This window comes from Aphelocoma coerulescens, chromosome 14, assembly GCF_041296385.1.
Source record: "Aphelocoma coerulescens isolate FSJ_1873_10779 chromosome 14, UR_Acoe_1.0, whole genome shotgun sequence".
Taxonomy (NCBI): domain Eukaryota; kingdom Metazoa; phylum Chordata; class Aves; order Passeriformes; family Corvidae; genus Aphelocoma; species Aphelocoma coerulescens.
The window spans coordinates 12,910,151-13,052,629 of record NC_091028.1 but is presented as its reverse complement, the minus strand read 5'-3'; the positions used below and the strand labels follow the sequence as shown (position 1 = coordinate 13,052,629).

General features: G+C 49.7%; 1 protein-coding gene across 4 annotated transcripts; it reads left to right on the top strand.

The window, feature by feature from the left end:
• The first annotated feature begins 32,326 nt into the window (after nucleotides 1-32,326).
• On the top strand, nucleotides 32,327-136,298 carry ELFN1 (extracellular leucine rich repeat and fibronectin type III domain containing 1). 4 transcript variants are annotated; one of them, XM_069030155.1, is made up of 4 exons: nucleotides 32,327-32,464; nucleotides 54,871-54,983; nucleotides 90,046-90,174; nucleotides 132,738-136,298. In XM_069030155.1, the coding sequence occupies exon 4, from the start codon at nucleotides 133,172-133,174 to the stop codon at nucleotides 135,554-135,556; it is 2,385 nt and encodes a 794-aa protein (XP_068886256.1). In that variant the 5' UTR covers nucleotides 32,327-32,464; nucleotides 54,871-54,983; nucleotides 90,046-90,174; nucleotides 132,738-133,171; the 3' UTR covers nucleotides 135,557-136,298. The 4 variants fall into 4 exon arrangements, with proteins under 4 accessions (XP_068886256.1, XP_068886259.1, XP_068886257.1 ...); XM_069030156.1 differs by lacking the exon at nucleotides 32,327-32,464 and adding an exon at nucleotides 35,552-35,635; XM_069030157.1 differs by lacking the exon at nucleotides 32,327-32,464 and adding an exon at nucleotides 37,642-37,725.
• The last annotated feature ends 6,181 nt before the right edge of the window (nucleotides 136,299-142,479 follow it).

Sequence of the window (142,479 nt, the reverse complement as noted above, 5' to 3'; positions counted from 1 at the left end):
AAATGGAAGACAAAAGGAAGAAGAAAATTCCATCCTACTGAAACCTCTGGAGGAATTTAAGTAAGCAGAATGTTGTTACTCAAACTGGAATGTGGCCAGGATACCAGGATTAATGTTAGCACAAAATGCCATTTGATTGCAAGTGTTCGGATAACCTTGGATGGAAGTCTTAATTGAAAAGAGGCTCTTCTAACAGAAAAGGGCTCCCTGATGTTGGCTGGGACTTTGATTCAGGGTTGACTCAGAGAATTTTTGCTCTTTGCTTCAGCAGTTTTTGAATGGGACAGCTCTTGAACGGTAACAGATCTCCCCTACACAGCCTGCAGCACAGATTACTTCCCAGAGAGAATTCCGTGCCACAGAGTGATATCTCCTTTTAGAGGTGTTTCCTGATATATCATACAAACCGTACAAATAGGAGCGTGATGGGAGACTTGCTGGGGGAAAGTTCCTAAAGATTAGAAGGCAGGACAAATGTTGAATGTCAAGAAGGTACTGGGACAAGCTGAGCTTCTGCAGCCACATAAGTGTGGAGTAGTTATTTATGTCATGGAGTTGTTCCTGAGCAAGTGAGACCATCATTTGCCCCATTCTTGGTTTTTTCTCCTCCCTGGATGTTTCTACTGTCAGTCCTCCAATACGTTATGGCTTGGGCTGGCAAAACCAGATGGTTTCCAGCTAAAGCTTTGATGATTAAGAGTAGCTTTAATCAAAATTTTTTCTCTTTCTCTCATTCTTTTTCTATTAAATTGTAAATCTGTGCTGAGGAACAACCATTAGCTTCAAGGGAGTGAGAAATGTTCCCACATGCTTGGCCATCTTCAGAAAACCCTGTCGCAGTTACAGACCATGAAATATGGTTTCCAACAGAACAGTGTTCCCCAAACCAGCTGGGACCAGCACTACAACTCAGCATTCTTTACAGAATTTTATTTGCTGTTGGCTTGGAAGACATGGTAGAGCTTTGGAGAGGAGTTTCTGCTTTTCTACACAGCAATGCAACATGGAACTTACAGCATCAGCTCCCACAGAGAAGCTGGAGACAGCAGGACTGGTGTGTCTGTAGCCATCCTTGTCCCCAGCCTGCGGCAGGAGGTGATGGCTCTTGCTCTGATCCTGGGTCCCACATGCCTGCACGGGGGAAAGGAAGGCATCCAGGGAGGATGTTGAGGCAACTTGCCATAAATTATGAAGGGGGCTACTAACAGCCAATGTCTGCTCCCAAGGGAATGTATCCCTTGGGATACATGTGTATTCCTGTCTGGAGGAGAAAGAGTAGTGTGCAGCTCCATCTCTGGGTGCTCTCCTGACACTACAACTCCTTCTTTACGATGAGGCAGGAGCTCCATGTAGTGGGAACAATCCTTACAGGGCTGTGTGTCAGCTCCATGCATGGATCAGCTGTATGTGAGCTTGAGACTTGCTTGGCTATTTTTTTTTGAGGGCAAAACACATTACTGCTGTTATGTGGTATAAATGTGACTTAAGCTGTTTTGTAAGTGGAGCTATTTTCCATTCTACCAAGCTCCACTGATGTTTTCCCTTGTTTTCTATGAAAAGACACAGATTGTCCCTTTTCCTCCAGCTCAGTCTTCCCATTCCTTTCCTGCAGCACTGAGGACTTGTATGTGAGCCAAGATATGATTCCTCTAAGAATATACTTCATTTAATATTCCTTTTTCCGGTCTTCATAATTTTTCATTTATAGGTTGACCAGTGCCTGAGATGCTCAGTGCTTTCCCTAATCTTGCTTTGACTAGTTAAACTTTTAAATTAAACATTTTTATTCCCTTCTCCTTCAGTTTGAGAGTTATTATATAATTCTGCATTTAAAAAAAACAGCAAACAGAGAAGTATTCACAGATACATTTTGCTGAGAAGAGATAGATGACCTGACATAAAGGATTGAACATACTATCCCACAGAAATCCCTGCATCTGACAAAATAGGCCAAACTCATTCTTTACGTGGCTCCACCAGGGATGAACAAGCCTCAGGGGCTGTAAGGAAGACCACGTGCTGAATTTTTGTTTCATTGAGTCCCTGGAACATTGAATATGTGCTTGATATGCAAGAGTAGGCTGAAATTTGCAATCAGCTCCACGAGTGTAATTGAATCTGAGTCAGGAGAAGTGACACCTGCATGATGAAGAAGAGCATTCATTATGCTCTGTTCAGGTCTGCACCAGCCCACTCGTGTGGACAGAGTTCAGCATGTGCTATCTTGGGCTGAGGGATCACACAATCATGCTCCAACAATCGTCTCCTATATATATTTCTGCTACGTGCTGGACATCTCAATGCTCTGCTGGCAAGTGTATGAGCACACACCCTCTTATCTACATATCTGCTCTGTACATTCACAGCAGCAAACAGAGGCACGTTGGACCAATATGAATGGGGCAAAACATGGGGTGTGACCTTCATGTGGGGCTGGCTTTCCTTCTGAAAGATCACCGCTGTCTTGGGGACATCAGTGTCAGTCCAGCCAGTCCCCCGTTGTAGATACAAAAATGCTGCTAGCGAGGATTTTCTTGCTATTTTCTAAGCCTGTGAGAGACTTTTCTCTCTCACAGAAGAGGTAGCAGAGTTCAGTGAACAACCAAACACCTGCAGCCTTGAAAAATCTTGTTTATAGTGCAGTAGGAAAATATTTTGACAATGGATGTTTTAGGATTTTAGCCAATCGCCCCCAAGGGGTGGCTGATTCTTTGTCCAATTAGACTATGAAGAAAAATGTCTATAAAAGAGTTTGTAAAATAATTAAATAAAATCAATCTTGTTGCACAATTCCTGCCTGCTGGATCTTCTCCCTACGGCTGTGGGACACAGTGATATACCCTAGGGCTTAGGGCTGGGGTAATACCCCGTTATTGCAGGCAAATATGATACAGCTGTGCAGGGTCTGTGGTGCTGTGCATCTCACACACCTGCTCCCCATGGCCAACATTAATAACAAGACTTGGTACAAAAGACTAAAAGTCTCAAAGAGCGCATGAAGAGAGAAGGAGACACCAATGCATGTTGTCACTGCCTTAAAAGGAAGTACAAGAGGAGAGAATTCCTGGGTGATCTCTTCGTGCTATCACCAGGAATGGTCCTTTTAGGGATGGTGCAATGAAGAGCTTTTGAGAAAATGTTGTTAAAGGAATTTTTGTTGGAAATGTTATTTCGACACATCAGGCCATATTGTTTGATCATTCCCTTTTCAAAAGTAACTTTTAGGTTGCAGTGTTCGGCTTTGATGGTTTTTCAAACAAAGTTGCAGTAATTTCATGTCAATTTTTTATCCACATTTTATCTTACATGGGAAAAGTAAGCAAAAAAAAAAGCATTTGATTGACCCAAACTACCTGCAGGACATGCTGGTTTTGTGAAAACCTTTAAAATATTTCTTCCTTTTTCCCTATTTGGGTGAAAATCTTAGGATGTCTTACCTTTTAGAGAAAGGACAACACACTCTGATGAGGGCATGTGGTACCTCGGCCAAAGTGCTAAACCAGGACTGGTACTGAATCGCTCTCTGGTGCATCTGAATGCAGACAGGTTTTGTCTTTAGCTACACAGTGATCCCATGTATCAGTCGTGCCACCATGTGCACACTGTCCCTGGGGAAAGCTGGGCTCAGGGCTTGGCAGGAAGGCTTTTGGGGCCATGTGCTGAAGACTTACACTCTCTGAAACACAACCCAGTGCTCCTTGGGGAGGATCACCAGTGGGATTAGCCCTCAAGGGGGGCACTTGGGTGCCCTTGACAGGTGACTTAAATGGAGAAAGCAGCACATCTTGTTGGGGAGCCAGAAGAAAAAGGCAGATGGCCTTTGCTCAAGGCAAGTGCACGGCAGTTCTCCTTTAGAGGAGGGAGATGTGATGTGGTAACAGGTAGAAGGACCAGACACACTCCAGCCCCTTTGGACTTTCAGTCAAGGCTGGAGTTCCATGTTGCTTACTTATATAAAGTAGGAAACACCCAATATTTCTCCATGCTTTGAGGAATTCTTACCCAAATCCCCTGTGTATACATACATGTATAAAATCAGCTACTGAAAGCAAGAGAACAAAACTACTGTGAAAGTAAGCAAGATCCTCCAGAGAGAGGGATGCAAAATATGTATCCAATAAAACTTTTCTGATGATATCCATAAATCCAGAGTTGAAGTGCTGGCCCTGCTCTCCTCTCCAGTACCATTCCACCAGAAATGTGTAGCTCACATCCTGAGTCATCCCCAAGGAGAGCAATAGATGTTATACACTGGAAATAGTTTAATTTCTAACTGGCCCAAGCACAGTTCATCCCTCTTTCATCAGGCGAGAGGAAGATGAAGAATTTTAATATCTCCTGGTGAGATCATGGGACCTCTGAGTCCCTAGGCTTATTCAATGCAGTCAATGCATTTTGCCAGTTCCATGCAGGAAACTGCAGGTTTGGGAGATGCTGGGCTCCCAGACTCCCCTGTAAGGGCAGGAGAGTGATGATGCTTGTGTAGAAAGTTGGACTTTTCTGTTTGGTTTGTGCAGGACCATGAGATCTCCACTTTCAGATGAGGGAGACTCTTTTTTAGGCTCATGAATTTATAGCAAGGCACTCCAATGGCTTTATTTCCAGAGGCAGGGATGATGGACTCACACTTGAAGAAACAGGTCTGTAGGAGATGTGTTCGGTGGGATCTCACTCTTCATTTGTCCTGGGAGACCATAGCTTGCTACATCCATTCCTTGCTCAGTCCCAGGCTGTAAGCTGAGGTAGTGAGCTCACAGCCTCTACTGTCCCCTCCAAAATAGTTGTCCCAGAATACAGAGAGGGTTGTCTCCCAGGAACCTGCCCTCACCCCACACTGATGCCCTGGACGTAAGTTTCACTGGGAATAAGTGACTGATGGCTGCAATTACAAGGTGAGATCTTTGGAACAGAGCCAGCCCCCTCTGTAGTAGAGTCGAAGGGCAAAAAAGATCTTTCAGACATCCTATGGCTGTGAGGTGGCTTTGCTTTGAACATAAACGAGAAATGCATTTTCAGAGCACTTGGAATCCACAAGCAAAAAGGAAAAAAAATATGAGGAAATCAAATGTCTGAGTTACTAACTCATCAGAGGCCAGTAGGGACTGTGGTAATACAAGCTATATTATATTGTCAATTTGTATTGTACATTGGGAACAACAACAATCACGTTATTTTGAAATTAAGAATAACCTGGAGGGGGAAAATAAACTAACAGTATACCCCATAGTTGAGAGGGAGAGATAATTTGTACTTGGCAATAATCAATACTCATGTATGTCTTCTAATTGAGTTGGCCCAGTCTTCCTCCAGGATGTGACAGTGACAACTGAACTCCTCTTCCCGTTTGATGGATTTGGTTCTGCTGCAGCTGTAAATAGAGAGTGCACCAAAAATGGCTTTGATTTGTCCTCAGCATCTGAGCACCAGCTCTGCTGGGTCCCAAATATCAATCAAGGGGCACCAGTGCTGTCTTGCCTGGGACGGTTGGAGGTCACAACCAAGGACGTATCACCCATCTATCTCCTCACGTCCCCAGCATTCAGCTGAAGTAATGTAGAACAAGCATCTTCTAAAGAATCAATTATCAGTTCTGGTGGCTTTCTCAAAAATTTGATCCTTGTCCTGTCTCCTAAAATATTTTAAAAATACTCTGCTGCCAGAGGCCCTGAGTGAGTTGGTTGTTCAGTGTGACCCAGTGCTTGGGGATCCACAGCTGAAGTGTGTATTGTTCCTTTGGGATTTGAGGTTCTTGCTTATGTGTGCAAATTTGAAGTGGTTGTTGGATTCATGATGGAAATAGTTGCGAGGACCTGGGGCTGCCACCTGGCATGTGGCCAGGGCAGACTCCAGGCGCCCTTTTCTCACATCTCTGGGTCTTGGCACTTCCTAACTTGTATTACTTCCTCTGTCCCTCTGCTGTGGCTGGAGGCACATCCAGTTCAAATGAAAGGCTTCCCTCTTCCCTCTTCCCTCTTCCCTCTTCCCTCTTCCCTCTTCCCTCTTCCCTCTTCCCTCTTCCCTCTTCCCTCTTCCCTCTTCCCTCTTCCCTCTTCCCTCTTCCCTCTTCCCTCTTCCCTCCACAAATTGCTATTTGTGTTGCCGACTCAAGCTCTTCACTTGGTTTGCACTGGGGGATGAGTCAAAGCCCTGGCCTGTTCATATTTCACATCATGTGCACGTTAATTGGTGCTTTACAACCCAGGAACTTCCTAAGGAAGCACAGATTTGGTCTCTTAACAATTTTACTACAAACACATTTCTCCCCCTTCCTTTTCCCTCTTTGTCATAGATAAGATTCATTTTTTTCTGGACATGCATCCACTGCCTGACGCTTTTCAAATCTCTGCTCTGGGACACTGAATTCTTATCTCTGAGGCAGAGTGGGAAAGGAAAAGTAGTACATGAGGGGAACTGTGACTCATGCAGAAATTGAAATGATGAAGCAGATGCTGCTATTACAAAGACCCAGAGGTGTTCAAAGACCTACCGGTGGAAAGGCAAAAGCCTGGGCTTTTCAGTCTTGAAAGTTTCTGCATATTGAAGCTTTGAGCACCGGATGAGGGTTGCAGACTCAGGAGCTCTCTGCTTGCCTGCTAAGTCCTTTCCATGTCAGCAGCAGTGCAGCGGAGCCAAGAGTTTGACTGCAGGCAGCACGCAGCTGATTTAAGCCTGATCAGTAGAAGATCTGATTTAAGCCTGATCAATAGAAGATCTATTAAAACTTGAAACACTGCTGCCTTCTTCTCCGCAACAGAAACTTTAATTTACTTTTTTTTTTTTTCCTCTGAAGGGGCTGAATCTGAATGAAAGGAAACAAGGAGAAAACATGCCTGATTTTTCTATTTCAATGAATGAGCTGAAGGAGGCACCTATGTGTCTGTCATCCTGAAAAGCTCCTTGTTTTGATGGAGCCTTAATGGATTTTTCAAAAGAGTCTTTGAGTGCCTTGCCCAGCTCTATTGGAGACAGTTCTGTTTTGAAGCTGGCACCTTGCCATGTCTATTTATATTCAATATTGCCGTCAAAAATAGCATCACTTCTATCTTTTCCCAATATTCAGGGCAGTGCTAGTACATAGGATGATGAGGTGGCCTTGCCTCCCTTGTGCTAGGGAAAATGCTTCAGGAAAACCCAGACAAGCATCACTCCTCAAGGATGGGTAAAATTCCCAAATTCCTTTGCCACACAGATGGCATTTTAGACATCACAGAAGGGAGAAAAACCTGTAGACTAACAGGAAAGAAAAGTTTATAGCTCTCGACATGGAGACTCTCCAGCATCTCAAAGTTGTCTGCTCCAGACCCTGTAAACAGTCCTCCGTGTCTAACCTGATTTGCTCTCACTGCAATATAAACCCGTGTCATCTTGTCCTGTCTGCTGCAGCTGCGGAGCACAGACTGTTCCCTTCCTCAGAAGGTTATCTTTTAAAGGCCTTAAGAACTGAATAGTTAAGCTGAGGGGGAGACAAAGTAAACACGCCGTTTGTTAAGCTATGCAAGGAGAGGAACCATTCCTCAGGAGGAGGAGAGCTGCAGGACAGACCATTACCCTGTAACTGCCATTATCCCAGTTCCTTTCTGGAAAAAAAGTTCATTCCCACCCTGGATGTGAGCAGTCTGTGCCTCCAGCTGAAATGCAGTGCCTTGCTGTTGTCTCCCGTTCACATTTTGCCTCAGTATTTGGGGCCATTTCATCCAACTTGTCTAAATAATTTTGAATTCTAATGTTGTCCCCAAAGTGTCCTTGCCATTTCTCCCTAATCACTCTTGTCTGCATGCATAATAACCCTTCTCCTTCATCCCTCACCGTGTCTTCCATGCAAACAAAATGGAGCAGAGATAGGAGAACATGCAGCCCAGTTGTCCATACAGCCCGGGAACCACTGGATGCAGCAGATCTGCAGGGATCTGCCATCCCCTTTTGTGCATGCCTGGGGCCACAGCCCTTTCACTGCATGCTCTGTGGTTTCAGGGGCACTAAAACAACGGGGCAGAGTCTTGTCACCCCACAGTTTGGTTATGATGCAGCACCATTACATCACGTGGCTGCAGAGGCAGCAAGGCAAGCAGAGGGCCCTTTCCCAGGAGGACCTCCCCTCTGTAGCTGTTGGCTGCAGGATGAGTAAGGTGCCCAGTCATGTTGTGACTCCTGAGAAATCCATTATCAAAAGCCTTTTTTCCCTTTGAAGTATCCTCAACTTGGTGAGCGTGCAGCCTTATCTCTCCCTTTGCCAAATTCTCCTTAATGAGGTTTATCCAGCTTTGCCAGCATGGCTTAACATTGTCCATCCAGTCCGGCCAGAAAGGATCCTTTATTTTGCTAACATAATTAAAAGCAATAAGCGGCCCATGGTGTGCAGCGATAATGGTATTGATGCTGTAATGCCCAGACAGAACTTGGGATTTAGAGAAAGTTTCATTCTGTGTGCAGTGTTAGCAATTTCCCCAGCTCCCTTCCTGAACAATTTCTATTTCACATCCTATGCTGGAATCTTGCCTCATGCTGTTTACATTAAAAATGCATTATACATGTGTTGAAAACATTGAGTTCTATGTTGCTGGCAAGGAAGGATGCTGTTGTGTTTAAGAAGCACTCCCTTATATTATTATCACTTTTGTTTAATTTAGTAGGATTATTTTCTCTAATTCCAAAGCTGGGAAAAGACTCCTGCAAATATTCTTCCCACTAGCCAATTTCTGTATCATCCAAACCCATGTATAATCTGACTTTCTTATGAACTGCCACATCACCAAGTTAAAATGCTGATTTCCCTCTGTTAACTTTCTCCTGTGCTTTGGATCAAAAATATACAAAGAAAAGGCAATGTCATTTAAAAGAGCTGTAAAAGGCTTGCTGCTGTAGAGGGGAGCTGGGATTTATGCTAGCAACAGAGCAGTGCTAGGCTGGGGAGATACTGAGGTTTCTAAACTCCACAGAAGAGTCACATGGACTAGGAAAAGTGGGATTGAGCAACTCTGCACCTGTAGGGACTAGATGTTCAAATGCACTTTACCATCCTCCATAAATAAGCCTCAGAGGGATTTGCTATGGATCTCATTGCTGTCATATCTAAGCACCTTACTGTACAAATAGACTGTGGCAGGGATGGGAGTTAAACCCCTGTCTCAGCCCCAGAGCTTTAACTACATGGACACTTCTAGTCTTTGTAATATAATTTGATCCTCATAAACTAGAGGCCTAAAATGAGATGTAATGAGGGGGAATATGACAGAAATGGTAACTGGGATGAAATCAGAGCTCTCAAAGGAAATGAGGTGTGAGAGGGAAGGGAAGGGAAGGGAAGGGAAGGGAAGGGAAGGGAAGGGAAGGGAAGGGAAGGGAAGGGAAGGGAAGGGAAGGGAAGGGAAGGGAAGGGAAGGGAAGGGAAGGGAAGGGAAGGGAAGGGAAGGGAAGGGAAGGGAAGGGAAGGGAAGGGAAGGGAAGGGAAGGGAAGGGAAGGGAAGGGAAGGGAAGGGAAGGGAAGGGAAGGGAAGGGAAGGGAAGGGAAGGGAAGGGAAGGGAAGGGAAGGGAAGGGAGAAAAGATCCTGTGGCAGGTGTTGTACCACTTGGTGGTTCTGTGTGTAAGACTCAGGATCCATTTTGCATTGTCCAGCACAGGGGATGCTACAGAGGAATCCCACCTACACTGGGGCATGGCAATAAGGCACCAGCATGGGAAGTTGCAGGGAGGAGTTACAGGACAAAAGGTTAAGGAAATTAAATCTGTAGAGGATATAAGAGGAAAGTAGGGGATATTCAGGCTAAGGTATAAGGATGTAAGGAGCCTTGCCTGAAGGAAGGAAATACATGATTTTTGCTTAATTAGTGACTGACGAAACAGTACCTGGTGGGCATGAGCTGCGAGAGAAAGAAAAATTCCACTTACATAACTGAAAGCCACTTTTTGGCAGTGACACTGGCTGGGGTTTGGGCCCTGCAGTGCAGCTGGGCAGCAGATCACTCAGTGCACAGCACACGTGTCCCCAGTGCAGGCAGGAGGGGCTGTGGCAGTGACTGGCGGATGCTGTGGGTAGGATGTGTGTTTGTTTCCACAACGTTTTGCGAGGCGGTGGAGGCGTGGATGCCGGCATGAGGAAACCTCTCAGGGGGCCAAGTGGCAGCTGTTCCATGGCAGCTGGCAACAGTACATTGGGAAGCCCAGCAAAGCCACGTGTCTGCCCAGGTGAGCCGGGAGAGAACTGCCACATGGCTGAGGCTGGCCAGGGAATGGGGACCCTTCCTCCCTGGGACAAAAGACAGAGCTTAGGATGACTTCCCTCAGCTGAGACATCCAGTTTGTCTCATTCCAAACCCATCATGCCCAGCAGCACGAGGCCATCAGAGACCAGCACGAGCTGTTGGTGATCCCTCAGCCTCCAGGAACACAATAACGTCTGTTAGATCTTCTTATGCATTCACCAGGTCACTGGTCTATCCTAAAGGGAAATAACCTTGTGCTGAACAGTTTGATTGTCTAGTGCTAATATAACAGGAGAAAACCTATTAAATGTTGGCCTGGAAGGGTCCTTTGGGTCTGGAATAGCTTCTCTTTTTCTTTCCTTTTTTGTTTCCCTTTCCTTTTTCTCTTTCCCTTTCATATTTCTTTCTTTTCTTTTTTTCTCCCTTTTCACCCTTCCTTTCCATTTCTTTCCTCTTTTTCCTTTCACCCCAGACCAGAAATGAGCAACATCAATGAGATTAGCTCCATTGGTTAGGACATGGTGCTAATAACGCCAAGGTGGTGGATTTGATCCCTATATGGGCTGTTCACTTAGGAGCTGGACTTGATGATCCTTGTGAGCTCCTTCCAACTCCATCGTTTCTGTGATTCTGAAATGAAGGCAGGGAAGACAGACCTGTGTTCTGTTTCCCTGCCCTCCCAAAGGCTGGCTGTCCCTCATGTCTCCCTCAGAAAAACTCCCTACCAAAGATTTGAAGAGTTTTCCTGCATTTGTGCAATGATCTCTTTCTTCTGCTCCTTGCTTGAGAGACCTCCACAGCAGGACTCTCCTGGATTGCTTCCTGCTCTCTGTGTGCCAGCAGCCGGCCAAGAAGAGCTGGCTGAGAGCACCAGGCTCCTGAGCCCAGGCTCTGCAAAGACAAAGACATCCCATCCAGACAATGTGTTCGCCAAGGTAACACCTGGACCAGCTGTGGCTGATCTCTCCCTCACTTCAGCAGAGGTTTCCTGTCACAGTAGCCCATGGCACTTCAAGGGGAGAGCCTCAGGGCTTCTCATCTCCTGGCACTGCTGAGACTCTGGTGGCCTGTCAAAAACAGTAGGAGAGGGACACGGTGGACTCTGGAGTGCCTCTCCCATGCAGATGTGACTCTGAGCATTTGCTTTTAATTTTAAAAGGAGAAAAGAACAAGAAGCCTGTTCATTCATCGCCTGGGTGAAACATCCCATGGAGAAGCATCGTGTTGGCAGAGTCCCTTTCCCCTGGGAGCTGGAGACAGGCAGTTTTGAGGCCCATACAGCTGTTAAAGCAAGCACTTTTCCTGCTAACAGCAATGCCAGGAGGCGCTTTCCTCCTGCAGTTGTGTTTGGGTGCTGGGTACACACAGTAAGCCTCCCCAAGAAGTGGGATGTGTGAGCAAGGCTCTCACAGCACTGAAATGAAGGTGTTTGTGAGCTTGCGGGCTGTGATAGAAACCGGTGCAATCCCTGCTGGGAAAAAGTCACTGCAGAGAGCACAGATCATTCTATAAGGTGGTGGTCTTGCAGTTAAAGTGGCTTTGTAAAGAGATAATTCCCCAAACCAATGAATCTTCTGTGTCCCTGACTGTTCATGGGTCTTTGCACATTTTCCAGGGCAGTGAGAGATGCCTGTTGACCCTCTGCAATTAGTACCCTGGCTTAACTGACTTCAGCATTCTCCCAGGTTCCTCAGAGATGAATGTCTCCATCTGCTCATCCAGGACAAAGGTGGCTCTCCCCGAGATGCAGTTACAGATGAGAAGCAGACGTGGGGCAAACCTCACTCTCCTAGCACATGTGAGGGCGAGCTTTAAGGCTGCCATCAAGGAGTGAGAGGCTCCTGGGATGGTGCCATGGCCATGGCCTGCACCCACATTGATCCCTCTGAGGGATGATCCCAGTGGGGGGGTGCTGTGCCAGCCCCTCTGCCAGCTCAGCCCACTTTTGAGCTTCAGGGGCAGAGGCACTGGAGCTCAGTCTCTGCTTGCATAACTGCATCCTTCACGTCTCAGTGGCTTGGTTGGGGTCTGGGCAGGCGCACGTGAGCCGAGCTGCGTTTGCTGCTGGAGCCTTGAGGGGAACAGGGAACATCCATGCATGTAAAGCCATCAGCTCCGGAGTGAAACCTCTGCCTGACCCAGTAATCATTGGCAGGGATGAGCAGAGAAACCACTCCTGACAGGCTTTGCCAACCTGGCTTTTTGCAAGGGATGCATTCAGAGACCTCAAAAACCCAGCGAGTGGGCTCTGGCTTCAAATAAATCATTCTCCTGCCTTTGCTGTCATTAGGGGATGTGATGAAGCCATCCTCCCAGAGTCTCATTTCATCCCATGTAAATCTGCTGATATTCTGCACCTCAGATTCCCAAATGCTGCTGTCCCAGTCCCTGGTTGGGGCAACAGGGACACAACTCTACATCTTGCTGAAGGCCCTGAGATGCTGCTTGGCTTTTTTAGGTTGGCTTTGTGCCTGCCTGGGAGCCTGACCTCGCAGGGGGAGGTCTGCCAAGAGGATCTCCAGCCGCTGCCTCTCCAAATGCCACACATGCAGCCTGGCTGGGACTGAGGGAGGGACAGCATGGCTGGGAGGAGATACTGACTCCAGACCATCTGCCTGACACCAAGGAAATGTGCTCCTGCCCACCCTGCAGACAAAAGTGTTTCTTCTATGCACAGGTTGCGATGTGCCCCAGGCCTTGGCCCCTCCCCCGTGGTGCCTGGGGACCCCTTTCAGGGCAATTGCTGAGAAAGCAGTGGGGCACAGCAGTCGGTGTCACCCTTGGCATGGGCACAGTGACATCCAGTGGAGTTGCTCTGCGTTGGCATCCTGTGGCCCACGTACCTTATGTGGTCTCCCAGTGTTTCAGGGTTTCCTGGATTCCCTGGGCACAGAAATTGCTCAGCCTGGCCTCAGGTGTCTCGGCTCTTGTCACTCAATGCCACAAATGATGTCAGCGTTCGGTGCCCACGCTGCTGACTGGCTGCTGGAGGTTGGTGTTCACTGTACGTGCTTCTCCAGCAAGCCTGGGGCTGCCGGAAGCAGCGGAGTTCTTGGCTCTCCTTCTGCTCTCTCCCTGAAATCAAGAGACTTTTAACTTCAAAAGAAGCAGGCTTGGGGTTTGCTGGGGAGGATGCAGGAGCAGCATGTCCTGGGAGCAGGTTCTTTAGCTGCTGGAGCACTCGTCCTAGTGCTGTTCCTTCCAGTGCAAGAGGAGCATGGAGTGACCCGCCAACCGCTCCGTCTGCTCCATCCTGTCCCTCTCTAACACCCTTGAGCAGCTACAGGATGGAGGATGCTCATGCACAATTCCCCTTGAGAACTAAGCTAACCAGCCACTGGATGTCATTATTGCTCCAAACCAATACATTGAAAAATCTATTCCAGGTCTCCAAAAAATGTGAGTTTTCAGTACTTAAAATGCTTAAAACGTGCTTCCAGAGGACACAAATCTGTTCACCTCTTCTCCTGCAGCTCTTGTGTTCCCCGGCACACCTTTGCATGCCCGGGGACGGAGTGCCTGGGGTTTGGCACAGGGAGGACACAATCCTGTGTGACCTCTCTGCCCTTCCCAGGAGCTCCTGCGCTACCTCCTCATCTGCGGGGATGACATCATGGCTGTTTCTGTAGCAACAGAAAGGGGCACCGCAATTCCTGAGCGGGATTGAGCAGGAGGGAGACATTCCCCCAGCAGTGTCCTGTGGGTGCCCCTGCCACAGCCCTGGGCTGGAGAGCAGAGCTGGCAAGTCAGAGGGCTTTTGGCTGGTATCTGATCCAATAAATCAGGGAGAAACATTTGGTTCGTTTTCTCCCCGCTTTGTCTTTCAGCTGGGGACCCCAGCTGTCTCACTAGACCTGAACTGAAATATTTTGCTTTAGGTTATTTGACCTGACATGCTCTTTTCCTGCCTTCTCCCTGCTTCACTTTAAAAATGAGGTCTGGTCTTAAAGAAAACTGTCCTTTGAAAGCACAGTTAGAAGTTTCATTTACAAAGGGCAACGTCTTTCCGCTGCCTTCTTCCCCCAAGGATTTTCATTGCAATTTTCCCAAATTCAGCCTGATTTCACCAACGAGTTTGAATTCTTGGATTGTCCATTTCCTGGCTGGTTTGATATTTACTGAACACATTTTACATGGGCGTGGTTCAATGTGAGAGCTGATGGAAGTAGGGGATCAGGTGTTCAGCCTGACCCTCCTCTCCCCAAGCCACTCACAGGTCCTCTCCCAGCACTTCCAGCATTTCTGTGCCATCACAGCCTCCCATGAGCTCTGGGACAGACTTTTTCTGATGTACTGGGAAGTCTTGGGCATCCCATTTGTTGTGTGCATGGTCTTTATGGGGGAGTGGAGGACAACTGCAGGGGAGGGCTGGTGTTTGCACAGAGAGGAGTGGGCGATCCCTGGGGAAATCCTGGCTTGCTGGGGAGAGCTTCCATAGAGCCTCACTGATCTGTACTCTTTCATCTTTATGTGCCTGCTTCTAAGTTGCCCTGATTCAGTTATATCCTTTTCATTGGCTTTTCTTTTTCCACCACAGCTGTAAAACAAGCCAGGGAAACATCAACTGCTGCAAGCCTGATGTGAAGAAATAATCCTGAAACAGCAGAGCAGGATGTTTGTGGGCTGTGCCTCATCTGTAGCACTACCTCGGGTCCCACAAACAGCTCTGGCCAGCAGCAGCATCATCTGCTCCCACTGCAAACCATTGCAAGGAGTTGCAGCCCAAGGGAAAAGAAACCACTCTACTCAGCCTTGCTCCTAAACTCTTGCAGAGAAGAGCTTGGGATAGGCCTTGGGTGTGTGTCAGCAGAAGGGAACTTGTATCAGCCTCTTAAGAGCTCTCAGCACTGCCTGCACTCCCTGCCTGTTTTGACTTGTGTGGGAATCTTTGCCATCAAAATGATACGACAATTCCAATCACTGCTGATCGCTTTAGGCAGGTGTAATTCAAGCTCTGGCTGCAGACGGCTGTCATTTAATTAACATGGAAAGAGCCAAAATTCTGCGTAAGACTGGGGAAGGCAAAGAGAAGAGCCTGAGGGGGACTTGTGATAATAGAGAGCAGAGGATGCCAGCAGACTTACTGAGAGTTTATCTGTTCCCACAGCCAGGTAACGCTGACATTCCCTGCATCACAGGCAGCAGGGTGTGCAAGGTGAGCTGTGGTAGGCAACACAGTTGTGCACTTACTTCAGTCCAAGTCGTGGGGAATGACTTGAAGACAACACAAAGGGTAACAAGTCCCTTCTTGATGTTGTTACCAGCTCTAGCTAGGAACTCACAGGCTCTGAACACTATTTTCTCTTGCTGTTTCACCTCTTTGATTTCATTCCTGGCTCAAGCAGTACTTGCCCTCAGCCCTCTGGGGCCAAGCTCAGCTGGCTACAAATTGCTTCAGTTCCCTTTGGCCACTGGACTGGTGCTGACCCTCCAACAGTGCAGAATTTCTCCCTGTTCTGCTCCCTTTGTAGCTGCTGAGTTGCCAGGGGTGGTATTTCTTTGCAGTGGCTGTGTACCTTGTGTGCCTCTGCTTTCCACGCTTCCGACCCAGATTTCAATTTTCTACACCTAAAATGAAATTAACAGGTCCTGTTACTGCAGCAGGGGAAGTGGTGGGCAGTGGAGGAAGTGCTTCAGTCCTGCTTATCTTGAGCAAATTGAACATGTTTTGAAATGTCCTGATAGTGCAATGCTTCACCTTCTGCAGCACCTGGAGCAGACAGAGCTGTGGGGTGGGGTCGCACATCCACCCCCATCCCAGCAGTGAGGGAATGCTGGTCCCACGTTCAGCCAGGAGCACTGGTCACTGCAGCAGCAACCTCCCTTTGGGAGCCTCAAGAGAGGGACCAAGGGAAAGACCTCCTGTGCTGGGAGGGATTTCCAGTTGCAGAGATGTCAGGAAACGTCACTCGGTTGTCCCTTGGCCCATGGGAGTGCCTCTGTGTGTTGGTAGAACCTTGCATGACCCAGAGAATGCATCATGCAGGACCTAATCCAGCTCAACAAAACCACCCTTGTTGTCCCACTTGGAGTTGTGGCTCCTGGTTTGACATCCCTGAGCTACGGAGATGGCAGAGCCTTGTAGTCTTTCAATTTACTTCTGTCTCATCAAATGGCTGCGATGCTAAGAACCAAGTTTTGGAGAGGAGGGAGATGAAAATCCAGAGGAAATTGCTGGCTTCCCGCAGTGCTGACTCTGAGCTGTTTGATATTCTCCCTTTTTTAAGGTTTGCTTGTTTTAAAGCAACATTAATTGGAAAGATGCTGGAGTGTCAAATAGAAACCACTCCCTGAATAACCTTGCTAATGAGCATGTTATTAAAGCAGGGTTAGGAGCTCCCTAGAGGGCTCTCACTGGATAGGATTAAATTAAAAAAAAATCATCTAAACTAGACAGAAAATCTCTGTTAGTCTGCAGTGATGAATATAGAAAAGTCCAATGAAAAATGGCTTTGAAAGGTTTAAGTGTATGTCTTCCTATCTAGGACTAGACTTCTCCATCCCTCAGGGCTCAGTCAGGCAGGGAAGAAGTTTTTTAATGAAGCAGAGGGTGGAGGAGTTGCAGCTCAGAGCCTGACAAGCCTACTTTCGATGTGGCCACTTCCCCATGCCCCTGGCACTTCCCCATGTAGATCAACAAGGGCAGTCCCTGCAGGCCAGGGGACAGTGTCTCTGCCCAAACAACGCGGCTGGTGGGAGGCAAGGGCCAGCAGAGATGGGCGTGCTGAGAGCCTGTGCCAGGAGATGAGAGAGTGCCTGTCCTCTCTGTGAAGTGTAGCTTTTATCTGACTCCACTGGAGCAGTTTCCCAGTAAAGCCTCCTGGTGCTCTGACCACTGTGACCCTTTGAAGTGCTGTAATCTCTAACTCACTCTCCATCTACCTCTCCCATAGGTCTGGAGCCATCTCTGAGAGCAAGGACACAACTAGTTCTGGAGCAGATGGGGTCACACACCCCCCTCTGACAGCAGTGTGGGGATGCTGGTCCCATGTTCAGCCAGCCAGGAGCACTGGTCACTGGAGCAGTGACCTCCCTTTGGGGAGGGACAGTGAAGGAGTGATTTCATGGTTCCCAGTCCCTTCCCTCCTGCTGGAAAGGACGTGGGAGGATTTAGGGCAGGAAAACTGTTCTCATACCATCTGAAGACAGGCATGAAATGCTTTAGCAAAGCTTCCCTGCGGGCACCAGCGACTTCCAGAGCAATTCCAGCTTTTTTGTGGCTTGCCCTTCCCATGGATGGTGGGCAGGTCAGGCCTGCCCCAGCCGCAGCGGGGGGCTGGCTGGGGAGCTGATTTACTGCACCTGCAGACGAGGAGCTTCATAGCTTAAGGCCATTCTTTGCCTGCATTACCATGGAGCACATTTTCAGGGAAGCTTGGCTGCCTGGGCTGCTCCTGCCCAGATATTTGGGCTTTGCAGGCAGGAGCATCCCTTCGGAGAGGATTTTGTCCATGTGCAGAAGGAGATGTAATGCCTTTGCAAAGCACTGCCTGACAGGCTAATGCAAAACATGCCAGCACCAAGCTGTGACTTGAAACAAAGAGAGGGAAAACACTGTATTTTTATTTTCTCTGCTGCTGCACTCAGTTGGAGTTTTTTCTTTCTTCTTGTTTTTTTTTTTTTTTTTTTTTTTTTTTTTTCTTTGCCTGAGACAGGTATTTGGATTCTCTGTGCTCCCCAAACTCTTCCCCGGGCTGTCTCCAGCAATCAGACAGAGTGACAGCTCTGAAACTCTCCAAGTTAACAAGTTCAAGTGCTGATGATTAACTAGATTCACAAAGTTGATTGGAAAAAAATAGGGATATAAATAAATATTCCTGGAGATATTCCACCCCCTGTAGTCATGAACTTTGAATAATTGGAGGGAATTATGCTGAGTACTAATCAAAAGGGTTGGTTTTTTTTTTTAATTTGCTAATTACTGCTGGGTTTCATCAGTGTCAGACTCTAATCATCTCAAGACATGTTAATTGACCCTTGGGAGTTGTTTATCTGATGCAGAAAGTTTTAGATGGGGTCATACGAAGAAATGCAATCACTGAGGTTACTTTTTGCCTGACAGTCAGCTGGAGAGAAGAGTTAAGAAGGTTTTGGGCCATGAGGATGTGTGCGCTGACCTTCCCATCAGCTGAGCTCTGGAATGGCTCCTTGTGGATACTGTGGCTTCCTCCATCCATTGGGGACCTTCTCTTTCTTGTCCCTTGCACTTCAGTGTCCTCTCTGCAGGTCTCCTGTTTTTTTACACACACACAGAGTAACTTTGGTGATGCACATGCAGTGACTGCTAACAGTGGCATCCCTCTGTGATGTGGCAATGCTGTAAGGCTGCTCTTTTCCATGGCAAAGTCTGCTGAGACAGGTTTGTGGTGCTCCAGGAGCGGGCTGAGGCTCCTGCTAAGGAGTGCAGACGTCACTGTGGAAGGATGTATGCAAAGAGGAAGGTTTTGGGGTGTTCTCTAACTAAATTCAAATGCAGACCTTTAAATCCCCACATTGCTTCCACCTCCTGAGAAGGCAGTGACAGCAGCAGGCTGTCACTGTGACCACAGAGGGACTCAGTCTGTCCCTAAGAGCACCTGTGTGGTCCCCTCCTCCCTCAGAGACGAGGCTGCTGAGGTGCACACTTCAGGGTTGGGTCACCTTTGCAAGCTGTGTGTGTGCAGACCAGTCTCCTCCCTGAGCTGTGTCCTTTTTTCCATCATTACCCCAAAACTCACTTCCTAGGCAGTTTCACAGCCTGGCTGCCTCACCTGTCTCATGTCCTATTAATTAAACCAGAGGAGGTGGGAATTAGTGGGATAAAATGTGGGGGCGGTGGGGAGCAGGGAAGCACTAAGCAAAGGGCTGACCAAGTTTCTCAAGGGCAGGTTTCAGGAATGCCAATGTTTTCATCATTTAATGTTTTAATTAATGACCTTGGTACAAAAATTAGTCTTATGCTAATGAAATGCTCTAGAGATGCAATGCTGTGAAATATCCTCAATACAGAGGCACATAATGTCATACCAGAAGACCTGGGTGATCTCGACATGAGTGGAAGTGATTAAATCTAAGAGTGCCAGCAGTGCAAGGTCGCTCACATAAGGGCAGATGAGGAGAACTTCTGCTACCAGCTGGGAACTGAGCAGCAGCTTGGGAAAAATGCCTGAGTCACGTAGTTAATGGTGGGTGACCACACTGCAGAGATGCAACCCAGCCCCAGGAAGGGCTTGTTGTGTCCATCTCAGCATCACAGCAAGAAGTGGATGTAAGTCAAATAAAGGAGGAGTGTTCCCAGGTGGTGTGTGACCCCATGGCCCACGGGGGCACCACCAGGAGCTGTGCCAGGCTCTGTGCATCTGCTGGTGTCACAACTTCATGGTGACAGTGATGGAAGGACCTGTGTTCCCATTGCTGACTGATAATACTTCACCACCTCTTTTGTACCCATTTTCATTTTGATTTCGGGATAGTTTGTATCAGTTTATGTTTATCAGTTTCATTGCAGAAGAACACAAACCCAACTGTGATGTCTAGGTATTATTGACTTAGGGCATATATAGGCGTGTGTTTTTATTTGATCACCTTCATTTTTCTAATTTTCCCCTTCCCATATTGTTTTTCCTTTTTATTACATTGCTGGCTGTTGGAGGCCCTTAAATAGAAATAAGCTTTCTAAGTAATATTTCTTAATAAAAACCATCATTTATTATTGTTATTCCCTACCAGTAAATGCTCAGCTCCTTCTCTCATTTGTTATAAGTCTAGATTAACATCTTTTGTGGCTAGGCTGGAATAGATACCTGAGTATGACTGCAGTTGTGTCCCCATCCTGGCTGCACCCAGTTGCAGGCGAGGTGACAGAGGTCAGGTCTCAGCCACTGGCAGTGTGTCACGGGTGGCAGTTCCTTGCTGCCACAGCTGGAACACTGAGTATGGAAGAGATTTATTTTCAGGCTCCTGCATTTGCCTGTAGTGGTGAGAGGTGAGAGGCTCCTGACACCAGTGCCTGATCTGCACCCTTTGCTGTCCTCGAGTCAAGGTGCTGCTCGTTGACTCTCAGCTCAGATCCTTCCCCTTCTGCTTGCTTCAACAGCTCATCAGAAAGTAGAGGCAGAGATGTCTCTGGAAGACACCTGAGCTGTTGTTTACTGTATTGCCATTTCAAGGAAAAGCCTTTTGTGTAAAAAACACAAAAATAACTAGTGGCATTAATATAAACATATACTTTAACCACCATTTAAGGCTCTTACTGGGTTAAAATAATCCCTGGTGCTGCATCCCAAATGCACAGTAATTATGTGGCGAATCTCTTTATTACAGGGTGTCAATCAAGCAATGATGTAGCTGCGAGTGAAATCTCTTTGTGTCTCCACTGATATTCCCAGCACGGAGCCGTGTGCTCCACGATGTTTCTGGAGCTCTGCGTGCCTGTGCCCAGGATGTCTCATTAAAACGTGGCTGCAGGAAGGAGAACTGGGCACAGCCACTGTGCTTGGTCTTTGGGGAAGGAAATGCTTCTGCAAAGTGTCTGTCCAGCTTCCTGTGTCAAAGGAAAGCACACAGAAATCCTTGTTCTCATGGTGTGCATCTCCAGGTGATGCTCACAGGCCACTGCACTGCAGTCTCCAACCTGGATGGCCAAGTGGTTTGGGTAGAAGCTGGTCCTGCCTTTGCCGGTCCTGGCAAGCACGGAGCTGTACCTGCAGCCACCCTCGCCACAGCCCCAGGTAGAGCCTCAGTGGTGCTCCCAGGACACTCTGCCTGCACCACTGGCTGTGGCATGCTGCCTCCCTCGTGCTTGCACAGGGGGGTCCGGGACATCTCTTTCCATTCTTCCTGCTGTGACGAATGCACGGTGGCCAGGGACAGTGGCATGTGGAGCTGGAGGACTACCAGACCTTGAGTGCAGCTGGCCAGTGGCTCCTGGCATCCCCACACAAAGACCAGGGCAGAGGTCAGGGCAGCCAGGTTAATTCTGCAGCCAGGGTCTCTGGGCCTCAGCGAGTGGGGTGGATTATTTGGTTGTGACCCGGAGGCTGCTCTCAGCTGCTGGGATCTCATCTGCAGCTTCTGCAAAGACAGAAATCCTTGGGGAGAGACATGGCATGCATCCTGTGGGACTGCACAGTGGCCAGGACTGCACAGTGGCCAGGACTGCGTGGCTGCAACAAGTCTCTCCCTCTCCCACCCTTCCTGGCTGTTGCTCATTGAGGATAAATCTTCCCTTTGCTTTTACTCTCCCAGTTGCACTCCTTATCTCCTCCCACTCCCCTGCCCCTTCACCTTTCATTTCTCTACCTTTTCCTCTAACACTGCCTTCCCTATGTCCATGCTCTAATATTGGTGGGTCAGTTTTTGAGCAGAGGTTACAGAAACAACCCCAGGTTTTGCTCTGGGAAAGTCCATCCAAAAGGAGGGCAGGAGAAATGCATTTCCATGTGTTCTTGACCTAGGACCCAGGATGGTGGCTCAGGCCTGGCAGCTGAGGTGAACACAGGCTGTGCTCCCTGAGGGGAACGTGTGCCCAGTGTGGAGCAGCAAGGGATGGGTTGGGCTTGAGGCTGGAGCCACTGCTTTTCCCAGGAGCAGTGTCCCAACCTGGCCAAGGTCAGAATTTGCTCTGTCATCCCACCTGTTTATCATCACACAGACAGAGTGGACTTTCTTGCACACAGATCTCTTGGGTAGGATCAAAAATCCCACATCCTTGCTGGTTTGTGAAGGTCTGAGGAATCAAGGATGTGGTTTTCGTGATCCAAATTCCCCCTTCCTCTCCCCTATAAACAAGGTGGTGGCTGCTTTGCTGCTGCTTCCCACCAGGGCCTGTGTTTCAGCAGCTCTCAGAAGACATGATAGCAAATCACTTTGGGGACTGTTTATGATAAAAAGTGCAATACAAGCAGATAATATCATCATATTCCACTATTAACACACTTAAATCCCAAGGATGGGGAGAAGCTCCTGGAGAGCAGAGCTATCTCTCAAACACTTCTGCTGCAATTTAAAAGCACTCCCTAGCCTGGCAAGGCTAATTTCACATCTTTTTTTCTCCAGGGAGTATATTTGGGGTTCTCCCTGTTTGAGGCAGGAGGCCTCCATAGTGACTAGATTCAGTCAGGGGTTTTGGTTATCGTTCTCCTTGAGTTCTGATGGAACATGATGGAGAAGAACATGTCAGATGGTTGCATCACCCCCACTGAGGCCAAATCAGCTGTGAGCTGGGCAGGACATGCTTGCTGAGTGGTGTCCCCATGAATGTGCCCCCCAGGGTGGGCACTGGGGACAGCTGGGCAAATTTCCCCTTTCTCTTTATTGCTGCCACTGTGGTCCTTGGCTGGTCTGTGTGGGAGAGTCTCAGAGGTGAGGCAGAAGAGTCAGTTAAAGTAAAATAAAAAAGGAGAAGAGCATGAAAGGCAAAAATCCTTTTCATAATCAAGGCAGATGTCTCACCCTTTCAGTTTGTACTGAGGGATGGAAATTGCTTTTTCAGATTATTTCTCGATCTGGAAAGATGTTTGTATCCAAATGTTGCTGGTGTGGTTGGTGTCTTGACTGGGCTTTTTCATTTCCATGGAGGTTTTCATACATTAGGTTTGGTGTCTGCTTTGAACAGTGACTCACTGAGCCTTAACCTGGGTCATCCCTGGTGATGCACATGAAGGCAGTGGGAATGCCAGGGCTGAGGAGTGGGTGAAGGGATGTCCTCAGCAGGAGGAACAGGGATAGTAAAGAAGTAAAGATTGAGTTGTGCTACAGCCCCGTAGTGCCTTCAGGAGAGCATCTTCAGTTCCTGCAGCTCACCCTCCTGCCAACACCTGCTCAATGCACGACTGGGCCCCAGTTCAGACACCTCTTAGTTCTGACTGGTTTTAAATCACTGCGTTTCCCTTCTCCATTTCTTTTGCAGTGGGGGCTTTACCCCACTCAGCGTCATTTCCCTGCTCATCTCCGGCTCAGACAAGGCAGGAAACGTATTTTCAATGTATTAATTAAAATGTCTTTGCAGCAGAACATCTGCATGGAGAGCGATAGATCACCGAAGTGTGCGTGTGCCTGTGCGTTGCAGCCTTCCAGATAACGCATTGCTTTGCATAATTTATTCCAGCCAGCACAGCAATAATTTTCATAGCCTGTGATCTTCAAGTATGCCATTATCAATCTGCAACCTGGCTCCATGTGACCCAGATGTTAGATTATTCCCAGATAAAGGAGATGCAGGACGTTTGGCTCTCCATCACCTCTGGCCAAGTGGTTGTATGGGATAAGATCAAGCATTGCTTTGTTAGGTCCCACCATGCTGAAGCAATGGATCTTCTCAGGTATTCATCACTGTCAGCTATTTTGGGAGAGGATGGTCTTTGCCAATGATGCTATTCAATTTCCTGATTGTTCAGCTCATATCAGTTTAGCTTGAAAGATAATAAGATAGAAACCAGAGACTTCCCAGTCAATAAAAGGAAACCTCAGAGGCTTTTTCAGTCTTGCATCTGTCATTCTTTGTTGATATTTTAGCTGCTGAGCATTTGACAGCTGGTTGTAAAACTCTTATTTCCTCCTTTGAGAGAATTAAATGAAGAACATTTAATTTATTCCATGGAGGTTTCCCCAAGTGACCCATGTAACAGGTCTCCTTCTGGCAGCTGGGCCAAATCTGGAGGGATTTGGAGCTTTCTTCACCCAAAGCAGAAAAAAAAGTGATTTCATTACCTTTTCCCTTGCTTTTTTTTTTATCATTAAACCAATTCTGTGTTTTCCAGCATTGGTCCTACCTCCCATGAGTACCACAAACCATCTTTGGCAAGTGTGGTGCCATCCTGGTCCTGCTAGTGGCAACCAGCATCTCCTGAGTGGAGATCTTAATGCAGGATTGCACTGGGGTTCATCCAGCTCCAAGCACTGGTGCAACTGGGAATGGCAACTGGGAGCATTTCCCCTGCAACAGGCACAGGGTGCTCCTGCCTCAGCATGGGCAGACACTCAGGTGGGCACCCAGCACCATCACTGGGGACATCCCAGCTCCTTCAGCAGGTCAGGAGACTTTAATGGGCTCCTGGTTAATGTCACCAATCAATATCAGGGGAAGGCTCCCTTAACTGTGCCAAGGGCAGGCAGCTGCTCAAAGCAGCACAATAATTATGTATAGCCCAAGTAATTATTTTTGTCACATCTTCCTGGCAGGAGAAGACCATTTGTGGGCTGGGTTTAGCTACCTTCCACAACACGCCTGTGTCTTATTTATCCAGAACAATACTCTCAGTGTGATTTTTCTGTCGTCGTTTTCCTTTTAACGTCGTTTCCAGCCCACACTGCTTTTAATTTGGTGAGGTAAATTGAGACTGGGAGGGGAAGCTGCAGAAAACCTCCAAACTCCCATTCTCTGAGCAAAATATTCCCCTGGGACCTGACGGCACTGCTGAATAGCTGGTCCTTCCCTTCCCAGGGGCCTGTGAGTCTCAGCAGAGACAAATGCTATTTGGAAAGCTGTAGTCACTGCGCAGCCAGGGCTCGTCGTGGGATCTGCTCACAGGATCTGCTCACAGCTTTGGAGCCCTCCCAGCAGCTCCTTCCTTACCTGGGGACCTCTGAGTCAGCAGCCCCAGTGCTGCCCTATTTTGAATGTCATGTCTATAAAAGTGACATTACCAGAGCGCTGCCTTTGGAGTCCTGGTGCTGGGTTGGTGTGGATGGAGGAGAATTGCTCCCCACACTCTTATTTCAGCCTGCCTGGACCAGCTAAAGAAGGTGATGGATTTGAAGGTCTCCACTCCTGGAGTCCTGGAGAAGGGAGATGCACCACATGACTCATTCTGAGCCCATTTCCCTTCCCTTCCTAAAAGTGCTCATGTTCTCCTGGATCTCCAGTCAGCCTTAAAATAGGAGAAGAAGCTGAGATGGTGTCATTAATCCCAGATTTTGTGGCTTGAATAGCTGGATTCCCATCTGAATTTCTAATTTGTTCACTGCTTTCACCCATCTTAGTTTTTTTTCTGCTTTTCAGAGCCAGAGTTTAAATGTCCACAGCTGAGCCATAACTGGTCCTGTCTTGTAGCTTCACCTACACATCTCAGCTATTCACTCCTTTCTCCCCATTTTGTTTTGGCCCAAAACACAAATGACCCTTAAATAGCCTTAAATAGTGCAGGTGGCCATGCACAGGAACCAGCAGCCAGTCTCCATGGTGGCAGTCAGACATGGTACTGCCATTTCCCCTTGTCATGGACATCTTCAAAATGCAGCTTGAAGGTCCTGATGAGGTTTCCCTCTCTGGATTTCTCACCCCTCACCTGTTGTCTCTGCTGTGGAGTTACACAGCTTTGAAAGGCACACTCTGTTTTGCATGGGGACAACCTCCAAGTCTGCTTCATACACGAGTGCTCACTCAGAGGTGTCCTTTCACTTACTGCTTTCACCATCAGCAGTCTGTAGAAGTTTAGGGTGCCTTAGGGAATTCCTGGCTTTAGCATCTTTTCCTTGCTCACAGTGCTGCTACTCCTGGTGCAAATGAGCTTCTCCTGGCCCCCTCCCCACCACGTCACAGCATCGCCCCCCCCCTCTTTCTTGGCTTTCTCCCTCCTCCTTCCTCTTCCTCTGGGTGTACTTGCAAAGTGTTTGCTATAACTATTGAAATGGATATAGTGGCAATTTGGGGAGAAGATGCTGTTTAAAGCTCTTTAATTTAAAGGATGCTAATTCACTCCACTCCCTCCTCGGGTGAGTTATCCAGCCACGTGCAAACCTCCTTTTCTCCGGGTGTCAAATAGGAGGATGATTTTCTTCAGTCTATATTTAGAGACTTTGCTGAGCCCGTGGCCCACAGGGCATCCCACAAGGACAGCTGGAGGAGCAGGGAGCTCGCAGAAGGCAGAGATGCTTTGGGGAACTATCCCAATGGAGCTGGGAGGCTTCTGGGATGCTGTAGCCCTTGCTGGGACTCCCTGGGGCCAGCCCCTTCTGAAAACTCTGCTTTGTCTTTCCTGCTTGGGGCCACAGGACGGTGGGAACCTGAGGCAGGCTGTGTTTGGCAGCCAGGGATCAGGGTGAAGGCAGTTGCTGGGAATAATAATAAGAATCTTGGCTACAGATCTCCATCCCAGCTCAGGCGTTGCAAGGGCTGCAGTTACCCCATGTGAAAAACTGACTGGAGACCTCCCTGCAAACCAGGTTCTGCCTCCAAGGCAAGCTGGATAAATAGCTCTCCAAGCCACGGGGGCAGCTCCAGAGAGAAGCCACAGGGCGATTCCCTGTGTTTAAAAGACCCCTGCAGTTACCATCCCAAATGATTCCTGTCCTGGGCCCGTGTGTGCTCCGTTATCTCCCAGGCTGATCCACGTGTCCCCACACAACTGCTCTGCAATCTCCCCCCGTGTGATATTGCGGGATATTCCACTGCATTAGCAAGTCGAACATGTTTTTACTGCCCAGTGTCTCTCCATGCAATATTTCACTGTCTCCCTGGCTATTATCCTGGCGGCACAGAGTCCCATTGAAATTCATGGTGCAAGTCGCCCATTTGTTTCCTTTGAGCTTTGCAGGGCTGTTCTATGCAGCTTTATGCATATCATTTTTTGCTATGCAAAGTGAGGGTAATGACTTTACCTGCTCTCTTTCAAAGCACTGAACAAAGCCTGTCCCCATGCTGTAGACTGATTTTGGAATATTTGTTCTAGGGTTTGAGAGGGATGAATCAGAGCTCTTAGGGAATGTGCAATCTGATGCTCTGTAAATAAAAAGAAAGTCATGCTGCACCTACATGTCTCCAAGGCAGGCGTGTGCTCCCTGTCAACCTTTCTTGCTGGAACCAGCTTCAGGGATGGCTTTGGCAAAACTGAACAGCTTCATTTTGATGACAGCCCTGGAATAGCATCACTTGGTTTGGCCAGTGCCACCAACAAGCCTTGAACTGGCTCTGCCTTTTGAGGGACAGATGATGCCCCTCACGCATGACAAGGTGAGGCACCTCAGGCAAAGGGTCACTGGAGACATCCTCATGGACATCAGGAGTGTGGGAGAACCAAAGGCAGAGCAACAAAGGAAAGGTTTTGCTGTGAAGAGCTTCACACTCAGGCTGACTTTCCTCCATCACCACCCCAAAGGAGACTGAACCTCAGGTACCCACGGCATGACTTTGATGTCTTGAATGAAGCCCCCAAATCACTGACCACTTGTAAAAATGGGCTTCATGATGTCTGTGCTTGAATCTGTGCAGTGCCAGCAGGGCAGAGACAAGACTTTCCTCTCCATACACTGGTTTTTGGATGTGGCTAAACATGCAGGGTGGATTTTGGATACTGCCCTGGGATGCATGGTTTGAAATGTGTGTTTTGCTGGGCCATGACCCAAACTGTAACTTGAAGATTTGGTGACAGGCTCCTTGGTTTGAAAGCACCTGCAAGCTGAGAGTTATTCTCCAAGGAAACTTGTGAATAGCACCTAACAAGTGCACTGGAGAATTCCTCATTCTCTCCATGGACAATGTGTGTGTGACAGAGAAAGAAAAAAAAAGACAAAAATCTTTAAAGAATTTGCTCATTTTGAATTATTTACTCTGTCTACTTTCTTGGAGTCCCGAGGAGGAAGACACTGTGCAATCTGCATTACAATAGCATGTCAAGGTATCCAGAAGGTCCAAAAGAAACCATCAACAATGGGATGAGTCCCCTGGGGCCGTGGTGAAGGACATCCAACTGTGCCGTACTGAATCCAGAGTTACAGATGTAGGCTCCACAGGGATGCAAGCACAGCAGGGAGACAATGATCAGCATCAACACGGATGAAGAGGACCAAATGAATCCCATTTTCAGACTTAGTGGTCAATACAAGCAGCACACAGTATAGGGAAGTGCCTCTGCTTTGAGCAGGGATGTCTAATGGGAACTGCACTGTCCTCATGGACATCCCCTCAGCTGCCAGGCCCTGCAAGTAAAGGTAGAACTTGAGACCAAGCCAGTCCTGGATGTCCCCAGCAGCTCCAGCAGAGCAACTCATGGTGCACAATCACTCTGCACCTGGGCTGTGGGCTGGCAGGAGTCCTCTGTTCCCAGTGCTGTCACCTTTCGCTGACTTTCATTGACTTCTTGAGAGTTTCAAAGTCAAAACTGAAAAAGAAACTCAGAACAAATGGGGACCTATAAAAACACGTCCAAGCTGCCAAGTCTACAGCAGATGTGATTTGCAATGGATGAGGTATTAATGCCCTGAAAAATTGGAGTAATGATGTGCAGTAATATTTGTCATCACCAAGGCTGAGTACGTTAAACAAAAATGTTCTGAAATGCAGCTTCTGCCTGGGCCTGGTAACTTTCCCAGATGTAAATACTGCAGTTGTTTTCCAAACATTCTCTAAATACCATAAGGCCTTAGTCCACTTACGGCACTAACAGCCCATAAAATGTCATTTTTTGTTTTCTAATTAATCTGATGATTTTTAGATAGGATTTGACAACAGCAGTGAAAAAGCATTTAAGGCTGAAAAAAATTATCCCTTGGATGTCAAGTCACCCACAGCCACGCTGGTGCATCGCTGGGAACTGCACAGCAGCATCCCCTCATCCTGCTGGATGGTGACTCATGGTGGGGCAGATCTACTCACCTTCCAAGCCAGGAGACACCAGCCAGTCTCATAGAGTTGTGAAGGGGGAGATCACACCCTTCCTGCAAGGATCATCCTCCCTTTTCTCTGGTGAGAGCTCCCCGTCGTGGTGCATTTTTCAGATGCCCACAGCAGAGAGGGGTGCTGGAGGCAGAGCCCTCACGGGGGTCTCAGGTGGAGCAAGGCTGGTTGGATTTTCACCCTCTGTGTAAGGGGGGTCGTTGCTGTTAAGGGTCTCACTGTGGGGGTTCAGGTGCTTAGGATTTCTGAGACAGTGGAAAACACTGCTTTTTGGGGGAGATGAATAGTATAACCAAGCAAAGTACACCAGACCTCCATCCCTTGCCCACATGGGGTCCCATGAAGGCCTGGTGGGGACGTCTGACTCTCCCCCAGGCTCTGCACAGAGGCAGTCACACGGCTGTCACATCACCACCTTTCCCTCCAGGCTCCCCTACTTTGGTGAGCACTTCCCTACAAGGACACCAGGTTGTCACACTCACTGTGACACAAGGAGGATCCAGAGTCAAGCCCTGCTGCTGTGGGCACTGCAGGGGAACAACTCAGTCCCTGCCCTGAGCAAGGGCAGAAGAGACATTGCCTACCCAAGGTCACATTTTGTTTCCTTCTCTTACTCAACACCTCCCCGTTCTGCATGGGCAAATGGAGCAGTGCCCAGCCAACACTTTGTCCCTTGGCCAGCATTTCTTTCCAGGTGATTCTCAAAAAGGCAGCAGAAGAGCTCTCATTCCCATACCCCCTCCACATCATCGTGGGAAGCAGCCAGGCTTTTATTAACCACCTCTCCCTCCTGTACCACTTGTTAAACTGGGTTAGGACTGCTTGAGCCTGCTGTGTTAGACATCTTCTGCTGGTGGAGGGGAAGGGCTCACAGAAGCTCTCCTGACCCCAGACACCTTTCTCACAGCACTCCTCCCGCCATCTCGCATAAATAGATCAGTCATCCCAGCACAGCTACGTCTTCTTTTACTCCTTCCTGTCTTTAATAATATTATCAATGTCTGGTTTAGATTTTTACTAAATATAGGGGCCAGAGTCTGGACTGGCGTCACTTCCTCCCAGAAGAACTGGAACAGCTTGCTCAGAAGTACTTACTCCTTTTATTAGTTTATCTTGGTTTGCAAAGTTGTTTGATTGCACCAAGTCTTTCCACCCCCTGTTGACCTGGCAGCTGGAAGAAATGGTGCTGCTTAAAGCCTGTCCTTGATCCATGGGTGAGGCCTGAAGTTTTTGGCGCTGCGTCTCCAAAAGCAACCCTGAGGAACAGGGGCACTGTGTGCCAGCCAGCAGAAAATTTGCAGAGAGCCTTTGCCAAATCTTCCCTCTCCTCACTGCTGATCTCCATGGGTGAAGATCTTTAATGGAGTGCCAGTGGCATCCATGTCCCCTCTGGGTGACTCTTCTTCCAGCTGCCAGGTATCAGTTGCAGCTCCAGGGCTGACATGAACCCGCAGTGTTTGTGGCTGCCCCAGAGTTTGTGTGGCACTGATGTGGGGACCGAACCCTAGAACAGCCCTCTCCTGGCACCAGGAGGCACCTGGCAGTGTCTGTTCCCTGCCCAGGAAAACCAGTCTGTTGCTCCTCCAGCAAAGACAGGGGAGGGATGGGACCTCTTATCCTTCATCTCCCCAGGAAGACGTTTGACCCCAGGGCCACCCTTATGGTGTCCCCCGCTATTTCATGTCATTGCCTATGCATTTATTAGTCCAAAGCAATTTCAATGGGAATTCCTTGACTTCAGGGCATCCCATGGGACATGGGAGAATGGGATATCCCTGCTCCAGGGAGGAAGCAGTCTTCCATGCTTCAAGGGCATGAGCACAGGTGGTGATGGGGAAGAGGAATGGAAGAACCTCAGAGCAACCTGCTCACCCAGAGACCAAGACCCTGGAGAGCGGGTCACAGCTGTGGAAGAGAGGATGCCGGATCCATTCTCCATGCCCATCGTCTCCATCATGCAGGGTGTCTCCTGCATTCCCACGGGTACTTTCCCTGGGCTGTGTGTCTAATGCAGCTGAGTGCCGTGCCAGGTTGCCAGCTGCTGTTTGGAGAGGGGCCATTGCTTGCCTCTTCCCAGGCTGTCTCCCAGCTCTATTACTCCACGCTTCAGGTTTTTTGGCTGTGGTGGTGTTGGTGTTGTTGCTATTAAATTGAAAGGAGTAAAATTTCTCTCCTGTACCCATACTTTTCTCTCTCTTCCCTGCCACCTTCTTGCGGGGCTGCAAAAGGAAATCGCTGGCTAGGAGGTGGTTTTGGAGATTGTTTGAGACACCTCGAACCATCACAAAAAACACACGGGCCAGTCCTTACCTCAAATGACAGTGCCTGGGGAGAGAGAAGAGCTCTTCTGTTCCAAGGGCCGGCTCAGTGCCAGCCACACTTTAATCATCCTGATTAAAGGTGTGTTGTGTTGCTAAAACAGCATTAAAAAAAACCCTCCCCAAAACGGGGAGGCAGGATGGCAGTCTCTGGGACAGGTGAAGGGTGGTCTGAGGCAGGAGGATGCCTGGGAAGGGCTGAGCACAGGGGCTGGGGACCCCTGGGAACTGTGGGCAGAGGTGGTGGTCCAGCCCCATTCGTGTCATGGCTCATCCCAGTCCCCGTGCTCCCAGCATCACCTTGCGCTGCCCAGCTGGGACCAGTTTGTCCCATGGAGGTTCAGATTTGGTGTGAAGGGTGGGGTGGCTGTCATGCACACATGGGGACACACAGAGACGTTCACACAGGCTCACAGAGACAGACAAGTGTGTAAATACAAACACACAGACACACCCCGGACCCTGCACCCCGCCACTGCACAGATACACCCCAGCATACAGACACACACCCCTATCATCCCCGCACCCCCTCAGGGTGTCACCACAGGCACACCACAAGCACAGAGGCACACCCACACACACAAAGGCAGACGTCCCCGACACGGACACTCACACCTTCACAAGCCCTGCACACTCACAACCCCACTCTCAAAAGGTGTCACACTCACGCAGTGTCACACACATGCAAGCGGCACAAGTACGGTGTCATTCATGTACATACGGTACCGCACAGTGTCATGCAGTGTCACACCCCCAGTGTCACAGTGTCACACACCCCGTGGCACCCACACACAGCCCCCATCTCCCCGGTGCCAGCCCAAATCTGCCGGCCAAGCCGCTTATCGCTCCGGGCCGTGACCGAGCCCCGGAGAGCTCTACCGAACCGTGCCATGCCGAGCCGGAACCGAGCCGAACCGGCCGTGCCGAGCCGTACCGGACCGTGCTAGGCCGTACCGAGCCGAACCGTGCCGTGCCCCATCTCACCCCTCTGCCCGGCCCGCAGCGAGCCGAGCTGCGCCGTGCCCATCCCATCCCACCCGAGCCGCGTCGAGCCGAGCCGTGTCGAGCGGTGCCGGTGGAGCCCCCCGGGCCTGACAGCGCTGCCCGGCGCCGCCTGCACGGGCAGGGCTCTCCGCCTGACGCAGTGAGGAGCTGCAGCCCTTCTCTTCTCGGAGGCCGGGCTCCAGCGCTGGGATTTGCTCGGCTCCGGCTGCGTTTCCCTGCCCGCCTCCTGCCCCCGGCCCGCCCGCTTGGAAGGGCGCGGGGAGCCGCAGCCGCGGGTGCGTCCGCCGCCCATCACCGCGCTTCGGGGCTGGGCGCGCCGCCGAGCGCCGGGAGCCGCCTCCGGAGCAGGTAGGTGCGCCCGCAGCCCCCGCCGCAGCCCGCCCGGGCCCCCCCCCCCGCCGCCCCCGACCCCGAGCGGAGCCCCCCGCCCTGCTCCGCTCCGGCCCCGCGCCCGGTGTCGCCCCGCCGCGGCGCCCCGCGCTGCCCGGGAGCCCCGAGAGCCCCGCGCAGCCCCCGGTGGCCGCTCCGTGTCGCCAAACTTTTGGCGGCTGCAGCCCAGGTTGGGGCTCCGGCGGGAGGGGACCGCGGGGCCGGCGGCGGCGGGAGCGGGGCGCCGTCCCCTTCGCGGGCCGGGGATACCCGGGCTCGGCCGGGGCTGCTCCCGCTGTCCCTCTCCCTAGGGCGAGAGAGCGGGAGATCGGGACCGGAGCAGCTCCCCACGGCCGGGCCGGGGGCGCGGAGCCGGGAACCCCTCCGGCCGCTCGGGCCGTGCTCCCTCCCCCGCCCATGGGGGATCCCCGCTTCGGGGTCTCCCTCCGCCGGCGGGTGCGCCCGAGCCGGAGCATCCCTGGGGGAGCCCCTGCAACTGTTGCCTGCAGGAAGCTCCGGTGCTCCGGGGGAAGAGCCGGTGCCGCGGGCAGTAGCGTCGCCCCGGGGGCCGGGGTCTCCCGCCCGGCTCGCCACAGCGCCGCACGGAGCGCTCGGACAGGGGAGGCTGCCGCCCTCACCCCAAATAACCCTGGAGGCTGCGAGCCTTGGGGTGGGAGCTGTGGAAGAGCCGCTCTCCGGCTCCGCTCCCCCCGCCCCCCCAATCCCTTCTGCATTCCCACGCCGGCAGTTGGGACCTGCCTCCCCCCACACGCGCTCCTTCAGCGGCTATTTCTGTCCTCGCCAAACGCGCCGCACATAGAGCTTTAATTAAAGAAAATTAGTGGAGGAGGGAGGGGGGGTGTCCGTGCTCCGGGGAGGAGGACGGTCCCCGGGACCTCGCCGGGTGCGACTGATGATCGCTGCTGTCGCTGATGGCTCGGGGGAGGCGGGGGACAAGTGCCCGCCTGAGAGTTTGAGCCGCTTTCGCTTGGTTGTTTTTTTTTTTTTTTTTTTTTTTTTTTAAAGAAAAGGGCGGTGGTGGGGGGTGGTACGGACACACGACGACGCGGGAAGGTGTTCCTTCCCGGAGGGTGTGTTGCAGTTTTAATTATAATGACAAATGTTGCCGTAAAGTTCCGTCTCGGTTCCTGAATGCAGGCAGAGCACGGAGCACCGGGAAACTCTCCCGTCGGTTTGGGGTACTCGCCCGTCGGACCGGGCACTCGCCCGTCGGCTCAGCGGAGTTGCCAAAGAATTTTCTTGGTTGCGTTTTAAATGAGGCTCGGCCGGGTCTCCTCGGGGCGGCGGCGGGGCGGTGCGTGGAACCCGGGGGTGCCAAGGAGGTGGGGACAGTCCCCGCTCCCTGGGCAGGACCCCTCCAACCAGCCCAAAACCCCGCCGGTCCTCTGTCCTCGTCCTGTTCCATGTGGAGCGTGGCTACTCCTCCCGTGCGCGGCGGGACCCGACGGGCAGCGGCGTCCCGGTGCTGGGGAGATGCCGGCCTGCCGGGTGCCCCCCGCGCAGTCCTTTCCTCCTCCAGCTCTCCCTGGACAGCATCCTCCGCACCCCCGCTCATCCCTGCCCTCCGGGCCGGGCAGCCCAAGGGACCTGCGGTGCTGCCCACGTCCAGGCTGTGATTTGCAGCCCCGGGAAAGCCCCGCGGAGGGAGGGGACGGGGACGGGGGGGGGGGGGACTGGCATCACCAGGCTCCCCCAGGGCAGAGCCGCCGCTCCTGCCTCTCCGGCCGGGGACTCGCCTCCTCCCGTCAGCTTCGCGCGTTCTGCCGCCGGTTCGCTCTGGATTAAATATTTAGAAGTTTGCAGCGGTGAATAAAGCGATCGTTAATAGAAATTGATGGCACCGATGCAAAGGGGGTGGCACCGGCGGCAGGAACGGCGCGGCTCAGCGGTAGCGGGCGGGGCTCTCCTGGGAGGGTTTTTAAGGGGTTTCACCCCAAGTTAAGGGTTTATCGCTCCGAATGCTGTGGCAGCGCCAAAACCCGGGAGCTGCTCTTCACATTTCGGATGATGTCTTTAAAAAGCGTGTTTTTTCCGCCCTGCCTGCCTGGAAAGAATAACCCCGTGCCTTCGCAGAGACGAGGCAGTCCGCTCGAATTTAGCACCTAAAATCCCCCGTCAGCACCTCCCGCCGTGCTGCCTGACACCATGCAGGGCTCACACTCCCCCAGACCCTCCGGGTTTGCCATGGCAGCGGGGGCCATTGGGAAGCAGGGTGCTGTCGGTAGGGACCGGGAGCGTGGCCCCAGCCCCAAGAAGTGCAGCGCTGGGCAGTGGGGGGACCCCCGTCCTGGGGAAGGCAGGGATGAAGTTTGCCCGATGACCTGGAGGAGCGAGCGGCCCCGGGATGGGGGCGGCCTCCCCAGGGTGGGCAGTGGGGAAGGACACGGGACTGGCCGGGTGACCGGTGAGCCCTGGCTCGCCACGCCGGGCTCCGCAGCCCCGCTCCGAGCTTGAGTCAGCGCTTCTGTCAGCGGCGGGGATGGGGCAGCGCTCGGCGGAGCGGGATGCGGTCCTGGCGCGGGTGCGGAGGCAGCGGGAGAGGGGAAAGGATGACGAGCTGGGATAGGATGGAGGGGCGAGCAGAGAGGGAAAGAAAGGGCGAGGGTTGCCCGGGGACCGGCCGGGGGTGCGGGCCCACCCGTGCCCTCTCCGCAGAGCCGCTGCTCGGTGGGAGCCAGCGGCGATGGGCAGCGGCTTGGCGTGGGGATGGGGAAAGCGGAGGGCAGAGCGGAAAGCCCTGGGGCCGACCCGATGCCCCTGCTACCGGTTCCAGAGACCGTCTGTGCCCCCCAGGGCGGGTCGGTGCCGTGCCCACGCCCGCCCACGCCCCTCACCCCGCGCTGGGGGACGCTCCCCCGGTCCGGCGCTGCCCACGCGTGTCCCAGCCCGGCCGCCGCTCCGGGCTGGGGCAGCGCTGCTCTGTGACAACAGAAAGTGGCTGGAAAGGGGCGAGGCGTCACACGCTCTGCCTCCGGGAGGCAGGGAAAGGCTGAGGGACCGATGGGAAGGCATGAATGAATGAATCTCCATAAAGAGCCCCAAGCAGCAGGGAGAGGGAGAGAGGAGGAGGAAGGAGAGGAGGAGGAAGAGCCGGAGCAGGGCAGGCAGCAGCAGACGTGACGCCGGCAGGTAAGGGGGTGCCGGTGCCACACGGCCCCGCCGTGCCCGGGATAGCAGGTTGGGGGACACAGCCAAAGGGGGACAGGAGCTACCGGGACCCTGCATGGGTTTGGGGTTTTTTTTTCAGGGAGCATGTTTTTCTCCTGACTCCTTGCAAAACGTGGAGTCCCTAAACTTCGCAGGACTCCTTTCCTCCCCCGGTGCTGCTGCCCTGCGCCTGCCGGCTTTGGAGGGTTCCGGGCTGAGCCCGGCGGCAGCTCCCGGCGGGTACCGGCCCCGGCGGCTGGATCTGCCCCGCACCGGGGCAGCCCTGAGCCGGGCCAGCCTGCCCGGCAACGCAACTCGGCCGGGCGTTTAGAGTTACCCTGCCGGGGGTATCCAGCTTCTGCCGCGGCCCCTTTGCTTTGGGGGCTCAGTGGGGAGCTCCTCTCCCCCCCGGTCTCCATCCCCTTTCGGAGCTCCGTCCCTGCCGTGGTTACATAAGGCAGAGGAGCCCGTAGCCAGCGCTGACGCGGGCCGGATCATCAGGATCGCACCCAGGGATGCCCAGAGCTGAGCTCAGCCTTGTTCGGCTGCTCCCCATCCTCTGCCCCGCTGCCCGCGCTGAGCAACCCACTGCCTGTCCCCGTCTGCTGCGGGGACTGTGCGGCACAGGTACACCCCTACACACCCCTACACACCCCTACACACCCCTACACACACACCCTGCCCTGCCGCTGCCCTTGGCTCTCCCGCAGAGCTGCCCCGCACTAACGGCGCTGGAATGCGCGGAGCCCTTGGAGCGCACAGCCGCACGCACACCTCGCCCCGTGGAGCAGCCTGGCTCCCGCAGACGGGCCCACGCCAAGGCGATGCACACTGGAAGTGTTTGCACACAAACACAGCGCTGCAGGCAGCACACGGGTCACGCTCTCGCACACACGTGGGCTGGTGCTCGCCACGGGCTGGTGCTCGCCAGTGCCGGCACGGGGGCGGTGGGTGCTCTCCCCGTGCCCGACGGGGCCGGCTCCCAGCCCAGGCGGGCGCTGGGAACTCTGCTGGGAACGCTGCAGGCCTGGCAGGGCAGCCCTGGCTGGCTGCGGTGGGCAGCTCTGCGGCTGCCCGCAGCTTTCCCCTCCCTGACCGAGGTGCTCCGAGCAGGGATCAATAAAGCCTTTCTGATTGGCTTCAATTCCCCATTCAAAGTAGTCACTGCATTAAGACTTGATTTTTCTCCCCTTTGACTCCTGGCCAGATTAGATTGTGAATTTGGCTGATTTCAAGATACTGGGGGAGGGAAGAATCATACAGCAAGCGAGAGAGAACTGAAATATCCTACAGGATCCCCTGGAGGGGAGAGAAATCAGTCTAGATAAGAGCTTGTTCTCCCCGTCTGGCTAATGCTTCCCTGTTGGATGATCAGAAAACACAAGATCTAACCTCTCACCAGGATGCTTAACTATGAAAGGTCAGGCTTTTGGCTTGTGCTAGGTGCAAGGTTTGTTATTGTGAGCTGTGGTTTATGTATTCCGGTTCTCCCGTCGTACGCTGAACACAGCAGTGCACGATGCCTGCAAACAGAGGGACGTGGTCAGGGCTTCCGAGGTTTACGAGTCGAGCTCTGGGGGTAACGCTGGGGTTGGAGGAGCTGTGATGGGGATGGGACACGAGGTCTGTGTCCTGGAGAGCCCAGAGCCTGTTTGTCAAGTCTCAGCCCCATCCTTGGGCAATTTTTCCCAATAGTTATTTCTCCATGTGTGTGCTGGGGATAAGTGAGTGGGTTATGTCAGTGAAGCCCTGCGTTCCAGAGGGACCCGGAAAGCAGCACCCAGGAGCATCCCAGCCACGCTGGTCAGGGGGCTCTTCCCTGCTGGCTGCTCCAGGGCCAGGATTTCATGCCAAGAAAAGCCACAGCAGCACAGCATCGCCTGCAGCATCCCAGCTGCCGGCCTTGCTGTGAATTGGTGTTAGCTCCAGGTGAAGCAAAAACTTGGGATTATGTGGTTTCTCAGCAAAGGGCTCTGGGAAGGCTGGTGGAGCAGAGGGACTTGTGAAGGAGCTGTTGCAGGATGGTGAGGAGCCTCAGGAGGAGAGGATGTGGGGCTGGAGGCTCACTGCAGGTAAGCTGTGCTGTTCTGGGCTGTGGGGAGGCAGCTGTGCAGTCACCAACAAGGCTGTGAGGTGCAGGGTTGAGGAGGTAGGAAGCTACTGTGGAGGCTGTAAAGGGGGTATGAGCAGGGAGCACAGCCTTGAGCAGTGTTTGGCATGATTTGGTGCAGCTGCTGGATTGTCTTGGTGTTGCAAACCCAGGGCTTGGGGAGGGTTTGAGTGAGCCCGATGGCAGGACAGCATTGGGGCTGAGTATCTGGGTATGGGGAGATGGAGATGTGATGGTCAGCAGTAAACTGGGCCCAGAGGAGGCTGGTGGGGAGGAGAGGAACTGTGTGGAGCTTGATAGGACAGCTATGGAGCCAGACAGAGCCCAAACTGTGGGTGAGGAGGGAGGCAGAAGGTCTGTGAGGACCTTGGGGTGAAGGCAGACCCTGAGCCTTGGTCCCATGTGTGCTAAACCCCCAGCAGAGTGGTGCCAGGGGCTGGGTGGGGAAAAAGAGGATAAAGAGCATGAAATTATTTGTGTGGTGGTGTTTGGCTGCTGGAGTGGGGAGTGTATGTACCCAGCACAAGGGTTATCTGGGTCCCTGAGATATCCCTGTAATAGGAACAAATAATAATAAATCTGAAAGAAAGGAGCTGTGAGAGTTAGCTCCAGGTGAGGGGGCCTAGAGCCTCCATGCACCATGAGGAGCTGGGGCAGGAGGGTCTGGGGGAGGTGGCACTGAGGGTGCAAGGGGTGTATGAGCCTGGGTAAGGGGGCTGGGAGGACACAGCAGGAGGCTGGGGAGGTGGAGATGGGAGTTGGTGCGGCTGTGGCAGCAGCTCGTGAGAAAGTTGCATGTGTGTAAAAAAACACCTCAACAGACCAACCCAAAACACCTCTCAATCAGGGAAGGCTTAAATCTGTTGTTTGGGCTTGGCCTCTGCACTATCTGGTCTGGTCTCCCGTGCAATGTGAGGTTGAAGGCACAACTCAAGATGACCCACAGGCCGTAGAACCACTGCTCATGAGGAGAGCCCTCCTGCTAATGGAAGTGTGGCCAGCTCCCTCAGGGAGCAGAGCATCCCACAGCTCTGCCCTCAGAGCAGAGCTTGTGTCGTCTCTAGAGGCTGATGAGGGAGAAGTGGGGTCCTAGAGCTGTGACCCCCTGTTCCTGCTGGGTAGGGTCCTGCCCCACTTGGGGACTGAGCCATCAGGTGTTTGTTCAAGCACACACAATGTGTGTGTTCAGGGCTCTCAGGAAAGCCAAATGACCACAACTCCCCTGGCTTCCCCTACCCCTCTCTCCTTTGTGCTTAGAGGGAACCGGTGGGAAAATCGCCAAGATCTGGGTTTTTTTTCTTTCCTATTCCAGCATTTCTTTATGAGCTGGACAAGGGCAATCTCTGAAGCTCATTCGTATTTTTAAATCTGCAGGAATAAGTGTATGGAAATGTATGTGTTTTACTGTATCAGCTGCTATCAGCTTTTAACTTTATTACAGTAAGTGCAGAGTTTTTCGTGGGCCAAACTCATTCACTGGATTTAATGGAGTTAAACTGCAGGCAGATTTGGCTACTTGTTTGTGTATATCTTTGTAAAATGGACAGGCAGAGATCATAAAATTTTATACTCTCCATGGCATCTTTTAGGGAAAAGTCTTCCAATATGTTTTATAAACAGCATGCATATTTTGCTACAGTGTATGCTCATACCTAACACAAGGCACTTTAGAGCTGCTTCTTTTTTCCCCTCTCCCAGAGCTATATGTATGTATGTGAACTTGGATTTCCCTGCATTATTTTCTCGTGCTGCTTTCCTTAAAAGTGTCTTTAGCAGTTTTAAACAATTTAACTGGATTTCTTTATTTCTTTTTAGTGTGTTTCTATCTCTTCCTAGAAATGGTAGTCAGAACCCTAACCTTTGCTATGAAGGGCTCAAAACGAGGGAAGAATAATGTTTATAAAGCCTCTTGCTAAATACCCAAAGCACTCCTAAACTGTCCCAGCTGCAAATGCATGATCTCAGGACCTTTCACAGGTACAAACATCTGCTGTGATACCTTCGAGGGGCTGACTTTTTTTCCCCCTTCTTCCTGAGATACTGTTTTCTTTTCTTTTCACGATGTGATATCGGTTTCTTGACCTATTCTGGGCTGGGTTTAGATCCTGCTTGTGCAGGGCCTTTCCCAGTGTAACATGGAGCAAACTGACGCTTGAAGCTGTAGAGAAAAGGTATTTCTAGGAGATGGATTTATTTTCTAATGAGGTATTTGATGCTTTTCCAGGCTCTAAACAAATTAGACCCAGATCTGTGGCTGCAGGGCGTTGGGAGGAGAAGTGGTTGATGAGCTGAGCTAATTAATTACACTTACTTATGACTTATCAAATGGTCATCACTACCCCATATGAAGCACTTGAGTGGGTGGAATTGAGGGGGGAGGATATTGATACGTGGGATAAATGTAAGGCAGTGGTCAATGACAAGGACATAAATAAATCTGGGGGTTCTGGTGACATTAAAGTAAAATGCGGGTAGTGAGGTATGAGAGAGACTTGATGTCAAAGGAACCCTATAATGTATTTATATTCCCACTCAGGATTTGCTGGGGTTTCTAAATAATACATTAATTCAATTACACATTCTTAATTAGTGTTTTCTCAATTTGGAGCAACATAATTAATTTACTGCATCATATTTTTATTTTGCTGGTGTGATGAGTTTCATTTTTGACTCTTTCCCCTCTCTGCTTTGTGAGACTCGTGAGACTCATAACACTTAGCTGTGATGCTCATGCCACAAGCTGCAGCTTCTTTGGGAGTACCAGTTTTCTGTATTATGTTTTTTTTTATTATTTTTTTTTTTTTTACGCTGACAGGCTGCACAGCACTGACCTGACCCCGTAATAGGAGGAAGAGGGAGAAAAAGAGCCCAGATCTGAAGCAGCTCCTTTTGAATGCTGAGCAGAATCTATTCTCCGTAGAGCAGGGCGATCTGCAGCATGCTGGGGCAGGAATAGGCCCTTTGGGCTCCCCCAAATGGGGTTATTTGATTTTTTCCTCTCTGGCAACTCATGGTACTTGCAGGGATGGGTGCTCACTGTCCCTCTGGGGTGACTGCGACACACAGGGCTGCTCCTCCCAGCACCTGGAGCTGCACAGGGATGGGGAGCCCCAGGGTACTCTGTGTCACCCTGTGGGGCTTGTCTGCCTGCTTCTGGATGGGAAAGGTTGAGGGACAACACCTTTGCTGCTGTGCCCTTCACTGCTCTGTCCAGAGGGAAGGTGTGCTCCCGAGAGCTGCTCTCAGGCATTTGTTCTTTGGCACCTCCTGGAAAGCAGAGCCGGGTCAGTGACCCATGTGCAGGGTGGGTGCTGGTGCCAGGGCTCTGGTCCTTGCCACAAGCCAGGCTTGGGGTTAGCACTTGCTTGAAACAAACGGAATACCTGGTTTATTCAAGTTATAGGATGGTAGCTGATCAGGGAGATGAGCGCAAGCCAACCCTGCTCCCTCCAAGCGGTGCCTTCCAGACCAACACTTGTCCCAGCTTTGCAGAGAGCTTTTCTACCCCCTGCCCCACTTCTCCCTTTTAATTTTTGTTCCTGGCTTTGCTTCTCTTCCCCACCCTCTGCCCATGCTCTGCTCTGTCTCGGAGGCGAGCGGTGCAGCCTCCCAAGCCCCATTCATCACCGCCTGCTCGCCAGGCACCGGCAGCCGCCGCTCCATTGATTGACTGCAGCGGGGAGTGAATTTAAAATCATTACGCTCCTGAGACAGCTTTTAAATATGAGGAAAATCAAGTCTGTTAAGAAGCCTTGTGGAAAGGGTGTCTCCAGCCAGGGAATTCCGTGTGGGAACAGGTGCTGTTTGGATCCAGAGGAGACTCCACTGCTCTGGACCTGACGGGTGTCCCTGTGTGAGCCTGGACCACTCTGTGCTGGTGTGATGGGAGTGGGCAGGCGGCTGCTGGTGGAGAATCAAGTAGAAATATTTCACTGTAGAAAACACTGTTGTGCAAAGCCATCCATCTGCTGCCTGTCTAATGCTTTGCATGAATTAATGAGCTGATTGATTAGGAGAACCTTGCAGCAGCCGGGTGAGGGGAATGATTCTTGTCCTCATGCTACAGGTGGGAGGAACTCAGAGGTGCAGAGGTTAAGATTAAGGTTTCTAAGTTGGGTTGGGTTTTTTTTGCCATTAGTGAAGGCTACAGCTGAGACATTTGTCTGTGTCTTGTTTTACCGATTGATCAGTCTGATTTTTTGGATGTGTTTTGCCTTCAAGAGCAGTTGTGAGACATTGCTATGGCTGCAACTCAGCCCTGGAGAGTTTCTCCCGGGATCTGATCTTCCAGCGTGTTCGTGGCAAAACAGCAAACTCTGCTGCAACTCTTGGCTGTGGTGTTTGCAACCAACAGTCTCTTTTCTTTCTACTGGGAAAGACAAACTCTCACCATTTCTTACAATGCTGGCTGTTTAACACATCTTACTCTCACTCCACAGCCTTTACCAGTCAAGGCTTCCCATAAACATCTCCCAGTTCCTCACAGTATCTCTCCTGGCCACCTGCAGCTGGCGGAGGCAGGTTACTGATGGCTGATGCATGGAGCATCCGTCTCCTCCACGCTATGATGAGTGCAGCTTTTCAGGAACGGTGCATTGAGCAAATGTCACTCCACAGCCCCAAAATCTATCGAAGGAAATGACAGTGGCTGTGAGCATTAATCATCCTGTATCATCAGAATAAAGTTGTTGCAATAGAGTATTGTCAAAGGATAAATGTCTTGACTTCGGCTCAGTGCTGGTTCCTTTAATGCTGGCAGTTCACCATGCAGGAGATGGTAGTTGTGTGGCCCAGGGGCTCATCTTGTGGCATTATTAATTAACCCTTCCCTCTCCAGGCTAAACAGTTGGTCAGTCTGGTTACCCAGAAAAAGCCTAGGCCACTTGAGAAGTTGAAGTAGTTTCTTTTCATCATTGTGCTGAGAAATTTGTGCCTGGCACGGCTTGAGTAAAAGCAGGGGTGTGTGGAGCAGCACTGGAGGGGCACTTTCCACTTACCCTTCTGAGCTCTCACTGCCCCCCCCCCCAACCCTCCAATAGGTAGATTTGTTAAAGCAGTGCAAAAAAAGGCAATGATTAAAAAAAGGTATTGAATATCTGATTTGTGGTGTAAAAAAATACCTGTTTCTGCTTTACTCCTGCCAAAGGATAGGGCTGGAAAACAAACCCTGTAACCCTCATGCTGGTCTGCACCTTCTCAGGGTGGAGCAGGTACAAAGGCTGATGCAGGCAGACATCAGGAGTGTGACAGCCATGGCATCCACAGGGACCAGTGGGATGAGGGGTGGCACTGCTGGTGGCACCGAGGTGATTGTCTCCTGGGGCTGGAGAGAGGCACGGCAGTAATGTCGCTTCCAGCCGCTGTCTCCTGGGGAAGGTGGTGCTGAGCAATGAATTGCAAGGTCTGGTGTGTGGCCCAAGGGGGATGGAGAGCTGCTGGAAATCTCTCTGTGCTTAAAATCTGGGAGTTCAAGGCGGTCTCTTGTGTCTTCTGGCACCATTGAACTTCTATGCTGCCTGGGTTTGAGCCTTTGTCCGTGGGGGCTGCAGGGACCTGGCCCGTGTGAAGAACAGGCTGTGCTTTGCAAGCTGTGCAGCAGAGCAGGACACTGAGGGGGAATGGGGTGGAGCTCTGCCTCAGCCCAGCTCTGCTGAGCAGGCAGGCAGGGCTAGGAATGAGGGCTGCACACAGGGATGTGGGATGGACACCTTGCTGAGCCCCTCTGGTGTTCCTCACCTGCCCTGGCTCCTATTTTTACATTTTCCAGGGAAATGCTGAAGCCTGGGCTCAGGAATAATGCAACTGCTTCTGGAGAACATCTGCCACAGAGGAGTAAGGGGAAAACTTCAATAAATCAACAGGTTTCAACCTCTGTCCCAGTTCACAAAGGAGCAGGAATCAGGCTGTGGAGTTTGTGTAACTGCTGCATGTGTAAAGAAAAAGGGGGAAATAAATTGGTGGGATGAGATTCTTAAAGCTTTGTTAGAAACCATATAATCATTTAGATTGGAAAATACCCTAAAAGACAAAGTCAAGCCATAATGCTTACAAGCAAAGTGAACATCACTGCCCCATCCCAGTTCAGTCTCATTGTTTACTGTGTGGGTCAGTTTGTTAATCTTGAGCTTCACTAATGGACTTGATGATCTTGGAGGTATTTTCCAATATTAATGATTCTGTGATTCTCCAACAGTTTTGCAGAAAAGTCCTCTTCTATGTTAAAATCTTTTCCAGTTGTGAACTAGCTTGGAGGTTCTCTAATGCCACATTGGCTTTAAGAAAAAGCCCCAGAATTTCTGCATGGCTTTCCTGCCTCTCTGTCAATAAAGAATGGATAATTCATGTTATGATATTCTTTTTTCTTTGTCCATTCCAGTCCCAATCTTAACAAAGCCATAAAACAGCATCAGCTTATATAGGCCTTAGGACATCACACTCTCTTTCGCACTGGAATTCTTTATGTGTGGGAGTAAACAGAGTAACACACTTCATTTTAATGAGGCTGGCTTGGGAATTAAGTGTGTGTCACTTATTGATCTTGCTTTTTCTTCCCATTTATTTTGAAAAGCTGTTGTCTTTGTTTTCAGCAGGTAAAATCTGAAGTGTTGTTGCAAATGCTGGCTTGTTTCTGTGGTTTAGATTGCAAGCAGCTCCTCAGAGCCAGGGCTTGTGGGGTCCTTGGAGGTGCTGAGTTACGGGTAACCTGTTCTGCACACAGCGTGTAAGGAGCCAGGCATGGGGACCAGATGGGAAATAACCTTCTGAGCTGGTCAGGTTTTCTGTGACCACCTGAGAGCCCCTTATCTGTCATCAGAATGATATCCAGAGAGCTGGCAGCTGCATTCAGTGGGTAAACCTGGAGGTGAAGTGACATGTCCAGGGTTATCTTGGGTGCCAGTACCAGAGCCTTGCTGGGACCAGGTCCTTTGACACCTGCTTCTGCACTACCCACAAGACTTACTTCCTTTCTTTGTCCTTAGTTTTGCAGTGCAAGGAAATTTTTGTTTAATTTTAAACGTTCTCCTAAATCTTGGTGACGGCAGATTGACGTAAGCCTGTGCTGGATCAGGGCCTGTTCTCTTATGCATATGGATGTGGACACAGCTGTAAGCGTTTTCCATCTCAAGGCTTCTGCAGGGAAGGGAGAGATCTTCCCTCCCTGCCCATGGATGTGTCCCCTCTCCCCTTGCACCAGGGGCAGCAGCACTGGGTGCCCTGGCCTCCAGAGGGGGACCATGGGAGTGAGTTGGGTAGGTTGCTTGGCTCAGTCATTGTCCATCAAGTTTCCTGGTGAAGCCAGTGCGTGTGGGCAGCCTCCTGGGACACTTGGGAGCTGGGCATGGCAGTGGAGGGAAAGCCTCTGTGTCGTGGTAATATCTTCCTTGGACCACACAAGCTGGGAAGTTCCTCCAAGCTGGATGCTCTTGGAGATTTTGGGTGGTGTGTCAGCACATCAGCAGAGAATTACGTGTTGGCCATGTCTTTTCTGCCAGGGCTTGCCCAGGATCTTGCTTTTGCTGGTGTCACCAGCAGCAAAAATGCGGCTGCTGCCTTGGGGTGGGAGCAGCAGCTCCTGAAAAGGGTAGCACAAACAAAGCTGGGTCAGATGGCAAGGCAGGTTGTGTTCATCCCAGCTGGTCAAATGCAGACTGGAAAGCCCAGGCTCTGCATCTCTCCTCATGTGTGGTATCCCCTCAGTCACGCCATAGCCCATGTGCTTGCTCAAGAGAACAAAAACTGCTTCCTCATCCCTCTGCAATGTCTGCAACATCCAAGGGGTCTCCATCCATTTACCAGCATGGATTGTGCCTATAAAGCTCTTGAATCATGCTGGATGCAGCCTGATGAAACTGCAGGGAGAATATTAAAAAAAAAAAAGAGTGGTGGAGAGAGCAAGTCAGCCCAAGTCTGTTTATGGCAGTTCCATTTTATTTAAAAGGGATAGCAAATTATAAACCATTTAAATATTTCATCTGCAGAAGGGCCCTGAATGAGTTTGCACTACATGTGTATGTGTGATGAATGAGTGGGGATGGCAGCAGGAGCAGCAGTGAGCACCAGCCCTGCTCAGGCCCATGTGGGGGAAGTGGTTGTGTTGCTTAAAGTGTTTTATTTAAAAAGGGAATGTGTATTTTACCCTTTAGTTGGTGAAAGTTGTTGCTGTCTTAACAGGTTGGGTTGGATCTGGAGATAAGGGCCGCATCCTGCTCCTCGGTGCTTTCTGCCTGCTGGGTGCCTGGTGACTCTGGAGGATGCTCAAAATATCCCCAAATCAGAGCTGTGCCTGCCCAACCTTGTGGAGAGTCACGAGGTCACTGGTGTAACTGGGAGGAGAATTTGTCCTTCTAGCTTTAAAAATAGCTGTATTTTCTTTAATGGCATTTTCCTTGGGGCAGCCAGGGGCTTGCAGGAGTGCACAGCCCATTTGAGGTGCTGCTGAGTGGGAAGGGGTGCCAGGACACCCCAGTTAATCCCATTTCTAAACCACATTTGTCTCTAAAAATGAACCAAACCAAGCAAAACTCCGGATTTTTCTTCCTTCCAAAATTTTTAATTCAACTGGCTTCCTAGAGCCAGGTTGAAGATGTTTCCTCTGTGGGAAATGCTCTCTGGTATAACTAAATAGGATTCTGTAATCTCCAGCAGTTGAAGTGTTTAGTTAGGGTCCAAGGGTGTTTTTTTTTATCCCAACTCTGTCCATCCTTACCAAAGTGCAGGGTTTCTAACCATGAGTGATTTGGGGCTTATCTCTAGGAAGTGCCGTGAATGCCAGACCCGTGCTTACACAAGGAGAGAAATGCATGAATTTTTTCCACATCAGTAGGAGCTGGAGATTTTGCTAAAGGTGTCTCCAGCTGCAAGGAGCGAGATACGGCTCTGCTGGAGAGCTCCAGAGAGGCAGAACTGAGTAGAAAATTTAAATGTGGATTTAATGCCTCAGAAAGCCATCTGTAAGGGAAGGTGCAGGTGCTGGCCGGCTCTTGGCCATGCAACAGGTCACTCGGGCTGGCTGATTGTGAGGCTGCTGAGGCACAGGTCTGGTGGCTTTAATCTGACTTGGGAGATGTTCATTAAGGAGCCCTGAGCTGTCTCTGGACTCAGAGGCTCAGCTGTCTCTGTCTCTCAGCCCAAGGCTGGTGCTATCCCTGCGAGTGCCCTCCATGCACTGCTTGTACAGGGTCCTGCTGGATCAGCTGCTTCTGTCTCCATTTTTACGTGGAAAAGCTGCATTTGAAGGGCCTGGGATGCAGATGGACAGACTGATCACAGCCAGGGCAGGGCAGCTGGGGTGCAGTTGCCATCCTAATTCCAGCCTCTGCCTATGCATGCTGAAGGAAAAGGAAAAGCAGTAAGTAAAATCGAGCCTCTGTTTGTCGCCCTGTTAGCTGGTGAGGCAATGGCTGAACCTCTTGGATGACACTACACAGCACTTTTGTAGAGTTACAGGGTAACTTGGTTAAACCCCAGCTCTGTATGGACACAGGGCTGAGAACTGCACCTCCTCCTGCCGCTCGTTCCGTTCTGGCACTGAGGCTGTGCTGGGCATCCTGGCATGGAGGGCAGGTCTGTGCCTCAGAGAGCTGTGCAGAGCAAACCCACGCTGGGAGGGAGCATCACCTCTGCCCTGCTCGGTCTCTCAGGGCTGAGAACCATCTGTGCTCATCCCAGCACAGCAGTGGTCGTGGTCAAACCTCTGCTGTGCCCCCTCGGTGCCCTGTTTGTGGGGTCCCTGCAGCCCCCTGTGCCCCCAGCCTTGCTGCTGCTGGGTGCTCCCCTGAGCATCACACCGGCCTTGCCCTCGGTCGTGCCCCCTCCTCACACCCCACCCTGGGGTTTTGTTGCCCAGCACGTAGCTAATGTCAATTTGTAAAACAATACTTCAGCATTACCCAGTGAAAACACAGACGGCATTGTACAGCTGGGAGCAACATTGATTGAAGTGATATTTAATCCAAGGAAAATACATGATACATAGTCTAGGATTCCTCGCTTATCCATCATATAATGCAGTTCACGGGGATTAAATATCCCTCCTGTAAAGTTGGTTGAGATCAGTGTTGTTATTTGTTTTGCAAATGATCCTGACAGTGATGCTGAGAGCTATTGATTACCAATGGTTCTTTAAAAATTACTATTATACTGCAAATTACAAACCTTGGGGGTATCCAGTTATATGATAATGGAAAGGCATTGGTGTGTAATGACACATGCATCATAACAAATTTGCTCTTGCTATATAATGGAGATTGAAAGGGACATGATTTATGACCAACAGGATTAGCTGCCTGACATGGTATGTCTAAGGTAACACCACAACTGTCTAGTTGTTCATCGTGGCAAGAAGCACTGATGATTAGAACAATTTAGAAATAAATGAAGGAAAAAAAAAGGCAAAATCTCCTCTAACTTTTCATTTAAAATACGTAAACCACTCTTCTAATTAATAAACAGCTAAAATCCCTCCATCTCTCTCCCAGGAGCATCCACAAAGCACTGCACAGGTGCAAACCAAGGCTACCAGTCCTAGTGGAACTCCTGGGTTTGCCTGGAAAGCCTTCAGAGCTTCTGGCTGTGGCTGTGATGGAAGTGCAAAAAAGAGCCCTGAATCTGCTGGGAATTTCAATGCATGTGTGCCCTTGAAGCCAGTGGAGGACACTCGTGTTGAGTTGTGTGCTCTCATTCCTGATGATGAATGCCTGATAACACAACTGCTTGTCTTCCAGGCTCTCCTGGTGTTTCCCAGCTCCGTAGCTGAGGACTGAATACTTGATGTGTTTGAGAGGAGCCTGAGGGCTGCTTCGGCCTCTGGTGGCTTGAGCAGTGTCACAGGAGCCTTGCCTGCTTGCGGGGCAGAGCTGGGTGCTGTGACATTGCCCTGCCATCCTGGGATGGCACAGAGGGCTGGTAGGAGGATTTTGCATTCAGGAAGGTGTGTGGTGTGAAGGTTAACTCCTGTGGCCATCCTGTGCCCTGGGCATGCTGCAGATACCAAACGCCAGCAATGCAAACTAAACCTCGTCCTCATCAGCCAGCTGATCCACAGTGGAGCCCACAGGCAGCAGTGCCTGGGTCTGTGCTGCTGTGTTAACCTGCTCAGCTGGGCATGGTGAAATTCATGTCCAGTGGCCAGTGCCAGCAGAAGCACCTGTAAAAAAAAAGGGAGGGAAAAAGGGTTTCCCTTCTTCACCAGCACCTTCTCAGCATCTTCTCCTGAAGCTGTGTACTGTGCTGAGAGTCACCAGGCTGCCAGTGTGGAGGAACACCCACAGACAGGAGTCCACCTCCACAGACACAGGTTTACTTTTGCCCTCTGCTCGTTTATTCTGTGGTGCTGCAGTAGTAGGGACACTTGCCCAGTAATTTCTTTAAAGAATTTTAGCACTTGGTAACATGGCACTTAAGCTGGGGGAAGAAGGAGATGTGTACTTGTTTAGGTATTATTCTATACAACATCTAAAGATCCACTAGCTCACTTGGAAATGGGAGGGAGGAAGTTTGAAATAATAAAAGGTAACTTGGAGCCCACACGCACTAGTGGTTGGTGGGAGCTGAGTGCATCCCTGAGCACGAGCAGCACTGTGCTCTTACCCACCTTATCCAGAGGAATTATTCCCCCTGCCTGAAGTGTAAGCAGTATCCTGGGATGAGGCTTCCAGGCTCAGGAGAAGCAAGGGCTCCTTGAGACCACACCATAGAAGCAGTTTGTGATATAAAAACCAGTGCAGAGTAAAATTCTCCTCCTTGTGGAAGTGCTGGCCCTTGACTTGCAGTAAAGCATTTATTGTGCTCTTTTCTCAGCCCAAGTCCTCTGCAGGTCACCATGTGCTCTACCCCATCTCGTGGCCCATTCCTGTGTGTGCTGTGCTTCTGGGGTAATCAACAGCTGCAGAGATGCTGTTTGTCATCAGGGAAGGGGCATGTGCAGAGGGGGCTTTGTTTTCCCGGTAAAAATGAAATCCCAGCGTTTTGTCCGTGCTTTAGGTATGAGAGTCTCTGCTTGTGGAGACAGAGAGCTTTTCAGAGGAACTGAAGTTTCAAGATTGTGGAGGAGGGTGGACCAGGAGGGGAGGTCACAAGTGGGGCTAAGAAATGCTGGCACAAGGGACCTCTGGGACTCTGCAGCCCAGTTTCTCTTTTGAAGCAGGACTTTTGCCAGTGGTGACTCAGGTTGGTGTTGACTTTGTCTAGGCAAGTCTTAGAACTCCTCCCAGGGTGGATACAGGTGGTGGGTTGACTGCTCAGGTCCCTGCCTCCCTGGGGGAGCAGAGGTATTTAGGGGTACAGGTCATGGGTTCAACCTGTGACTGTGTGAGATCCTTTTGGCACTTCAAAAAGACAGGGGAGGACCTGACCTGGAGAAGTTGTAGGGGATGGAGGAAAAGGCTGTTTTTGGCTGTTTGTTCATCCTCTTCATCACTCCTAGCTGAAGGTGGGTCAGGGTACAGAACTGGACAGGAGATGCCCTCATCCAGAGCATGCCTGACCTCTGCAGAGATGTGCACAGACATGAATGTGCTCGGGAATGATGTTTTCCCCACCATTACCTTTGTAGATGACCTGACCTGATGTCTCTGATCCAGGCCCTCCCAGGTGAGAGAGCTCTCTTGCAGGAACTCTTTGACTAGCAAACACTTCAGTGGCTCAGGGGAGGCTGGAGTGGGAGGAAGAGAGCCCTTGTTCCTCTCAGCTGCTTGGGGTTGGGTGGACCTAAAAGTAGCTGGTATGAATGCAACTGTCATTAGCTTTATGCTTTGTGTCACAGCTGGAGTGGGACATTGTCACATGTATGGATTCTGGGAGGCCTTTTGATCCAGCATTGTATCGCATTTTATGGCAAAAATCAGTGTAAAATGGTTGTGGTTGGAGCTATGTCCTTCAGCCCAGTAACTGGCTGCACAAGTAAGTCACTGAGTCAGTGTGCACAGCAGCAGCAGAGCAATGCATAATTCAGGAGGCACCTCTGAGTGACACAGGGGACAGAGGGGCCACACAGCTGTCGCTTCGTTGTGTGAATCAAGTTGGCTGGGTGAAGGTGGGGAGTCCCCCCTGTGCCAGAACACTCTGGGCAGAACCTGCTGTCCTTAGAGAGACCAGCATCACTGGGGTTGTGTTGTGTGAGACACACATTGGGGCAGGATTTGCTTCTCCTTGGAAGAATTTATCTGCAAAATGTGGGCATTCAAGCACTTCTAGGGTACCTCCCGGAGTAGCCCACCCTGGACTGTTGCCTGTCCTTATCTTATCTGTGTGTCAAGCAGTCCCCTCCTGCTCTGATTGCACCTCTCTTGCTGGGACAGAGTGGGGCAAAGGGGGCCTCAGGGGCGATGTGGCCATGGTTTAGAGAAGTTTGTAAGGGATTTGATCACAGCTTAGAAAAACTTTCTCCCTCTCCTCTGTGCTAGTGATGACTCTCCATTTATTTCTCTGCCGTTGTAATGAAAGTCCAAGTGCTACACAACTGCAGAGATCCTGACATTGGAGCAGCCAGCATGCACCATTTCACTGGAAAAGAGGATCCATCCAAATGGTTCCTTTATGTCATGCTCTAATTTTGCCGCTGTTGGTTTATTTTTGTTTTTGGCTTCTTTTATTCACGGTATTCTTAAAACTTCCCTTTCAGGGCTTAACAGCTTAACCATTTCAAAATCATGCCAAGCGGAAATGTAGCATACGGTTTTCTCACTAAACATTGTGCTGATCGCTCAAATGTATTCTGGATTTGTAGAAAAGCTGCAAAAAACTGGGATGAAAGAGAGTGAGAATTAGCACTCAAATGAAGAGCCAGGTCTTTGCATGCTTGGGAAAGGTCTGTGGAATCAAACAGAGTGCTCACCTTCTTGCTCTGCTGCATCCCACACTGGCTTGGCTGGATTGGTGGGCAGGCAGGTGGTGAAGCACAGATCTCAGTCCTGAGGATGCTACAGTCTTTAAACATGGGTCTTAGTCCTTGTTGTTGGTCCCTGATATCTGAATTATGCCCCAGGCTCTGCTACCAGATTCCTCTCTGGGTTTCAGCAGCTCCTTCAGTCTCTTGGGCCTCCCTCTCTTCTTCACGGGAAAGGGATTATAGCGCCAAAAATAGCCTATTTTCCAAGGTGGGCCTCTTTGTGACTCTCTTCTGTGAAATACGTCTTTCTCCCTGTTCCTCCTAGTGAAATACAAAGGAGATGTGATTCACCACCAGTGCTGATGTGCCAAGGCAGCAGGAAAGCTGCTGGTGTGCAAAGGATGCTTTGTACCTGCACATGTGCCCTTCTGACACACGGATTCCCTGCTGGGGCTGGTGGCTTCCTGCTCTGCTTGTCCTACTGAGTAGCTGGAGGATTCAGGGCAGAAATGGCCCTGCTCCTGGTGCTGATGGAGCACCTCTGATGGGAGCAAATGGTACATTTGGGAGGCGAGGTGGGTGTTATGTGATCGTGTGGACAGTCCTGTCCCATGAGAACTCATTTGGGATGGGCCCGCTGTGATTTTTGTTTGGCTCTTGCTCCTGCAAGGAGGTGCATTTTCCCAAGGAGGAGGAGGGCAAGGAACACATTTGGAAAGGCAGACTTTTCCTTGGAACTAAAATGGGTCCTCACCATCTAATGACTGCTGCTGAGCTTACCTGGGCTCTTGGGATGATAACAGGGGTGCAGACGGGCACAAGAGAAGTCAGATCGGTGTTGCAGAGCTGGGAGGTTTGTGTGAGTCCTTACTTTCAAAGACAAGGATAACAGAGAGTTATTTTTTTGCCATTTCTGGCTTTTTATGGTTACTCACATTAGAAGATCTTTGAGGGTCCTCATTTCTTGCAGAAAATGCCTGTGGGCCCTGAGCTGCGGAGCTGGGCTGTGGATCACAGCTTACAGATGCTCTGAGCTGGAATTTGCTCTTTCATTACAGCTCTTAGGATTGTGGGGTGAAGTGAGGGAAAGCTGATGATTGTTAGTAGCTTTAAAATTAATAATGCTCTTTAGAACATTTAATCTTTCATTAATAGTGACTACAATACACACTGGGGTGCATCTAGACCAAGAAACGCTCAGGTTCCCGCAGTGCTACAGCTTGGGCAGCTGGGAGCTCTGCAAGCAAGGGGTTGTCCAAATCAGCAGAGGGAAGGGCTTGTTCTGATTTTCACAAGTCTCACCTGTGTAAATTCTGGACAGGGGACAGGCAGGATCCTGTGGCCTGTGTCTTTGAAGCAGTTCCACGTCCCTGCTCGCATCACAGACCAAGAGCTGAACATGGCCCCTGATTTATTTATAATATTCCTGGCAGAAGGGGGGGCACGGGGAGGTCTCTGGATGGCGAGCAGAGGTGAAGAGCAAGGCATAGGTAGAAACCACAGTGATGGTGCAGAGTGTGGACATGAAATGAGAATGTTGAGTGAGCAACTGCTGTTTGAAAAACCTCGGGATGCAGGAGAAGGGAGTAGAAGGATTCCTCAGTTTGTCTCCCTGCCTATCGCAAGTAAATCCTTTCTGGCTGATGTGGTTGGCATATGCAGAGCGTCTTGGCTTGGTGCTTCAGTGGATGGTCTCCAGTTGGGGTGATGGCTCAGAGATGGGAGCTGGGGAGCGTTAGGGAGCCCAGGGGGCAAAATGTCTTGCCATGATCTTCAAAGAACAGGAAGGAAGAGCATTTTTTCTGTTATTGTTCATAATACAGGAAATTTCCCCACTCCTTTTTCAGTTAATAACCACTGGGGCAAGAGGCTTTCGTAGCTTGTAGGGGAGCAAATCTGAATAAACCAGTAACAGTCATGTTGTTGGAGAGTGGCTCCACTTGAGTTGTTTTTCCACTGTTTGGATAAATAAGACAATAAGAAGAGCTGCTGAGATAGTTGGCAGAGAAATGAATCCCCCGGGAGATCGGGGCAATGTTGTTTATTTGTGGGAGCTGCCTGTGCATGGGGGGTCAGTCCTGCAGTTCTGTAGAGAGAAGGGAAACAAACGTTCTCTGTTCTAGCACCGGATTCATTGCAAGGAGATATGCCAGGGATCATTAGTGCCACAGCCACGACGATCTTTTGCTCAGATTAGTTTTCTCTTTTTAAGGGAAAAAAAAAAAATGGCAGGTTCCCATTAGATCAGATATGGACAAAGTAATAGCGGTATCGCAGAGATTGAGGTCTGCAAGATTAAAATGTGAAAGGGAGGAGAAATGATAGCTTTGGCCCTGCTTGCTGTTACAGCAGCCGTGTGAATAAATGACTCTATGCAGATAAGCAGGGCAAAAATAAAAGGGATGCTTAGGACGAGATGGCCAAAAAAAAAAAAAAAAAAAAAAGGGAACTAATCAGCAGATTCAACCACTGTAATAAGGCAGTAAACATGGAAAATTACATTATATTAGCTCCTCTGCTTCCCGTTGTATACATTAGCCACAAAGTCATCGATAGGCGATTCCCTGGGAAGGTGCAGCACTGCAGAATCCGGAGCTCGCTGCACCTGGGGGAAGGCGTGAGTGATGCTAAAGGGGAAAGTTGGCTTTTGAACTGCGTGAGGAAAAAGTGGCTCAAGTGGAGCTGTGGAAAAGCTCGCAGCTCACCGAGTTAAAAATCTGCTCCCAGGAAAAGGACGGCCGGTGTGTTTGTCCTCAGTGCTCAGGCAGCAGTAGGGCTCGTGCTGAGCCACAGCTTAATTGCAGTCCTGGGATGTTCCCCTGATGTGGGAGAAATTGGTCTGCTGCAGACTTTTATATATATATATATATATATATATATTTTTTTTTTTTTAACTAGTGAACTGATTTCCATTTTGTTCAGTTTCTCACAAAGCATGACAAGTAGCCACTGCAGCTTTTCCCTGAGTTCAAGCAAAGCCAGCATGTAACATTATTTGCAAATTAGCTTCATCCCTCTGGCTTCCAGTTAAAGCAGGAACTGCTTGGTCCAGAGTTGCTCCCAAAATATCCATTTAAACCATGTAATGATTCTGACTCTCTCATGCATAGTAGATGAAAGACGATCCGCGATTTATTTTTAAAGCTTTGAACCCCAAACATGGTCAATCATAGAAAAAAAGATTAAAAAAGGAGGAAGTCATGATAATGCAAAGCCGGGAGAAAAGCAGCCCTACACTTCACAGTAAAATCCGTTTTCTTTGCACTTTTTTATTAACAGCTTCAACTATGATCAGTGCATAAATCTACCTGCAACACAGGATGTTGGAAAATTACCGAGAGACAGCAACGTCCTCCCCGCTGCTTGGTGAGAAAAGAAGGATGCACCTTCAGGTATGGGCTGGAAAATTGTTTCATCCTCTGTTCCCTATTTGTGTTGCACTAAGTCTGCTCTCTGCATTGATTAGAGGGGGGGAAATAAAAGTGTTTGCAAGAGGCAAACTTCAGAAGGGATTCTCTAAACTTGTCTCAGCCACAGATAGGTGTCTATCTGGGACCCGCTCTGCACCCGAGCAGTGCAAGGCTCTTCAGGCTTTTCTGGGGGTTAAGGGTAGCCTTTTGTCCTGCGTTTGCTGTTGTTCTTTCCCTGCCCCTGTGGAGGTTACTGATCCTGCTCCTCTTGGTGAGAACCAGATCAGCACGGCGCTGGGTGCTCCCGCAGCTCCCGGCAGGAGCAGCTGCGCTCTGGGTGCTCCTGCAGCATTGGGAAGCAGAGCACGGGCTCTGCCATTCCCTGCTCCCGGTTCAGGGAGGATCAGCTCCCCTCTGGGTGCTCCTGCAGCGTCGGGAAGCAGAGCACATGCCCTGCCATTCCCTGCTCCCGGATCTCGAACAGCGCATACGAAATCGCCGCTTCCCCGGCGCTTCCTGGGGATCACACGAAGCGCTGAGGAGGATGAAGCTGCGCTGGCTGCTGCTGCCGAGCAGCCCTTTTAGAGCAGGAGCAGAGCTAAGCACTCCTCCTGGGTTTTCTTAATCCAGCCTCAATCCATGCACTTCAAACAGGAGTCTTGTTTTAGGGCTGTGCTGAGCACTCGAGTCTCCCAGCAAGCTGCTCTCGTGCCCGGAAGGGCCAGCCAGAAGCCAAAGAGCCAGTTTTACTCTCTTTTGAAGAGGATGGAAATTGCTCCCCCTGAGCAGGGGGAGTACGGAGGGGAGTTGTGGTTCCCAGGACAAGAAAAAGGAGGGTTGGTGACTTTCTGAACGTGGATTTTTCTGGCAGTTGTCTGATGCTTTTAGCTCAACATGGATGAGCCACTGTCCCTGAAATCCAGCATAGCAACTGGATTATAGCTGTCACATCCATCTCCCTAGGGAGACAAAAGGGGTTTCCAGCCACAGAGGCCAGTTTAAAACATGCCAGCCTTCTCTGGTGCGCCTTCCCAAATATATGTTTTGCAGCAAACAAGGACCTAAGAGCTACTTAATTCTTGGCAACTGGTCAGCACTGTCATGTTGCAGGTTGGAGCTTCTCATTTATCTGGGTGGGCTGGTTGCTTGTTTTGCCACCCGTGCAAGCGGTTTGAGGAAATAATGGGAATTAGCTCATCTCAGTGTTTATAGATGCTTGTCCCGTGGGACTCGTTGCTTCCAGTAAAGTTCTTTCTCTTCATCATGTCCATCACTCCTGTTTGCATTGCCCTATAGCCATGTTTGCTCCCTGCAGTGACCACTGGGGACTTGCAGTGGACAAATTGCCATCACTGGGGCTGGCTTTCGACTGGGGCCTCTTAGGTGGTGGCAGTATGTGAGCACTGGGGTCCCCAGCATGTGACGTGGGCTCCAGAGGAAGCCTGTGGTGGGACCTGATGTCCTGACATTTCTGTTGGAGTGTGTCTGTGCCAGTGGGTAAATGGGGTGGAGTGAGATGTGCTGGGGTCAGAAAGGAGCTGCAGATTTCGGGACTTGAGTAGGTCTTTGTTTCACTGATGTGTTTCATGGATATGTTGGCCAGCACCAAGGCTTCCTCATCTGTGGGAAATACTGGCAATCTTAGAGAGGCAGCTTGGACTGAGTTGTGACTGTGGAGGGCTCCTGGAATGGTGCTGGGTCCTGTCTGCATCTGGATTAGTTAAACAGGTTGTTCCATATGTACTTTGCAAAGGTGAGGAGACAAAATGGGGGATAGGTGTTAGAAGGGGGGTGGGTGAGAGCTGCCCTCCCATCACAGGGTGACCATTGTGCTGAGCTTCCAGCTGGTTTTCCAGCTTCTGCCTTGGCTGTGGTGCTCCAGCAGTACTTTGCACCACACTGATCTCTCCTCAGTTTCTGCTTTAGCCTCCTCTACTTGACATGCCATGCACAAGGGGCCTGACACCACGTGCCAAGAGACACCATGAAGGTGGGGTTTGCTCCCTGCAAGCTGTTCCCACCCTGCATTTCTTGGCAGAACTCTGGCGTCCTGTCAGGCCACGGGGGAGATGTTTTTCACCCCTTCCCACATCCATGCACGCCTTCCTCCCTGCAGGGAAACCCGCGTTGGCACAGGACAACGTCGGATGACGCTGCACATTCAATATGAGGATGCTCCTCTAAAGCAGGATGAAGGCTAGGAGTAATGCCTTTTAATGTTCCTTCTCATAATTATCCTCTTAATTACTCAATGAAATGCCCAATAAAACAAATCACTATAATTTCTATTTTATTCCCTGCCTTTTGCGGGTTATTTAAGAGCGCAGGGTACATTAAGGAGGCGCTTTCTCATGAGGGAATGCTTTCCAATAGATCATACTTGCAAAACGGTTTTATGTCCCTATCCTGTGTGTTTCATCCTCATTTTCCGTGCCAGTTTGCTAATTACCAGAGGCACTGGTGGCTGGGAAGCACTGCCTCCCTTGCTGCCCATCTCTGCCGTGGTGAAGTCACAGCTCTGAGTTTGTGACATCCCCATGGCAACGGCCCGTGATGTCACTAGCGGGGATTACAACTTTGCAAAGCATCCAGGCACAGGCAGCCGGGCTGGAACTCTTGGGCTTTCACATGTCTTTAAATAGCAGGGAACTAAAACGCAGGGAAGTCTTTTAAGAAGGCTTTAGATTTCCCTTTTTTTACCCTGAAGGAGGGGAGGCTGTTGGCTGCAGGGCTGCCACCAGCAGTCCCATCCCCTGTCCTGGAGCAAGCCCAGCTCCCCTGTGCAAGCTTGGGGTTTGCCTGGGGGAGCTCAGTCGTGCAGTGACCCTGGTGCAGGATTCTGTGGCCAAGGGCTGGTGTGCTGGGCATCTCCCCAATGTCCCTGGGGGCTGCAGCTGTCCCCAGCCCCATGCAACTCCCTCTTGCTCGGTACTTCTTGCTGATAAAGTGAACCTAAAGCATACCTGGGGACCATCGATCCCCACAGCCCCTGCTGCCTCTGCTTCACTCCATCTAGACTGCTGGCTCCACTGGCTTTCTTCAGTGCTTTTTGTCTAATACTCATAGTATTTGCATAATAAGACAGTGTTCATGCACAGGCAGCGAGGGAGGAAGATTCATGTGTGTGCGTCTCTAGCAACAGGAAAATCATGTAATAGCAGCACTTTATTTCGCACCTGGGGAGGAAATTCAGCTCCCACAGCCAGTACCACGAACAGTGCAGGGCGTTTAAACACACAGCCCCAAAACTTACACAGGGCAGCCACCTGACTGATATTTATGTACCTTATTTAAACAGCAGAAGCAAATCAAGCAGGTGGAAGAGTCAATCTCTTTATTTTAGTTCTTCTAAGGTAGGAATAAAGATGGTATTTCAAAGGCCAGCGTGTCTCAGCTGAGCGGTGGTGGGGAAGAGCCGGTGCCACGGAACATACTGTCCTGTCTCCTGCTTTCTCAGATCATAACTTCTAAGCTGGATTCAATAGAAATAAATGTTCAGTAGTTCCGGTGGTGGCCTTTGGAAATGGAGCTAATGGAACAAGACAAAAAAACAGTTACAACATTTTGACAAGTGCTTCAATGTTTAATGCTATGCACGGCGCAGCCCCGTTGTGGGGAGGTGGTGGGTGCACCTGCAGGGAGCTGTGCCCCTCGTCAGCGCGACAGCGAGTCCTCCCACGGGCACAGGAAATGAAGCAAATGCTGCTCGAGCTGTGTGGCAGCAAACAGGCCAAGGGCAGCTGTGGCTTTGGCAGCCCTGCACCGTGCAGCAGGTGAAGGGCTCGGTGGCCCCGTGCTGGGGATCCCCAGAGGGAGAGGAGGGTGGCCAGTTCTTGGAGAAAACCGGTGGAGGAGAATGCATAACATTACCCTGAGCTGAGAACAGGGGAGATGAAGAGGCTGCAGTGATTAAATAGGATCTACTGAAATCCTTCCAAAGCAGGCTTAGGAATTAAGAGCCATCAATGTCACATTGAGGGTCACTCGCTGCAGGACACCTCCAGCCAGTGCCCAGCCTCCCCCAGTGCCTCTGTTTAGCTCCATCCGAGCCTGAGGAAACTCATCCTTTTTTTCAGAGCCCACTTAGACGTTCCCCTCTGCCACAGAACAGCGAATCTCAGTGAGGAGGGCCTCTAAGAAGCCAATTTGTCTGGAGAGGAAGGATTAGACTGCGTATGGCCAGATTTGCTTTGAATTCAGGTGTCATTAGGGATTTAATAACGGGAGAAGGTGGTGGGGACAGAAGGCATTGAACGGGCTGGGCTGACATTGCCTTGGAGCAGAGATCTGCTGCCTGGTCCCCGGCAGCAGCAGCGCTGGAGACTGACCCCAGGAGGTGTCAGCTGGTGTCCCCTGTGCGTCAGGGACAGCGGGGTTTGCTCGCCGAGGCGATTCCTACCATGCTCGTGGGACTCACCTGAAGCCACCGTGCTGTGCTACAGGCTGGGCCATGCCTGCCTGCCCCTGGGGCTGGAGCCAGCTCGCCACAGTCTCATCCAGAGGAGTCACAGCCCAGAGCAATGCTCCAGCAGCACGGCTGTGCTGTGGCACACCAGCAGCACCTCAGTCTTGGATAATACCCTACCAGAGCCAGGATGGAGCCCACCCATGAAAGTGGAAGGCATTCCTTGCCTGGGAGTGAGTTTCCAATGTGGTTCAGATGCTTTGGTCATGCTGGCCTGCACCAGAGCAGGTCCCCAGTTTGTCAGCTGCCACTGGTGCCACATATACACACATCCCCACAGTTCTGTGAAGCAGGGCCACCTCTCCCAGCCACATACAGGCACTGAGCAGAGCCCCAGAGGGGCTGTCCTGAGTGACAAACCTCTGTCTGATCTTGAACTCCCACTGAAGGGGTTTTTTAATGCCCCTCCTCCGCCTTTCTCCTTATTTTCCACAGCTGGAACGACGGGTCACAGCAGGGAGATTTTCACACATCATTAGAGCCAAGTGTCCAATTCCACACAGCCGTCAACCCCAATCAGAGCGATTTAAAAGGCAGCACTTCCTTTAATCATCCGGGGATGCTCAGATCTGTTAGTGTGAACTGAGTGCTCCCATAAGCCCGGCAGAAGCAGGGGGACGGAGCAACGGGAAATGATGCTGAGATGAGACCTATGGTATTCAAAAGCAGCGACTCCTCTCACACGTGCATCAGCCCCAGGGCAGACCTGGAGGGTGAGGTCCTTCCTCCCTATCTGTCTCTTCAGGTTTTCCTCCATGGATGATGGAGGTGGCCCTGGGTCCGTGTGTGCACGAGCAGGGCCCATGGAAGGGCTGCTGTCTGCAGCTGAGGCCTGAGCCAGGGGTGATGTATCAAAACCTTCATACACAGGAGAGAGCCTCAGCACCCGCATTTCTGACTCACGAGGTGGAAGCATCCTGCTGTGTGAGGCCCTGAGCACTGGAGGTGTGCGGGTGCTGCGTCAACCTGTGGCTCCACAAATTCCCATGGAACAAATGAACAACCCGAAATCTCGGAGCTGTGCTTCACCCCTCGCTGTCCCAGCCAGCACCCCTGACCCTGGGCCACTGTAAAAATGTGTGCTGGGCTCTGTGAAGTGATGCAGCTCCATGTCTGTGCCAGCAGCAGGAGACACACGGGCACAAAGTCCTTCCTTTCCGAACAACACCCGGAGCCTGCAGAGCCGTGCGTGCGCAGCCCTGCCCGGGGCGCGCTGCATTTTCCCTGTGTGCAGCCACACGACCTTCTCGTGGCCTTCTCACGGTGCTGCCAGAGCCCCCATGCAATGCAGATTGCACGTGGATACGGGAAGGACAAACACATGAGGAACATAACGGAATTACCAGCACACCTGACTGCAGGAAGATGAATGTCCTTCCCAAACGCTCTGGCATGCGCAGAGTCACTTCCCACAGTGTCCCCGTCTCAGAGCTTTCAGTGCTCATGATTTGTCCAAGGGCAACTTTGCAAAATGTCAACGTTTTTATCGAAATTCCCTGTGACAGGCTTCAAGTTTTAATTAAAGGAACTTGGGGGTGTATGTTTGTTTGTTTGCTTGTTTGTTCCCATGAAATTAGTTTGGTTTTTTTCTGAGAAAGCTAATGTTTTTCCAAGGAAAAATGACAGCCTCTGTTTTTTTTGCTAATCTGCCATGTCTTTCTGGCTAACCTGCTTTCTAAACCAGCCTCTCCAGCAGGAAGCTCAGCAGCCTGGCAGTCCTGTCTCAGAGGTTCCTCTTAGAGAGTAGCACTGCCATGATTGCCCGAGGCAGCGTGCACACACCACTGGCCAGATCCACACGTGCCAAGACACCTACAGCCCTGAAAACACAACCAACTGATGCTGTAGATAAAATCAGTGACTTGCAGACATGGTTCTGCCTTAAAATCCCCAAGACCAGCAGCAACACAGGCAAAGGCTGGGGGAAATTTTGCCATTAGGCTCTGAAAACGCGAAAATTTTTGCTGGAGAAGCAATCAGGTGGGTGTTTGTTCTGCCCTTGCTGCTGCAAATTGATTGGATTGATAGGACTGAAGGCAGAGATATAAGAGAGAGTCACAGCAGCCTTCTGGACTTTGATTTGATCTCTGCCTTTCATGGTCTTCCCTTTTGTACTTGCTCATCACTTTTAAAAGCAACTCTGATGCGAGGTGGCAAAATCTCACTTAAGCAGAGCTTTTTCAGCAACATTTGACTTTTGGAGCTGCCCTCATCTGTTGGGTAAACATGAAATGATCATCTTTGACTGGAACTGATCCTCTAGAGCCATGTTATTCCACCAGGGAGAGGTATTTTCACTGATTTTCAATGTGGATTATTTCTGTAACTGACTGTAATAGTTTCTTTGGCAGCATTAGGGCTTATTATGTCAGGATTTATTTTGGCGTGAGGTGATTCGACATGCTGCAGTCCTGTAACTTCCCTTTGCATGCTGAAATTCAGGGGGCCATCTCCTGCTCCCACCACAGACACAATGGGGGCAACCTCTTTGCAGCTGGACCTGTCTCCCAAGGTCAGCTTTCCCCCAGTTGCTTCATAAATGCTGAAGGAGCAAGTTTAAGAGAACGAATTTCCTGCAAAAGACAGGTGAAAACTCACCTAGGTGAAAAATCTAGATAGAAAAGCCTCCTAGAAAGAGGAGGAGAGGGCAGCAGGGAAGGGGTTGCAGCTTCAGAGGAGCAGTGCTGGCACGGGAGCTCCCCGGCATTAGCAGAAGGGTTAGCAGCAGAAAACACAACTGAGGATTAAATGTGGATTATGCTGCAGCGATCCTGAAACATCGTCAGTGCTGAGGCAACCAACAAAGGACTCAATTTCCTTAGGAGAAGAACTGCTGGGCCCAAAGCAGTCGCAGATAAAACTCTTCAGGTGTTACTCGGGATGAAGTGGTGAGCCAAGGCAGCGAGTTTTGGTGTCTGGTACCTCTGGGACACTTTGGCAATGCAGACTGGTGGAGCTGCTCCTCAAAGCGCCATGTAATATCGGATTTTGGAAATCACTTCGCTATCAAACACTGCCCAGGCTCCACCAAGTATCAGAAGAAAAGGTTCACGTAAATGCCTGCAGTGCTGTTCAGTAGAAGTGAGTGGGTAACACTGCCTGCTGTTCTCTCTCCGTCAGCATCACTAAAATCATTCAGGACCTTGGGTTTATGGTGCGCCTGTCTTGCTGGGATTGGGAAGGGACTGGGCTCATGATTTTTGGTCTGTTCTGAGCCAAAACAAAGGCTTATGTGTAGGAGCTCCTCTGGGCTGTGCAGTCAGCCAGGCTTGAGGCTTCCTTGGTTTGTTGAACCCAGCTGAACACCTCCACAGCAAACATCAGCTGAGTGGAACTCTGAGATGTAGAGATGGATGATGGAGATGAATTGATGAGGTCATGTTGAGGTGGCAGAGGCCAGGAAATTGGGACTTTACTTGCCTGCTCTCCAAATGACATTGGGCAACACTGACCTCCTCAACCTGGAGTCTGGATCATGCTCTGTTTAGGCAAAAGGAGGCATTTTCAGCCTGCTGAGCAGACCCCTTTAGTTCCCTTCACAGGCTGAGGCCCAGCATGGGCCTGTGCAGGAAGGGGATAGACCCTCTGCTCCATAACATGACAAGCAAAGCAGCCCTTGCACGTTGTCTGCAGCAACAGGGCACTTGTAGGTCCCCTGGCACAACCTCAGGGCTGGGAGGAGCAGGGGGCTGTCCGTCTGTCCATCCTCTCCAACCACATGAGCCCGAGTTAGCCACAGCTCCGTTTGGCAGCCCGATTCCCTGCTCCAGCAAGTGCTGGGCTGATGGGGAGGCGGCCGTGAGAGGAACACTCTGTTCAGCAGCTGCACATTCCATTAATTTAATGAGGATTTTTTTTTTTTTTTTTTTTTTTACGAGGCAGATGGTAAAATAGCTATTTTCTGTTGTCTAATAAATACCATCAGCAAGGCAGAAAATGTGCAATCTCGCCAAGTCCTTTCTGATTCCTCGCCCTCCTGTACCGACGCGTTTCCCCGCTCTCTGCTGGCAGCTGGTGGGGCTGGGAGGTGGGGTGGGAGGGAGAGGTGGGACACCAAAGGCAAGTCCAAAATTGCTGGTGGGACCTGCACATTGAGACAGCAGCTTTTCCTGATTGGGCAGAGCCTCGGTGTCCTGCTGGGAGAGCTGTGCTCTGGCAGCCTCCGCCGATCCAATTCTCACTTCATCTGATTGCAGTAATAACAACTCGCACAAATTTCCTGCCTCAACCTGAAATCTTCCAGCTCTGCAATGCAAATAATATAATGTGTGATGAGGAGCCCAATGACGGGGATAATAATAATAATAGTGATGAAGCCTTTATTCAATGAATGAGTGAATCAAGCAAGCAAAAATAAATGGTATTCAGGGCTTGGAAATCAATAGGAAGAGAAATCAGGAGGAAGTGCCGGGGGACTTGCATCTCTGGGGGAGCGCTGTCCTTAGGAATGGCATGAAGGAGAGATGAGCAAAGCCCTCTGAGCTGGGCACTCCTTGTCTGCCCCTGTTGCTCCTGGGCTTGCTCCTCTCCTGTGGCTGTATTGAGCTCACTGCTGTGCCTGGTCCCAGCTTCGCTGTGATCTCTTTGGCCCCCTTGATTTACAGCTCTCCTGGGCTCTCTGAATGTGTCAGGCAGCTGGCAGGCTACAGACCTGACCTGGGGCTGGGTAATAACTTGTCTTTTGTCCCATGCCCAGGAGGTTGGCCATAAAAAAGCTCCAGACATCAATTTTCCTCTCCACCGGGGTGGAATTGCAAAATGATGAGTTGGTCTTTGCCCTCATTTATCTCTTTTTTCCTTTCTCCTCCTCTTTTTATCTTGCTCTATTCTTCCACCACTACTGCTCATTGCTGTCTTCTTCACCCCCTTTCCACTATCTCCTCCATCATTTACCAGCCTTCCTCCTCTCTGCAGGTCACTGCTTCTCCTCTCTCCCCCTCTTGCCCTCTTCTGCCTCATTTTTTCTGTGTGTTTCCTTCCCATCTCAAAACTTTCATGCTTTTCTTGCTGTGCATAGCAGTTTGGTATCTATACCTGTAATAGCCTCCTAATACAGTAATTCCACAAGAGACCCTTTAGAAACCTAAAGCCTTGGCAGCTAGTAAAACTCACCTTTTAGCTTGGCTTCCTCTTTATCAGGGATTCACTTCAGATGGGATTTCTGCGTGCACAGCTCTGCCACTCTCTTTTATTAAAAAAAAAAAATAAAAAGGATTAATTCTTGCAACAGGTGAGTATGTTTCACAGCTCTGGTGAGCAGGATCTATTCTCCACTTCCTGTGGGTACGTGGGGTATTTAATCATCCAACGTGGTGCTTCTCTTTGTCCAGAGTGTGTTTAAACTGTGCCTTACCTGTATCTGTGCAGAGACCTCCTGGGGAATGCCCTCTTTCACCAGTGGGGCATTCCCATGCAACCTTTGCATTATCCAAGGGATTTCTCCACTTTGTGGAGAGATGCCATGTAGCAAGTTTGGAGCTGACATCCTGTTCTCTCAGGTGCTGCTGGCATGGGTTGAGGTCACTGAATGCTCTGTCCCAGCATCACCAGTGCCAATCCCTGCCCTGAACCCACCTGTGGAAGTCTCCCATGGCTCCTGCCTGTCCCTCCAGGCCGTGCTTGCTCAGGTCAGGGACTGGCACAGCTCCAGCCTGGCAGTGCCCCTTCTCCAACCTCTCAGAACACAATCTTCCATAAGCCTAAAGGAAAAGGAAAAGCTTCTCCTACTCTTTCCTCTCTAACCTCTTTTGATGGTGTCTGCAGCTTTGTATTGTATTTAAATCGATGCAAATATGTTAGTGGATAAAATATGCAGAAGGAAAATCTGGGAAATTTAATCTGGCTCACAAATGTGCTGGGAAGAGGCACTTGGTAAATTGAAATCAGACTTTTACTGCTTTTGTCCCTACACCTCCAGCAGGACCTGCCCTAGAGCAGTAGGGAAATAGCTGTGTCCTAACATCCTCTGCACTGTTATATGGGATTGGGGGTAATGAAGAAACCAGGATATTCTCCTGTATTGTAAATATTGCAGCAGGACTGACCTCTCTTGGGCTCCCAGTTTCCCTGCTGGTCCCTAAGTGTGGGTGGAATGGGCAGCATTTGGTTTCTCTTCAGTAGTGGCTGAGGTGGTGGTGTCTTGAACGTTGAGGGTGATGGGAACAGGCAGTGAGCAGCCCTTGGAGCTGGCAGCAGGCAGTGAGAACTGCCTGCCAGTTCCTGGTTTGGGATTGCCAACCCTCTCCCAGGGTGGAGAGCCCAAATTTCATCATCCCTAGCGGGTTCCCGAGCAGTGGGGCAGGAGATGGCACTGAGCAGGGAGATGTGACTTGCAAATCTTCCTGTCAGGCTGTTTTCTGGACAGCACAAATCTGGAACAATTCCCCTGACCAGGCTGCCAGCTTCATACACAGGAGATGAGGTAGGAGATAATACAGCATGTCTTGTGCCAGATATTCAAGAATTTCTAAGTACGTTGCAAACAGGGAGCTACAGGGCAGCACTGCTCTTTCCATTTCACATGCAGGAAGGCCCTTGAAAATGGTGAAGTTTCCTGCCAAGTCACCCCAGGGGCCACAATCTCTGTTTTATATTTACAAAACGTTGGGACAATGGCTCTCTGTGCTTCCCTGACAAGACAGGAGAAAGTATTCATCTCTTCTAAGAGAAAAGAGCCTGATCTAACAGAGATTCCACTCTGAACTAGGCAAACATGGTATTTTTCAACAGCAAAAGCTGGCTAGCTCCAACCAGAATGGGATTTTCAGCAAGAAAGGTGACCAGAGTTTGGGGTGAGGGCCTGCAGGTAGAAGGACAGATACAAAAAAATTGTGACGAGTCATATTTCCTTGAAAACAGAGTTGTGAGGTGCCCTTCGTGCGTTGCTGAGCAGAGCAGTGGCTGCCATCTGGTCCTCCTTCATCATCTTACTGACCCTGACCACAACAGTTGCGAGGGGCCCAGGAGCCCTGTCTGGAGGCACAAGTGCCTGGGTGGAGCTGACCCAAGGAAGTCTGTGGCTTACTTGATATGGTTTGGTGTGAAGTGCTGGCTCCCTTCACCAGCACTGTCAGACCAGCATTTCAAGGCATCCAAAGACTCCTCATCCTGCCAGACCTCAGGATCCAGGTTGGAAAGGCAGCATCAAACAACTACAGCTGCTTGGGCAGAGCTTGCAAAGGTGATAGAGCCAAACTCTTCCCAAGAGCAGCAGGCAGCCTCACAGGAGGGCAGGGGGCATACAGGCAGCTTGGGAGGCTCAGGCTGGGCACTTGGAAGGAGATGTGTGCTAAGAATGTGGCACAGCTCCACAACAGATGGCCAGAGAGGCCATGAGCTCTCCATCCTTGAAGGTCTCAGCCACACCAAGCCGTGGCTGGTCCAGCATTGAAGATAATCTTGGAGATAACTCAGAAGGGAGCTCACTTCTGCATCCAAAGGACAGCAGACTGTCACCTGCCCTTCTCCTCAGTGACATGCCTGGAAGAGACTTGGCACCCCAAACTGTTGTGTACTTGTGTGCTGAGAGAAGAGCCAGGCTTGAAATGTCACCTCATTAGAGCTGATAGGTGAGATTTGTTACAGAAAAGGAGGGCTATCAGTCTCCTGGCTCCTGAGGGGATGAGTCCTTCAGCCAGAATGGCTGGGGGGTTGTAATGGAGTTAACTGAGACTGCCACCAGGGAGCTAAGATGTTGGCATTTAGCTGAAGAGGAGAAAACATCTAGTTTTCTTTGCGGAGAGAATCCCTCAAACCCCAGGAAAAGAGCATTTTCTCAAAGCAGAAGGAAGGAGCTCCTGCCACATCAGATTCCTGCCTGGAGGCTGCAGGTCTGGGGTGATGAATGTGGTCAGTTGAGATGACAGTAGGTGGATCAGCCCTTTTGTTTTGTGGAGGGTGGTCCAGTTGTCCAAGGTTACTCTGGGTCTGCCCAGGAGATCTGACTGACTTCCATGGACCCAGGACTGGCATGCAGCCATCAGTCTTCCCCTTCTCTCGCCCAGTTGTGAAACCCTTTCCAAATCAGCCTCTATCATCTTGGTTGCAGTGGGAAACTGATGGAGAGAAATCCTTTACTGGGGGCAGATTCAGGTGCAGGTGAGATTTCAGCAAATAGCTCTGAACCTCTGTGTTAAACAGCACCATTTTTTTTTGCTGCAGATGCTCCCTCTCCGCTGCAGAGGCGCCCACCTGAGCCCAGACCCAGCCCTGGCCTGGCAGCTGCTCTGCCCTGAGGGTCCCCTCTCCAGGGGCTTTGCTTCATTAACTTCCTGTTAAGTTGAGAGTGCTGAGTCTTAAGAAGTTGGCAATAATGCCAAGCCTTCATACAAGGGTAAAAATAGCCCTAATAATTTAGGCAATTAGTTAATTAGCCTCATTTACTTGAAAGCACAGAGTGGCGTGGGAAGACTTTTCTGCTGGGTTTGTTATGCTTTTCTCATTCACTTTGTTTGCTTTTCCCTTGCCATTTTCTCTGCTCCCTGACACAGACACAGGGACCCACAGCATTCCAAAGTGGTGGAATGCCAGCAGGAAAGTGAATGCCAGCCAGGACAGGATGCAGGGCAGTGCTGCAGGGAAGCAGGACTGGTTCTGGAACCCAGGCTTACTGTGTCATATGGGGAAGTGGGTAGCTTCTTTGGGATATTGCTTAGTGGGCCTGGTGGTCTTTTCCAGCCTTAATGATCCTGTGATTCTTTCCATGCTGTACCTTCCTCATCCCACTTCTGACCCTTCATTGCAGGTGGAGGCTGTGGCACATTCAGGATGTCTCACAGCTCCTTGTCAAATACCTCAGGGGCAATACCCTGCTGTTCATAGCATCTCTAACTGTTCCCAGTTAGAGAATTCCCATCTAGTCCTTAGACTGGAACTGACTGACAGGTGAAAGGAGGCAAGATAAACCTGGCATTTACTGGGAGGAACTGGGGTGCTGGAGCAGCACAAGGCTCAAGACTGTGTTGGTCCTTAATAGGCTGGCAGAGCAGCAGGGCACTGTTGGCCTGTACCTGCCAGCCCCAGGGCTACTGCATCCCTTGGTCCTCACTGCTCCCACCCAGCCCCTCTGGAGCACGTGTGGCCTCCAGTCCCAGCTGCTCAAAGCCTTTGTCTTTGCCTTGCATGGCTGCACAAGCTCACCTGGTTTTGGAGAGCTGCTGGTCAGGTCCCCTCTGTCCTCGTCTGACTCACACGAGTCCCATTCATTACTGACCTGGGGACCTGAATGAATTCTGTCTCCCTGAATTATTTCTGAAGACATTAGATCTTCTCAAATTGTTCATCTTCCCCAGGAATGATAGCTTGCAGGCACCTGGGAATAAATGGTGCCTTGGAACAATTTCATTGTTTCTATTCCAGGCAACAGGAATTCCTCAGATCTCAACATCAGTCCCCAAACCCTGGCGTGTTAGCATAACCTCCAGACAGCTACGAGTTTCTTGACCCAGAAAAAGGATAGGATTTATTATGAACCCTGGGAGACCAGTGTCCTTGCAGCTTGTGTACCCTAATGGTGTGCAGCATACTGTGTGCTCCTCTGGCTGGAATTTTCTTGTCGAAACAGCTCTCTGTCAGCAAATGCCACTTCCACGAAACAGGCTTATGTGTGTGAAATCAAATCAATGTTGATTAATTTTCAGTTTGGAAAAGAGGGGGGAAAAAACCCGTTAAAAATGTCACGATGCCTTCTCCTTTCATTCTTGCAAGAAGAGCTTCAGTTCTTTATCTCTTAATGACCTTTTGTTTAAAGCCTTTGTGTTTTGTAAGAAGTATTCAAAAAAGGACAAAGCAAAATGAAGTGTTAAATATCTTTTGAGGGAAAATGTGTCCGTTTCCATGAGCTCTTTTTTGTAATTATTATTTAAAAGGATGCAGGAATCGCACTTCTTTTCTCTCTGATTTTTTGCCATTTTGTCCTAAACCAAGCATACTTCCCCAGGCTCCCTGCTCTGCCCTGGCTGACACGTACCCCTTATGCTGTGCACTGTGGGAATGGTTCTGACTCTTGCCTTGACCCAGCTCACATTGCCAAATCTCCCTCGAGGTGATGGTGTTGGGGCCAAGCATCAGGATCAACACTTCTAGCCCTGCTTGAGGCCAGCCCTGCTCTCTGCAGCATCAGTGACCTGCAGCCGTGTCCCTACTCAGCTCCCAATGCTGCTCCTTGTGTTTTTGTCAGCTTGGGCTCCCTTGCTTCCCCCAGCTGGGGTGGTGGCATCCCAGAGCAGCAGGCACACACAGGGTCCTGCTGCCAAACCAGGGCTGCAGCCGGCTGCCTTCGGTCAGCACCGCGCTCAGCCACCCGAGCAGCTCTGAGCTCTGCCTCGCTGTCCCTGGCAGCCCCAATCCTCTCCACCTGCTGCTGCCTTCACGGGGACCTTGTCTCATGCTGAGGGCAGCATTGCCCAGCAAGTCCATCGAGGCAAAAAGCTTAAAAAAAAAAAAAAATTACCTTAGTGGCTCATAGATATTTTTTTATGGGAAAGATGGGGACAAATGTTTTAGCAGGGTCTGTTGAGATAGGGCAAGGGGTGATGGTCTTAAACTGAAAGAGGGTCAATTTGGATTAGATAAAAGGAAGTTTTTTAGAATGAGGGTGGTGAAACACTGGCACAGGTTGCCTGGAGAAGCTGTGGCTGCTCCGTTGTTGGAAGTGTCCAAGGCCAGGCTGGATGGGGCTTTGAGCAACCTGGGATAGTGGAAGGTGTCCCTGCCCGTGACAGGGGGTTTGGATGAGGTGACCTTTAAAGGTTCCTTGCAACCCAAAGTCTTCTATGGTTTTATAATTCTACGTTTTTTTTGCACAGGCAGTTGGGGCAAAGGTTTTATGTAGAGCTGGTCCACAGTGTTTCACCCACATTAAGGGTTTTTGTTTAGGCTTTGTTTTTAATCCTGGGAAAAAGTTCTTTTGACCTACATAAAAAAGTTTGCTTAAAGCTCTTGTATCCTTCAAATTCACTCATAAAACTTAAAAAAAAGTAATTTTTTTCAAGTTATTTGAAACTCATGTAAAAAATTTCACTCTGGTTTTATTAGTTTTCCTTTCCTCATCTCCTTTTTTTCTTAAACTCGAAGTAAAAAGCAGAGTAGTGGGGGAGAAAGGAGTCATTAAAGAAAACTGAACATTTCTACTTGAAAGAACAAGAGTTGAACTGGAAAACGTTCTTTCAACTTAAAGAAAAAAATCAGGAAAAAGTTTTTTTCTGAAGGGTAAATATAAACGTTTCCAGTGAAAATGTTCTGAGGGGAGGATGGTTATTTTGGAGCATTTCTCTTCCCCAGCCCCATGGGATGCCCTTAGTTTTACACTTAAAAATCTGAGCTGCACAGATCAGAGCCAGCGAACGCCTGGGTTCCTCCTTGGGACTGTGACTTTCCTGCTGTTGCTTGGGGGGATAAACTGTGTGGGGGGCTCAGAGTGAGCACGGGTTTGCTCCCAGACTAAGGGACCTGAATGGACAGTTCTAACCTCTGGAGCTGGGATTTCACCCATGAACAGGGCACGAGCACTCGCCCTTATGGTTAATGAACCCTCCACTCTTCACTGGTGCTGTGAGGGGCAGTCTCAAAGTCATGGAGCCTTTTATTCAACCTGCATCTCTTTCTGTTGCACGGAGCCGAGCTCTGTGGATGCATCACTTTTCTCTTTCCCAGCACCACATCCCTCTCAGCCTTCCGACACATATGTCTCTTGCTGGAATTTTTTCTCCCAGCCTCCAGCACTCAAGCAGCCGAGCAGCATTTGTGTGTCTCCAACAAGTAGCCACTGAGCCTGAGAAATGCATTAGCTGCCTGACCTGGTTCCAGCCAGGTGTGAAAAGATGCAGTGGCTCTGGCTCAGCTCCACCTTTTCTCTGACCATGTGAGGAGAGGCAGAAGGCTTCTCCTCTCTCCACCAGTTTGCATCATTCAAGTCTATTTAAAAAAAAAAACAAACAACAAAACAGGATAGGGATGGTGAGCAGATAGACAGAGCCAATCATGGGGAAAGCTGGGTAGATTAAAAGGCATTTACTGGGTTTTCTGTACTAGAAATGAAAGAAAAACCCTTCAATTAGCTGTCTGCCCGAGGAGCTGAGCAGAAAGGGATGAAAGCTGAGATGCTTTTGCAGGAGCAACGGGAAATCGCCAGCCAGGAGATGATTTGTGGGCTCTGAGTCAGGCATCATCGTCAGAGGGGTGTTCAGCATGTGGTGCTGCAAAGTGGGGAGCCTCTCTCTGTCCAGCTTTTGTGCCTTCCCCTGGTTTCTCCCACAGCTCTCCTTGGCAGTGTTTCTGCAATCCTAGATTCGTGCTCAGAGCAGGGGAGCTTCACCTCGTCAAGTGCTGGTGCGGAGCACTCAGCTTGTCTGTGTGCCCAGGAGGGTGATGTGGGTGCTGAGCAGCAGGATTACAGCTCATGGTCCTCATCCTCCTCAGCCAAGCCTCTGCTGCCCCATGCCTCTGTGCCCCACATATCAGCACATCCAACCCCCCCGGCCAGTGCTTTGGGTCACTTGTCACCATTTTGTAAAGCAAACAGGTCACCTGGGAAGGGAAGCAGCAGCTGTTCTGCTTCCTGGGGTTTCAGGCATCTGCTCCTTGCACACACACACACACACACACACACGCTGCCTTTACCTAACAAACAATTATTTAACAAAGTATGCAAATAGTATAATTACTGTTATTTGTTTAGCTGTTATAAGTGTTTGAAATGTAAATGTCAACTTTGGGATTTTTTTGCAGGGTATGTGTGTGTTGTTGGCTTTCTCTCTCTCTCCTGTGTGTGCTCTTCCCGGATTGCAATTTGATGAATTTCTCCTTGTCCTAGAAAAAAAAGCTAATGTGATTTCTCTGCGATTACAGCCGAAGATGCCGAAGTGGGGATTACTCACAGTAACTCCTCTTACTTAGCAGATCTGAGTGGGAGGCAGGATTCATTACACCGAGCAGAGGAACAAAGAGGAAATGTCTTTCAGCCGACTGCTTGTGTCTGCCGAGGCAGCATCCTCACCAGTGCCAGGGCTTCCCTCCCTGGAAGGCGGAGGGTCAGGCAGGGCAGTGACAGTGATGCCAGGATCTTGGCAGCAGGCTCTGGGAACCTGTTCCTGGCCTGCCACAGCTCCTCCATGCACAGGAGGAGCAGCAAGTCTGAACTCTGGTCTTCTAAGGGATGTTATTCCTTCTGAAGGAGACTGGAAAAATAGAAATAACATTCCAGCCACCAGCATGCTTAGAGTAGAGCCCTGGTACTCAGTACAGTGACATTTTCTGAGGGTGTGTCCCACTGTCACCCATCCCAGCTGGCATTCGGTATAAATGGAGCTCTGAGGAGGTGGTCATCAGTAGGTCACAGCCTACAGGCTGCTCAGGCAGTCAATCCAAGGCTTGTTACCATCACCTCAGAGTCAGTCTGTACTCTTGGTACCGACTGGCTTTGCTGTCCAGTCTCAGCAGCTGGTCCATGCTGGGAAGACTGTCACGGATGGAGCAGCCCCTCTGGAGCTGCAGCACCTCTCTGATATCTCACAGCATCCCATACCTGCTGGGCAGAACCCAGCCGTGCTTTGGCTTTAGAGCTTTCTCAGATGCACAGCTCCAAGATGAATCCAGTTGGATTCATCAGCTGGCAGCAAGCCTGGCACCAGCTTTTCCTTCAGTTGGCTCAAAAGCCGGCCCAAGAGATGGAGTGAGAGTGGAAAGGCTGCATTGCTGCTGTATCCCATCCTCCATCCTCTCTGTGATGCCTGTTCATGCAGAGTGCTGGGATGAGGAACTCATGGTTTTTATGGGAATCCCAGGGCCATGAGAGGGTGAAGAGGTTTTCACCTCCAGTGTGAACCAGACAGACCGGAAAGAATGAGGCAGTAAACACAACTAACAGCTTGGCTCCTGTTGGAGCAGGGGGAGCTTTGTGCCCAGCTCAGCACCAGGGGATGAGCCCAGAGCATGGTGCACAGCCAGGGCACTCTCTGCTTGTAGCAGAAGATCAGGATTTCTCCATGTGTAGATGCTGCCACTGAACCAGTTGTGTCTGTGCCCAGCAGGGATCCAAGTCTACTGGGGTCAGTGGCTGTGGTTGAGGGGGTCTTGGGGCATAAGCCTGCACAAGGTGGTGGTGGAGCACAAGCTGGGCTCTGTGGCGTGGCAAGAAGATGCTGAACCAGGCTTTGCTGCTGCTTGAGGTTTCCCCTTGCTCTCTGGCAGGGCTTGAGTTGCTGGCACAGGAGCACTTTGGCGTGCTGGCAAAGTGCTGGGACTCGGTGCATGGCTCTGACACGTTAATCTCCTAACTGGGGCTGTCTGTGCCCTCTGGACCAGCTTGTTAGTGCCCTGCAGGCTGTGCAGGTATTTTCAGCCATCAGCAAGGCCGCTGGTCCCTGGGCACTCCCACCAGGCAGTCGGGCCGTGGGGTGGAACCAGCGAAGCCACTTGGTTTTTAGTTGCAAAGACAGGAACCCAGTGACCTTTGGCAGATTTCATAGCCCAGCAGGCTCGTGTAATTGAAGCTGGTGATGATTTGTCATGGCTCTAAGCTTTCCCTATCTATTTCATTCCTCGCTCCCTCTGTCTCTCTTGTTCCCTCTTTCTCTTTCCTTCTTTGTGATCTCATTATCTCCATGCCTTTCTCTTTTACTCTCTTCAACCGTAGCGTATCCCAGCATGGAGAGGTACCTCAGGATCTATTCGTCTTTGAGGGATTTAGCTTTTGCCTGTCACAGTATTTTCTCCACTTCACATCCATTATCCAAGAAAACCTCTTTCTTCCCATGACCAGGAGACCTGCACCTGCCAGAAAAATCCAGCCCATTCCATCATAAATAATGCATTGCTGTGGTCAGTACCCCCAAGCAGCCATGAGCTCCAAATCCCAAATTTCCACCCCCTGTCAGGTGAAGGTTGAAGTGACATTATCACTTTTATTGAAATTCCCTGGTAGAAGGCAGGTTCAACGCTATTAACATATTTCAATTCAAGTCATTCTTATTTTAATTAGCCTTAAGTAATTAGTTCTAATTCATTGCCATTTTTTGCTCTGCATATTTTGGGTTATTTACTTCCCTTGCTAAGTAACAATTTGATGTAATTATGTGCTACTCATTCTTTCTATTTACATATGCTCACTCACTCAGATTTCCTCGTTGAAATTTCAACAGATCCTTTGAATTCCCTTTTGAATTGTTTTCTGAGTTGTCAGCGGTGTGGAAATTGTGGGGTGGAGAGAGAATTGATCCTCTTCTTTGGACATCCCTGGTGCCAAAGGCAGTGACAGTGCATGTGAGCACCTGGGCTGGCAACGGGCTGCTCTTGGCAGGGAAGGTCCATTGCCAGGCTTTGTTCCTGGGAGTCTGGATTCCCATATGAAAGGAGTTTGGGGACTGTATCCAACTCTCCCTGTCTTCCTCTTGGGTTGTTTCAGCCCAGATGCCAAAGGGACCAGTCAGTGTTGCCGCTTCCTTTCATTTTCTTTGTGCAGTCAGAGCTGCTTTGGCTTTCCAGAATGGAAACGCCCTGGCATTCCAGAAGTGCAGTGCCTCCATTGCTCAAAAACTCGACACCCTTTCAAGTTCTGTATTTTTTGAGACGTTTTGAGTACTTTGAGCAAATTGGTCACATTTATATATGCCAGTTTCTTATCTGGAAGGTATTTTTATCTCAGCAACCATTTTTCTAATTCCTCTGAAGGACCATATTGTTCTCTCCTTCTTTTCTCAAGGATTGCCCTTCTCTTAGCACCTTCTCCATAGCTGAGATTCTCAGAGGGTTGTGGTTCATCCATCTGAGGCTGTTTGCTGACCAGCTGCTCTGAACCCATCTTTTTCATTCCCTCAAAACTTGATTCTGAGCAGTCTTAACATGCCTTCCTGCAGATCCTGCAAAAACGTGGATTTCATGCTCACATGGAGTGTATTTATACCTGTGTGTATATGCCTCATAACTTTTAAGTGCATTATCCAACTCCAGCTGAATTTGATAGAGGGTAGCAGTCTCAAAAATAGCAAGTTCCCTCAAGGTTTGAGCAGGCAGGCAGAGGTAGAAGAGAGATGCCCTACTTCTACTGAGGAAAAAGCTGCCATGTTGTGCTGAGCCTTTATTTGATGCCGGTGAATCCATCTGGGAGAGAGCACAAATCTCAGCACCCCACCCACAGGAAGGACTTCAATCAGCACATGCCCCTTCTCGGTGCCCAAGTCAATCAAGCTCAAGGAAAGCAGGATTTCATAGTTCTGGTGCTCATGGAACTACTTGTTTGGTTTTTTTTTTCAAGTAGCTTTTTCACTAAAACCTTATCAGCCCTTTGAATCCATGTCCCATTAGCAAATCCTACTTGCTTCATGAATATGCACGTTCACAATGTGTAGCATTGGCTTAACTGCTCCCACTGAAGTTGGTAATAAAACTCCTGCTGACTTCAAAGAGAATAGAGTCAGGCCGATGCGGAGTGCTTTGGAAAATCCCACCCCTTGTTGTTATTTTATTCTTAACACATCCACTCAGGAGTTGTGGGATGAGACTAAATACTCCAGAATGAGTAAAGAGGGAAAAAAAAACAAAAAAGAAAGAAAAGATCAAAGAGCCAAAAATGAAAATCCAGATTCTGAGGTAAATATTTAAGGACCTGTCTTTAAAGACTCACAGTGAGAGCAGTTCTACTTCTGTTTGAGGAAGGGTCACAAACTGCTGCCTTGAGGCAGGAGAGTCACTCACACTGAGGCCATCGGTGGAAGTTCAGACCTGAATGACACAAAGTGTATGGGACCTCCAAAATGCGTCAAGGCTACACAAGATCATGAGCTGGAGTAGAATTGATTCCTTTAATTCTGCCCCTACACTTCAGTTTTCCGTGTCTAGGAGGGTCCAAAGAGGTTCTGGTCCCCCCTACTGGCACCAGGACAAGGAAAAACCCAAAACAGCCCTTTGGGTTATCAACATATGCAAAAGAGCAGATCCATCTTAAATGATCCATTCCTCTGCTCCTCTCTAGCTGTGAATTATGCAGGGAAAAGGTGTTGCAGAGCTTTACAGCTCTTCAGTTTGGCTTTTCTTTCAGATGAACTACGTTTTCAGGTCTTTGTTTTTCCAATACTTGGTGCCATAGCTTCCAAACTGCCATGGGAAGGGGAAGGTTCCCTACTACAACCCAATTTAGTGGAGCATTTTGCATTGAGCTGACTTCAAGGGGACATAAACATACTTAAAATTGTAACAGATGAGTGATTTCAAGGCAGAACTCCCTTGACGTGAACACATTCTTACCTGTTTTGCTGAATCAGGACACGTTCTTCTTACAGGGACTTTGTGTTTTAGTGTGGGCTATTTTGGTATTTTCTTCTCCTAAGATTATTTCCACTGGAAAAAACACAGTCTTTTTCATTCCAGCAGTATTTTTGGTAACAGTTACTATTTCCTGACAATATGTCTGTATTTTAGGACAAAACCAAATTACATGTTGGGAGTGCCTTTCCCCACTGCAGTTTCTCCAGCACTACTCACAAGCCAGTTACATCAAGACCACAATCTGGAGGAGGCACAATAGAGGCTATATTAAGTTTTATACAGACTTGCCATCAAATTACATGCAATAGCTACTTGATCACGTTGTATCAATCCATTTTTGCCCGGCCATTTGGAAAGCAATTGCTTTTATCTTGATGGCTTATTTTTAAATTCAGATCTTGCAAGGATTTTACCAGGAGTTTTTATCTAGTGACTGCAGAATTCTCCTGGTCACATGGTTTAGTACAGTATGACTGTTAGTGCACAGTTGCATGGTAAAGGGTATTGGCAAAAAGGACCCTCTCACTGTAGTTAATTTTCATTGCTTTTCTGATTTTTTTTTTGTCTTTTGCATCTGTTCCTTGACAGCAGTTAGAACTTGATGCTACAAAACAGGCTAGAAACAATGGCAAATATTTTTTTTTTGCTCTCCTGCCTGCCACTATGCTCCAGAAGACTGTGAATTTACCATCAAACATCTGCAGAGCTAGAACCTCTCTTTTAAGCTCGGTAATAATAGGTAAAATCCTACTCCCTGGCTGCACCATATAATCATTATTATCTTACAAATCCGAAGTACTTTGTGTAATCTTCAAGGCTGTGTTCCTAGTACTGTGCTTTAGGAGAAAATAGACGGATCATAATTGTGGAAAATTGCATTTTGTTGCATCTTTTGCCAGTTCCCTGAGATCAAAAGGGTTAATTTCCCTTGTACAAACTTTGAATCTGTACAATTAACTCTGATGAACCAGAACAGGGCTTGTACTGCAGATTTTCCTTGTTGGTTTACTCCTTTAGCTTGGTCGTGGAAAGACCTAAAGAAGTCGAAAGAATCTCCAGTTTGGATTAGATACAAATTATTCCTAATGAATCTCCCAGATAATCTGTTGTTCTTCTGGTCCATTCTTTCACGTGAAGCTTAATGTTGGTTTTCTCTAAAAAGAGTTGTGAGGTTGATTTTTGACTCATTAAGTTTTATTATTAAAAAAGGCCTGTATAGCTATGGTTGCACTTTTTTTTTTTAAAGTGCCAAAATAATGTTGGATAGCTGCAGAAGTAACCCAGAGGATGAGTGGAAATGATGAAGAAAGAAGTTGATACAAATGCTGCCTGGCTGGAACCTGTGTACTTTGTTCTACATTGCAGTTTCATTCTGAAACTTATGTAAAAGCACCGTATGGGATGAAACTTTTAGGTGTATTAAACCCATCCCATAATGTTTATTTTTGTATATGGACAAGAGATTACAGCTTTTTCCATTGAACTTCCAAAGTCATCATCAAAAGCGATCGTTACTCTGTGAACACTTTGTAGTCTGCTATCTGTCCTACGCTGGTTAATTCATGGAAATCTAAAGAGGTGGTTGCAGGCAGGATGGCATCAGAAATATGGAAATAGAGCATCTGGGTAGAAAGGGTAGGTTTTTGCAATGTTTCCATTGAAATTGTTTTCTCCTGCCAAGTGAACAGATGCAGTGAAAACAGAGAGTCTTATCGGCAGCCTTTCTTTCGGGGAGAATAAATGAGTGAATGATCTATCAAAACATTTTTTTTTCATTTGATTAAACAGATGATATTTATAGCGTCTCTAAATATAAACCAAACTGAGGTGAAAAGGAGGAAGGTTCACAAAGAATGGCCGCTCTACAAAGTCAGGTGCTGTTCCTGTACCCAAAAGTATTTTTAAATTCCTGTTTCTTCGCCTAAGCTGAGTGAATGCAGTTCACTGCACACGGAGGGTGTTTAGCAGACTTACAGTCCTGATGCTCATATTTTGGTCTGATGCTGTGGGCTGCAGATATGTTTGCTTACAGATTTCCTTTTGTTTCACATTAGAATAACAACAGCTTTCCTAAGGGTTTCAAGAGTCTGCCTTTTTGGTATGTTACAGTACAAGTTCTGGAATAAATAGCTGGAAAGGCTGAAAATTTAGCAATGAGGTAATAGAAAAATTTGTACCTTGCAGGAAAATATAAGATTTTGACATTTGGTTGCATTCTAGATAGAATATTAAGTTATTATTAAAATATAATTCAGGTTAATATAAATGTCATTTAGATATGAATGTTTAAAGATTTTGTTATATGACAAAAATAGAAATGAAAAGTTCTCCTGAAGTCTTGCAAATGAAATGTTTGATTCATCAAAACATTTCCTAATTCTTTTAAAATGTGATTTTCCCAGAACTAATTCATGTAATGAGAAATTTCAGCTTTGTTGAAATTTAATTTTCTGCTGGGAAAGTGAACCAACACCTGACCAGGGCTGCCTGACTATAGAGCCTGCTGTCAGATTTAATTCCTTTGTCAGAAATTACATGGGTTTTAACCCACTGACCATTGGTATGATACTGTAATGTTGGGCTTTTTTGTTTTTGTCTTTTTCCAAACTGAGCTACATCTTATTATTAAAATAATTTTGCATTTTTTCTGAAAAATTTCCATATTTTTGTACTTTATATAAACTCCCTTGTAATAAGGCAAGGCAAACCCTTTTATGTTGCTGTCCCTTTCATGGAAGTCTCCTTTGGCCACTTTTATTTGTGATTTTGCCTTTTCCCTTGATTATGTATTGAGATTTCTGTTTAGCATTCTGTCCTGCTTTTGGGTTACAGTGTTCATCTTTGGAGCCTGTTGTCTCTGTATTTCTTTATCAAGGGAGGCAGTTTTTTTATAACTGCATTTTCTTTGCATTGTTAGCAATCCCAAACATTCTCCTGAAATAAGAATTTTCACTGCTTAATGTAAGATTTCATCATGAGTAATCCTGAGTCATTTAATTTCATATCTTTTAAAATGTCTTATCTAAGATGGTCAAACTGACATTTGTGTTCTCTGTCAACATAATATTGAGTCTAATATTTTGTGTTCCCTTCTTTCCAGTGAACAATCTGAACCCAAAAGATGCCATTATTTGAGTGTTTTTGCTCAGATATTTAAATTCTAGTATGGAAAATGATTATTGATTTTTTGCTTAAATGATGTAGTCTTCTGCAAAAATCAATTTTCCTTATACATTCACCAGCTGTATTTAAGAACCAGCATTTGGCTAGCACTTTTCACAATTTAAAATAGAAAAATCTCTCATGTGGTCGCTTTCCTTAAGAGATCTCCAACACTTTGCTGTCACATTAATCTGTTTTTAAGTAGAGGAAAATTGAGGCAGAGATGTAGAGATTTGTCCCAGGAAACTCAGTGGTTGAAGCAGGCAGGAGAAGAGAAAACAAGTCAAAAAGGAGAAACCAAGCATTGGTATCTGTCCTGCTGGACTGATATTGTTAAGTGAATCTGTTCAATTGACAGGAGGCTAATTTATATCTCTTAGGCTCTAAGAATCCTGTGTGTTCCATGTTTCTGGATAGACAGATGGATGCTCCCTTCACATGTCTGCGTTACTTTTGGTATCACACTGTGAACTGAAGGTCCTGCTCTACCTTGCCTTGAACACGTTTCCATGAGCACAGTGAATAGCCTGCTAAATATGGATGATCCATCTTGATTTTCCAGATGAGTCAGGAAAAAATACTGGGAATTTTTTTTTGACAGGTGTAAGCCAATTGGTGCAGGGAGCTGAAGTCTCCAAGGCATTTCCCTGGCCCCCAAGGAACCCTTTGGCTTCTGGCCATTGGCTTTTTGCCATCAGCTGCATCCTATTCCTGCAGTAGCAAGCCCCAGGAAAGAGCACAAATCTCTCTCTCCTGGTGAATTAGCATTCCCAACTCTTCCCCCACACTGGCTGCCTTTGGAGTAGGGTTCTGACATACTTTTTGCAATTTGTGTGCCCTGCTCAGAACCAGTTGCAAACATCTCCTTTGGAAAGCTGTTTACGGATGGCAGCCTGGCCTTCCTCTGGTGACTTCTCCTGCCATTTAGTTCCCTATTTGGTTTTCTCATGTTGATCTTTGAAATGGCAGTGTCTGGTTTTCCTGTAGAGTTGCTGGATCCCGAGTCGTGGGTTTTGCACAGATAACCTGCCCCATGTTATATAGCAGAGGTGGAGTCTGGAGAGGTTTTGGCAGGATGGCTCAAAGAGGTGGCTTAGATGGCTCTAAGAACTTGGTCTTCTGAGAGGACTGAAACTGGCTCCCAGTGAAGTCATGGAAGGTAATAATCTCATTTATTTATGGAAGACATATGGCAAGAAGCCTCCTAGAACACAGTAGGATTATTTTTGCAGTGCAGGTTATTAGCGTTGACCCTGGACTACAGCAAAACAGAGACATGAAACCTTCTGTCTGCAAAATAGCTCTCAAGGTTGTAACCAAACACTTAAAATTGCAAGACAAGTTCAAAACTGGGAAGGTGGGTACAAGGATACAGCTGATGTCTCAGAAATAAATTGTTGGTTTGTAGAAGTTTGGAATTGCTAATCTCAGGAAAACCCAAGATCAGTAAAAGGCTTGGTGTTTTAGAAAGGCTGCTCTCAGTCGAGACACCAGTGCCTGCTTTCTTCCCAGGACTGCAAAATTACAACTTTCAGGTCACACTTAGAAAGCAATTGGGTGTAATCTGTACCTTTTGCATGACATAAAAGAACTAGATGAGATAATCAGGCACCCGCATGTCCTCAGGTCTTTTTCAAATACTGAGATCACTACCATAACTGTACTTATGATGATTTCCCCTCCTCCATCTCCCGTCTGCTGAGGGAACTGCTTCTCTTGTGTCTGTTCATGAGGTGTTGGCCAAGTGCTCCCACCACTACTGGCACAACTTGAGTTGTCTTCTCTGGTGCAGCACTCCCTGTTTTAGCACCAGAAAGGTGAAGTGTCCTGGCCAAGTTCATCATCTGGACTCCACAGTCAGTGGAGAAAGTTGAACACCTCCAGAGTGTAATTCATCCCATCCAAAAATAGATGTTTAAGACAGGAAGAATGAATCACTCTCTGGGGGTTGGTGCACGTCTCTCTGTTCACTGATGATAAAAGAAGTCTAGACAATTACCTTAACCTAGACATCCAGCTGTAAGACACCTTCAGCTGTGTGAGATCGAGCCGTGCTTTCAGGTCCCTAAGGACCGATTTCCACCCCCCTGTTCAAATGGGAAGTAGTTTTCTGATTTCACAGCAGCTTTCAAGCTGAAGTCACTGACAATCAGAATCTCAGTGAGCCACATATGGCAGTTTTACCATAACTGAATAGCTTTTTAATGAAAGGGTTTTTACCCTCAGTCCCATCTGGGAGTTATCCATGAGAAGTTGATGGTGTTTTGAGGAATATTTCTTTCTATTACTTGCTGAATCATTGCCACCATTAAATATTGCTGCATAATTTCCTCCCAAGGAGTCTGTTGCATGTAGATAATATTCAAAATGTGGTCCCCATTGATTACTTTGATTGAACATATGCCACACATGATATTCGCCATGAGCAGGAGCACAGCTCTTCAGATGGTGGTTGCAAACACTCCCATTTGTGAATTCATTTCTCGTGGTCTGAAACTCATCTCTCATCTCCCTTGCCTTCCTGTGAGCTCATTTGTTAAAGCATTTGGAGAAAGGCAGACATGGAAAGGCAATGGATGACTGCAGAAGGCAACAGAGCACCAAGACCATAAGGAGCATCCACAGAGCCTTGGAGAAGGAAACCACAGTGGAGGCAGCTGAGAGGAGGGAAAGCCTCCAGCATTGGACAACCAAAGAGCTAGTGTTGCCAGTTCCCACATCCACTGCTGCAGTTCCTCACTGCCCACCTTGCCCCATGGAGGTGACGAGTGCAGGAGCAAAGCTGGCAGAACAATCCAGGGTACTTGGATGTTGGCTGCTCCACTTCCCAGCCCGGAACTTAGGGCAAAGCCACTTTCAGCTGGTGTTCCCATGAAGAGACCAGACAGTGAGCAGTGGCCAGCACAGCCCAGCTCCAGCCCCAAGTGGTTGTCCTTGTTCCAGGGACAGAGATTCCTGTTCCTATTTGATTGCAGAGCAGATATGTGGGGATGATGATGTCCCCAAGGGGACAAATGGTTCCCTGGCAGAGGTGGGCAGATGTGTTAGTCCACGGGCAGGGTGAGCTGGTGGAGAGGAGACTTCAGGATGCCAATCTGTGTGCCTAAAGCTTCCATCCCAAGCAGGTTAAAAAGTTTGGAAACGACACACCTTTGGCATCTCTGCAGAGAAGAACATCTCTGCTTGCCTTGAAATAGATAAAGATTCAATTCCTTTGACTTTTTTTAGATTATTTTTGACCTTGCTGTTTTAAAAATTCAATTCAACATGGAAGCACAGTCTTCAAGGAAAGTTCTTGAAAAACACAGTGACCAATATTGCTAATAGAAAACATTCCCTTTTTCAAGATGTCTTTTGGAAGACGGCAGTAAGTTTGGATGAATCCTGAAATGTTTGGGTTTTAGGTTTTTTTTTTCATTTATATGTGAATTTTCCAGTTGCCAGAAAAAATAATTTGCCCAGTGATGTTACAGGTGCCTCTTCACTTCCCCTGCCAAGACATCTGCCCACTGCTGCCTGCAGGAGCCCTCGGTGGAGTCCAAGCCAAAGCAATGGATGTGTTTCTCTCGGGGAGTTCCCTGCTTCATCCCTCGCTGTGTCAGAGCTGAACACATCCTGCCAAGATTCAAGCAAATATTCCAGAAAAGGTTGAGATATTCACCGAGCTCAAACTATTGTACGAGAAGTACCCTGAAGCAAAAACAGAGCTGCGAGACACCATCACACCGAGTCGCTTCCCCCACCCCGGCAGGCACCATGCCGTACCAGACAAACTCCTCCAGATAGAATCCAGGCAGAGATGTTTGCTTAACACAGCAGCTCTTTGAAAAGGCAAATAAATGGACAGTGAAGCTACACAGACGTGTCACTGTGCTGCGATTTCCGTTTAGCATTTACGTTTAGTGCCAGGAAACCCTGACTCATGAATATGAAATCAGAAGGAAAGGAAGAAAGCAGTTGTTCATTATTAGAGCTTCGAATTGGGCATGTGGTGGAAATTAGCATTAAAAAACACACAGGTTTAAAAGAGAGGGGCTGGCTCTGATGGTCCAGGAGGCTTGAAGAGCCCGGCTCTTCAGCCAGGGGATGTGCTTTTGTGGGGCCCTCTCTGCTCTCAGGCTTTGCCCATGGGGAGTTCCTGCTAGAGAAGAGTCCTGGAGCTCAGGGTTACCCATGATGAGGCTCTTGCTCACCTTGAGGTGGGGGAAAGCAGGTCCTGAATATTCCTGGAAATCCTCCAGATTTACCTTGAGGTAATGGTGAGCAAAGGCAGGGAAGAAAAACCTCTTAATTACCAGAAATAAGAGAAATAACTGAGAGGAACATCCAAGAAAACAGATCAACTTCAGATAGAAATCCTGAGGTCCCTAAAGGAAGCTCACATTTAATTGAGACTCAGTGGGGTAGAAATGAAGGAACCCACAGCCCTGATGCTTCTGCAGGTGGGACGCTTATCTCTGCCCCTCACCTGCACTCTAGAGCTGAGAAAAGCCTCTGTGAGCCTGGGGTGAACCTGGCTCCCTTCAACACAAGTTATCTTCCTTCCAGCTGTGAGGGTGGGACACCATCCATCTTTCTGCACCTATTTACCTCGAAAAAGCTGAGCTTGTTCTGCCAAGGAGGGAGGTGGGTCAGAATCACAGAATCATAGAATATCCTGAGTTGGAAGGGGTCCAAAAGGGTCATTGAGTCCAGCTCCTGGCCCTGCTAAAGACAACCAACCCCAAGAATCACACCAGGCACCTGAGTGCATCGTCCAAACTTTTCTTGAACTCTGGTAGGCTTGGAGCTGCAATCACTTCCCTGGGGGAGCCTGTTCCAGTGCCCAAACACCCTCCAGGCAAAGAACCTTTTCCTAATGTCTCTAAGAATTAGACCGATGCTATTGCAGCAAATAGTTTTGGTGGTACTGGGAAGGAAGAAGCAAATAAAGACATTGCTGCAGGGTGGCAAGGGCTTGATTTCCAAAGCAGCTCCTTGCATCAAACCCTGGGAGCAGCTCAAGGCAACAAGGAAGTGTGTCATCCCCTCCAGTGTCTTCATCTGAAGCCTCCCAGCTGTGCTGTACAAGTACCCCTCAGTTTCCTTGCATTTTGGTAATTCCAGTGCCCTTAAAATATGACAAGAGCTAATCTATCAGTGTGGGGCACAGCAGCTCACAGTAATAGCAAAGCATTTGGCTGATACCCCTGGTCTGGAGGATGCAAGGTGCCAGGCAGGAGGTTGGACAATGGGCTGAGTGGGCAAGTACCCATGGGACCGGACAGATCTGCCAGGGTGCTCCTCACCCAAGCGTCCCCGTGCCACCTCTGCCCTCAGTGACAGCACTGGGTCCTGGTTGTTTTGCAGACCCAGGCTTTGCCCCAAGGCCAGGCCATGGGAAGCTGCTGGCAGGGCTCTGCTCCAGCCCGTGCAGCTATGACAGCTTCAGAGAGTCGTTAGCAAGCAAGGCGCGCTTGACGTGAATAATTAAAATACCTGCTGTGCTTTTAAATAGTTCAGAGCCAGCCTTGGAGCTGCGGGTGTGAGCGATGGCTGCTGTCTTTGGAGGAGGCCAGAGGAAAGAGGAGGGCTGATATCCAGTGGAAAATTAAGGGCTTGATGCTGCTTCTGGCAGGAGGAGGCATGATGCTGGCAGCTTCCACAGGGATGCAGGCAGTCCCTACTCCCCAGTGAGACTGGAGGCTGACACAGCTCTCCTTGCTGATGAACAGACATCACGGCACAGAACTCTCCAAAGTCTCCTCTCTGCCAAAAATTTGAGCAGCAGTGGAGCTCAGCACCCACCCTTCCAGCTGCCCCAGGGCTCCCATGCTGGTTCAGCTCTCCAAACCTGTGGGACGAGGATGTGGAGCACGGGAACAGGGACAGCCCCACAGCCTTGGGGCTCCATCAGCACTGGCAGCGTGGGGCCCCTCAACTGAGCACACACAGGTGGGGTCTGGGCAGGCTGCACTGTCTTTTGCTAAGATTTCCCCAAGATATCAATTAGACACTGAAATCAAAACAGTTTCTGCATGAACAACTAACAAAGAGATCCCTGCAGTCTCTCAGCAGCCAGACTCCCTCTGTTCCTACCTCCAGCTGCCTCAGAGTTTGTATGAGAATAGCACTGAAGGGCCCCATGCCCCAGCACGGAGGAGCTTCATGGAACAGGGGAGGATATCAAACACTGTGGCTGTGTCAGTGCTGCTGGAGCATGGAGCTGGGAAGCTGTAAATCATCTCTTCTTGTGAAAAAACGGGTTTCTGGGCAGGGGATGGAGGGAAAACTGACAATCCCTATGAGTTAGTTTCAGATTGAATTAAACTATTGTTTGACCATAGATGTTTATCTTTTTATATATAGATTTTTTTTTTTTTCTCCTGTGGAAAGCCTGGACAATTCCAATTTGGAGTAACCGTGCAGGGATTTTTTTCCTCTTTTTTTTTTTTTTTAGTTCAGCCAGTGAACCAAAAAACTGTTTTTTTTTCACAGCTTTGCCATGATTACCCCCCAGGGCAGGTGAAAGCAAAGTTTTTAGTAGAGACAAGGAAAAAAACGCTGTTTGGGGACTGGCACGGTGAGGAGAGAGGTGGAGCTGTGTGCTGACAGCTTTGCAACAGTGTGTGAAGATCATCCAGATGTTTGGTCCATTCCCTGGTCCCATGTGGGGAGTGGGAGCTGCCACCTGCACCCCTTTCCCGTGGCCCTTTGCCCATGAAAGGCCAGGGCTCCTGAGCTGAGGATCAACAAATTAGTCTTCTTCTCCCCCGCTGCAGAACGTTATCCATCTAAAGATTTCCTTTAATTTCGAGCCGTGTAGAGTTTGAAAAGCCCTTCAAGTTCACTTGGGCTGATGAATTGGTAATTGAGTGTACCTGGATGTCGGTGCCGGCTCTGCCTCTCTCTGCATTTGTATCAGTCCATGTTTGTTTTCTCCAGCTGTAAATCACTCAGAACTTGGAGAGGCTTTTATCAAATCCTGCTAGGAGCCAGTCATTTTTCTTTTCACAAACACATTGCTAATGCCACGTGGAACCCACCGGCTTTGCTGTTCATTTAAAAACAATGAGAATGGTATTAAATGGGGGAAAAAAGTCCTTAGTGATGGGGGAGAAGGAGGAGGAGAAGAATTGCTCCTGTCTCTCTGGAGTTTGCTCCTTTGGTCTAATGTCTGTCCCATTGATCTCTTAGTATGCTCTGCTTTGAGAGCCTGATTTATTGCCCCACATTCTCTTATGCCCCTGCATGCTACAGCACACGTTGTTCTCAGCTTCTCCAGCCCACCAGCAGCTCGGCTGCCAGCCTTGGTCCAGCCTCACCAGTGCTTCCACCTCCTGGGCTGCTCACCTGTGCCCCTTTCTCCACAGCCCTGGCCAGCACTGGGCGTGGAGAGTTAAGCATGTGGTTTTAAGGGTTTAAGGGAGTTGGGGTCATCATCTTAAGGTCTCCAGGTTCTCCAGTGTGTCCTTGGTGTCTACCTCTCCAGTGGCTTTGATGATACCTGGCCCTCGCCATCAGTTGTAGAGGAACCTCAGCTGGCTCCCTTCCCACACTGCCCATATCCATGGCTCAGTCCAGTCAATGTGCTCCAGCACTGACAGATTTGACAAAAGGGAATTTCAAACACGAGATGGAACAGTCCTGATTTGCATTTTTTGGAGCTGCTCCAATCCCTCACCCAGTGGAAGAACTGGAGGAACAGCACCACATGTCTGGCATAACCCATCCACCCAGCCTGTGCTTGAATGTTGATTTTTTCAATGAACTGTTACGTTGCTATTTGCTCAGTGGAAAAAAACAGCAAGTTATATCCATTGACAAAGAAATGTGAGGACTTGGCAATCTGTGTGTGAATGCTTTGTGAGCATAAAATGAGGTGAAGTTTGTCAAACGATTATTCATTAGGAATTGTTCATTTACCTCTAATTGCTTGGGTCTAACTGTTCTTAGAAAGACTTTGTGACATCTTTGTAATGTCAGAAAAGTGTTGGTAGAAATTACTTCATGTTTGGGTGTAACGCTGCTGTTCCTGCTTTGCTTAGAAAGAGCAGTAAATGATGCTGTCTGGTTTCCTGTCGGGTCTGTGCAGCCCAGGTAGCTAATGGAGGGTGAGTGGTGCCTTATTGACTCCCACTTTCTCTGTGGAAGGAGTAATTAAATTCACCTGCAGAATCCCCATCTTCTCATGCGTGGCAGTGTGCAACTTCCCTGCATCTCTGCTAACTAGATTAGAGATTACGCATGCTGATGAGAAAGCACCAACTAGAAAGGATCTGGCCTGGCTTTCAGATCCCAGCTGTTATTTGCAGGACTTAGGTTTAGGAAAAGCATTACCTTTTTTTTTTTTTTTTTTTTTTTTTTGCTTCTAACCTGACAAACTTTGTCTGGAAACCCAGAGAAACAAGCACCAGGGAGTCCCACTGTCTGTCTTCCAGCAGCATTTTCTGAAATCGAACAACACTTTAAAGTCTCTCCAGCTCAGCCTTTCACTTCACAGAATATGTGCCTGTCTCTAAAATACCAGGTTATTTTTCCTTACTCCCATAATATTCCCATCCAACATTCACTCTCCTTGAAATCACCAATCCAACGTTCACCTACCTGCATTCAAACACCTGTCACTGTTCTTGTGCTGCTGCCCTTCTTCCAATTTAGAGATTATATTTCATAACTGACCTCCATCTACCTATTGCCTCCCCGTGACACTTCACCCTTGTCTGCCTGATCGATTAGTCTGTTATGCTCTCCACTCTTCCTGATGGCTTACAGATTGCCTGGTATCTGTCACAGGCTTCCTTTTGTTCTCTAATATTCTTGGAGTTTTGGAACACCCTCCGGCTGCCATTTTCTCTCCATATTCCCTGGCCAACACCTGCCTCTCTTATGAATGTCTAGTTTGGAAAAAGGAGAAGAAATCTTTTGCAAAATAAACCCCTACCTGCTGTGAGTTCACACATATGCTGGTAAAACACACTTCTAAGACACTGTCGTTTTCAATGGGGCTCTTTATTCCCTTTGCACCATTTGGAGGTATTAAAATGTCACTAGATCAGGCTGTGATCAGTGACGTGGCTTGGAAGGCAGCTTTCCCCAGCAAATTTCCTCACCTGCATAAGTCAATGAAGCAGTGACAGAGAGGGAACAATGTTGTGTTTAAAGACGTGTGTGGGTAGGAGGGTTCTGCCTCTGCTGAGGGAGAGGTCTGGGACATGTCCCAGATCCATCCATCTCCCTGCGCTTGTCAGAGGTTGTCCAGCTCTCTGATATTGTTCCAGGCTTGTCCCAGCTCTGCCCATCACTCTGACATTTAATTAACTGCCCCATTCTCCTGGATCTTGCACTGGATTTGTGTTGTCTTTCTGAAATACCTCTTAGGTCATGTCTGAATATTACTAACAGGAGGAGTAACAAAATGGTTGTCACTAATATTGCTATTACTGTTACTGTGTAGATGATAATAAAACAAGACATTGAATATCACAAAGATGAGTACTGTTACACTCAGTGTCACTTCTTCTTGCTGTACTGGTTGTTTGGCAGCACAGGTGAGCAGGAACTGACAGCAGTGGGAAGCAGAGAGAGCCCTGGCCAGCCAGGCATCCAAAAGTAATAGAAAAACAACAAGGGTGTGGGAACTGACCACTGAGAGCAATAAAATCGCACCTAAGATTTAAAAAGACGTTTATGAGACCAATCTTCAGGTGTAAAAAGGATTATTAAGCTAGTTAAAACCTGCACATGCTGGGTGGCTGGTGCTGCTGGTGGCAGTGGCTCCTCACTCTTCCAGGAGCTCTGCATTGATGTTCTGTACCATCTGCCCTGGGCATGCCCAGAGCTGTCCATCGTCCTTGCATCTTTTTCCATCCCTGTCTGGCATTTGTCCCATTCTTTCTACTTCAGTCCCAGGTCCCCTTCCAGCATTTCTCACAGTCCCTCTTCCACTGGCAAGTGGATTTCTTTTCCCTTTTAGTTACTCTGTTGAGCAGCTGCTGTCATTTGGACCTCCCTGTGGTCTTCTTCCCCTTCCCCTCTGGTCCCTGTGTCTCTGTGTTTGATCCATGGCTTAAGCAGCTGTTCTGTCCCTGGGATGGCTTGGTGTTAATCAAGCCATCAATCAGTCTTTTATCCCCTCTGATGAAACTCCCTCTTAAGCTTTCTCTTTTATCCTTGCAGTTCAAATACTGGGCTTGGTGACCACCTCGTGGGATCCCGAATGCCGTGTCCAGTGTACCTCCCAGCCCCTGAGGACAACAACTAGGAGACATTCAGGACTGGAACCAGCAGTGACACTCAGGCTCAGAGGTGAGGGGTGGCCTTGTCCATGGCATCTCTGGAGTGAGAGGAGCAGCTGGTGTGAAACAGCTGCCCGTGGGAGAGAGCTGGCAAGGACAGAACAAGTCTGTCTGGAGAGGGCTTCAGTGCTGGGAATCCTCCCCAGGAGTGGATGGTGAAGGGGAGCCTCATGGCTTCCATTGCCAGTAGGAAAGAGTCTGGTGCAGACATGGAGAGCGAGCCAGGGTTGTGTTTCTCACGCTGCTGTTCTTAGGGTGGTTCCTGGTGGGACTCATCTCAGAGTGCTGACCTTCCTGGGGAATCCCTGAGCAGCTGAGCTGCGGCTGCTGCACTCCTGAAAGTGTGGTAGCAATGAAAGTTATCATGGTTGCATTTTTAATTTTTATTTTTTTAAAGATTGAATTCGCATTCTTCTATTGAGATTTAAGGAGTGTGGAAAAAGGACATTATTTCTCCCCCACAGATGAGAAGTGCAGTATGTGCCTCCACCCCAACTTCTACAAAATTCTGTTTTACAAAGCAGAAAAAGAACATCGAGTTCATGTTGGAGCTGTAGCTCAGTTTTCTGAGACCAGATTTTGCCTCGTGTTCCCTGTTCAAATGACTAGCTGTGCTGGGCACTTAGAAATTTTCTCCCTCTTCCTCATCTCCACCTTGACATTATGAAAAGGGTTTTCATCAATCCATTGAAAGAAGGAGATAACTTTTGTATAAAAGTGCACGGTTGACAGGGTTGAGTTTTTTGGGTAGTATGTAATTTTTTTTTTACACTGTTATTATTTAAAATATGCTTTCTAAGAGGACAAAAGGGAAAAGCTTAATGGAAACAAATTTCTGTAGCAAAATGTGCAGCTGGATAAAAAAAGATTATTTCTGTTATTGCTTGGTTAGACAGGTGAATTTCGAATTTGAGTACAAAAGGTGCTAAAAAGTGTGCTTAAACTTCTCTTCAGTGTGCTGTTGAGATTGAAAAGAATAATTTTTGGAGAAAAACTTTTCTCTGAGCCTCTATTTCCAGCATTGTCAAATCTTTAGCGGCGGCCTTTTCCCACAGCCATTATCATGTTTTCACCTTTTCTTCTTCCACCTCATTTGTCCTTTTTTGAAGAAAATGTAGTGCTGGTGAAAGGCGGGCAGGTCTGTGGGCTGGCACTGATCTGGAATGGAGGGATAGCAGAGCTGGAGGTGCACGGGCATCTCTGGAAGCCCGACCAGACCAAACCAGGGATGCAGTCCCAGGGAAAGATGGACAGCCTGGCCTGGGGGTAGTCATTTTGAAAGCATCTTCAAGCCTACAGCCCTTAAGACCACCTTTCCAAAATGACTTTTAACCAATTAGGAACCTAAGCATCAATGAAGATAAGCAGAGCTTAGGTGCTCAGGTCCCTCGGGGCAGACACAAATAACTCAGCAATGCAGACAGATAGACAGTTTGCCTGTCCAGATGAATCCAGACCCAGAGCCAGGCAATGAATTACAAATATAAGTGCCAAAACAGCAGGTTTGGGACACAAAGGATAAAAGACAGTTCTGTTATTTGAGCTGATAAGCTCTGCGTCTCGTCTGGAAGATGCCGGCATCAAAGGCTCCTGCAGGGATTTCACAATGGAGCGTTACACCATCCAGCACTGAGTTACCTAAGATGTAAAATGGGCCTTTGCAGAGAAAGCTCCATGCCTGCCACAAAGGAGCAGAATAAGAGTTTGTTTTGAGAACTATTAGGCTGAATAATTTGCAATTGATCTCCATGGACACTGTGAGATATTGCTCCCAACAGAGCAATGATTGCCATTAGTGTCTCAGCTCCCTGCCTTCTTCCTTCTTTTTTTCTCCAGCCTTTGCAAGGGCTGGGTCAAATGCTGCCCAGGCAGCATGAACAATATTTCCTCCTTTTTTGGTAATCATTGTCCCTTCTATTCATTCTTCAGAAGCCTTTTCACAAGCAAGAGGTATTTTCAAGGGTTGTAAGCATTCATCTCAACGTACATTTTTATGCCTATTCTCCTTGGAAGAGCTCAAGAACTAATTTACTTTATTAGACCAAATGAAAGGAGCTCATGGAGGTAGCCTGGTGTAGGAGGTCAGGGAGCTGGAGAGGAGAGACCTCTGAGACTGCTATGGAATTTCTTGCAGGAGCTGAAAAGTAGCTTTTGCTGTTTAGATTGGTGCTGCTCCTCCTTACATTGTGCTGGCTCTGTTTCCAGCACCGAGTGCTGACATCTGTGTGGTCCCAGCACTGGTCCAGCCACGAAGGCTTAGGAGCAGTAGCATCTGTAAGCACCTTGGATTGGCAAGCCTGGAGGTAGCCAGGCTCGCAGCACTGGGCTGCTCAGCCAGGGAGGAGGCACCCAGGGGGCTCTGGTGAAGGTTCCCACCATGGGGAGCCCCAGCCAGCCCATCCCAGGCGACACTTGACTGTGCAAACCCTTCTCCAAGCAGCTTCATGTGGTGAGCAGATGACTAAAACCCGTCTCCTGGGCAATTCACTTCATTCATCAATTAAATTGTTTGCTGTGAACGGTTTGGCCCCATCCAGCTCCAGGATTTCAGCCTTGTAATTTTGCTGGCAGAGGACAGCGGTGCCATGTCCGTGAAATCTGCCTGCCAACTGCTTCCCCTGCTAAGCATTTTCTAGGCTAACGATCCCGAAAACCTTGCCAGCAGCCCCAGCTCTGTCCCTTTCAGGGCAAGCCACTCATTTAAACGTGAGCACATCTAAATGACTCCATCTGCTAAGTGATGTTGGTAAAGAAAAGATTATAGCAGGAGTTAGTGCTGTGTCCTCGGGTGGTACCCCTGTTATAAAATGGGCTGGGAGAACAAGGGGACTGTGAGGAGCTGAGGCTCAAAACCACCTGGGTGACTGTCAGCTTGATTTATTTTCTTGCTCATTAGATAAATTAGAAAACTGGCAAAAGAAATCATCTCTCTCTCTCAGCTGCTTGGTAACCTGCCATGTGGCATGGGATGCTGGCTGCAGGGAGGTGCAGCTCCTTCCCACCTCCCTGACCCCTCTCCCCAGGGACACGGGATGGGACTTGGGTCTGCTAGTGCCACACATCTCCTCAGTGGTCCTGGCACCCTAAACCACCTCACTGACCCATTTGGCCGATTGCTGGCAACCACTAGAGTTTCACTTTTCTCTAATACCGTTGATTTTTGAATAGCAGCTATTTCCTAGGTGAAAACAGCAGCACCAAATACTGCTTTTGAACCCTGGCTTTGACCCCAGAACTGTTCGTTACCCTCATTTGACACATCAGACAAGCTAAAGTAAAATAACCTGGATTGTGGCCATATCATCAGGCAGGACCTGCTGCCCTTCAGAGATGTTGTTCAACTCTTTGATCTTGTGGCTTGTGACCAGTCTGTCTCCAGCAGCTGCCCCCCTTGCTTATGAACCAGACTAATTTTTGTTTGTCAGAAGGATGAAGCTTAATGGCCAGACTTAATTTAAATCCCTGGGTAAAATTCACTGTCTAGGAGGTCAGGCTCCATTTACAGCACCTTCTACCCTAAAAACTCACTGAAATATTCAGCCTACATAACCAAATGTTAAATTTGGATCATTTAAGGCATCTTCAGTACCTTTATCTGCATCTGATGCACTCCTATAGTGTGAAATGAGGCCACTGTTCTACACATTTTATTTACATACGAGGAAAAGCTCCCAGCCAGGATGAGCTATTAAGAGACTGCAATGCATTTCCCAGCCAACGTGGAGGAATCCCCGCTGCAAACAGAGGCTGAAACTGGGGGAGAACCAGGGCAGGACCTCTTGGGAAGGAGACCTGGGGGTTCCCAGCACTGCTGTGCCAGTGTGAGGAGGTGGGGCAATACCTGGCCTGTGAACGATGCTTGGAGCAGATTTCCTCTGCTGTCCATGCACCTTCTTCTGCCCATGGGACTTCTGCACTGGATCCTTGTCGCCCTGTCCCTGGCAAGCATCGGGACACACGTGTCCCCGTGGCTCAGATCCCACCAGGTGTGTGCCCATGTGTACAAACGCTGCCAGGTGGGGGCTAATTCCTTCCTGTCGTATGCAAGGAATCAGCTTATGGCCTGGAGCTCCGATTACTCTTATCTTAGCCTGCATGATGCTAGCCACATCCTGAAATTACTCTGATTTTTTCAAAACCCAGGGGATGGTTTGGACTCACCCGAGCGACGTGAGCAAACTCGAGCCCTGCTTTCAGCCCTGGCAGGTTTGAGGGGCTGTGGGTCAGGGCAGAAGTTGGGTCATGTGGTTTGAACCTCCAAATGCACCAGACAGGAAGTGCCTGGGTGTGATGACCCGTCCTGAAATACCTGATGGAGCCCCGTGTGGAGCAGCACCAACAGCCCCTTCCCAGCCTTTGTGCAGAGCTGATTGCTCAGGCAGACTCACCTGCTGAGATCCTGGCAGATAACGTGCCTCTGAAATGGCCAGCCAGGGAGAGATGCTGTCAAGCAAAACATGGAGTGAAATGTTTGGCTGCTGGGATTAAACTGCGAGTCCCACCTGTCTGCTGTGTGACACGCGGCACCGCATGCTCCCGCCCGCCACCGTCCCCATTCCCTGTCACTGCCTGCCAAGCCCACCCCGCTTGGAAATTAGAGTGGGGAAATCAAAGTCCTTCTCCGCCCACTCCTGCTGTGCCTCTCAGCCACTGACATTAACACTGAACTGGCTGACATTAGCTTTGAATGGATTTTAATAACCCCCTTGCGAGCCTGAATTACCCACACAGCGTGAGGGCCACTGTGAATTTGGAGACCTGGTGAGGTCTGGGGCCAGACCAGCTCCCCAGGCTGTGGACACAGGGCCAGACCCACTCGAGGAGCTGCAGTGGCTTCTGCCAGTGGCAGCTGCTGGCATGGCACCCTGGCAGTTGTCTGGCCCCTGGAGAGCTGCTGCTCTGGCACCTGCTACCCACAAGTGTCCTGCCACCAGCAGGTCTGCAAGGGGCTGATGAGCTTCTCAGCACTGGGGATGCTGGTCCAGGTGCCCACCTCCACGGGATGTTCTCCCTTCTGGGGCAAGGTATGGCTGCTGCAGGGTGGTGAGAACCCCCAGTGCCATCAGTGAGAGCATCCCCAGCCCCTACCAGCGCATGGGATAAAACAGCAGCCTTGGTTTAGCTGCCTCTGTGCATGGAATGCTAAATGAGATCACGCCTGGCCCAGCTGGAAGTCCGGACTAGCGTATGAAAATCTAGCAAGAAGATTAAAAGGTGTCCCCAGGCAGAAGAGGGTATTTATTCCTTTCCTTGTGGCTGAGATGTGCATGGCGTGGGAGTCATGGGGACAGTGACCTCCCCTGAGCAGCTGCACGTGGGCAGCACCGTGTCCCCACGGGGACTGATCTTGGGGACAAGGCCCTGACTGGAAAAGCTCCTTCTGAGATATGGGTGGACACATCCAATCTCCCCTCCTGCACCAGGAAAGGGCTCCCTGCCCTGGATCTTCACTGCCAGCCCTGCAGCTCCTCCACAAAGGGAAAACCCCTCATTTTCCTCTTCTTTTACAAGAGAGAAAGCTAAAAGAGATGGTCAGGTGGTTCTCGCTTCTTCTGGAATATGCAGGGTCCGGAGACATGCCCTGAAGTTACTGTTCCTCAGTTACAGCTCAAAAGATCTGAGCAAGTGATGCAGCCTCCTTGGCCATTCACAAAGTCTCATCACCATGTGGGTGGAGAGTGATGATTCTGGCTGCCATTGAAATCCACAGGTATTGCCAGTATGGAAACGGGAACATCCACAGGGATATGGACTGGAGATCCCAACTGGGGTGGGCCAGCAGCTTCTCCAAGTCAGGCTCTGCTGGGGCTGTGAAATCATCAGGCACTTGCAAGAAATGAGCACTGAAAACAACCCCTGAAAAAAAGCCCATGATAATGATTGAGTTATATTTAAGAGTCTCCTTCATACTAAGTAAATGCAAGTAGTTTACTCAGAAAATATTTCCCACTAAGATCATTTCTACATAAAATGCTAACAGATTGAGATTATGACTCTAATGATTATTTTTATTGCTGGTTTACATTTAAATGGCATATATTTCCCCCTACTGTTCTCTCTTTGGGTTAAATCAATAAAACCTATTAAGAAGGTTCTTCTTCCTCTAAGATTCCTCCCTCTCTTCTTTCTTTCTCATCTCCACTGGTGCCCTTTTTATCCACCCACCACCAGAGATTTTTCAGAGCTGCCTCCACGATGTTGGTGCCAAGGATTTGAACATCCCCTTTGACAGAGTAGAGTGAATCCAGTCTTTGCTGAGATGAGGGACTACAGAGGAACTCCAGCACTGTTCCCTTTCCTCATCTTGGGCTGTATTGCAAGGAGATGAAGTTGGAGCCTCTTCCCTCCTGTTTAAACATAGAAGCTGTAGCTGTCTGTACTCCTGTACCTTCTCAGCTATGGATGCTCTTGTGCTCCTTCAAACAGAGGCTGTGGCTCACCGAGGAGGTGCTGGATTTCTGTTTGGAGAGGAATTATCCTGGTATATACACAGCGAAAACCATTAAGATGCTGACCTTTAAATTGGGCTTCTTCCTGCTCGTGTAGGGAGGAGGTGGGTTGAGTGCCCAAATCTTATTCCTTTTAATGGCAAATCCCTCACAGAGAGGCTTTGAAATGCTCGGCATTAATGCAATTTGCCTCCCTCTGCTGCAGCTTGGCTTTGCTGTGCAGAGGATGTCTCTGCTTCCCTCTCACAGTGACAGGCCCTATAGATTGCTCCATAACTGCTGTGCCCAGGTACCACTGTGTATGGATCTGTGAGTTGAGGGCAGTGCTAACGCAGGGATCTCCATGCTCCTTAATCAGTATCACTGACCTTTCTTTCCTCCATTACTCTCAGCATCACTTTTTTCCCCCCAGCTTAATTTGCATCAGTCTCATGTTATCTATGTTTTTGCTTTGTCCCTGTTATCCCATTACCCTGGATAATCAAAGTTGGCTGTAATGGAAACAGCAGAAACAATTTGCTTACCCTTCTATTACAAGATATTCCCTCTACTAAGTCTGAGAATACCTGCAGTTCTGTGGTAATGCTAATTAACTGTGCATACATATAGAAAGTAAAGCAAACGGCACCAGGATCCTTTGGGATGGTAGGGATTAAAGAAAAATGAGTTATTATTCTCCTCTTTCTCTGTGCTTCACTGTCCCTACCCTCAATGGAAATTGCTTTGCACTTATAGAATAAAATGTAATACATGGTGGGGGAGTCACTGACTCTGCAGAGAGATGGAGGTGGAAGGAGCAGAGTTCTCTGCTAATAAACCCACTACAGAAGTAGTGATCCTCCCTGATGTCTCTCTTCTTGTCTATTCCCAGAGTGGGATGGGGTCTTTTCCCCATGCAGGTCCCCCTGCCTTGGAGCCCAGTGCTGATTCCTCAGTGCCACAGCTATCCCCCAGAGCAGAGCTTCAGCAAGATATGGGTGGAAAACCTCCTGCCCAGCCTCAAGGATTGGTTGGAATAGTGTCTGTAAATGAATGCCCGTGGCAGTGCAGAGTACCTGGAAGTGGCTGTTGTGTCCATCAGGTTGCTCACGTGTCCTTCACTCATCTTGGGTAGCTGAGGCAGCAGCAGCTTCAGAGCAGGTGAAAGGCCTGGGGAGAATAAGAAAGATGGTAATGAGAAAAGAAAGATCTTGGGGAGAGGGGAGACTGTCCCAGCCATCCCTCTTCATTTTGCGCTGCATAGTGCCTCGGGTTCTGCCCACCCCTGAAGGTACGTGGGGCAATCTCCCACCATTAGTGTGCAGCATCCTCTGAAAGTCTCACATGAGGCTCTCTCCTGTGTGTCAGCTAAACCAAGAGTGACTGACACAGCCAGGCATGCATGGAGGACTGCCGAGCTCTCCATGCAGGAGAAATCCCACTCAAGTCCACCCACCAGATGCTCACTGAGTTCCCCAGCTCCTCTGCCAGCAGCATGGACAGACCACCTCACTGCACCCCCGTGGAGCATCTCGGACTGGCCCTGACTCACTGTGCCCCTGAGTATGGACTCTGTGCTCTGGGAGGATGGTTAGACAGCCCTAGCACTACCCTGCCCCTGAAATTGTGAGGGAGATGTTGTTTGTGCTCTGATAACCACGGAACCTTTGATGCAATACTCATGTTTGGGATTTTACCACATCTCTCATCCTCCAGGTCTGTCAAGGAGCTTTACGCAGCCGTGACTCAGAGAGAGGCATCAGTGGAGAGAGTCTGTAGATGCAGCCAGCAGCTGTCATGTGGAGGGCATTAATAATGTATATGCAGGTATATATGCATGACCTACGAGCTCAGGACCTTCCCTCCCTGAATGGTACCAACTCCTTTAAAAGATCCCTGTGCCATGCCCTGGCTCTGGCCATGCCAGAGGGCTGGGATCTGTCCGAGGTAAACGGGCAATAAAAGGGCTCATAGGGGTGAGGGCTTGGTGCTGCATGTCTCTCCTTTTCCGCTTGGAGCAATGAAATAACTCCTTCCTTGTCATTGAAACCTTCAGTGCTTGCTGGTCACCATCACCCTGTGTGGGGATTTAGGACTGTGGGTACCACAGTGCCTTGCTCTGCTCACAAACCTGATGATAATCAAGATGCTTTGAAACTGCCCCTATGGAATTCATCATCTAAGCAACCCAGGTGCAGGTTGTTGTACTAAGGGCTTTTAAAGTGCCTGGGTGAGGCCAAAGGGATTTTCAGGAGCAGCCAGGGCCCAACCAAGTGCACACCAAGGGCCTGAACAGAGCTGTGCTGTGCCTTGCAGACGCATTATCCCAGCAAAGAGCTCAGTCCTGAAACACTTGGACCTCAGCAGAAGTGAGGAGACTCAGATTAGAGTGCTGGCTGAAGTCAGTCCCAAAGCCCAGCCCAGCCATCTGAGACATTTTGGTTCTGATCAGGCAGCACAAGCTCTAATTTTAAGGATGGGTTTAAAAATGAAAATACGAGTTTGACTTGTAGGAAGGGATGCTTGGGATTGGAGATGGAACCATGTGTCACTATGATCAGTTGGGAATTTCTCGTTGATTTTACATAGCTGAGTCAAAGGTAAACTTCCTATTAACTTCCCTGAGTCTATAATGATTTGACCCTTAAAATTAAAGATTTGCAGTTACCGACTCCAGCACAGCTGCGCTGGTGGAGTTCAAGAACCACACTGAAACAGCCAGCAGCTTTCAACAGCAATTGCACTCAGCACTGTCCTGTCTCCTCAACTCCTGACATCATTTGGGAAAAAAAAAGGCAAAGGTTGAATTCACGCATTTTGTTTCTCTGCAGTTCAAAGGATAGAAGAGCCTGGTTTTTAATTGGCAGCGAGTTCCCCCAGCTGGTACACAGGGCAGTCCTGAGACTGACACCCAGCCAGGCAGGAGGAGCAGCAGCCGAGGGGGGGAGGCCATTTGAAGTCCTGGGTGCCTGCCACCCATCTGCAGGGACTCAGAAGTCTCCTTGCTAGATCTGGGGGCAGAGGAGCTCTGCTTCATTTCTGATCATTAATGCATTGGTCTCTTTTCTGTGTTCTTCCCACTGATCTTCTCTGTGCACAGTTCCAGGGAGAGCCACATGTTGAGTGGTTTGTGCTGGAGATCACAGCGCGGAGATAACGAAGCTGTTTTCTTACCCTTCATGTTTCCTCACAGCGTGGCTCAACCTGGTCCCATCTCTGTGCCCAGCCCCAGGGCTGCAGGAGGTAGATGCCCTGCAAGAGTGGGCTGCATGTCCCTACAGAGAGAAGCAGGAGCATCTCAGGCTGTGCACACCCTCACCTTAACCCCAGCACCTTGGCCAAGTGGAATTCAGCAGCGCTGACATGGAGAGTCTGTGGAGTGCAGGAGCTGCTGGGATGGAGGGGGTGTCAGCCAGGAATGGAGAGGTTGGCTTTGTTAGGGAAGCCCTGGGGTGTCAGTGAGAGTCACAACCCCTCTGACAAAGGTCACAGGGTGTCTGTGGCACCGTGCAGTGATACATGGAGCACCGCTGGGGTGGGGAGCAGAGTGACCTGCTTCAATAGGCACTGTCATCTTCCAGCCCAGTGGGACTTGAGAATCCCTTCTTGTCTGAGATCTAACCAGAGGCTTCTTTCTCCTCTGCCCAGGAGCAGGAAGGCTCTGTGGCTCCTACAGGCTCTCTGAGCAGTGCAGCTCCCATTGATGATACCTTAATGCTTAGAATGGGGTCCCACCTGCTTCTCTCTGCAGGTTCAGCATCACTCCCAGCTTTCTGGCTGCCTGCTTTTCTTGACCTCACCTCTCCTTGCTGAGCTGGCTCATGGCTTTGCATCCTGCAGACTTCCTCACCCCTCTGTCTTTTCTGCTCATTTGTGATTTGACCTCAGGAAAGCACCATTACAGGTGCCCTCTGCTCCGTGCTCATTGTGCTCCATGCCCATACCTGCTTTGCCCCAGGTGCCTTTATCATTTCCACCAGCACAGTCTCAGTAAATCATGTGCAAGACAAAAACCTCAGCAAAGCATTGTCACTCCAGCTGGCCCATGCCAAGTTGGAGCTGTCAGTCCCAAAAGCTCAGTGGGGTGGATATACTTATTGCTAGAAAGCTTTATATTTACCATGGCCTTTCTGACATTACAGTAAATGCATTTCAGAGCCCAAGAAGTATAAAAATAAACTGCAAGAAAATCAAGACAGCTAATTAGCCAAAGGTTACTGCTGGGTTCTCTGACTGTCAGCCCTTTTGAAGCTCTCCTTTACACAGGCAGATGTGTGTGCAGTGCTGCTGCTCCTTTGAATAAATGTCTTGCTTTCCAGAGTGGCTTCATATCTGGATGTGACTGAACACATGTGAGGCCTGTCACAGCGAGCCTGGGCAGGATAATCAACATCCTTTAACCCTGCACTTCTCCAGTTCTGAAGAGCACCTCATCTTGTGGAGTGGCTGATCAGTGCTGTGCTGCCTCCCAGCCCCTCGTGAGCAGGGGTGAGCTGGGAGGTGAGGAGGGACCAGAGTGCTGCCTGACTGCACAGACACCCCTCTGTCTGGGAGATGTTCCTTCTCCTCTGTGTCCCTGCCCTCTGCACTGTGGTCACAGACTGCTGAGGCTTGCACTGGCCATCCAGGGTTTGGATGGTGCCATTGGGGTGCAGCTCTGTGGGGATGAGGAGCCTGGGGAGTGCTGGAGCAGATGCCCCAGCATATGATGGTCTCACCCCACCTGTCCATCATTCCTCAGTATCCCATATTTTCCTGAGGATGTGCATCTTGTGTGGAGCTGCAGGTACACCAGATGGTACAAGAGGAAGGGGAGTGGGGGTCCTGGCTGAGCTCAGAGCTGAGGGACGGGTGTGATTGCCGGACCAGAGGAGAGAGGCTGAGATAGTCGTGACAGTGGCCCTGGTGGACTTGCATACTGGGTCCAGAGGAGTGTTTTGTTCATATTTGGGCAGGAGAGCCCTGGAGCAGTGAAGGACCCCTTGGACTTTGAGCCATGTCCCTTCGACCCAGACATCCCCTGGCCACAAGCTGTGTGAGCTTTCTCTCCCTGTGCTCTGAACTGCTCCACACAGGGATCAGTGACAGTTTGGGCACAGTGACCTTATAGGAACCATCTTTTAAGCATCATCTGCGCTGTCCTCTCCCTCTTCCTCTCAGGTTTTCCTTCTTCCTTTGTTCTGCTTTCTTTGGGCCCCATTTCTGCTTGGAAAACCCTTTTTGCAGCTCCCTCTTCCCTCTCTGCCAGTTTGTGTTGTCTCCTCCTGCTGCCTCGCTCCTGCTCGCAGCTCGTGCCGAGTGTCATGTGTTTGCTCAGCATCGCTCCTCCTGGAACGTTAATTTGCTGCTCATTTCCTTACAGACTTTACACCATGAGTTGGGGCTTTGTGTGCATGTGTGTGTGTGATTCAATTAAGGAAAACACAATAAAATCAGGGAAAACAGAGGGAGACACAGACAGATAGCAATTCCCTGCTCTCTGAGGGCTAAGCTTGTCTGCCTGTGAGCTCGGCCCCAGCATGGCTTTCTGATGTTGCCACATGGATTTGCTTGTAGCAGCTCTCTGGATCTCATGCTCAGGGTTTCCATCCCTCTGCTGGGACCCTGGGACAGCAGCTGCTTCTGCTGTGCTGTCAGGAGCTAGGGCTGCTCCATCACATGGGGTGAACCTTGAAGGAGCTGACTGTTCATTTTAAATAAGCCCTGAAATGCTGAGGCATCTCCAAATACTCAGCCTCCTCCATCCCTCCTTTCTCTCTCTACAGCTCAGTCCCGGCAGCCCTCAAGATCCACCAAGCCAGCAAATTCCCTACCCCCCATCCTGCCCTACCCCTCTGGGGCAGCAGATTCCCCCTGTGCTAGGACCAGGCTTTCTCCCACATCACACCTTTCCTTTGCAGTGCAACCTGGAAAGTAGCAGCTGTGCTGTCCAGGGCTTTGCCCCTGGTGAGCTTCCCTTCCACTGCTCCGTGCCCCTCTCTGTCCTGCCTTCCCCTCACTCACCTCCTTCCTACCTTGTTTTCTTCCCCCTTTCCCCCTCTATTCCGTTCATACTGTGAAGTTATGCTTTCTTAGCATCCTTCACTCCCAGCCTTCTCCCTGGCAGGTTTCTCGCCTCTCCACGTGTGTGTGGCCGTGGCTGTCTCTCTCTCCTGGAGAGCCTGTTCCTGCTCACCTGGCCCTGGCTGGCTCCCTGGCTCTGCAAATTTATTCTGTGAATTCAGCCTCTTCCCCCGGGTGAGCTGCTGGGCTGCAAATCTGATGCCTAAAGTGGGTCAGTGTAAGTGGAAGGAGGTGGTCCCAGGAAGGGCAGAGGGAGAGCAGACATGAGAGGCAGCCCCTGACAGATTAGAGGGCGGGTGGGAGAGGAGCAGATGCTCTTAAAAAGTGAAGATTTCAAGGGTTTTTAAAATGCACATAAAATGTGATTAGTGAAATCCTGGCACTCAATACCCTCTCCTTAGGAAAAAGCGGTGACAGCAGAAGTGACCCCCCCCCTTTCCCAATAGCAGCCCCCAGCACACAGAGCCCTCCTGGGGATGTGAAAGGTCTCACTTTGCCATCCCTCCTGGGTTTAACACCCCTCTGAAGTCCTGGGAGGGGCCTTGTGCTGCTGAAAGGGAAACATCCCAAGGAGGTCATCCCTGATCAATGCATTAGGGCTTGTGCCTCCTGCCCAGACACCCAGCAGCCACCTCAGGGTGGGCTCGGGAAACATTGCAGAGAGATGCTCCATGCTTTGAGCCTCTGCCCTCTGTCCTTTCCATGTAACCTCAGAGCTCCTTCTTTCACAATGGAGGGCTCCATCTAGCCCCAAAGGGTGATCTTTATCTCTGCTTGACCCAGTGCTTCACAGAACAGCAGGAAGAGGGGCTATTCCCCATCCTCTGTGTCATGGCAGTGGTGGTGGCTGTGAGGTGACACTGTCCCTGACTCCTGTCTCTGGTGACAGCGTGCCCAGCAGAGGCAGGATGGATGTAATGGCACGTCCCACCGCAGTTTTGGCTCCTGGCTTCCACAGACCAAGACTGTCCCATCCCTTAGACTGTGTGGACCTTCTTGCTGAGCAAAGTCAAAGGATGGGGCCAACTGTCCTGGTGTGCAAGAGAAGGGAAGGAGCTGCCTTGTGGAGCAGAGAACCAAGGCACCATCCACCTTCCTCCTAAGGTTGGCTGATGCCTCCACATGGGGACCCGTGGTTCCCAAGCTTTTGTCCTCATGGACCACGTGTCCACAACACAGGAATAATATTTAGCTGACAGCAGTACTGCAGCATTTCCTGTGCATGCAGCCAATGCACCTGGAGCCTTTCCCAGATGTCTCTCCTCATTAATGCCCCCTTAGCAATTTTCTGAGGACCAGCATCCACCTCCAGCATTAAAAGCAGTTCCTCTTTGCTTTATGGATATTAAGCCATGCCAGCAGGCAAGAGGCATGACATGTCTACAAAATATATTCATTATTAAAGTGGTTTTGTTCCTTTCCTTTCCCCTCTACCTCCATGGCTACACCTTTCTTATTTCTCTGTAACATTTGGACCTATATTCTGCACTCAGAAAGACAACTTGGAACACGGAGCAGTTGGCATCACTTGGTAGATCGGCCTTACCAGTCTGTGCTTCCTCACCAGTGGCCACAGTCAGGCTCCAGCAGAGAGCCCCACTTAGCCCCATCTCCCAGGGAATGGCTGCTCCAGAGCTCTGCTCAGGGTAGCTGCTGCTGTGGCCAGGGCTGTGGAACGCTGTCAGTCCCACATCACTTGTGCTGATCAGTACACAGGACAGGCCAACTGCCTGAGCCCGCTGGCAGCTATGCCTGAAACAGTGCCCAGGCAGGGCTCCAGCAGGGTCAGTTTCTTCTGCAGTCATTCAGATGCTGGCTCCAGATCAGTGATGGCTAATGCTGTCCAGCCCTCTCATTCAGGGACCAGAACCCAGATGGAAGAGCGTTGCCTCCACCAGCTCCAGTCCTCCACTTGCTCGAGCCATGCTCCTGGCTCTGGGTTGGCAGCCACCTTTGCAGCTCATTGATGATTTCTGTGGTACCATGCTGTTCCCAACATACAGCACAGGTCAGATTTAGCAGCCAGCTTCTAGTGATCTCACTGTACTATGGCCTGGGAAGAGAGGAAAGGAAGATCTCAGGACCTTGGCATGGGGCTGCTTTAATTTTCCTTTCCCGTGCCTGTGCTGTATGAGAACTCAGCCTGCTCTGCACCCTCAGCACATTGCCTGGCAGCAATGCCCTTCATCCCACTGAGATGCACCCTGTTCCCGATGGCACAGTTTATGCAGACCCACCTCCCTGCCCCGGTCACTAGTTCTGGTCAAGGAGTAGAGGACAGGAAGTTTTGGGGATCACTTCCCTCAGTGCATTCATTGCCCTCCTCCTGACCTTGCTATCAGCAGTGTGACAGCTGTGATGGAAAAGTGAGGTAGTTATCTCTGTTATCCCCCTTGCTAATCCAAATCCAAGGAGTCCCTGCAGCTCATACACCTGCCCACCCAGCTGCCCTGGGCCATTCCTTCACCTCTCAGCAGTGCCTTCACAGGGACAGCTGCCCACTGTGTGCTGGTGGGCTCTGTGCACACCATGTCCTCTGAAAGTTGTGCTTTCCTCTTTTCCTTAAAGGAACAGAAAGACAGGCTTAGCTGAATGGCTGTGCCCCTTGAAACACAGCCTGTCCCATGCCTGCTCCTCATCTCCACCCAGGCGTAACCAGGTTTCTCCACCCATGTTTCTCCAGACCTCCCGTCTCCCTGCCATAAAACAGCAGTTAGAGGAAAAGAGTGCAGCTAAAAAACCTGATGGCATCTCTCTTTGTAGCCTGGCATAGCTGAGCCTGCCTCAAATCACCTTCCTCTCTCTTGCCCACAGCTGAAAGGATTGTCCCCACTTTGCACTGCCCACGGGTCCCTGCTGTGGCTCTCCGTTACCACTCCCAGGGACCTCAGCGAGGGGAAGCAGCAGGACATTAACAACTTAAGGAGCTCAAGAGTAGCTTAAAAAATACTTGTGTTCTTTTAGTAAATATGAATTTGTCCCAGTGGTAATAAGGCTGGTTTTGTTCAGCAGGCTCTTAGCAGTGATTATTGTTGTTTTTCAATTTAGAAACCAGACAGTCTATTTATAATGTACAGTATGTGAACTGAGATTTTTTTCTTCTCTTTAACCCAGCCTTTAAAACGTGCTGTCATTTCCACTGCTACAATCCAAGGAAGCAGAGGGGTATCTGTCACCTGCAGACCCCATGAGTGGAATGAGAAGTAAAACAGAGCTAACAGAGCAAGGCTGTGGCAATGCTTTGGGGAACCGGTGACAGGTGCCAGGAGGGAAAGGTCTGGGGATGTAGCTGGGATGTGCTTTTGGTGGGGTTGGAAGGGCTCTGGACACAGGTGCTGAGTATTTGGACTATCTTACGGCCACACTGCTGTCCATCTTTATCACTCTTGTCCAGAGCAGGGGTGATCAGAGCTGACATCAGCACCATCCCCAGCGCTCGCAGCACAGAGACCGGGGGAAAAGCCAAACTCCAGCCTTGGCCTGGCACTGGCTCCAAGTTGGCAGAGACCCCTGAAAAGTAGCCAATGCCTGTGGGTGCTGGGGTGATACTGAGAAGGATGGTGGTCCCAAGAGGGCATTAAGGGATCCAGCAGAGCACTGCCATGAGCTCTGGCCTGGGCTGACAAGCTCCTGCAGACATTATATCAGCACCTCTACGTGCTTTGGGCATTGGCCCAGCATTGGGCTGGCATGGCCCCTTCCAGGCTAACAGCTCGCCAGCCCTGCGTGCTACTCAGCTGCAGGGCTTGCTTGCATTTGCCAGTGCCTGACATTAGGGGACATTGGACACTGTTGTAAGACAGTTTGTTGTGGCAGTGTTGGAGGCGTCTGTTGAATGCTCCCATACAGGGCGTGGGGGCTGCTTTGGTGCCCTGCTCTCTGTGCACAATCCAGCATCACTGAACAGAAGGAAATTTCACCCCTGCCTGTGAATGACTGAGTCCCTCTTGGCCAACTGCAGCTCACCTGTTGAGCCAAGAAGCCTCTTGAGGCAGACTTTGCTGCAGACAGGTGTTCTGAAGGCCAGGTTACCTTGGGTTTGCAGCCAAGCTGGAGGCCATGGCTCTGCTGCCTCTACCACGCTGAGGCTGCTGTTTGTTCCCTTTCATACTGCAGTGTTCCTCTCTCCATTTCCCCACACTGCCCCTTTTACTGCCACCATTTAGTTATTTTCTTAATTAAATATAGATTATGGCTCTGGAAATAAGGGATTATTACTTATTCATAAGCTACTTAGATTTTAACGTGTGTGCAGAGTAGGGCTTATCACACGTCTGTGTCTGCATCATTACCATGGCAAGAGCCAAGGTGAGCTCCTGTGGCTGCCAGGGCTTCACCCAAACCTTGCTCCTCTTCTGTCCTCATGACCTCTGCACCCAGAGGAGCTCTCCGATCTCTTCCTTGCTATCCTTTTTCCAGTTGAGGCTTGCCAGCCTTTTCCCAAGGAAACCATTTCCACTGCCCTCTCCCAAGCTGTTCCAGTCCCTCCATTACGCCTCTGCTCTGCCTCCTCCCCAGGGTTGTTGGCAGCTCTCTCCCGATGCTTTCCCAGCCTTCCCGCTGTGCCAGCAGCTGTTTCACCTGCCCTCCACAGGAGAATGGGGACTTATCAGGAAGCAGCTCTGCAGGAGGTACTTTTTTGCAGAGTTTTCTAGGAAATTCCTGCCAGCATGTGGGTAATTGTTGACCGAACTTCAGCCCTCCTAAGGGGCAGGAAGAGGAGGCAGAGGAAGGGGCTGTTGGCAAGCTGGTGGGAGAAGCAGAGGGAGGACAGTGTGGTGGGAAGGTGGATGCTGTTGTAGTTCCATAATGTTTGTCCAAAGCCTCATGCTCCTGCAGTGTGCCCAAGCAGAAGGGTTGGGAGCTGTTCCTTCCACCCCAGGACAAGCAGCAGCTTCCCAAGATTGTTGCTCTACCTTAAAGAATGGAGAACTCCAACCTCTGGGTAATAATAGTAACAGTAATAATAATAATAATAATAGAAATAATAGGAATAACAATAAAAGCATCTGACCTGGTTTGTGCACACCAGGGTGGATTTCTTTCTCCATCTTACTCCAGTTTTGCTGTCCTTAAATAATGCCATTAATGCCTGGTGCTGCAGGGCTTCTCCTGGTCTGCTGGCGAGCCCTCAGGTGGGAACAGGGCAGCTCTTCACACGCTGACCTGAAAGGAAAGAGGGACCATTAAATCCCAGTGCTCATCTCCCCTCCATCCTCCTGCTCCAGGGCTGTCCCCAGGGCTGCAGCAGGGTCCCAGCATCTCTCAGCAGGTATCCCTGCTCTCACCCGTGGGGACCCATTAGCATTTCTATCTCGCTCCTTCTGTCTCCTCCTCTTGCTTCTGCTCCTTGCCTGGCTGAGATGGCAGCGTGGGGCTGTTTCTGGGTGAGCCAGGCTGTCACCTCCACCTGCCACTGTCCCCATGCCTCCCATGTGGTTCTTTCTGACTATTTTCAGGACTAATGCAAAGCTCTCGCTTGATAGCCCTGAGGTCTAAAGACCTTTTGTCAACAGAGCAGATATAAGACAAGCTGCTGCCAGATTCCTCAGAGCAAAATGATCTTGATAAATTGAAGAAATGGCCTGAAATCAATACACTGAAATTCAATAAAGTCAAGTGCAAAGTGTTGCACTTAGGAAAGCGATACTGAAATCGCAGATACAGGATGAGGAAGGACTGGTAAGCCAGCAGGAGAGTGGCTCAAGCAGTGGAGTAGCCCTCAAACTGAGCATCAGACAATAACCTGGTGCTTGAGAAAGGGAGAGCAAAGGCTCATGCTGCCCACAGATGTAGTAATAGCTTTGGATAGAAGGCAGAGAGGTAATTTATTTGGCTCTATTTAGTGCTAGTGATGCATCAGCTGGAGATACATATCTCCAGGCTTTGGCATCATAACTCTAAGAAAGATTCAGACAAATTGAGTGAGTTCACAGAGTTTTGAAAACATGCCCCAGGGAAGATGGACTGAGGGAGCTGGTTTGTGCTCCAGGACTGAGACAACTGGAGGTAGGATGTGTAACATTCATCAGTGCAGAAAAAAGCAGTTATAAAAATGATGCTGATCAATTGGTCAAGGCTTGGACAAGCTGTAATAGGCTTAAACTGCAGCCAAGAGGTCTTGGGTTAGATGCTCAGGAAAAACTTCCTAAGGACAAGGTTGTCTGAGAGCCTGTACTGGCTGTAAAGGGGGTGTTGTGGGAGCCCTGTACCCAGGAGAGCTTCTACAACCAACTGAGGAAGCATCTGCATGGAGGTCACCTCCACAGCAGGGATGAAGGAAGTTTCACCCCAAGCAGGATCAGCCATGTCCTTGGGATTACCAGGTTGAGACAACTTGCTTTCTCTTGTCTCATATCCTTTTAGCAGCCATACCAGGGGCACCTAGATATATATACATATATACATATATATATATATGTATTTTATATATATATATATATATACACATACATATATGCATATATATATATGTATTTTATATATATATATATATATATATATATATATATATATATATAACATTTGTCCACTTCTCTTGTTGCCTTACACCACAAACTGGAAGAGCCAATAAAAGAAACCAGAGATTGAGATAGTCAAGCCACATTGCCACTAAGGATGCTTCGCTGTCTGGACCAGCCCCACTGATTTGGTGTTTGGTAATTTGGTGGCTTGCTGCCACCCTCCTCCAGATCAATCCCTCTCAGTTGCATTTTCTGAACATAGCTAATGTTTCCTGTGTAATTACATTGAATTTTTTAATGTGCTCTGAGAGACGAGGGGAATTCTTAGCCCGAACATGTGAGGGAGGAGGGGGCGTGACGCTGACGCTGTGCTGAAGGGGAGAGCAGCGGGGGCTGCTCCGAGGATGTGCAAGGGGGAATCTGCTCAAAAAGCCCGTGTTACACGGGGGTGTTGCCAAGCTGCAGTGACAAGGGGCAAGGGCACGGAAATGTTTGCACTGCTGCTCCTTTATTCCCTGCCCAAACTGCTCAGCCAGCCCCTGCTTTCTACCTGCTGGCCCTGGTTGTCTGCAGCCCTGGTAGCCCTGTTGCCATTACCGAGCTCAGCAGGGAACAGGGTTTTATTTATTTACCAAGTCACAGTGGGAAGAGGAATTTCAGGGCAGCCTGAGCTTCCCAGAGCTGTGAGTAGTGGATAAAACCTCCTCCAGCTTTGTACAGGGAGGCTCCTGCAAGGAAGAAACCTCAGCCTGTGCACAGCCAGAGCTGTGTCCCTGCTGCTCCTTGCTCACTTGTGCTACCAAGCAGCTTTGTCATGAGCATGTAGAAATGTGAGAGGCACCTGTAAGCTTCCCAGGCTGCTCTGTGCTTCCTGAACAGCCCGACTGTTACAGCCAGCACCTGCACAGCAAGCCCTAGGAGATGCTGCAAGCAGGCAGCTTTCGGTAGGGAGCACTCAAGGCTGTCAAAACCAAGAGGATTTGGGTGGCAACACCAGCAGTGAGCTTCAGGATCCTTTTACTCCTGATAAAAACTATCTGGGTGGTGCTGGGCCTCCAGACCTAATGATGAAGGAGAAGGATTCCAGGCTTTCAGCCATCTGGGAGTGTTTGTTGCCTTCTGGGTTCACTGTCCACAGCTGGCAAGGCCAGGGCTGCGGCAGCTCCTCGTGCCTCGTGCCACAGCACAGGTGGTGGCATTTCCCAGCCACATCTGGGATGCTGCAAATGTGCACATGTTTGTCAGAGCAGCGATGAGCAGGGCAGGTGCCATGGTGGCTGTGTAAGTGGCAGAGGGGCAGTTTGTATTCCCTTGGGCTCAGCAAATCCCGGAGCAGTAAGGCCCTGCTGTGGCACACGCTGCTGTAAGGTGCTGCTGTAAGAGGAGGACAAGCCTTGCCCGTGCCCCCGTCAGGGAGCAGGCAGCTCCTGGGCTGGAGCTGGGGGCAGCCACAAGGTGGATGCCCAGCAAGAACTGGGGTGCAAACGCTGCCCAAAATGCTGATGGAAAGGCCAAATCCCCTCTGCCACCTCCTCTTACCGTAACACCAGAGCTGGGTTGGCAGCCCAGGTCTCCATCTGAGTGTCAGCAGCATTTGTTCAGGTGAACCATTGCAAACTCATCACCTGCTCATCCCAAGCTTTCCCCTTTTAAAAGGGATGTCTTTCACCTTTTTTCCTCGGAATCTTGTTTTCCATCACATGTTAATTACGTGGTCTCCAAGGATCGTTCTTGCCTGAGCAGTTCAGAGGAGGCCACACAGCACTGACTCAGCATTGCCCAGATGAGAACGCTGTGACAATCGCTGCTGAAAATCAGCCTTGTCGCGCACAGGTGTTATGAAGCAGCCACAGATGTTATACAATTTTTTCAATTAAAGCCCCATAAATTAAAAAAAATAATGAGGCAGGCACTGTGCTCAGCACAGACAAATGAACAAGCTGTCAGTGGCATTGTGCTGGGCACACTCGCCACTCTGGGCAAAGAATGCTCAGCTGGTCACAAGTGCAGTGGCCAAACACCTGTGGGGACTTTGTGTTACACAAGTGGTGTGAGGAACATTTGATTTCTCCACTGGCAAAGGCTGCTGGGCCCCACTGCTCCCCCCTCTTCCTGGCTGGAGTTGTGGAGAGGTAGGACCAGTCCTGGAGCTGCAGCCTTTGGTGACCACTCCTAGCATTGAGGGGATATTGCAGGAATTGGGAATTAGCCCTTTAAGTAGGCTGAGAGCCCATTGGTACAACGAAAGTTTTGTCTTCAGGGTTTGAGAGCCGTGGTGAATGGAGGTGGCTCTCCCTTTTGTGTTGTGTGCGTGCCCTAAATGCAATTATTTGGCTCCTACCATGTCTGATATTATTATTGTTCTTGCTATCTTTGGTACTTTTATGGCCCCATCACCATAGTAACTGAGCATCTCAAAACCCTGTGAGGAGGGAATAATATTATTCCCCTTGTAGAGTTGAGGGAAGAGAACAGCAAGGCTCAGAGCTGCAGACACAGGAGGACTTGAGTGCATCCATGGCCAGGGACTGGGGTGTCATACTCCTGCTATTTCCAGTTTTAAGCAGTCACACTAACTTTCCCATGTCAGCCACGGGCCACATTTCCATCCCACTTCTCTTCCTCCTTCCTTGAGTTAGTCCAACACCAGCCTCCCACCTGGAGCTGCTCCCTCCTGCTGCCCCTTCGCCCTGTGCACCAGCAGCTGATGGGCACTGCCCAAGGCAAGGGAAGTGTTGGTTTGCTCTGCTGAAGTATTTTCCTTGGCACAGACTATTTGAATGTGTCTCAGGCTAACCCCCTGTTCAAACACATCTTTAAATATTGAATGAAAAACAGAGTAACGTCAGAGCCAGGCATGTCAGATTTTCTTCATCCCTGACCTATTCCAGACTAATTTCCACCCTGGGGGTTTAGCTGTTTTTCTTGAGAGACAGCGGATAGAGAGTCAGAAAGAGGGATTTGAAACCAAGTCCTCAGCAGCACAAATGGAAGATTCCACATGTAAGGGTAGGCCAATGTGACGGCCAAAAGATTGACCTGGATTTCCACCTAGCTGCCTCTGGCTGTTCTCCCCTTCCCTGGGCACCTTCTCTGAGTGTGATGAGACTGCTCCCTCCCTGGCTTCCTCTGCCAGTGTGATGGCTTGTGGTGCTGCCATCACACTCCCCAACACGTTTTCTCTTTACTGCCTTCCCTGCCTCAGGTTGTTCTGGAATAAAACAATCTTCAATTATTTCTCTCCTTTCCCCGCCCCCCCCCCCCCCCTTTTGTGCAATATATCATTTTTTAATTAAAAAAATGCCTTGTGGAAGTGAAACGGGCTATTAAATGTTTTGGTCCATAATTAACATCAAACCCTTGACTTAAAATCTTTATGGGTTGAGTGATCTTCATTAGCTGTCACATGGATAACACCACACAACTCTTGGTGGCCCAGGGGCTTTAAATCACCCATATTCCCTGCAAAGGGGAAGAAACTCCAGAAAATCTTCACCAGGGACTCTGCTCCTCTCCCAGCACTGTGAGCCAGCCTGGAGCAAGCAACCCACCCTGCACCCTGCAGTTCCCCCTGGCGAAGGACATCAAAGCAGAGTCCCACCCCTTTGCCCAGGGGAAGGCAGGATGTGATCCTGGAGGGAAGTTATCTCCCGGCTCCAATCGCTGCCTGGCAAACACAGCAGCAGAGAACAGCGCGCTCGCTTCCCCGGGAGTGCCACGGTGGTGACGATCCCCGTCGCGGTGACAGGCGGCTCAGGGGGGGCATGAGTTACTGGGGACCTGCATCACGTTTCTCACTCTCCTTCCCAGCCCCCAGGGGAAGGGTGTCAGCTGGCAGGCTGCCTTGCAGCTTCATGCTCGTGTTGCGGGTTGGAGACCAACGCTGTCACCGAGGAGGGGACAGTGGGGTCCTGTGTGTTGTCCCTGCAGCACAAGCTCAGCAGGCACCACATTTCAGCGTGTGCTGGAGGTGTCTCCAAATCGCTGCCCAGGGCAGGCTGCTTCCCAGCTCCAGCCCAGGTGTGGGGCACGCAGCTTCAGCAGACCATCGGTCATCCTTACTGATACATGTCCCAGGCACACGCTCGCTGCCTTCTCCAGAGGACTTGGGGGTTGAGGAGTTTTGAATGCCCTGATGATTCTCAGCATTTGCTGTAATAAATTAATAGCATTTTATAGCCTGGATCACCATCCAGCATTGGCTCTCAGCAGAAGTGACGCATCTGTTGGGGCTGCTGGCAAATATCAGGCATGTTTCTGTCCACACTCTAAAGGTGGAAATACCATTGGAGTTGAAGAAATGGTCTTTGATCCTGCCGGATTTTATGGATGGCCAGCTCTTGTTTGAGATGATGAATGCAGCTGCCACCTTGCCAATTTATGGTATTATTCTTTCTGGGCATCTCCACTGGCACATTCGTTATGGCTATCGGACACCAAGTGACAGCTTCCATATTCTTGGCTTTCTGAATGAAGCTGGAGTTAGGAGATACTGGTGTTCTCATTAGGTCTCTGCTGTGTGCTTAGCTATTAGCCTGCTCTTGCTAAGCAGCTCTGGACTGTCTTTCAGGCTTTGCTTGTACATGGAATGAGCTGTCAACTCAAAAACTCTTGGCCATATTTCATAGCCTGGCTGTCACTCAGGCACCTCATCACAGTGACGACATCAGAAGCAGGCACTCTCCAAGTATGAGAAGATGGTCAACTCAACTTTCAGCACTTTTATGTTTTTCTTGAGCCTAAAATGAATTTTTCCATGAAGGACCTGTTACAAGATCCAAATGCGGTCCCCGGTGCTACACTGGCATGGCAGCTTGGCCATCCTCCATAATCCATCTTCTTCCAGCTCCAGCTCTTGAGTGAGGAGGAGAACCTGAGAAAAAGGCCAGGCTGTGGCCTGCTTGGGATCTTTTCATCTCCCAAAAAAGACCTGCTTGGGACAGCACTGCCCCATGAACATGAACAAGCAAGGGGTGCTGCCATCGTGTCCAGAAGTCAGACTGTGCCACAGACACAACTAAGGATTCACAATGTGGGAAAAGGAAGGCAGAAGCAGGCTTGGCTCCATGGGCTGTGTTAAAATGACTCCAAGTGCCAGCCTGCTCCCGTTATAGTGTGGAAAAGAACTGGCACCATGTTCCCCATGGCAGGGCTTGCCTGTACCAGAGCATCCTGGGGGAAACTGGAGAGATATTTTAATAATCTAAGTATTAGTTGCATCCCCAGTCCCCTCCTTGAGACTGATGCTGGGCAGTGAGGCTGAAAATTAATTGCTTACAAGGTTGTAATTTTTTTCCTTATTTCTTCCTTTTTCTTCTTTTTATTTGATTCTCATCTCAACTGTATTAAACTTTAAATCAACAGAATATGGGATATACAGCAGGGATTCTGCCAGCTGTCTTCTGTTCTCCTCCACTTCAGTCCCAGCCCTGTGGGTCAGCAACAACATTTGCTGCACACAGCCAAGAGCCTGTGGAGAAAACAAAGCTGGGAAGAGTCCATTTTCTGCTGCTTTGTTTCCAATCCTGCCCAGGAATGGAATAAACTCAAACAGGCACTGTTTCAATCAAGTTAGCTTCTGCTGAGTCAGCTCCATTTAAAACTTGGCCTTTCCAAAAACCCGCAACTCTCAGAAACCCCGGCCAAGATTCTATGGGTAAATATAAAATGAATTAGAAGGCAGGTTTTTAAAATAAAGGATTGCTCTTGGAACCCAGGGATAATAATAATTCCTCAGGAGGGCACAGAATCTCTTAATCTGAAGCCCAAAGTACACGCTCAGCAGCACAGTGGAGGTGCTACTGAGTGGAAGTGGATGGAGCTGCTCTTGCACACTTTGGTGGATCCCCCATCCTGGCCACTGGCACAGCAGCTGCTGCCCGGTGTGGGCACAACTGGGTTGGAAGGGGCCCTGTTTTTGTTTTCTTTTTGCCTCTCTTGTAGCAACAATCCTCTGAGCTGGCTGAAAAACATCTCCAGGCAAGTCTGCACTCAGAACTGGTGATTCAACCCCACCCGATTGCCTGGAGGGGAGAGATTGGTTTCATTGTTGTTTTCAGCAAGGACATTATCAAACAGGTTTCATTTGGATGGTGTCATTTCATCTTGACTGTGTGGTGTGGCTGGGATGCTCCATTTCGTTTGTGTTACAATCGAGTGACTGAAAGAGATGAGAGGAAAAGGAAAATCAATTTTGAAGCATTTCTTTACTGCAAGAAAAATAACCCAAAACGTTGACTTGTGCCCCCAGTCTGCTACCAGATCAAGTTCTGCTATCTTGAATCTTCTCACAAGTCAAAATGTCTGGGATTTGCCCAGCCAGCTGAAGCGACTGCTGCAGGATGATCTCACTTTGGACAATCCAGGAGCTCCAGACACCGTGTTGAAGGCACACAGAGGCATGGAGAGGGTGCAGCCCTGTCCCAGGATGTTTGCTAATGTGTCCCCAAGCAGCATTTGTGTGCGTAGTGACAGAGCCCCTCCACCTCCCAGGTAACCACTGCCTTGCTCCATGAGCCTTTTTTGTCCCTAAGTCTAACCTGATTTCTCTTGCTGTAATTTAAGCTGATTATTTCTTGTCCTGTCCACCATGGACATAAAGAACAGATTATTCTCTTCCCCTTAGCAGCAGCCTTTTAAGCACTTGAAAACTGTTATCACATCTCTTCTTCCATCATCTCTTTTAGGCTAAATAACCCAGTTCTTTCAATCTTTCTTTGTAGGTCATGTCTCATAGACCTCTGATCATCCTGTTTGCTCTGTGCTGCCTACAGCAGCGCCACCTCCTTTCTGATATGAGCTGCCAATACCAGAATCTACTCCAGTGTAGACCTCACCAGCCCTGAACAGATAAGAAAGATGATTTTATGAGACTCCTAGGCCACGCTGCAGCTCATATATCCCAGGGCTCTGTCTCCCTCTTGGTGCGACACGGATACTTCATGTTCAGCTTCTGACCCGCTATAATTCATAGACCTTTTTCTGGGGAACTATTGCTTGTGGGCTTGGTGTTTCCCATGAGGTTTTGAGGTGAATAGCAAAAGGCAGGAATGAAGCATCTTAAACTGAACATTGTGTTCTCTTGTGTTTGTCAGTCTCTTCCAGGTCCTGGTTTTGTTGTGTTCATGCATTCAAAGCACATTTTTGGTCACACTTTTGACTAGGCTGTGTGATACCTGGGTTAGATGTTATTCTGTCCATGCTGAAGGAGCTTTATGGATGATCCTTTCAGTTGCTGACTCCCATTGCTTCATAGTTTCTAGTGTTTTATCTCTTTTGTGCACGTCCTTTTACTGCCTAAGACATGTTTGTGTTTAGCACTGGTTAATCAGCATTTTATGCAAAAAATATGAGATTTTCAATTTTCTGCAGCCAACAGAGCATTGAAAAGCCTATCTCCATCCCTCAGGAGCTGTTTTTAGAGGGAGCTGAGCCTTTTTCCACGACTTGACTTTTTCCCTTAGAAACTGGAGGTTTCTGTTCAGGACTCCGTAGTGGAAAGCTGAAGGCAGGTCCCTGGGGCTCAAACCTAAAGGGACTCAGTGCAAGGACTCCAGACGATCCCAGGGGAAGCACTTGCACCACCCAGCCATGGAGTCAGTCTCCAATGAATATTTAAATCGTTTATGCAATGTGGAAAAGCCCATGCCCCAGAGATGGGGCAGCACTGATGCCGCTGCTCAGTGAGGCAAGGAGCGAAGGAGAGGAAGGAACCCCCCGTGCTGCAGGTGAGCCTCTGAGCCTGGGCCAGAGCCAGCCTCTCAGCAGACCTGCCTGATGGCCTGTCCTCCTCCCCGGGGGCTGTCCCAGCACCAGCTTTGTGCTCCTGCAGGCAGCAGGGCTGGAAATCCCAGTCATGCGCGAGGTCTCGAGGGGCGGGAGATGCAGGTCACCGCTGGGACAGGCGCTCCAGGCAGGGGAGCGCGTGCCAAGGTACTTGGGTTGTGATAGTAATTAATGTGGACATTGCTGGTAATGGCAGAGCTGGTGCTTCAAGTAAGTGCACAGAGGCAGGAAATGAACCCCATCAATTTTTAAGGTGTCAGCTGTTTCACGGGGCAGCTGCAGAGACAGGAAAGACCGGACCTTGTTTGTTAGGCAGGTCCTGCCCACAGCTGGCAGCTGGATGCAAACACACTCCTCCCGTGCCGTGGGGTGGATCTGCCTCGCTGCCTGCAGGGAGAGGGCCCTGGGAAGCTGGAAATGGTCCCAGTTCAGTGAGTGTGTTAGCAAGACTGTGGGTGACAGTGGGATATTCAAGCATTCATCCAAAGGGTGTGATTGCAGGGTGATGGTTTAGATGAGGGTCTCTGTGTTGCTGTCTGCAGCCATTCAGTCCGTGCTTCCGATGGGTCCCAATTCAGCAAAGCACATTTCACTGCAGGTGAGGGCATTTCCACACCAAACCCTTCTCCTGCAGTGGAAGAATCCCTTTTTGTCTAGGACCTGGGTGGTATTTCTAACATTTGGGAAACCACCCTGTTCCCACTGAAAACCAGGTGTCTCTTGTCCCCAGTTCCCGCAGAATCAGGACAGAGATTGTCGCAGAGTGGGTGTTTTTATGGACTGGCTTGTCTCTCCCTTCACAGTTCTAATTAAGTTGTATATTTTGGAAGTAAAAATGTCCTTTTTGATTATATCGGTCAGGAAAGCTCTCCAGCATCTCCAAGTAAAGAGCAGGGAAGAGGCAAGTGATCAAAGGCAAGCTGTAATGAGCTATCAGAGGCAAGCCCAAGGTCAGTGGGGGCAAAAGGGCCATTGTCACGCTGGCTTGTGATGCTCAGCTGGTTCCCGGCTCCTGCACACTCCTGTCTCCATCACTGTAGCTGAGGATTTGGGTCTGCACTCCCGAAACACACTCTGGTGGGGAGAGACAATCCCTGCCACGTGGGCAGCATGCTTTAAATACACACCGTGGAGAGGAGGGATGCTCACCTCACTTCAGGGAGGGGACAGACACATGCCAAGACCAACGCCCTTCTCCCCACAGGGGTAAGAGCATCGGGTTGCTCTGGAAGAGCTGGAAGTGCTGCAGGAGTCGTCTGCTGGGAGAGGCACTGTCTTGGCAGCAGGCAGAGATCTGGGGCACTGATGAGAGGAAATCTAGGGCATCAAAGAGCAGAGATCGGGATAATCAAGGAGAAGAGATCTAGGGCATGGAGGAGCAGAGATGTAGGTAATCAAGGAGCAGAGATCTAGGGCATCAAAGAACAGAGATGTGGATAATCAAGGAGCAGCGATCTAGGGCATGGAGGAGAAGAGGCCTAGGTAACCAAGGAGTAACGATCTAAGGCATCAAGTGGGGTTGCTGTAGGACATCAAGGAGATAGGATCTGAGGCACTGAGGAGGGTCGTGCAGGAAGGTGGAGACAGGACTAATGTCCAGCCCTGACCAGCATTTCATAGTCCAGGGTGGAGGGGAACTAACTTCTACAAGAAACACTGTGCAGCACAGTAAGCTCCCACGGTTGTTCAGGACAGCTGAGCCTCGACTGGCAGCCCCAGGCTCCTCCAGGGAGGAACCATGGAGTTGCTTCAGCCAGCAGGAGGGAACCTGCCTCCCCATCAGCAGGCAGCAGCAAACACCATCTGTCTGAAAAATAGAGCCGCGTTAACAGTTATTGATCTATAACTTTTAACCAATTTCTTTTTTACAATATTGGATTGCGTGCTAATATTAGCTTTTTATGGTTGACACTAGGCAAACTCCACTCCATCAGCGAAAAACAGCTCCTGTGGGCCAATCTGCACCTCCCATTGAGCTGAATGATAGAGGACTGGAACAATATTTTTTGACAGATCAGTTCCTGTTCAGGGTAGCAGTGGCCATTATGCAAATCGAGCTATAAGAAGTTTAAAAGTCTGGAACCATTATATTTCTTTATTTCATTAACATCAATGCAAGCAGGCAAGTTAATACAACAGAGTGATCCCATTCCGGGCTTTGCACAAAATGGTCCCCCTGTCGTTTAACAGGACTGGTGATTTCTCCTACAGGTGCTCCCAGCAGCTGTACTGGGGCACTGAGGCATTTTTTGCATCATGCAGCTGGGAGAAGGGTGGGTGACAAATGTCTTTGAGCAGATTAGTGCACAGGAATCCTCTGCCTGAGCTGGCAGATGGCTGGGAGGGCCCTGCTCCTGGGAGCAGGCAGACATCCAGGAGGATGGGGGACAAGTAGGGGGTCCAGTACAAGGCCCTGATTTCCCACTGGTCCTTGGGGATCTGCTCCCCCACCTCAGAGGACCTGCACAAAATCTCTTACATGGTTCCCCCACCCCTAATTCTCTGCACGGGCCAGGAGAAGCTGCTTGGGCAGAAGTGCCCTGGAGTCACAAAGTGCACAGAGGCATAAGCACGTAGGATTCAGGTTTGCAGGGCAAGGCAGCACAAGAGCACGGTGTTGAGCCCATTTCCTCCAGCTCTGGTGCTGGACACATTTTCCCAGCACAACAGCAATATGAGGAGCTAAGCACTGATATAATGCAGGCATCATGCTGTAAAGAGCAGAGATTTGTGCTCCAGCACATGCCCTGACACCCAGGTGGTGGCCACCCTCCTCCTCCTCCATCACATCAGCATCATATCAGCACCACCACAAACACAGGCCTTCACAGCCACCTCTGTCCTCCCATGTACCCCTCACCCACCAAGGCACAGGGCATTCACTAAAACAGCTTTGCAGAAGGACACACATCCCACTCTGTGGCTCCCTTCAGCTGAGGGTATCAGCACCTCTTTACAAATAGAAAATTAATACACAGTGCTATGACACCAGCAAGGAAATAATGGGGTCCTGGGGCTCAGCCTTTGCATCAGTGTCTTAAGGAAGGGAGTAAATGATGCCTGGTCACCCAAAAAAGCCAGCAACCCTGTGAGAAGCTGATTCTTTCCCACAGCCTCTTCCCATCCACTCCACCACAAGAGACACAGCCATGTGCACGCTCACACTCACCTATTTGCATCAATCTGGAAAATAAAGACCACGGCATGCCACACTAATGGATCCCAGCACTACAATAGCTCCATTATAAATGGCAATGTCTTGGAGAATTACTGCTAAAGACTCTACCTTTTAGTGTTGAAACTTTTAATTGATTTTAAAATACACAATCAATCACAGTTAATCAAGGAATCATGAAGAAGCTATAGTACACAAATACACAAAGACAGCATATAAACTACAATTAATGACCACTTAAACAATGGTGGGAACGAAAATAGGCTTATTTATTACTGTTTATGGACAGTAATGGATAAAGTAATGGAACAGTAGCACAGTGGTGTGTTAGAAGCCAAAGGTGGTGATATTTAACATCAAGTGGCCATAAGTGACTTTTCAGTGAATGGGTCAATGGCACAATTTAGAGCAATTTTTTCCAAGGAAGGAGATGCTTTGCCCCCTCCTCTAAACACTACCATGGCCCTGCAGCCACTGGTGGTGGTGATCCATCCTGAAGGAAGGATGTAGAAAGTAATTCCTGGGTTCTCACCACAAACCCTGCCTCTGTCCTAGGGCCAGTCAAATCTCTCGGGTACAGCTTTGCTCCATGGCAGGGGGACCTGTAGCCCCCCCAACAAAACCAGCTCTGGCCTGCCTTTAGCCAAATGCCCATCTGTAACCTGCCAGGGAGCTGTCTAGCACAGCTCTGGCCTCAGCATTAGGGGGAGTAGTTAAAAACCCAGCCGGGTGCCCTGTCCCATCCTTGGAGAGCCAGTTCTTTGTGTCTCAGGGTGACAAGCAGCCTGATGGGCCAGGGAAGGGCAAGCAAAGCAAGGGCTGGGGTTATTTAAGCCTGAGCCAAGGACAGTGAGCTTGGGCAGGGCAAAGGAGGTAAATTCCATGGAGGCATCTTGAGCCCCCTGAGGTCTGCCCTTGTCCACAGCTCAAGGTGGTCTGTCCAGGATTTAGTACAAAAGACTATTTTGTCTAAGCTGGCTTTATTCACACCCACGTAGCAAGAGCCTTGCTAGCCCAGAGCCAGGCACTGCCGAGGCACACACTGACACAATCCCACCTGGGCTGCCTGCAGACCCAGTCTGCACTTTGCTGTGCTGCATCAAGACCTTCCTGTGCCTCCAAGCAATGCCTGCTGTCCCCAGGGGCAGTCAGAGGCACAGGGCTGTGCCATGCAGACAGGGAGCAGTGGCAGAGCCCCATAATACAGCCCTCACCTTCCTGCTGTGCAGTTTGCAGCTTTGCAGCCAGAGCTATTTAGTTCTCTAAATTAATAAGCAGCACCCAGATCCCCACTCCTCCCTGCCTGGCACGTGGTGCAAGGGATAGACAGTGATGAAACAACTCCTGGTAAGGAGAAGGGGAGAGTCCAGAGGAAAGTTTGTCCTGTTGCACCATTCCCTTGAAGGCCAGTGCCACCTAACTCCAAAGACACCACCAGCACAATCCACGTGCTGGTGTCCCTGTGGAAAGGTGGGGACTGTGTGAGTCCTTCTTTCCATCCTGGGGAAGGAGCACGTTTGAGGGATATGCTTGTGGGGATATGCTTGTGCTCAGACCTTTCTGTAGTGAGGTGGAGGCCTCATGCTTGACTGAGGGCTGCTTTTAGCACTGGACTTAAACTGCTATTAGTCACCTCAAATCTCTGAAAAGGAGCTGACACCAGGTCAGCCCCCATAACCTCATCTTCCCTGGGGCTGTGGTGGGGGCTGAGGATGCTGCAGCCCCTCTCTTCCAGCCCTGCCTGCCAGCAGCCTCCCTTCCCACAGTGCTTGTGCTCACTCGCATGGATCAATGTCTTCCTCTCCTCCACTGTCTCTTTTATTGCCTTGCAAGTTGGCCCCAGGATGTTTTATCACACCACAGTACATAATACAAATGAAAAACAAAGGGGAAAAGTTTGAATCATTTTTTTAATATATTCATCCCTGTGCTGGGGAACAATGATCCATCTGATTAAATCCGCATGCTAGAGTTTATTAAACCAGGTTGGCCTCTCGCCTTCTCTCTCCTTTAGGCAGGGACAGGCTCATTAAAATGAACATGCTCTGCTCCCTCCCCAGTGCAATCCCGCTTCACACAGTCCCTGTGCTGCTGCTATCTCGGAGACATCGCCAGGAGCTGATGAATAGGGCTCTGCAGCTCAGTTTTCCCTGGCAGCAGCACAGCAGCCGAGCCATGGCGTGGCTTTTTGGCAAAGGGCAGGAGATGCCTTCAGCCTCAGGCTGCTGGGAACATGCACCCAAGAAAAGGCCCTTGAAAATTGGAGGGAGGTGTGAGGCCAGGGACTGACCACCTCACTCTAGCCCTGCTCCAGCACCTGATAGGTCATTTAGCTCCTCCTGGGCTCTGTTTCCCATCTCTGAAATGGGTTTCATGGGCACTGCTTCCCCTTTCGGATAATTAATGGCTACAAAGCACTTTGGATCCTGCACTAAGAATAAATCCATCAACAATGACAAGGTGACAAGTGGGCACCTAAGACACTCTCTCCCTGGGACCGTGTCCCTGTGCAGGCTCCTAAGTCTGCCAGCAGCTGCTTTCCCTGCAGCTCCAGCTCTCCTTGGGCTCCCTCAGGAGGGTTCCCAGCCCACCTCACCAGGAGGCATTTCCAGCAGGCTGCTATTTGCTGCAGCTCCTCTTCTTCCTCGGGAGCCCTTCTGAGGCGACCTGAGTCTGCTCCACCCTGGCAATAACAGTGGCTTAGGCCCTGTAATCCCTCCTTTACTTGACTTTGGGTTATTTTGAGCAGGAGATTAAAGGAGATTATCTGCATCACCTGAGATGCTGCACTTTCCATCTCTATCCCCTTTCCTCCATCCCCAGGGGCTCACCCAGGCCCAGGCAAATAAACCCCTCCCTCCTTCCCATATCCTCTGCCACACTCTTGTCTCAGGACAGCTCGGGACAGTCCACAGGGTGCTGCCATGTGGTGGTCCATTATCAGCCTTGCTTCCTAGATCCAGCTTCTCACCTGGCTAGCCATGTGTCCTGCCTCATGAGCCAAGTCCAGAGATGGCCCACAGGAGGGGAAGATAAAGGAGGGCACCCCAGCACACTGTAGCACTAATTGGGATTAGTTCTGCAGGCTTCTCGAGGAGGAGGTGGTAGCAGGGAGGATAAAGAAAGCTCTCCTTTGGGCACTAGGAGCTTGGCAGGGTGTGCTGGGTTCAACAGCAGGCACTTGTCGCCACAGCCAGAGGATGGTGGATTGTCTGTTTGGGACATCCCACACTATATTAAAAAAAAAAAATTCCAAATAACAGGAAAAGCACTGAATAATGTCTGTTTCTTGCCCAAAGAGGAATCCCCATCACCTGGCAGCATCCAGCCATGGGCAGGGAGCTCCTTTCCATGTTCTGGAGAACACGTGCTGCTCTCCAGCTCACTTCAGCTTGGACTTAGCAAAGCACTTGGTGCTGGTTTGAATCCCTCCCGAACCCTTGCTGAAATCAGCAGCTTTATTAAATGAAGGTCTAAAGAGGCAGAGCTACAAGCAGTGACCAGAAATGTTAATTTACCTTCCTTTATGACTGAGAGATGCTCAAACATCCCCATGGTGGGGGGGTACTAAGAAGCAATTGTTCCCTTGGGAAGCAAACTCTCACACGTGGTGTCTCACCAGCATGTATGACCTGTGCACACACTCACGGCAAGCTCACACCTTCACAGGCTGTTTTTCCTCATTTCAGACTCCACCAGCCTAGAATCCATCTGCCACCCTGGAAATTAATAGCAATCATTAAACAAAAAGAGCTGGCAAAAAGAAGCCTGAGGTGAAAAGCAGCTATTTCTGCCAGAAAAAAAATTAAAACTATTTAGACATACAGAAAGTCATTTATTACTGTGAAGTCCTCCCTCCACCTGGGGTTTAAATCTCATTACAGTTTGTCCAAAACAGATGTTACCCTTTTAGCAGTAGATTATTAACAATAAACTCCAATCCTCCAAAGAGGGTAGGTGTTTTGGGTTCACTTGCTTTTTCGGCTTGAGTAACCTCCGCAGGAAACGTTTATGAAAAGGACGGGCAATCCAAACACTGCCACAGCTCCCTGCTTCAGTTGTCTTGGGCTCCAAAGTTTCTTTCCACTTTCCAAATATTCTGGACAAGCAGGGAAACACAGAGACTCAGAGATGGACCACAGACCTTGCTGAGGAGCAGACAGGATGCTGAGGAAGGGCTTTGTGTGCTGCAAGCCCACGTTAACCTTCCAGCAGCTCCTACCACGGCTTTTCCACCCTCAGTTTGGCACTGACCATGCACCCAGACAAAACCAGGTTCTCTTGGAGTTCAGCATGTGCACAACCCATTTTTTTCCCAAGTTTCTCTGCATCTGGCCACACACTTTTGGGTAGAAGGCTGTTTGGTTGAGCTTTAGGCTTGCTGGCACCATAAAGGAGACCCAGTGGTCCCTCATACCTGTAGCTGAGTATCCTCTGTGGGCAAAGATGGGCTTTGCTTGTTCCCACCAGTGCATGGGCATACTCCAGTGGGAAATCAGCTAGCCTTGAGAGAAACACTCTCTGGCACCATATTTAACCAGCCAAGCCCACAGTGGAGTAACTTTGTTCTGTTTAGATTTAGCATAATAAAAGATACCTGCTCAGGAATCTAGGAGCCTTTTAATCATGCTGTAAACATAATCAAATGAGACATTAATATCAGCTCCAAACACATATGGCCATCTGGCTGCCCAGCCATCTCCCTGACCATCTCAGGTAGCAGGAAGCACATTCCCAGTGTTCTCCAGAGACACTGCTAAATTCTCACATTGCCTCTCAGCGTGCCTGGAAAGGCAGTGAGAACCAGCTATTTTGGGACTGTTGATGGTGAAGCCAGTACCAGCATCTCAGGGCTGCCTCAGAATACACTTTTTGCTATCAGTACAATTTTTCCTGCACCCCAAGGGAAGCATCAAGAGCTCTCCTGGGCCATGTATGTCTGTGAGTACTTACTGTTGGAAGAGAATCTTTCCCTCAGCACAGCACAGCACATCTCAGGCCTTCAGGCTTTACAGCTTATACCCAATCCCTTCATGGAGCCCTGAGGGGCCCAAGGGAGCCCCAGGAACGCAGTGTACTCACCTCTCTGCAGGTGCAGGGTATTCTTGGGATGAATCTGTTGCACATCCATTCACGTTGTGTCAAGGTATGATGGAATAACTGCAGGGGCTGCACTGGTGGGAAGAAAAAACTGTAATTCATGGCTGAAATTAAGCCATTAAAGAGCAGCTGAAGTGAATAAACACACACAACGATCTCGTGGACTCTAGAGGGTACAGTCACTGCTGTCTCACATCCCTGTGCCTCCTCATGTGCTAATCTGCACCAGCCCTTCATCCTCTCCCTTCTATCCCAGACCCAGTTGGAGCACAGACCTGCAACATCCAGGCCACCACCAGCAGGCTGAGACCAGTAACCCAACCCCCAAATATCCAAATAAATGGATATTTGTTTGTAGCCTGGGTATCTGACCCACGAGAAGCGTCCTACTAAAAAAAAATTGTGGGTGCGAATTTCCACTGCTGGAACAACAGACCCACAGCCTGGGAAAGTGTTTTTTCTTTAGAAACACAGCATCTGTTTGCGTTAAGAGGGTTGGAAATGTTGATGAGGACCTGAGCTGACCTAGGGAAGGGTCTCCTCCAAGAGTGGGCAAACCTGAGCTGCTCCAGCAGAGCCACCTGCAGGAGCAGGGCCGGGATGGGTGAGCTGTACGTGGAAGGTGGCCACACTTGGTTTCCTCTGCAATGCTGTTATCCTGAATAAACATTAGATTGGTTTTGGAGGGCTGCCCAGATGATCATTAACCTTCTCCTGGCCCATGACAAGAAGCCAGCCTGCAGCACTGAGCTAAAATTAGGCTTGTAGGGCACTGGGGCTTGCCAGATATAGCAATATCTGGGCAGAAACCCCCTTCAGAAAGTGGACAGCCAGAGCGTCCAGCCTTAAGCTGGGCTCCTCAGCTCCAGAGGACAAGAGCTACATCATTAAAATCACAAGGTAACTTTGATTGGAAGAGACATCTGAAAGTCTCCAACCAGAAAAGCAGGACCAGCTTCCAAGGTGAGCAAGTCAGTGAGAGGTTAGCAGAGGTATTTGCTTACAGCACAGACATAAGAATTCCTGTGTGCAGGACACGTGCTGATGGAAAGGTGAATTCTGTTCTGCCTACTCAGAGAGCACAGATCATTGCCATGAAGTCCTTCATGAGCTGTGTATTTTCTTGTCCATCTCTCAGCACTCAGCATTACAGCCCAGCTAGAAACTGATGTTGCACTGGCCAAAGACCCCTTCACAGGGGAAGGGCAGGGCAGAGGGGCAAGTGTTCTTCTGCAAATACAACCATTAAAAAGTCAGAGCAGACAAGACACTTGCACCTCCAAAAATAACTTCTAGCAAACTCACCATTTCACAGATCCATCACCAGAGTTTCCCCTGTGTAAAAGTGGGTTTTCCCATCTGGGAGGCAGAGGGTTTTACAGGCCTCCTGCAAAAATAAATTAATGAATGAAAGCAGCAAAACCCTTTCCCAAATAGCAGCAAAGATCTGAGCGAGGATGATGGTGCAGCAGAGACAAGGCTCAGCTCAGATTGTCAGTGCTGAGGAACACCAGCAGCTCCACTTCCCAGCACGGGGCTGGCTCCCTCCATTGCATCGGTGCTGGAAAAACATCCTTTGAACTTCAGCACTATTTGCAGGGGAAAACAGGACACCAGACCTCTGCTTTCCCTCAGCCTACCATCAGCTTAACCATCCCATAATGAAGCTGTGATTCAGACTGATTATTTCTAAGGAAAAATCCCATCAAGCAAGTATTAGAGAGGCTTTCTCCCATGGAAACACACCTTTCTTGTTGCTAGGGTCGTACCTGATCAGAGCTCTTACTTCTCTACATCCCCTAAAACCTTTTTCCTCTTCACCTTCGTCTAACTCTGCCCCTCTCATCACACTGCTCAGCTCCTTGAGGGCTCAGCTGCACTGTCAGGGGCTGGAACTGATGTTCCATTGCCACCCGTGCCGATGTTTTGGAAGGCTGGTTTCATGCACAGGTACCCCAGCTGGGCTTAAGAGGCTGCTCACCAAGAAGATCATTTATGCATTTACTTAAACTCAGCAGAGGCTTCTGCTCAGCGGGCCACAGCAGCATGAGATGGGGTTGTCATCTCAACAGACCCTGGAAACTAAGCAGCATGAGATGGATGTAAATGACTTCAGACTGCAGCTGAGTAACAGCAGAATAGTCTTATTTTCTGAAATCCCAAGAGTTTGTCTTGAAAATGCTGTCATTTTAAACCAGAATTTATCCTGCCACAGAAAAAAGGGTTCTTAAAAATGTTTATGCAAACAGGTCTGTTCTTGCTATTCCCAGGTTGCAGCTCTGGCCTCATCCTGGCTCTTGGAGGCATGGTGGCTTTGAACTAGGGCTCCCCTCAGACACTGCAGCACCCAAGTTTACTGATAAATTCAATGGGATTGACTACCAACTTCCAGTAAAGATCACAACTTTTTCAGTCAAGGTTAAAACAGGAATAAGCCAAGGAGAGATTGGCCCCAGCACCATACAGAGCCCATGAGTGTTGACACACTGGTAATATTACTGTCCCTGTGTAGAGACCAAGCGTGTCATTTCTCTTTGTTTCTCCCAGTGTCTCCCAGAAAAGTTCTCTCTTAGCCATCCCTCCCACCTGGATACTTGTCATACAGTCTGTGACCTCCCAGAGTCTCAGTAAAAGCTATCCTGGATGCAATGCTGGGCACTTCTCTCTCAGCCTCCCCTTCACCTCTCTGATTCATTCCTTCTTAATCTCTCCTCAAACCTCAGTGGAAAATGTATCTCTTCTCCCTTGCCTGTTTTTCTTAAATAATAAATAATAGCAGGAGAGAGAGTAGAATTGGCTGGAGAGCTCTATCATCTAACGCTGTGAGGCATTTGGGAATAAGGTTGGGATGCACAAAATGCTGCCTAAACCCTGTCAGTGAAGGATATTAGGACCAGGATGTCTGAGTATAAAATGAACTTGAATTTTACAGGCCTGAGCATCTTTATTATTCAGGGAGGTTGTGATTCTGACCAACATCACCCAGCAGGAGTCATGGAGCAAAGACCAGGAATATGAACGAGGAGAAAACCTGCCTGGAAGCCTCCTTTCCTTGCCTGACATGTACAGGATGGACATTAGCTATTTAGGGGTGATTTCATCATTGTTAAAGGTTTTATCTGCCAGGTTGGAGCTGCCTCCCCAGATTATCTTACACATAATGAAAAACCAAGGTTCACTTTAAAATCTGGTTCCTGTTAGCCAAATTTTCCCTCCCTACCTGTTTGCGTGGCCAAATACTCATGTTTGTAGTGTACCACTCCCATTTTCCTCTGGCTCTTTTTGTAGTGGGGATCATTTTTTGATAAAACAGCCCAAGTGGCTGTGAAAGAGGATCTAGGAGAAGCTGGAGATGGAGCAGCTAGGCAGAAGGAAGTTATGGAGATGCAGAAATGCCAAGGAGAGGAGCACTGCTGTGTGTATACACATGCACACACACGGTAATCTTGCATTCCCTCAGTAAATGTAAGCCACAGTTTGAAATAACTCATTCAGTAGAATAACAAAATTAGGAACTGAGTGCCAGCTCCCTTCCCAGCCCCCATGGTTGCTTTGTTTGCTTCCTTGCAGCTGCTGCTCTGCTTTAATTTTCCAAGATGCCATTAGCTGGGAAATGGAAGCAAAAACTTCCCAGCCAGCTTGCACTGGTTTTTGAAGCTCCAGCTTTGCCTTTTCCTTTCCATCTCCCTTGCTATGGGTTTTCAGCCAGGATGAGGATGCTGCTGCTCATCCAGTGCAGGCTGTAGCCTCATGGGCATCCCAAAATTCCAGCCATTACTCTTTGCTGCTGGCCTGTTGACAGGGACTAGGGCTGGAGAAGCAGAGATGGGTAGGAGGGGAGCATATCACCGTCAGGGCTGAGGATTAGCAGGGAGAAGCATGGATCTGGGCTCCAGCAGAGATACTGGATATCAGAGGCAATGTGCAGGGGGAGCAAGGAGTGAGGGAGTTGTCATTGCCCCTTTGCTGGCCTCTGTTAGCCACAAAAACCCAGCATCCTCTCAGCTGGTCAAACCATTCTGCCTCCTGGGAGCAGAAAGGGAGTTACAGCAGTGTCTGCAGGGCCCAGGTAACTGTGCAGGAATGGTATTTCCTGGGTGGCTGCCATGGCCTTGTCATGGATGTGGCCTGTTGTCACTGTCACCGTGGTGCCACACTTCAAGATATCTCTGACTGAGATTAAGTCCATCATTCCAAAGCATTGCTGTTGTTATTCCACACTGTCTTCATTCCTACCTTTTGCTTCTTTCTCCAACACCAAAAGAGGCCCCCAAATCACCACTTTGCTGGTTGTTTTTCATGTGAGAGTTTTGGTGGTTTCTTCCTGGGTTTTCTCAGCTCTATGGGGGTTCCGAGGACTGGGAAAAGCAATGTGCAATTGTGTTACCAGGAGAATAAACTCAGGGCAACTGGGCAGAGATAAAGCAGGCAGGCAGGAGAGTTAAACCACTAGGTCCTTGTGGGATGCTTGGCACTGGTGTTGCTCAGGCACACACCCACACCCAGCACGGGCTGGGATGGGGCTCTCAGAAGCCAACAGGATGAACAACTGTGCCTTTTGTGCAAAGCAACAAGACCCACTTCTCCACTCACCAGTCATGTCCCGGAAATCTAATAAAAAGGGAGATTAGCCCCTCTTTCCTCTCTCACATCTCCTTAATGCTGTCATTTTATTCACACTTTGTAAAGCAAATAAACCAGCAAATTGCTTGCTTTAATGAGCTGAAATTAAACTCGGGCTGCTGATAAAATGCCATTTCTCCTTTCTGTTGTTGGGAAGGACTTGGCTGATAGGCAATGTATGGGAAAGAAGAGAAAACATACAGTGGGAGCCTTACTGAACATGTTTGAGTCATTTACTGCTGCTCTTCTTCATCCCCAACTCCTCCGATTAGATGGGGGAGGCACGTGGGTGCTATAGGGGAAGGCTGTAGGGGATCAGCCTGGCAAGATCTGTGGGGAGTCTGTCTCTGCTCTTTGCTCACAGATGGTCCTACTCCACTAATGCCCTGTGACACAGGCTGTTGCCCACAGCCTCCTCAGGGAGGAGTGACAAGAACCTTCCTCTGCGAGGAAAAGGCTGGTTTTGCTCTGCAGAGCCTTCCCAAACACAGATTTGCCCAGAGAGGGTGGTTGGGTCACAGTGGGAGATAGAGGAGACAGAATAAGCACTTGCTGAAGAGAATGTGCCAAGGTGCATCCCTCCCTGCTGCCTGTCCTCAGTTTGGCAGGGCTTCCCTTGCCTGTGGGACATCCCTGGAATCCACAAGTCCATGGAGGAGGACAGGGAAGTGCTGGAGCCAAGTGCCACCCCGAAGGGACAACTGGGGCAAGCATCTGCTTCTGGCTCTGCAGGCCAGGAATACCCTCGTGCACACCCTTATGGGCAATATTCACCCCCACAGGATGCAGGAAGAGCTGGACACCAGGCTGCTCCCTGCAGCAGAGGAGAGTGGGCACACCTAGAGAGAAAGTGTCCACCTGCAAAGCAATGTATGTGCTGGGATTTTCACCCCAACAAGAGGAGCTCAGGGCGCTTTGCTTCAGTCTCCCACCACCCCACGAAGTGCTATCGTTATCTCAGTACCAGAGAGGAGGCTGGAGTGCAGAGAGGTTAATTGAGTGTCTAACACCAGAAGGAAGCAGCAGCAGACGTGTTTCAGTCTGGCACTGCAGCCCGTGTCTCGCTGTGGGGGTGGCAAGGGGGGGCACTCGGCTGCAATCTCCCAGGGAGCACAGTTCCTCTTCCCTTCCTCGCTGGCTCCAAGGACTCAGCTGTGTTAAAATGGGTGACCTGAGCATCCCAGGGCAGTGACAGCACATGGAGGACAAGGTGGCCAGAAAGCCTCATGTGCAGAGAGCTGATGTGAGAGAAGGTCTTGTTATTCATGTAATGGGAGCCCAGCTGTCATCAGGGAACAGACTCATTGTTCACAATCCAACCAAATAAACTGTTTCACTGCTTATTATTACTGGCCTGTTTACCAAGGTATAAACTGAATGGTGAACAGGGATCTCTGTGGTCAGGTATGGTCTCCTTCCCTGCCTGGTATTGTGGCTGGAAAAGGACCTGGTTTCTTTGGGACAAGGGTCAGAGTATGGCATCTGCCTCTAAACAATCAGCCCCACACGATTTTCAGGTATGTAGCACCAAGAACAGTCCAGCCTGGGCACTGCAAAATGGTTTGGAAAACTGTTTCTGGGTTTATATTGTTTCCCAGATTTAATGAAAGACAATTTAGATGTAAGATGTGGCCCTGTCTCCTTCACAACTTCCCAAGAAACCTCCAGTTCTTACCAACTTTGTTTTCAAGGAGTATTGGTGGTGTCTTTCCCTGCCCTTGGACAAGGGAGATGACCAAAGCTCCTGTTCCCAACAAAAGTTCCAAGAAGGACTTTTCTAGATAGTCTATGATGATTTCTCCCATTTCTGGGCAACTCCATCTCTGCCACAACATCTCACTGCATCTATCCTACCAGCCCAGAGTTCTGTTTGGCAGTAGAGATACCCACAGATGATATTTTCAATATCTTTTGGAAAAGTGTAACCCAGGAGATGCTGGTGCTAATACAGTTCCCACCTCTCCACTTTTCTCTTCCTGTTTCCCTAAGAAATTAGAAAAGGAAGTAAAAGCTGTCCATGCATATTTATGCTTAGTCAAAAATTTAGGGGGAAAAAAATGGAAAATGTGATCCAGGAGTGAGTTTTTCTGTGGGAAGTGAGGCTGCTGGCAGCCCCACAGGTTTGTGCTTAGTGAAGACTTTTCCTAGTCTTCAAACAGCTGTTTCTGGCTGGGGAGGGAAGGTTTTGTCCCATCCTCTGCAAATGTTCTTGTTATGCCACTGAATGTTTGCTGGTCTTCCACAGCTCTGCATCATTTCACCTGGGAGGGAGAGGCCTTGGAGAAAGGCAACAAGCCCGAACCAGGGACAAGGACACTGGGTGGTTCACAATCACACCGGTGGGTTTGCAAAAGAGTGCCCTGAAACTACTGCTCAGGTTCCCAGAAACAGGACAAGCGTTTGATGCTGGGCTGTATCCCAGATGCCGCACGGCAGTGCAGGCAGAGAGAGACGGTGTCCTCGACCAGCACCCCTTCTGTGGGCACTGCTGCTGCGCACACCAGCACACGAGACAGTCAGGATTCCCCTCAGCAAAACGCTGCAGCATCAAATCTACATCAGAGCGAGTTGTCTAGACTTCATCTGCTCTCAGCAGAGAGGAGCAGACACTTCTGGGGCATCACTCCTCTCCTCCTAAGGTAGACAGCTAAATAGGTCAGACAGACGGTGCACTGGATGTGTGTCGGTCTCTCAACTGCCAAAAAAGTGAGGCTGGACAAGGGCTCAGAGGGTGACCTCAATGGTCAGTGACCACCTCCCCTTGTGCTGCCAAATAGTGCTGGTGGCAGCCAAATAAACCAAAGCTCCTTGAAAGGTGGTTGCCACAGCGAGAAGGCAAGTGCCTAAGAGGGGAGTTGGATGGATGTTCAACACCTCTGACTGCTGACTGTCTTTCCTTTGTGCTTAGTTTGTGCTTGTGTTTTGTTTTGAGCAGGTGAGCCGAGGGACTGAGCAGGGACAGGCAAACGCATGGAGGCACAGGGAGATGGGGACCAGCGCCGCGATGGGCAGCAAAAAGAAAATGAGGAGAAGTACTATAAAAAATGAGAGGAAGGCTTGTCTCTAAGCCTGAGCAACTCCTCTGCACAGGCGCTTAGCTTCATGACTCCCTCCTCAAGATGCCAGAGACCTGGTGATGTGGGACCAGCCACCAAGGCCTTGGTAGCAGCCCCTGGCTGCTGGCTGCTGAGTACCGTGGGCACCGAGGTCCGCTTTCTCCACAGACGCTTCCCTCCCGTCTCCGAGCCATGAGGAGAAGGGAGAGGCAAGCAAAGCTGCCGAAGGAGCACTAGCCTACGCCTTCCCAGCCCCTGTCCTGCTCCCCGCTTCCAGCAGACCAGGAACCCCTTCTCCGTGCTGCCCTTCCAGATGGCAGGTCGCCGGTGGGCCGCGACGTCAGCCCTCTGCATGTGCGTGGCGGCCATGTCTCTCCTGCACGGGGTGCGAGCAGACTGCTGGCTCATCGAGGGGGACAAGGGCTTCGTCTGGTTGGCCATCTGCAGCCAAAACCAGCCCCCCTATGAGTCCATCCCCCAGCAGATCAACAGCACCATCGTGGACTTGCGGCTGAACGACAACAAGATCAAGAGCGTGCAGTACGCCTCGCTCAGCCGCTTCGGCAACCTGACATACCTCAACCTGACGAAGAACGAGATCTCCTACATCGAGGACGGTGCCTTTTCAGGACAGTTCAACCTCCAGGTGCTGCAGCTGGGTTACAACCGACTGAGGAACCTCACCGAGGGCATCCTCCGGGGCCTGGGGAAGCTGGAGTACCTCTATCTCCAGGCCAACCTCATTGAGACCGTCACCCCCAATGCCTTCTGGGAGTGCCCCAACATAGTGAACATTGACCTGTCCATGAACAGGATCCAGAGACTGGACAGCAACACTTTTCGGGGCCTAAACAAGCTCTCTGTCTGTGAACTCTACAGTAACCCCTTCTACTGCTCCTGCGAGCTCCTCGGCTTCCTGCAGTGGCTGGAGGCTTTCACCAACATGACACGCACCTATGACCGGATGCAGTGCGACTCCCCACCCGATTACGTGGGCTACTACTTGTTAGGCCAAGGCCGGACTGGCTACCGCAATGCTCTGAGCATGCTCTCTTCCCTTTGCACTGGTGGCTCCTACACTGTGATCCCTCGTTTTATCCCTCCCAGGTACCAGGTGACCACGGTGCCCTCCGAAAGCCCCTGCTCCGAGGAGGAGTGCTCCTCTGGTGACGGCACGACGCCGCAGTTCTCCCTGTTCACGCCCATCGGTGAGACAGAGGTGCGCCCCAACATCCAGGTGAAGCACCTCAACCACAACTCGGCCGTCCTCACCGTGCAGATCCCCTACCCCTTCAGCAAGATGTACATCCTCTCCCAGTTCGAAAACGGCTTCTCCTCCATGATCACCAAGCTCAGGAAGAAGGAGGAGAACATCACCGTGAGCAACCTAGTAGCACAAAGAGATTACACCTACTGTGTAGTCTCCGTTCACCAGTACTCCAAGTACAACCACACCTGTGTCACCATCACCCCCACCAGACCCAACCGCAAGGAGCCGGTGCCCACCCCTTCCACTGCCACCCATTATATCATGACAATCCTGGGCTGTCTCTTCGGCATGGTGATTGTCCTGGGCGTGGTGTATTACTGCCTCCGGAAGAGGCGCCAGCAGGAGGAGAAGCACAAAAAGGCTGCCGGCAGCATGAAGAAGACCATCATCGAGCTGAAGTATGGGCCAGAAATGGAGACCACCAGCATCACTCAGCTGTCCCAGGGACAGATACTGGGTGGGGAGACAGTGACCCGCATCCCCTACCTACCCTCTGCTGGGGAGGTCGAGCAGTACAAGCTGATTGACAGCAGCGAGACCCCCAAGGCCACCAAGGGCAACTACATGGAGGTGAGGACGGGTGAGCAGCCTGAGAGGCGAGACTGTGAGCTGTCCCTGCCGCCAGACACCCAGGGCTCTGTGGCTGAGATCTCCACCATTGCTAAGGAGGTGGACAAGGTGAACCAGATCATCAACAACTGCATCGATGCCTTGAAATCTGAGTCCACCTCCTTCCAAGGGGTGAAATCGGGGGCAGTCTCCACAGTGGAACCTCAGCTGGTGCTCTTATCAGAGCAGATCCCCAGCAAGCACGGATTCCTTTCCCCCATCTACAAGGAAAGCTACAACCACCCTCTCCAGCGACACCACAGCATGGAGGCAGCCCCCAAACGCTCCAGCACCTCTTCCAGTGGCTCGATACGGAGCCCCAGGTCCTACCGCTCCGAGGGATCGGGCCACAAATCCGAAGCCAAATACATTGAGAAGACATCCCCCACCACTGACACCATCCTCACTGTGACACCGGCCGCGGCCATCCTGCGGGCAGAGGCGGAGAAGATCCGCCAGTACAGCGAACACCGGCACTCGTACCCCAGCTCGCACCCAGGGGAGCAGCACGACAGCATGGGTGGGCGGAAGCCCTCCATCCTGGAGCCTCTGACCCGTCCTCGCCCCAGAGATCTGGCCTACTCTCAGCTCTCGCCTCAGTATCACAACCTGAGCTACACCTCCAGCCCAGAGTACACCTGCAAACCCTCGCACAGCATCTGGGAGCGCTTCAAACTCAACCGCAAGCGGCACAAAGACGAGGAGGAGTACATGGCAGCCGGCCATGCCCTACGCAAAAAGGTCCAGTTTGCCAAAGACGAGGATCTTCACGACATCTTAGACTACTGGAAGGGCGTCTCTGCCCAGCAAAAGTCCTGAGTCCTCACACAACTTGTGACTTAACACACTAACTGGACCAAAAGAAATCCGCAGCAGCTATTTTTATTCAGACTGTCTTTGAAACAAAATAAAGTTAAAAAAAAAAAAAAAAAGAGAGAGAATCAATAAAAAAAAATAATAAAACAGAGAACAAATAATGAAAAATCTATAAATATTCTATATAATATATAAAGTGAGAAAGTGAGATATTAAAATGTCCTCACGCTGGTGAGACATGCACCAAATTTGAACACAAACTTTGCAAAACAAACAAACTGTGGAGTGGAAAAAAAAAAAGTTTTGTTTCATTTTGATTTTTTAAAAAAATAAGAAAAAAGAAAAAATTGAATATAAAATGAAAATTAAAGAGCGGGCAGAGAGCTGAGGTCTGGCGTTTCCCAATATTGCATTGCATGAGTCCCTATTCCGTGATTTTGTGGATTCTTTGTGAACAGTTTGTGTTCTTCCTTCCTTCCTTCCCTTCCAAAATCAACAGCGACAAAAACAGCAACAAAAACCAAAAAGAGACCAGAAGGAGCTCCATCTTTTGGGCTGTTTTTGCAAACGGAGTCTTCCAGTTTAGACTTTTACCCAGTTGAAGGCCCGTTCACATTTTCACTCACTAAAAGGTTTTACCACACATTGCATTGTAAACCGAAGTCGTTAATTGTACAGAGAAAATTTCTATATTTGCAATGTTTGCTGTATAATGAGAAAGAGAGAGGAGAAAAAAAAAAAACAATACTACATCTACTAAAAAAAAAAAATATATATATATATATCTATATTCACCTGTTTGTACCAGGTTTTAATCATGGATTTTAGAGAAAGAGATGGAGTTTTGTTTGAAGGACTTTTTTGTTGGTTGGTTGGCTGATGGGATATCTTTTGGAGGGGGGAGTGTTTGGATTTCTAAGTACTTGGTTTTGATTTCTTCCACCAGTTGTCTGTGTCCAAGTTCTCATCACTTCCAAGTGCATTGAAGAAAAAAGGCATGTACCCAGGAAAATAGAATCCCTCACCTTATTCCAGGTGGGAGACCATCACCACCAGGAACTGGGAAGGGGATGAGAAGTGAAGGGCTCTGGGTTGAGCAGGTGCCACCACACAATGGGATTTCTCCTGCAAATTAAAAGGTATTGGTCTCTGCCCCTAAACAGATGTGTCTGGGCAGTGGTGGCCCTTGGGACCAGCCACCAAAGGGTGGATTATCCCCCCACTTTCAAGCTGGGGAACCAGTGATGAGTTAGAGCACGAAGCCTCTTGCTGCTCTGTGGAGGAGAGAATGGAGCGGTGATTTTTTGAGGTGAAAGACACTCGGCATTTACAGCTTGCCCATACTGAGACATCCTGGGGATCCCTGACCAGCCCTTGGCACTCTGAGGCTGGAGGGGAAGGGGATGGCTCTGTGTCCATGGGTCCACCCAAGCAGCCACATGCCCTTCAACCATTGCTGTCCAACACTGGTCCAAGACTCCACAGCTCTTTCCCCCATCTCTAAAGTACTCACAGGTGATGCCTTACTCATGAGGTGAGAGGGGAGATGTTGAGGCCTGGCACTCCCAGGCCACACTGGTGGCCAAAGGACACAATTTTGTCCTGATAAGCTCCAGCTGAGTCACAAGCCCCTGTGTCTCACCCATCCCATGACTAACAAAAAGCGAGGGCTTCATGAGGGTCTGAGAGCTGCCCTGCTTCCAGGTGAGTGTGTGGGAGGCCGGGGAGCCGGCACAGTCAGGTGCTAAGCTCCCCAAATGCAGCTCTGTGAGGCCCTGCTGCTTGCCAGAACTTTTTCCCTTGCATCCTGCTCACAAGTCGCTTTGGATGGACATCCTGAGTCCTGACGGATGAGCACTAGGGCCCAGGAGCAAACCATATCCCATCCTGTTATTTCAATATTTCAAAGCGATTTTGACAGGTATTCTTGCAAAAGGTTATGTTTGTTCAGAAAGGAGCCGAGCTAGGAAGACACAGAGCAGGCTGGGAAGTGCACGAGTTCATTCCCCGTGGTTATTTGTGTAGACAACAAACCATTATCAGGATTTCATAATAAAAGGCAGGTAATTTCTCCAGGAATACGTTCACTCTGCCAGAGCAAAAGGCACATTCCTCCACCTCCTCCAGGTGGATCCTGCCCACAGCACACAGCTTCCTGGGGCTGTGTCTTGCTCACCAGGCGGTGAAGAGGACCTGGAGGGGGGAGTTGGGGATCACCTCTCTCTTGTTTAGTGCCATCATGGCAGGTCCCTCCCCAGATCTCAGCTGTAGCACCTGGTACCAAAGCAAACCCTTCAGCTGAAACAGCCTTTCCCTGAGTGCCTCCTCAAAGAACCATAGAATGGTTTGGGTTGGAAGGGACCTTAAAAGTCATCTAGGATTGTAAAATAAAAAGTCATCATCATTTAGTTCCAACTCTCTGGCCATGGGCAGGGATGCCACCCATGAAATCAGGTTGCTCAAGGTGCCATCCAGGAGAAATAAGAGTTGGTTAGCAAGGATGTATGATGGAAACAGTAACAGGGCCTCCTGGCACTGTTTCATGGTCTCACAGGATTCCTCATCAAGAGGCTGGGGTAGTCCAAAGTGGTGGCAGCTCATGAGTTAATTTGGGCTCAGATGCTCCAGTGTTGACACTGATAGATACCCAAAGAACTGATAGATACCCAAAGAACTGATAGATACCCAAAGAACTTCCTCAGTTGCTCCCTGCATTGAGACTATTCCCATACCAGTTTGGAAATGGCATCGTGACCATCTCCATGGAACTGGGAGCAGTGGCCAGCCAGTGGAGTGTGAGGCCTTGCTGTGGAGGCTGCAACCAGCTCAGCTCTTTAGCTGGGGCCACTCATTTTGCTCCTCTGCCTCTGTTTCCTCATCTGGAAATGCTTCCTTGTGGCACTGAGGGCACAGGCTGGCTGGGGAGCCTCAATTAATTAATTGCCTGTCTGTGAAGCCCATTTAGCTCCTAGAATAAAAGCTGCTATCGAAATGCAAAGCTGTTAGGGGTGTAAAACAGCATGGGCAGATGAAATCAAAGCCTGATTCTGTTTTCACACCAGGATTTCACTGGTCATAAACCAACAGAGACAGACACAGGAATGTGATACAGCAGCACTGGTCTTTCTAAATTAAACACTTCCTGCATGCCAACTGTCTGCAACTGGAAAAAAGGAGGATTAGAAAAAGTCTAGGCCCCTCTATCTCTGAGGTATCTCTAAGACATCACTCAGTACCCCATTGTTGGTGGGGCCTCACCACAGGTCTCCAGGTGGCTCCTGGGCTGCTGAGCACCTTCCAGCCCCTTGCCCTCCCTCCAAAACAAGGTGCAGTCCTGGCAGCTATGATCCACATCTCTCGGCAGGAGATGCCATAAAATGAGCTGTGAAAAAAGCCAGACAAGAAAAGGGAAGAGGTCCCACTGTCCCCAGGGCCACCACCCCATGGATGAGCTCCATGGGTGCCGCTGCACAGGGCCTGGAGAACTCTGTCTGCAGCATCTTCCATCCCTCCAAGGCAGCTGCTTTACAGACCCTTCTGAGGACAGAGAGGGGATTTCATCACCTGTGACCTGCTGGGTGTTCTTGTTCTTTGTCTCCTGTTCAACCAGGACAGCTGGTTCTGCAAAGAGAAGTGACACCTTGTCCAGCCAGGCTGCTCCTGCTGCCCTAAACTCATCCAAAAGAAGAGGATTCCCCACCAAGCAGAAAGGAGAGGGCACAGGAAAGGCATGTTGGAGTGAAGAGGAGGGGAAGCTAGGGGGAAAAAATCACAGTTCCCTGCAGTGCAGTCACAGCTCTGGGGCCATGGGGAAATGCATTCTGCTGATGCCCTTTCCACATCCACAAAACTGCTGTTGTCTCAACCACCTGTCTTCAAGGGCAAAACCAAGGCAGCACGAAAAATCCCTCCCCCAGCAAGGACAGCTTCTAGCTGGAGAGTAAATCCAAGCCCACATTACCCATGGCTCAATCCTCACTCTGGCCCAGAGTCAGCAAAGGACCCTGCCAGATGTTACAAAGTCTGTGTGGCACCTAGAGCCTGGATAGTATTTAAAAACCTGTAAATTAGGACAGAAACATCCCTTCATATAGACGTGCACCATTTAAGCCCAGGATTCTTGAGGGCACCTGCCAGCCCTGGTGTGCACACCGGGTGTGTCCATCTGTTCCCAAGCATGGCCTGTGGGAAGGGCTGTGTTCACAGACAGAAATGTGGAGTGGCACAGGGTGGCAGTGGTGGCAGGCACTGCCTGCCCAGCTACCTTCCCAATGCAGCAAGGCACTTGAGAGGGGAGGCAGCTGGGGGCTGCCTTCTTCTTCAGAGCTCATGGGTGTTGGAGGTGCGAACTGTCCTCCTCCTCGCCCACCATTTGAGCCTCCTGATGGCTTCAACTGAGTTTGCCATGAAACCAGGTGCAGATCCCATGGGAGGGGTCAGTGAGGATGCACGGGGGCCCTAAGAAGGGAAGGTGCTCCCAGGCAGCGCCCTGACACAGACAACAGCCAGGCTGCGTTGGCTCTGCTCAAATCAAGCCAGTGACCTGCAGTGCTTCCTGGGTGCTGGCACCTTTCCTAGGGCTGCCGGGGAGCCGTCTCTCTTCCAGCCGCATTGATCCTTATGGATCAGGCCATGCATCAACGCCTGGGTGATGGCAGAGCCAGAGCAGAGCCCTGGGCCCCAGCAGCCCAGCCAGCTCCTGCTCCTGCGTGTTCCCCCACTCCCAACCACGGCAGTGAGGTCAGTCCTTCCCTGAATCAGGGCTGGGTCTCGGCGAACCAAGAGCTCCGTTGCCCGAGATCCCCATACTCATCTTGGCGGTGGATGTGGCTCTGCAGAAATCGGGAGCAGCGGCACACCCCCCTGGCCGGGGCTGCCCGTCGGGCTGTGGAGCAATAAATCACCTCGTCTGCAGGAGAAGGGGTCAGCAGGGGTGGAGGACAGTGTGGTGGAGGTGGTCTCACCACACAAATCCTTTGGGCGAGGAGGGGTCCGGGGAGGCAGGGGAGGGATGCGCTGCGGCACGGCTGGCCCAGACCCAGGAGCGCGGATCGATGAGGGTGATTGAAGCCAGCACGCACTGCGTTGGGCTATTTTTAGCGCAGCCAGAGGAGCAGGAATTTGGGAGCCCAAGTCAGAATTTATTTGCATCTGTGAATGCTCGTCGGGGGGAGGACCAACAACAACACCCCGGGTGCAGCAGCGCCCTGCAGCGTGTTTTGGGACCTGCTCACCTTGGCTTCAGCTCCTCTTCAGTGCACATCGTGTCCCTCTCCTCTGCAGTGCCCTTTGGGGACAGTGTCAACCCCCCAAAGCTTGGAGCTGTGAGCACGTGGATGCACATGGACACGGGATGGGGACAGAGCAGAGAAGAGGGCAGGGGATGGACTTCAGGGGGTGAAGGGTTTATTTGGGAAAAGCACTGATTCTACCTTAAATGCGTGGGGTGTGTCAACAGGTCTTGTAGCATGGCTGCAACACTGCCGTGGCCAGGCAGGTGTGGACTTCAGAGGTGCCCCAGCCTCTCCTCCAGGTCGTCTCTCCCCATTTCCTCACCACAGGCTTTCCGCCATGGGCCCAGGGTCAGTTTTTCTGAGTAAGTGTTCTGAGATGAAATTGTTCTCCAGAGAGAGGTGTACAGCACCTTTCCTTTCCTTCACCTCCAACCCCCTGATGCCAGCAGTACCCAAGGCACTGAAGGTGGTGAAGGTGCTGGTGGGCATGGCCAGGGCTGCTGGAGAAACCAACCCAACTCCTTGGCTTGGAGAAGTGACTTCGGCTTCACCTGAATTTACTTAGGCTCCAATTTTTCATGTCTCCTCTGTGTCACAGCCGCTGTTTCACCCCTCTCAACCAGCTCACCAGCACCACCAGAAGGGTGGTAGAGATTATACAAATGCTGCCTTGAGACTTCTGCTCATTTCCACCTTCCCCCTCCCTGGCCCAGAACTTAATGGAGGAAAACCACCTGATCTAGAGTGAAGCTAGTTTTCTGGACCCAGCTTCCTCTGTACAAGGGATGAGAAGACATAGAAGTACCAAGGATGTGGATTTTCAACACGTGGGGAGTAGCCAAGCAGGATGTCAGTTTTTACTTCAGTTTTGATGCTCGTTCTTTTGGTTCAAATCCGATGTGAACGTGCCTGTTTCCATCCCTCTGCAACCTCCCTGTCCCTGCAGAGTAACCAGAGGAGCCTGCCAAGTCTCCAAGTTAGTGTGTGTGTGCCTTTTCAATAATTCAGTGGGAACGCTAATCACACGGTTGTGCTGTTGTTCCTCTACGAGCCGACTGCTTCTCACATCCCACCAACATCTGTTTTTTCACACCCAGCTCAGCTGTCTGGCAATAGCCGTTTGCTGCTCACCTTTACTTGCCTTGCCATTAAAGAGCTCATTAATGTACTCCATCCTTGCTTTCTTTGGGATGAAAAGATTTCCATTTCTGTCTTTTATCAGCTTTCACATGGCTGATAGCCTGTCCTCCCTTCACCATGCAATGCCCTTTTCTAATGAGCTCTTCTCTGCTGGTCCGTCTCATCCATTAAGATCTGTGAGTGCTATCCCCTGCATTGTCTTGCTCATCCCCTGGGCTCTCCTCTGGGTCTATCATATACCTCAGTGTTTTCAGGTGTGAAAGGAAGCAAACAGCCCCACACACAACATCCACATTTCCTCCCACCTCACTCGCTTTCCTAGCAGCCCTCCAGCCTGGCTCATCCCACCACAGCATCCAGCCTTGACAGACTCCTTCGTCCTTGCAGAAGCCCCTGGCCGGCTTTACCTGATCTGCAGAAAAGTGATGGAATGCCTCATTTTGTGCGTGGTGCCTGCAGCTTGTCTCTGCTGGGGGCCTCTTAAATCTGTGCCTCTCTCTCAGCATCGCTTTTATGCAGCAGAGCTCTCCTTGGGCATCTCCTGCCTTGCAA

Coding starts and splice junctions, on each gene's coding strand:
- ELFN1 (XM_069030158.1), top strand. CDS start 133,172: ATGGCAGGTCGCCGGTGGGCCGCGACGTCAGCCCTCTGCATGTGCGTG.